This window comes from Dermacentor andersoni, chromosome 11, assembly GCF_023375885.2.
Source record: "Dermacentor andersoni chromosome 11, qqDerAnde1_hic_scaffold, whole genome shotgun sequence".
NCBI classification, from domain to species: domain Eukaryota; kingdom Metazoa; phylum Arthropoda; class Arachnida; order Ixodida; family Ixodidae; genus Dermacentor; species Dermacentor andersoni.
The window spans coordinates 68,614,031-68,758,209 of NC_092824.1; the positions used below are offsets into that span (position 1 = coordinate 68,614,031).

Consider the following 144,179-nt stretch of genomic DNA (forward strand, 5'->3'; position numbering starts at 1 on the left):
CCCTCCGGGCAGTTGCAGCTTCCATCGTTGATGCGTGCCGTGTCATCTATAATGAAACCATCACGAAATACGGCAGCGCGTTTTGTTCTCCTTTTTGCTTTGGAAGCACGGTGCCTTTACCTTCTACGAAGGTAATGAGCCCACCGCTGGAAATAAAGCGCGCTAAGCTTGTGCATCCATTACCTTAGATCAGAAAATAAACTGTTACATAGATACGTCTGTAATAGGGGATATTCAGAAATGTAAAGTACTATCAATACACCTGCCGCAAAACACTGCAGTTCGGTTTAGTTTATTGACTTCAAATACAGTGCAGTGTATGGTGGGAAGTATAGAGAAAGAAGCCCGAAACTGAAGCACTGTTAGGAGACCTCTATATATAATGACATTTAAAACATCAACATGTCGTATCAGCTAAAGAAAGTAGTAAATATGCAGAATTATCATTAGTAACACCAGAAAGACTATTAGCACAGAAAAAAAGGTGCACCAGCAAAAGTGAAACATGGAAAAAGGACCAGAGTACAATTTATAATAAGAAATTGATATGTATTTTTAGCAGTCGTTTCCGGCTCTCTTAATGTGAACTGGTAAATCATTCCAAAATATTGTGGCGGAAAATCGGATTGCTTGTTTACCATAATTAGCACGAACCCTGGGCAAAAGAAGATTAGTTTGACTAGCAAGTGTAGATGCATTAGAACGAATGAACTGCACAGTGCCAATGATGATCACAGTGCGACTAAACGAAACTGCTGGCTCTGTAGCATAGCTGCACGCATAGCAGCTGCTGCTGTCGCCTTTGTTCTGTGGTCTCCTCCCACTGTTGTTCGCCGGTATAGGCTAGGCAAGGAATCCGTGACGACGTCGGAAAGAAACTTATCAGGCTGCTTTTTCAGTAATTGGCGAAAGAAATAATTGAGCGAAAGAACGGAATCCGCATGCTAAACAGTGGCCAAGACGCAGATATCGCGGACCGGATGCTGTCGATAGCAGGCGTAAGGAACACTTCACTCAAACCTCTAGTTTGACTTACATCGTTTCACTACATCAGTGGTACAGGGACCTTTAGCTCCTGTATCTTTATTGTATCAAGAAAAAACTAACAAATCGAAGCAAATCTCATTCCCACGTGTTTCTACTACGACTAATACAATGTCCGCCTCCACTTCCTAAAAAAAACAAAGAAAGTAGAAAAATTTTTCTTGGGCTATCTTTCACCATGCCAGCTATATTTGAAATTGCGCTCATGTGCAACACTAGTCTCCGCACAGAGAATAGCTTGAAGATATATCTTTAGCCTAGAACCGCGCCTGTTCTTGTGTTTTTTACGTGAAAGCACTGTTCTTTTGTAGCAGCGGACTGTGAATTTCTTTAGTCCTTTTAGGCGACGAGCAAAAAAGAAAAAGGTGAAAGCAGCAGCCAACGTTTCGACAAGTGGGCTTGTCTTTTTCAAGGCGACATGTGTTCTCCTCACGATAAAGACGATAGTCTTTATCGTGAACTGTTCTCTGTTTCAGAGAAATGATAGTTCACGGACCTCCAGTGGAGCATGTAATCCTGCCCGTCTTCCAGACTCCTTCCACGCAAGAAAAACGTGCAGTGACACGTGGACCGGCTGACACACGGGGCTACCTCACATTCCTCCACCGACGTTCAGTAGCCCACCTTTTTTTTTTCTATTCTACACACTCGCCGCTAACACGCCCTCGGTCATTGCCTCGGCCACCCGCGTTACCCTCTTCCCCCTTTAGAAGAACGGTAGCTATTCATACTGTGCCGAGAAGAGCATATGTCGCCTTGATAGAGACATGTCCCTTGTCGAAACGTTGGCTCCTGCTTTCACATTGTTCTCGTTTTGCTCATTCGCCTTGAATTTCCATCTCGCGCATTGCCCGTGTTTTCCCTTTACTCCTTTATGGCATTTGAGTGGCTAATACACATTTTGCAAATTGATCAGAAAAGCTCACTACGTGGTTTGGTGCGGTCCACATTGACATTTAAAGTGACACTAACGAGAAAAACGACTTCTTTTGCATCAGTCAATTACACTTCTACAATGTCGAAAACACCACCCTTACCAGCATAAGAAGCATGGTAAGCTAGAAAAGAACTGCTGGCGGCGCCTCCTTGCAGTTCCTGAATCAGCTTGCTATGAAGTCATAAATTTTTACAGCGTATTCAAGGGCTCAGTTGTTTCGTTAACGCTAAAGACGGTCTTCACTGTGTTCTGAAGGAGTCAAAGATTGAACATGGCGAGTTTCGGAAACTTTTGTCCTCAATAGGAAAAAAAATATACTCTGAAATACATGACGTCGTAGTGACATACCGACGTTGGGGATCTGACGCGAAATTCAAGAACGGTAACTTGGAACCTTCATTTTCTGATCTAATAATCAATGTATTATCACCAGGTCACCAGGTGCGGCGAGCGCGAGCCAGCATTCAGGCAAAGAAAGGAAAAGTTGTTTTTGGGTCAGCCAGCTTCTTGTCTCTGCTTTTGCTCGGCTCTGCAGGTGCAGCAATTCTTGTGATAAAGACCTTCTGTAGCGCGTGACAAACTGGTGGGGGTGCGGGGTAGTCCCAGCCAATGCCCCACAGGATCGCGGTAGCCCTGCCTCCTGATAGCCCTGTACCTGCAATGACAACACCAGTTCATCGTGGCAGCCGAAGAATCCGAGAATTGCCCCCTGAACGTGGACCTCTTCCCGAGACGACGTCAGCGACACAGCAAAGCGGTACGATAGGCACTACTACTGCTGCTCACTATACGCTACAGAAAGTGCCGCAAGTCTTCCATGATTCCCCCCTGGATGACGTCGAAGACTAGTTGGTTCAGTTCGAACGCGTCGCTGATTTCGATGGGTGGATCGACCGATGCGACCAAGCTGAAGAATGTGCACATTTGCCTCGAGGATGGTGCTTGTACCTGTTACGAGAACCGTGAACCTTTCTCGCTGTGGGGTGAGTTTTGCCGGCACCAGCGGTCAAGTTACGCCAATTCTTCCCGCTGTGAACGAGCCAAGCGGGCCATTCAGTCGCGCATCCAAATGCCGAATGAAAGCGTAATGATGTACGTTGAGCACTTGACCCGCCTCTTTCGCCGAGCTGTCCCGGACATGGCAGATGATAGGAATCTCCACCACTTAATGCAAGGGGTTGAGGAGCAGCTTTTCGCTGGCCTCCTTCGGGGTCCCCCAAGACCGTGGCTGAGTTTTCTAACGGAACTCACGACAATAGAAAAAAGTGCTTCAGCATTGGTCAGCTGTGTACGACCGGCAAATCGGTGTCGCGTCATCGATGGGTAACATCGGAGCTGCCGGAAGTAGCATCTACATCGACTCTCTCTGCGACCTCATCCGGTCAGTGGAGCACGAAAAGCTACAAAGGATTCACTGCCCGCCTTAACCTACTTCGGGATACATATCCGGCCTCGCCAGGAACGAGGTACAGCATGCTCTGCAAGTCCCTGTTGCCAGTGACGTCACATCACCTGAGCCGACGGAGCTCCGGCGTTCATCGTACGCGGAAGCTTCGAGTCGTTATATTCATGCTCCACCAGGCTTCGTGCACCCCACGCCTCACTATACACTTTCATCGGTGCAACCGATCCAGCACTTGGAGATCCGGCAGCCGCTCCAAAGAAAATCGGACGTCTGGTGCGCACCGGACAGGCGACCGCTATGCTATCACTGTGGCAAAGCCTGACATTTATTTCGTGAATGCCCATATCGCCGCCTTAGCTTCAAGGTTTTGCCGTCGATTCGCCAAGGCCACGATTTGGCGAAGGACCAAGAGCGATTGAAGAATACCTGTCTCAGGCAGCGCACGCCGCTACCCTGCCGGCGGCAGTCACGGTCACCGTCTGCGAGACGATTTCCCCCGAATTTTCCCGGAGCTCCCCAGTGGCAGAGCAGGAGCGTTCGCCAAGCCCGACACGGGAAAACTAAAGACAGCGACCTTCGGGGACGAGGCCGCTGACAGTCGACGGGAGCAAGGCCTGCCATCGACGAGCGCACATGCCAGAAGCGATTCGACGACGACAGCAAATGAACTCGGACGCCCCCCCCCCCCCCCCCCTCTTTAGATGGTGGTGCTCTGTGGTGTTCAATGGTGGTGGTGGTGCCCTGTGGTGCTCGGCGGTCACCATGAAATCAGTGCGTTATTGGACACAGGGGCTGGTTACTCAATCACCGGCAGAAAACTAGCGACGCACCTGAACAAAGTAGTTACGCCTTTGTATGGAACACACATTCGTACTGCCGGCGGACATGTCAACCCGCTTGGTATGCGCACACTCAGAGTTAACATCCGTGGACGTATGTTTCTCTCCAGTTGCCTTGTACTTCGCGAATTTTCCCGAGACCTCATCCTGGGAATAAACTTTCTATGGGAATATGGTGCTATTACCGATCTTCGGGAGCGCACCGTGGCCTTCTCGACAGAGAGAGCAGCAGACAAAACCGACGAGAGCGATCTCGGTACGTTTCGCGTTTATGCGAATAGCACCGCGTTACCCCCGCGTTCGAGCGTCCTCGTTGATGTTACGTTGAAGTTACGTGACGATGAGAAAATCACTGAAGGCAGCGTGTCGCTCTTGCTCACACTATGTATCTGCGCGGCTCGCAGCCTCGTCACGCTTCGTGACGGACGTTCTACGTTACTTCTGACGTATCTTAGTAATGAGTACCACCACCTTTTTCGTCGCACTGCTATCACTTTCGCCTACCCCATGACGAACAATGGTGAACGTTTTGCGTCTGCATAACTGGACAATGATCTCCAATCGACACCGAGGGCTGCGACTGCATCACTCGACAAGGTAGACGTCAGTTCGCGCTCCCAGAGCAACAACGAATAGTGCTGCATGAATTGCTAGTTCAATTCAGAGGATGTTTCGCCTCGTCCTCTAAAGTGCGTCAGACTCCCATCATAAAACACCGAATCATTACGTATACCGACGTCCTAGCCCGTAAAACAAGTCTTACCGAGTTTCGGTCAAGGAGCGTGACGTGATACATATGCAAGTCGAACGGATGCTTCAGTACGATGTTATACAGCCGTCAAAAAGTCACTGGTCGTCGCTGGTCATCCACGTAAAGAAGAAAGACGGAACGCTACATTTCTGCATTAACTACAAGAGGCTAAACAGTGTGACTAAAAAAGACGTTTATCCACAGACCCGCATCAATGACTCCCTCGACACACTGTGACGGGGGGCCAAGTATTTTTCATCTACAGATTTGAAGAGCAGGTACTAGAAGATTGAAGTCGATGAACGAGGTTGCGAAAAAACTGCCTCTGTTGCACCGGATGGCTCGTATGAATTCAAAGTGCTCCCCTTCGGCCTGTGCTCCGCGCCTGCGACATTCCAGAGAATGATGGACGCTGTTCTTGCCGGTCTGAAGTGGCGTATACTTGCCTGGTTTATCTCGATGACGTCGTTTTGCTTTAGGCGACCTTTGACGAACATCTGCATCGTCTGAAGAGTATGCTGGAAGCGCTCTTCGCCGCTAACCTCAGGATGAAGCCAGAAAAATGCCACTTCGGTTATAAAGAACTTGACTTTCTCGGCCATGTTGTGTGCGCGGATGGCGTTCGGCCTGACCCCGACAAGACCACCGCCGTAGCATCGTTTCCTGTTTCCCGTGACAAGAAGGCAGTTCGTCGCTTTCTGCAGCTCTGCGCGTACTATCACCGCTTCATCGCCGATTTTTTTGTGATTGCCGAACATCTGACTCGCCTCACACGAGATGTACCATTTGGCTGGAATGGAGAGCAGGACACGGCTTTCAGAGAGCTACGGGAGCGTTTGCAGACACCATCAGTTCTTGCTCACTTTGGCGAGGACCCTGATACCGCAGTCCATATCGACGCCAGCAACGTGGGTCTTGGCGCCATCGTGGTATAACACCAAGAGGGCACAGAGCGCGTGATAGCTTGCGCCAGCCGCACTCTTTCACGCGCATAGGTAAACTACTCCACCTCAGATAAAGAGTGCCCCGCTGTAGTATGGGCCACCATGAAGTTCCAGCCTCACCTCTACGTTCGCCCCTTCGAAGCAGTGACCGACCATCATTCATCATGCTGGTTGACCAACATTCGGGACCCCTCAGGGGGACTCGCATAGGTGGGTCCTTCGTCTGCAATTATTTCGAAATGAATCACAACAGAGTTTTCAAAGACGTGTTATCCGTTTAAACTAAATGAGTGTTCTGATTTGATACCCACTGAAGTTTTTTGACGCCGAGCAAAAAAGAAAAAAAGAAGTTACGAGAAGACAGCGCGATGTTCACTAGAATTGTCCTTGCAAGTTAGTGCTGAAAGAAGAAAAAAAGAAATGCGCTTTGACATGTTAGTGTAAGCGTCCTGACGGACCATTTGTTATCGCCATTTATTTAGTGAAAGGGGACGGCTCATAAAGGCTCATCTAAGCAGTGCGAGATTCAAGCAGTGCATAGAACGCGAGCAAGGGAAAATACGCGCAATGCAATGCGCTACATCGGAGGCGCGACGTCCAAGAATATTATGCAGCCTTTGCAGACAACAAACTGACCACCAGCGTAGTCGAACGTGTCAGCTTCAGTTACGCTGCGGGGCAGGCAGTGAGTCGACTCTCATTGCCGGTGGGTGTTTGTGGCCCAGGATGGCAAACTGTCCGCGACAAGGCCAGGGCACGCGATCCAGTTTATACGAATGTACGGAGCCGTACCACTGAAGGTGCGCCGTAGAGTCCAGCGGAGACCACGGATTGCCCTGTTACGGAGCTGTATGATCTCCAAGCAGTTATGGATTTCGTAATAAGTTTCTGCATCACAGTCGACAAGCCTGAGGCCCCTTCTGTGTTTGCGTAGGCTTAGTCAATAGTGGTCTCTAGGAGGCCAATCGCGACACAAACCCATTCACTAATCCAAGCCTCTAGTAATGATCGTTTGGTAGAAGTGCATGTTTGCCAGCTTATGGCGTATAGTTTGAAGGGATGAAAACTCTTCTAGCATAATACATATATGTATTGGACTGTCACTGTTACTTCTACAGTTCCTCTAACCTTTACCCTTTAGTGGCAGAGTTGAGAGGATTTGGGAAGATCAAATTATTGCATCTTTGGTTAGCGGCGGGACGATCAACTTGGCAAGTAAGAGAAATGACTTACAAAAATTTTTATGGCACACATAAACCAGGCTTGAATACGACGCTATGGCACAACAGAAAACACAGGTGGCGGACGCGTGTTCGGGATTACGTTACTTCTAACAAACGAAATTCAGGTCATGTGTCTAAATCTTGCACTTCTTTATCGAACAATGAAGGGGTACTCACACAGCGCTTCACAGACTTGTGAATTCCCATGCGTTCTCTAGTTTGCTTTTTTTGACGATTGATAATTTGTGTGCCTCCGAATATGGGTCTGCAATGATGTTCTTGGCAATGGATGCCGAGATGACCAAGAACGGCGTTAAAGAAATTCACCGACGATTACGGTACCCCCTAACGCGAAATTTGAGCGCAGCTCTATGCATGTTTTCCTTTCGTGATATATGATGGCGCGGGCGATCTGTCTCGCGCGGCAGGTTGCGAACGGAGCGAAGTGTGACGCGACTGCCTCGCTAATCGGGACATGGCGAGGCGCAGCGCGTAGGTGAAGCGTGGGCGCGATTCACAGTAGTCACCGCAGACGGACCTCCGCTCATGCAGCGCTTTGTTTCCATATATAGTATCGGTGGCGTCATCGGTGAACAGACTGCGTGCGTTACTCTCGCGTCATCTCGTAGCCATCGTCGCCGCAAAGCCCGTCTTGCGGCGCACTACGCTTTTATTTTCCCGCTTTCGCCATACCATCCGCCTCCGCTTTCCTCCTCGCGCTCTCTTCGCTATCACCTTCTTTCATCCCCGCTCCGCGTTCGCTCTTTCATTCTTCGCTGTGCTCGTTCGCTCGGTTACGGGGACACCGTAGGACAACACCGATGTTCGCCGCAGGAACAGGAACCTAAGTCCTTCTTCACTTTAAAACATGTTTGCTGTGCTCCTTTAATCGCTGATTGAGACAGCGCCCCGTCTGACTAACGTATTCGCGGCCGCAGGAAAGGGGAATGTTCTGAACACCTACTGCGCACGCGATAAAGCGGTTCTTATGGTCAGTGCTGCAGCTAATTTTTTCTTAACCTAACCTAAGCTTTCCTACCCCTAAGTATGGGGAAGCGCAGTCGAAGACTGCAGAAAACTAGGTGGGGTGATGAAATTAAGAAATTTGCTTGTGAAAGTTAGAATCAGCTAACGCAAGACAGCGACAGACTGCTGCTGCAGCCAACGACGATGAGACCGCCGCTGATAATTAAAAAGAAAGCTGTGGTGAGCTCCTCTCCGTTCTCTTTCGGTCGCTTCTTCACGTGCAGTGGCGGAACCAGTTTTACACGTGACGTCACAAGCCTCAAAGCTGATGATTGGTTCATATATGCGGTACATAATGTCCAATCCAGCTGCAAGTACGCCTTTTCCATGCATTGGCACGTACACTCGTTGTTTCGATTGCCTGTCTTCAACTGAGAGCAACTGATTTCACCTCGTGTTGCGCGTTTAGCACTGCGCGCACGCACGGAAAAGCGTGTGTCCGAAAAACGCGGAGTCCTGCTGAGCGAAAGTGAATGATGTTTCCAAGCAAGAAAATGGCGGTAACGCGACGTCCTTGTTTGCCTAGTGTCCACGTTTCTTCCGGAGAAGGAACTCGCCGAAGGGGAGAGGGGGTGTGCGGGTGAAGGCGACGCCTTCTATATATAGCAGGACTGGGCACGGTGCTTGGTGATCTCGTGCTACTTGGAGCGAAACTCCCATTGCCAAGCTCGGCGTGACGAAAGCGGTGACGTCAAAATCACCGCGGTTTACTCGGGAGCATCCCCCCCATTAAATTTCATGACAGCCGGGCAACTTAGCGTGGCGGTAGGAAACGAAGTGCAGCGGCCGCGTGAATTTTGTTTGTATGTAGATAACACTGCTTTCAGATGTACGGCAGCTTAATCTTCTACAGGCTATCACGTTTTTACAGAACATATTTAAATCATCATTGCGTTCGTTAAAGGTTTGCTACAACACTCTAAACAACGGTAATTTAAAAGCAAATGCATAGATATGGAAACAGGTCCATTCAACGTGCATGGAGCACGTATTCAGCAGACTACGTACTCCATGGAGTGTGCACGCCGCCGGATATGGAAACAAGAAAACAACCGCCCGGAAGCCATGCCGTGCAACCACAGGCTTGCCCATTCCTTGAAAAACGTGTGGCCTCAAGGCACGATGTACCGGTGGTGTTACCGGCTTCCCGGAAATTGTCACCTATTTGTGCTCGCGTATCAGCGGCAAGAAAAAAAATGTGGAGTGCGACAAGAAGCACGTACGTTTGATTCTCGCAGTGTTCGGTGGGAATTGTGTGTAAAAGCCCTTCAAGTTTTGGCAAGGGGCGCATCCGCCAAACAAGCCGGTATTGTAAATGATCGTTTGCGAGAGCGCGCGCTGCCGGTTCAGAATGGGACGGGCTCACGTCTACCGCATAATTGCAAAGCTTACACGCGCGACTCTTTGTTGGCGACTACAGGTAAATTGCAGAAAGGCAGGGATACCATTGCACGGGCATTGAAGGAGGCGTTTTATATATATAAAAAGATGGTCACACCTGCATCAGCTTTCCTTCGTTGTTAAAAAAAATCAATAAATTATGGGGTTTTGCGTGCCACAACCACAGCCGTAGTGAGGGACTCCGGGATAACGTGGACAACCTGAGCTTCTTTAACCGTGCTCCTTCATTGTCGTATCGTAAGTTGAGTTTAGTTTTCGAGGTGATAGGACGTGATAGTTTGGGTGTCAACCTGTTGGCTAAGACTTTCGCTGCGTTGTTGCGCGCATTTCCGAGGTTATATGTAGTAAAACTGTCGGGAAAATTTTATCAGTGTAGCGAGTGCGCGCTTGTCCGTGTCTTAACTTGCGCCTCAGACAGTTTCTTTCCCGACGGATATTGTTACGAGAGAAACGCGCATGCGTACTCTGTTCTCGTACTCCGTGCGCGGTCCTATCAATTTAGCTTGCCACACGCTGAGACGAACGTTCGAGGCCGACGCGCAAGAACAAACAGAAGGTATGCACGTACGTGCATTCAGGAGTAATGTTAAGCCTCGTGTGTGGGCTTTGTGAAGGTTTTGCTACACGGAAAAATGTGGCTTGGGTCGGCCCATCCACAAGCACTGGCGTGCTTAGATGGTCAGGAAATTTTAATCCAACATTACCGGCAAGGGCAACAGGTACTTTTGCGTTGCATTATTTTCACTGTGAACTGGAGCCCAACACGCCCAATTTTCTGCGCTGTTAGTGCGAGTCAGTCGGCAGGGTATTGTGCGACTTGCAAATCCAGGTTTTCTTCGAGGTTATCCCTGGCTGCGGCTCCGGCTAAGAGGAAGCAGCCAACGTTGATGACGTAGCGATCCCACTGACGCTTCACGTGTACCTGCGGTAGGTAATTCTACAGTAATTTAAGGGTTCTTCACGGGACGGGTAGCCAAACATGGCTCAGCACAAATTATTGGCAGCTTAATACAATATATTGAAATTTGCAAAATTAACGCTATGCTAATGTCAAGTTCGCGTTACTAAAGGGCGTTGCAATGCTGCAGGTAAATGCTGCTGATGAAGCAAATCTTTTCCTTTTACGTTATGAAATGGGGCCTTAGTATAAATAAGCACATACCGAAGCGTGCGTCTGTTTTATATACAAGCAGAAGTAGTGTGCAGGGGAATTTTAACGCGACAGTTAAACCTTATTGACATCGGTCATTTTCCTCGGCTGCGACAGAAATCTGCAAGGAAGTGGCGAGTGCTTCGATGAAAATTCTACTGATGGATTTAATCGCACCATAGATGTACGTCTGCTACACCGTGTTAAATAGTAGTCCTCTGACGTTATTTGTTTTTCCGCGTGCACAAACTTTATGTTTACCTGCGGAATAGTACACTCAGTTTAAAGACACCGAATTTGTATACGGCGGCCGCACTAACGAAAGGCAGTTCTCAGGATGGATACATCTTGGACCAACGCGGTGCAATCATCTACCTGAAGTTTAGACACCTACTGCTCGACCGAGAAATCGGCATTGCAACGGGGAAATCATGCGATGGGCGCCGAGGAAAAGCGCGGCTCATGGTGACAAACTTCAGTCAGGAATATCTAAACACTTGAACAAGGCCATGAAGGTCGCATATATGGAAGAAATTGAAGCAGTCAGCGACGCATTTGTCCTCTTAGATTCTAGCGAACAACAACGACGACGACGACGAGAACGACGACGACGAGAACGACGACGACGAGAACGAGAACGACGACGACGAGAACGACGACGACGAGAACGAGAACGAGAACAACGAGAACGAGAACAACGAGAACGAGAACGAGAACAACGAGAACAACGAGAACGAGAACAACGAGAACGACAACAACGAGAACGAGAACGAGAACGAGGAGGAGGAGAAGAACGTCCGTGTTTGCGAACCAGCTTTCAATTTTGATCCGAGTCTTCCCAGACATAAGGAAGAACAGCTCAAAGGTATCCCGCATCAATACAAGAACTGCTTCTCGTCGTCATCAAGGATTTGGCAAACACCAGTTGCTGAGCCTCACGTAATAATAGTAGGATGTGCTCCACCACTCCGCCAGAGCCCGCTAACGAGTTTCGATGCGAGAACGTGAAGCTATCAGTTAACAAGTCGACAAAATGCTGCGCGGCGTGATCAAGCCGTCGAAAAGCCCATGGGCGTCTCCTGTAGTTTTGGGAAAGAAAACGAATGGAACTCTGCGTTTCGGCGTTGACTACCATCGCCCGAACAAAATCACGAAGAAGGACGTATACCCTCTTCCACGGACAGACGACGCATTGAACCGACTCTATAATGCAACGCATTTTTTATCGAGTGGTCTTATAATAGGCTAGTGACAAATTGAAGTCTATGAGAGGGATTGGCAGAAGACCGCCTTTATCACGTCAGACTGTAACCGTCGTGTGAAGTGTCGCTGGCACATTTTTAAGCAACACGTACCTTGATTTTGTTGATAGCACTATTTGTTGGATGCTCCGATAAGTTACTGTGATAATTATTTCTCTAACATTGCTTATGAACTTGTCCGTCTACTTGTGTGTCACCCGCCGTGGTTGCTCAGTGGCTATGGTGTTGGGCTGCTGAGCACGAGGTCGCGGGATCGAATCCCGGCCACGGCGGCCGCATTTCGATGGGGGCGAAATGCGAAAACACCCGTGTACTTAGATTTAGGTGCACGTTAAAGAACCCCAGGTGGTCGAAATTTCCGGAGTCCCCCACTACGGCGTGCCTCATAAACAGAAAGTGGTTTTGCCACGTAAAACCCCATAATTTAATTTTTTTTACTTGTGTGTTACCCGCAGCAAACAGATACTCATGATAAAAAATTACCAAAGGCTGATGCGTGACACTTACTTTCTTGGCACACCCAGACTCGGCTACAAGAGAAACATTGAGACTAACAACCATGGCGACCAGGACAGACAATGGGGATCCAAAAGCCGTAGTCATTTGGGTTCAAGGAAGACACAGACTCTTACAAGAAGACATGGGGAGTGTCTTCCTCGAAGAGGCAGGACGTCTGTCGAGTGAGCTCCTGAACAACATTTTCCATTGTGGTGAACGCGGCTTAAATCGTGGATCCGGTTCCTGAAGGTGGTGCGACGTAGTGCCAACCTATTTCTCTCGCATTTATTGCTAAACTGCCACTGAAATATTCACTTATTTATTATTTATTTATGTGCTTATTCATTTATCAAAAATTGTTCAGAGTCTGAAGGCACTTCAAAAAGAATTGGAATACTATAGATAAACTACGAAGTGACCTAATGAAGAACATCACAAGGGGGAGAAATGACTGTCTTTTAAGCACGATTGCACTGATAAATCATGAAAAAAGAGACTGGAAGGTCTCTTTTCTAAACAGAATACTGTTTAGACGGATTACAAAAAATATTCAGTCAAGCTAGGCTGAAAAGGATGTGCTCTATAATAACGTAATTGACCAGTCATAGGTAGAACAGAGTTCTTGTGAACGAGAAAAATATGGAAACGCTTGATGATGATAGTTATTTATTGTCATCTGCTTTGAAACGGGGCGAAGTCAAATCGTCACCTAGCCTGTTCTACTTACTCAGCTATGCTGTCAATGCTTTTCCTCCGAACATTCGTGTATACACCTCTTTGATGTTCTCTACCTACCGGGTAACGTTGCCTATGCCTGTAATGGATTTGGTCGTATCAGCCTCTTCCCTGCTTTTTTTTCTCCAACACTACCGTAAACGGCTCTTGCTTATCTCGACTACCCGCCGTGGTTGCTCAGTGGCTATGGTATTGGGCTGCTGAGCACGAGGTCGCGGGATCGAATCCCGGCCACGGTGGACGCATTTCGATGGGGGCGAAAACACCCGTGTACTTAGATTTAGGTGCACGTTAAAGAACCCCAGGTGGTCAAAATATCCGGAGTCCGCCACTACGGCGTACCTCATAATCAGAAAGTGGTTTTCGCACGTAAAACCCCATAATTCTTTTAATTTGACTGCTGACAAGGTTTATACTTTCGTCTACTTTGAATCCAAGCGCGTCTGGAAGCATCACGTTACGTACTGGTCTCGCTTGGTGAATGCCTTCGCATTCCATTAGGATAGTCAGCCTCTAGAGTCTGTGAAGGAGTACGTTTACCTAGGTCAATTAATCACAGGGAACCCTGATCATGAGAAGGAAAGTCAGAAGAATAAAAATGGGTTGGATCGCATACGGAAGACATTGTCTGCTCCTGACTGGAAGCTTACAATTATCATTGAAAAGGAACGTGTACAATCAGTGCATTTTATTGGTGCTGACATATGGGGTAGATGGGGTAGACACTTGGAGACTGGCAAAGAAACTTGAGAACAAGTTAAGGAGCACGCAAAGAGTGATGGAACGAAGAATGTGGGGCATAACGTCAAGAGACAGAAAGAGAGCGGCTCGGACCAGAGAGCAAACGGGTATAGCCGATATTCTAATCGTCAGTAAAAGAAAAACATGGAGCTGGGCAGGTCATGAAATGCGCAGGTTAGATAACCGTTGGACCATAAGAGATGCAGGATAGTTACCAAGAGAAGGGAAGTGCAGTTGAGGGCGGCAAAAAAACTAGGTGGGGCGATGAAATTAGGAAATTCGCGTGCTAGTTGGAATCGGTTGGCGCAGGACAGGGGTAATTGGTGAACGCAGGGAGAGGCCTTCGTCCTGGCAGTGGCCATAAAATAGGCTGATGATGATGATGACACATGCCTCGACTAATTGCGAATATTTGCTCCGGTATGTGCTCCGGTATTTGCTCCGCCACCTATTGTGGACTAATGCACCTTCCGCACGACGTCAGCCCTGGCTGATTCACAGAGAACGGCATAGAGAAAGGTCAGGTGGTGGGGGTTACATGAACTACTCGTTTTGGCAGGGGCGGTCCAAATTGAGAAGCAGCAGCGGGACCTTCGGCGTGGATTTCCTACGCAGTGAGGCGTTGTCGAACAAGGAATGACGCTTTAAGCCAACGTTTAAGTCAAGTAAGTAAAGAAAGTATCAGGCGAACTTAAGAACTATACCAGTTCGAAACCAACTAAGCAGTGCATGGCGCTGACTTGAAAAATGTAAAGTCCATAAGTTCAACAAGCTGAGGAGAAATATTGTAATGAAATTTTGTTATTTAAGAACCTTGTTTACATTTCTGTACATACGCAACGGCCTGGGAAAAATCTCAATGACGCTGTCCTTCGTTCCAATGTATTGCACAGGAGCAGCTGTCACCGGTTGTCTATTGTGAGCAATTGCGCCGAAATTATAGTCGCAACAGAGAGCCCATATAAAAAGCAGGAGTTGTGCAAAATATACATTAGAAATGTGAAGATACAGTTTGATAAAGGTCATTAACTACATCTTTTTGTATCCACTCTGGCGATGTCTCGCCATGAGACGCCAGAGTGTGCAAATAAAATAAATTTTACTTCCATTCCGCTATCCCATATAGTCGCTTTCCGCTATTCTGTCGCTGCACCAAGCCCTAAGAAAGCTGAAGCTTTGTCTGCATTGTAGCGCCTTCTTCGGGCCCTTGGCGTTGAATACAGACGAGAATAGCGAGTATTTCGTAGTGAGCAATGTGGTGGCGCCCACAAAGTGGGGGTAAGGAAGCAAAGAAAGCTTCGGTACCAATAACGCTTGCAAATCGGCACAGAGATGCGCATCCGGATGCTGAAAGCACTCTGTACTGTGCAGTACCGACTGTTGGAAGTACTAGTAAAGTGGAGATCAGTGTCTGAGAGTACCTGAAGATAGGTTCATGATGTTTAGTAAAGTCATGCATGGTTACCGCCAGTACCGTCTTACGCGGTCGACAAAGGAAAAAGAAAAGAAAAACGTGAGAAAATGGCAACGAAGCCAACGAAGCCAGGTTGTCGCATAAAGTGCTGAGTCGGCCAAATGAAAGATTAGCGCCGCTTCACATTTCGTGATAATACTTCACAAGCAACGAAAACTTTTTCTCCGATAAGCTGCGCTGTATATCCGTTTGTAGCTCATTCGAAGTTCGCTAGAACGAAGGCGCCGGCCACCTTGCTTGGTGGCAATCCCCTTGGTGCAGTATATGCAGCGGTAGCAGTAGCATAAATGCGGATAAAAAAAAAGTCTGAGCAGAAATTGTTGACTGTCCACCACCAACATATGCCACTTTAAACGAGGCTCGTAGCCTTCGTCTGCCGTGAAGTGCTAGTCGACCAAGCAACGAGCTGTACTATAGGTGATCGGTGAAACGAAATGCTTGGCTCGCAGCCACCGTCGTGGCTAGTATCCTACATCGCACACTAGTATCCACCACTGTGGGTACTGGTGTGCACAAGTCTGCTAGGTGTGCTCTCGAGACGCTGGCAAGAGTGATAGCTGCAAGTGATACCTGCACTTTTTTCATGACGAACTCGTGGCAATTGTTCTTTTAGGAAAGTTACCCCTTCATGTTACACAAGTTGCTTTTGTCACAGATTCTCGTTTTGTATGCAGCGCGCTTAACGCGTCTACACAGACTTGAATATATTTTAACGCGACAGAGTTAAGGAGCCCGTGTCGCACAAAATCCGGTTCGGCGTCGGACGTCGTTTCGGCGAAGATTTTCGAACCACCCATACCCAGGCTCTCCATCAGACGCAAGGAATTTACTGAAGTAATTTAATTTATCAAGCTAAAATACGGCGAAAAATTGCTACCTACGACTTACACACAACCTACAGACGTGATAGCTCTCGGATTGTAATCTGACCATTCGAGAAAACGTAATTCTGTTACGCGAAAACTCAAAGAAACCCCATTTCCAGCGTTTCTACCATTCACAAACCAGCCGCGGAGTCCGCCATTAGCGCGTGCCGGTGCGCGGGTGTCTCGGGGGCAACGGAGCGGCGCGCCCAGTTCCTTGCAATGCCTCCAGCTGGCGCTCGCTTCGATCGCATCGCGGCCCACGCAAGAGGCCGCGTTTCTACCAGAAACCCCGCTTTCGCGCATAGCGTTCGCGGCCAGCGTTTCCCGGTAAACATTACGGTTACATACGCTCCAGTTACCGGGAAGCTTTAGAAGCAGTCAGGATCTTTGAATGCTGTCGCGTTCGACTCTTAAAGGCGAAGCTTAAGCGTTCTCCAAATTTTTATGCATTAGCCTCGCCCCACATAAGTTTAGCTCCATTAGTATGTGTACCAGGCCACCGATGCATTCATCTTAATGAAATAGCTGATTCTCTAGCATGAGCTTCTTTAAATGGACCAGTGATATCTGTGCTGCCGGCAACTGCATATCTGACTGTGGCTAGATATAGGCAGTTTTCTTTGAGCGAAGACAGAAAAAGCCTCTCATTAGGAAAATCTACGGACTTGATAGATTTAAATTATTCTTGGAACTGACTATGTTGCCCTAGCCAACATTTCGAAGCATTATTTCCACCGCTTAATTTTTACTTGCACAGATGTGGTCTGGCGGTATCCCCTTTATGCTACCTCCTTAATGAGCCAGACTCCATCGATCACTTTTTACTATCGCGTCAGTGGTTCTCTGCTCAACGAAAGCGATGTTTGGAAATTCCACTACGTAATCTAGGACTGCCTTTACGCAGTACTGTTTTAGTCTCACTTGGAGCAACGGTAATAGGGTACAGCCACGCTAACGTTTGCCGATCCATTTATAGTTACCTCCGTGACGCAAAATATTACCTCAGCGACACTTTTTTTTCCCGTTCTCGTCGAGGTTGCATGAGGCTCTGTGGAGATCAGCCCTCGACGGCCAAACCTGGGCGACCCAACACGCCCGTGAGGCGGCGGCGAGGCAAGCCCTGGACGTCGCTGCGTGGGAGGCTTAGGCCCTTCCATCATAATATGCTGGTCCTACAATAAAAGTGTATTCCCCCCTCCCCATGATTGATTTATTTCTCTTTCAATAACTTATCGATTTAGAAAATTGAAATAGAAAGAAAATCAGTATCATTATTATTACTACTACTGCTATATTATTATAACTATTATTATTCAAAATTTAACTTACTCACTGTTTACGTCCACTTTTAAGGTATGTTGCTATTTTATTTAATTTATTAGCGGTTTCTTCCTCATCTTAGATTATTCCTTTATTTTGCCTTGTTTTTTTTTATCACACTATCACCATGTTCGTAGCCTATCCGCCACAGGGGGTCCGGGCCACAATATTAGACATCATGATCATCGTTATCATGTTTACAGGCAGTTATGGTTATCTTGAGTGGAGTAATTTCCTTCGAAAAGCCTTTGGAGTACATGAGTTTCCCATGCTTCGGTGTGTTCGAACGTAAATGGAGAGTCTAAGTTCAGAGCTTTGTGTGTCTCCTCACTTTTTGCGTGGAAGAGTTATTCAAGTGCACTGTCTTCACATTGCTTATCATCAACGCAACCACCACGGTCATCTATCTCAGCACGCGCGCATGCGCTGGAGAAGAAGAAGAATCAAGCACCCGGCGTTCGCGTACTGCTATCTGCGGCCATGAACAAAGACCGCGGTACGCCAGGCGATATTTCCGAGCGGTCCATCACCGCAAGTGCCGCACCGAGTAACGCCACGTCAGTGGTTCCCGTGGTTGGTGGCAGGCTCACCGACCACAATGGCGCCGAAGAACCATTGCATGACGTACCGGAACGACTGACGCTGCCTGACGCGGTGGAGACTGGTTCACACCGCGAAGGCAGTGGAACAGCGGCTAAGCATCGTCACGCTGATGTTGAAGACGCCGAAGAGAAGTCTTCCTTGGAGCACGAAAAGAGCCAGGAGAGCCTGCAGCCAGAGTCGCCACGTCATAGCCAAGGTAATAAAAAAAAACTGGCGTCTTTATTCTCAAAGAAGGTGTTAGGGTAAGACTGTTCGTAAGAGCAGGTACTAGCCAATCTCGATGCCAAATGTGTCGTTAGAGAAGGCTAAAGGCCAATGGCAACCAGCACATGCGAACTATAAGCTTTGAGAACACTGATCCAGATTATAAAACCCACTCTCTGTAGTTGGCTGTCCCGCCGAATAAACTTGGCTAAATAAACTTGGCGAATAAACTTGGAATAAAGCTTGGCTGGTCCCGGATGAAGTGTCATCAAAGGTTATAACTTGATACGCCGATATTGATAGCCTTGCACGATGCGTGACCGTGAAAGGATTTTCATGTGGTTCACAACGCTGGCCGATCCAATGCTTGAGGCAGTGCGATGTCACAGCGCCCCACACTGCTTATTACAGTAACAAATATGGTTAACCAGTAGCATATATCTCAGCAACTCTACCGCGAAGCCTTCATTTGAATTTGATGACAATTCTTCCTTTGGTTTCAGCCCAATTTTCTTTATGTTAACAGTGCGTATTTTTTCCCACGCATAATATTTCCGAAAAGTTCCATCTCTAGCAGACATTTTTGCATGTTGAAGTGTAGAAAGATGTAACGTAGCATATAAACCGGTAGAAAAATAAGTGCATGTTGTAGTATGTAAGTCAATAAAACAGATGGCCACGAAAAAGGAACAGGTACTATATAAGTGGTACCAGATTACGTCCCTTTATTACTTTTCTTAGACCTAAACTAGGAGTTTTACACTACAGGTGGGTTACATGAAAAAAAATTCACCGACGATTACGATATTGCCTAACGCAAAATTTAAGCGCAGCTCTACGCGTGTTTTCATTTCGCGATGTATTGGGGGAAGGAATTTGAGAGAGACATGAAGCAGAGTCGGCAATCGTCGAAAATGTGATCTGCGGGTTAAGCTCGTCGGCTTTTCAACATGACTCGTCAAAGGTTCCACAGTGTAATCGCTGGTGCAGCTTGACTTTCAGAAAGTGCTACACAATTCGCGTCGCGCTTACAATCAGATTACAAAAACAATCGCAAACCATTATAATCGAAACAAGAAATAGACTAAACCTAGCAAACCAAACATGCGCGAGCGAGAGCTGACGCGAGCAGATGATAGTAGACCATAGTACGAAACGAGCGGTTCGGCGGAGACCACATACGAGTAAACGTGGAGCGGTCGAGCGGTCCGCATGACACCAGTTTCCCACGCGCACGTCGCTGAAAGGGCCTCTCTCATTGGTATCCGCGGTTCGCGGCTCGAGTCTTTCATCTGCCGCTCCGCGTTCGCTCTTTCGTCTTTCGCTGCTGCACTCGTTCGCTCGGTTATGCCGTCACCGCTGCCGCTCGCCACAGGAACGGGCCATTAAGAGCTGTGCTCTAAAGGACAATTCGCATTGAAGTATTAAAAGCTAAGTATTGCTGGTAACCGCTTCTATATAGATCAGACGAAGCCGTGATTTCTGTGCCGTAGAAAGCGGTGTTGTAAGAAAGGCTGTGTTTTTGCGAAGCTATGCTTGTCAAGGATGCCTGCAGAACTTTACTGACAAGCCCAGTCATCTTTAGTAAAAATATTTAAAGCATATTTGTGTGTGCGCGTCTGAAGGATCTTTGTGGTTTCATCTCATTTTACTGAAAGTAGACTCGTCTAGCGAGGTCACTTCTTTGACTCCCTTTATTATGGTGATACTCCTGCTTCAGACGCGAAGTGCATTTTCCGTAGTCGAGAGACTGCACTTAAGCTCTAATGAGCTGTTCTGTGAACGTCCAATATGAAAAGCGAACGCCTTCAATTTGATGGCTTTCGGGAACACTAGTATTTATTTCGAAAACGGGACGATGGTTGTTTCGAAGTAGTGCAGCGTATATGAAAAAGTCGGTTATGTGAGTGTCAGACGACATATATGTGCCACAATATGAATATAGGAACAAAGGTCATATGACCCTATGGAATCGTAGTATGCCACAAAGCTTTGTGCCACGTATGACATAGTTCAATATGAACGCCATGAAGCTACAGCATACATGAGGTTTATGGGCATGCTGCGAAGAACGCTTTTCACGTGATAGTTCAATGCTAATATTTACCGTAGTAGACGCGAGTGATAAGTAAATCTGTCTCTACCTTTGAATAATAAAAAAATACTTCGTACGTACCAGATTTGGATAATTAGCTTGTATAAGGTTCATCATACGTACCGGAGGGAAAATTTGTCTGTGGCTCTGTAGTATGATTTACCTTATTTCCTTATTCCTAATGTAACAACAATCTCGCTCCCATTGCTAGTTACGCGATCCAATTGTCAGCGCTTGTTTACGAAGAAACTTCCTTTTTCAGCGAGAGATTTTGAAGTTTAATGTACTGAAGCTGTAGACTGGGATGTAAGGAACGCCGTAAAACAAGTAGTGCCTAATACAGGAGTTTTCTTTTTGTTCTATTCTTAACGGAATGCAGCCGCATCCGCTGCCACAAATGGAACTCGTGACCACGTGTTCAGCCGCAAGCTGCACCATGGGCGCTCCTATTGAAATACATCTAAATAGAAATGTCTTTGTTCAGCGTAACCTTATCCGATTATGGTGGTCACATTTAAAAGGATGCTGAATTCCACCTATCAGACGGCCTTTTTATTTTATTTGTTGCACTGCACATGATCGAAATCGATGACCGTGATACACATGTTCAGGTCTTTGGAGCCATCTTTTTTTTCGCGGGTAACCTCGCAGTCCTCTAACTATCGTACTGTCAATAAAATTTTCAGTTGTAAGTCAACCCTGTGACAATTCTGGTCCACTGCATCGTAATTTGTGGATTCGCGCTGTTTTTCACAAGTACGGAATACCAACACGCCCAACGTATGAGTCTCTTATTATTTTGGTTGGCAGCTTTTGCTTTACAAAAGTTTGTTGAACATGCCGGCAATGCAACAAAGCTGAAATATCGTGCTGAAAACTCTAACGGAGCCTATGTGTACATGAGAGAGTTGACAAATTTGATATATAAAACGTGTCAATGAAGAATACTAATAATTTGTGCATAGTCCATTGTAGAAATCGGGCTGCTTAGCGATTCCATCCAACGTGCCTAGTTTCTTGCACGGCTTGTCCGCTGTGCGCTTTGCAGAGTTGACAGTCTATTTTTCGTGCAGATTTTTGGTGTTGTAAGCGTTCTGCTTCAATTTTCTGACGTTTTCGTGAAATCTCAGAAATATTATTGCGCAATTACTCAAAAGAAATTTCGGGTCGTAAGCCAAATTCTGCTAATTATAGTCTGTAGAAATTAGCGGTGCCCTTTAAGTGCAACAAGTTTTGTCCCCTCGGTGGTTGCTTAGTGATCTCGGTGGTGACACGGAGTGAAATATTGTTTTTAGATAAGTTACATGACCTCTCTTAGTATTTGATATTGGAAGCGTACAGACGCAGCGTGGCACTTTTAACCAACAGAGGCCGTACGGAAACCAGGTTCGCGTGGCAGGAACCGGAAAAAAGTTCCGTTCGGCGGCTATGCCGAAGTGCCAGGAACACCGGCGACCTCTCCGCAGCCAACGGCCGATTCACGACGAGAGCTTCCACGGCACCACATTGTCGGACCATCGCCTTCGGTGGTCCACGGCTCCGGTGGTGCTGACATGCAGGGAGCTGACGTGCCTGGTCCTTCCCCGGCGGTCCACGTGGAACCATCTCATGGAGCGTGCGAAGTCCACGACCACGCTACGCAGCCAATAACGGCGATGCCAAGTGTCGAGACGCACGAACTCATCGGGCACTCGAATGCACCACAGTCGGCACAGCGTGAGCTCCCTCCGCCACTGGTAAGTACTGCCACGATTTTGTAACGGTAACACGAATTGGATTGCTCCTTTTTTCTTATTCGTCATCGCAGACATTTTGAGGACATTGTCCCATGCACAAGGTCACGTCGGCGGATCTAAGAAAAGATTAATCGTACTTTTGCATTGGCGCTGACCACACCACTGGACCATCGCCCCTGCTAAAGTTCACATTCCTTAGGTAAAAAAAAGAAAACGAGCTTCGGTGATATGAGATTCAGATGGGGCTTTCTCCAGCAAAAGAGTATTGATTGATCTGTCAAGGATGAGCTGAATGCGCCTTCATTTTCCCCTCCAGGTTTGCAAAATATCGGTGCCACATTTTGCGGGAGAGAGCAAGTACTTCGAAGATAGCGAGTCCGAGCAGACAGACTGGCTGCATCCGACGTCGAAGGCGAACACTTGGACGACGTCGTCATGTAGACCGCCGCGACGAATCGGCAACGGCACATTGGCTTCCGCATCTCCAGCGCCCCCTCCGGATGCGACAGAGACACCTGCGGCCGGTTTTCACGCAACCGCAGGAAGCAGCAGTGTTCAGCAAATGCCATCCTTCTCGGAAATGCGTGAACAGGAGATGCAGTCAATTAGGAGACGGCGTGAACATCCCTATCGACCTAGCACCGATATTCGGGGCACAAAAGACGGCATATCTGTGCGAAGGCATCATTCGCATGCGACGCCATCATCGAGATTCCTTTCAGCCTCGTTAAGCAAAGACGACGCCTTGAGGACCGAAGAAGCGGAACGCGGGAAAATTTCTTGGCCAGCTACCGGGACCTCCACATGGTCTTCTGGCGGGAGCTCGCGAATCCCATGGAAAAATACCACCACACCTGCAGTTGTTGCTGCCGATCTTCCCCAAATGGCTGCGGGCGCGAAGTTTGTGACGGCTCAGTCATCTCCTTCGACTTCTGATTACCTTGACTTCCCAGACCAGAGCAATACCTCCTTGCTGTGTCCGGAGAAGTGGCTGCCTTCACCCCCGCCAAGTGCGTTGGTTGAATCGCCCGAGCAACGGAGTCTTCGCTCGAAGCAACGTTTCATGTTCCAGCCGCCGTGGATGAATAAACTGCAGGACAGCGATGCTCCGTCTCCCAGTTTCCACAGCAAACCCGCTTCGACCCCGACTCCGTCATCGTGGACGCGGGGCTCGCCGCCTAAGACCGCGGGACGTCTCGAAGACGCTAACCCCGTGGGCACGACGCCGTCGCCTAAGCAGCTGAGATCACGGCACTTCCTCTCCACCACGATGCAGGTATTGTTAACTGACAAGAGCGTGAAAGTGCTCGACGCAGTTAGCCGTCATTTTGGGCGCCTAGAAAGGTGAACCCTTTGACAAATTGACAAATGTGGAGGCTGGCGCCTTATGGTCGTAGTAGGGGCTTGGCAGTGTTGGGGCGCTTCGATTGTAGCGCTCGCTTAGGCCGGAGTATTCGAAGGTGCGGAAGTGGCCATATGACTCTCTGCGCATGGAGGAATGCGAAAGACTAGGAGGGAACATCACGACATAATCTTGAAGCCCAGTCTCAAAACAATAAACCAAAGTATCATGATAAACAGGCTCTCATAACGTGATGCTCTAGCAATTCTGTCTAAGTCATAATGAAAATGCACAGCTCAATGTAACAAGAACAAGATAGAAGATAGGATGATCCCTCCCATACTACTAAAGTTCTTAAGGAAATCGTGGGATGTATATACATTTCAAAATTACACCTGGCAGATAGCAAAAGCTAGGACACCCCTAATCTAACAGTCATCCAGTACTAATTTCACCAGAGCATGCGTGAACACAGAGGGACAATCAACCAGGTTAGTTAAATTGACGTTCTTAGCACAAGTATACATGAACTCACGAGGCTTGGGACAGAGGCCTATCACAAGGAGCGCTGTATGCGTGCATCGGTCCGACATCCGTCACTCGCTCGGAGTCTGGGACAAAGAGGTGCGAGGTCTGCTATATGTTATCAGATAACACAGGCTGGCGCACCCCGGCAAGACGCACCAGCTAGCCTGACCAGCCGGCCTACCACAAAGCTTTCTTTGCCTATACCTCTGCGTGATGTGGCGTGTATTCATCGCCTATCTCGCCAAGTTGAAGGTGCCGGTTGTTTGTACTGTCTGTCGCAGCTGTGATCGCACATGCACTTTGTGCACACTCAACACCCATATCCCGACTAAACGCCGGGCAACCTAAACTGAACCTGTGACTGCGTAATCGTTCTGCTTCGACGGCTTGCAGGCGTTGCTCAGAAAGCGGCAGACGACGGTCATCTTGTGCGCTGCGCTTCTGCTGGCCGCGGTTGGTGCCTCTCTCCTCCTGCTCGGCTTACTCGGGGGCCAGGGCGACGAACGGCGACGCCTCGCGGCCGCTGTGTGTCGCACCGAGCCGTGTCTCGAGTACTCGCGCCGCCTCGCGGAGTCGGTCAACACTTCGCTGAGACCCTGCGAGGGCTTCACCCGCTTCGTGTGCGACGGCTGGCGGCGCCGCTACCGTCTCTCCGTGGGCGAGGAGGCGTTTCTCTCGCAGCAGCGCCGTCTGTCGCACCTGCTGCGTTCGGTGCCGATGCCGGCGCTGCACGAAGGTCAAAGTCCGCTCGAGGCGGCGGCAGCTTTCTTCCGCAGCTGCGAAGCCGTGAGCCGCGGCGAGGTCGACGAGTTGCCCAAGGTGAAGGATGCTCTTTTTAATGCGTGAACATTAGGAGTGTCAAAGTGGCAAGAAAGTGTATGTTTGTTAAGTGTTGGATTCCTGTCGCATGGCAGCAGTAGAGAGGCGATGGGAGAGTCACGACCGTGACGTCGTGACTTACAACACACACACACACACACACACACGTGGGTGTGTGTGTGTGTGTGTGTGTGTTTGTGTAACGGCTGGAAGCGGTCTGCTCCGGACAGCTCTCAAATGGACTTCGGTCCTCGAAGAGGCAGGACGTGTGTTGAGTTACCCCCTGAAGAACGCCTTGGGGGGGATTTGGTGAGCGTGGTTTAAATCGTGCATCAGGAACCTCAAAGACTAGCGACGTAATGCTAACACATTTCTCTCGTGTTTACCGCCGAACTGCCACTGACTTGTTTAATTGCGACCTCATTCACAAAGCGTGAGATATCGTAGCAATCGCGCACTGTTGTCGTGACAAATGGTCTCGGGGGCCCCTCCTTGTCTCATTTCAGGTGAAGGCTGCTCTACTCGAAGCAGGCATTCTGTGGCCTCGAATGCCCAGCGACTCGGACAAGGTGGACGTGCTGGAGACGTGGCTGCGCGCGTCGCTCACGCTGCACTGGAGCGTCGTGCTGCACGTGTTTGTCAAGCAAACCGAGGATGCCACCAGGATCGCACTGAGGCCGCTCCGAGAGTTTGAGCGCATCGTGGAGAAGCACCGAGGATTGACACGCAGTGACCGAGAGGCTAAGGACTACTTTGATACGCTCAGGCACGCAGGACGTTCTGAGTATTCCGCATGATAAGAGAATCGCTGCAGTATAATGTCGCCGCAAATTGCCAAGAATTTCAATAAAATGCTGAATAATATGCACAGCGAATTTGCGACATTGAGATATCGCCGCACATTAAGTAATAAGGAATAAAAACTTAAGACCGAAACGTTTAGCTGCTGAATTCGGTTGTCAAGCTTTCCCCTACAAGATGCCCACTCGAGTGGTCCCCTCTGAATGTCAGCGAAAATTATTCAAAGTTTGACAAAGAAGAAGCGCCAGGAAATTAAGTGCATCTTGTAGCATTTCCAAGCGGCCCGTCTGTGTGGCTTGTAAGGTTTGATGTCCGCTACTCGACCGATTTGTTCGCTCTTCGCTTGCTTCGCAATTAAACGCTTTACACATTTCGGGGGAATTTGGGTGTTGCTTGGCATGAAATAAGGAAGTACTTGGCATGCCAGCGGTGATGGTATGCATAAGCTGATAATTGAAATAACGAGGTCCTTTGTTCATATATACCAATGCTTTCCACTGGGTGTTAGTGCGCTTCTTGAGATCTACCGGCCTGTCTGAACGCCTTGCAATGGAACGACTTTTCTGTTAACTATTTCCGCTTTTTTTTCCCTGTGTCTCTTTGCCCACTTTCTAACCTCTTTATCCCCTATACCAGTGAAGGGTAGCAAGCCGGAAATTCGCATCTGGTTAACCTCCCTGCCTTTTCTTTCTCCCTCTCTCTCTACGGGTTCGAGGTGTACGGTGTAATCAGCCATAGCGTCGCTTCCCGACTGTTCAACGTACCACACTGAGCCTTTAAAAGGAATAGTGTCATGAAAAAGACAGCGAATACACCTCATTATTTTGAAAAGGTTTGTTTAGCAATGTTTTCTGTCTAAGGCTTCCATGGTGACGTGCTGCAGAGTTGCAGAGTGCTTCAGAGTTGAGAGAATGGAGTTAGCAAGGAGCCATGGGTCGGTAAGGGTGGTTCTGGAACTCAGCCACTTCGTGCAGAACGGACGTACCGTGTATATCCAGTTTTCTTTGATATTCTATTTGCAGGGCGCATCTATTAACCACCCGCCAAAATAGGTGGCAGCGCTGCGTGCCCGAAAAGAGTGGGCTTTGTAATTTGAAGCTGTTGTTTCCTTTACAAATATTTATCTGCTCTTGTGAAAGTCGTTGAGTTCCCCGTGATTGTGAAAAGTACAGCCCTTTGTACTTTGCACACTCTGACAAGAGCTTTTGCCAGATTAATAGATAAATATATGTGATTTTTTTTCGGAAAGAAAAAATATAGGTCAAGATCATGCCCTCGACGTCAGGCCACTGGTATTTGGATTCTCTTCTTTTTATTTGCAATGACGGTGATATCGTACAATGTATCCCCTGTAGATCCTATAATCTGCTGTAAAACACATTGCAATACCAACACAATATATTACTTTCTTTCATTAGGAGCCTTCACATAGGCAGTAACGCATGTATGCATTCGTTACCGATTGCCGGTAGGCGACGCAGACACCTAGTCTGACTGAATTATTGGTTCGTTGTGCTTGTCCTTGTTCTATGTATGTCGTATGGATGGGAAATAAAATTTAACGTTTAGGGTAATTGACTCGTACACATTTTTACGATATCCTTTCAGTTACTGTTCGAACATTGCTCTCTGATCTCGACACAACCCTGCTTCAGGCACATGCAATCTTTCATTAGCTTGGTTATTGCCAAGCTATGCGAATTATGTTTTCTTTGAAATAGTCTGACCGTGATCTCGATCGCCAAAAGAACTGTTGGCTATTTTGTTGAGAAGCCCTTATTTTCCAAAGGATATTCTAAGCTAACTGAAGGCTTCCTTCATTTCATCTGCAGGCGAGAGTTCGGCAGCCCTGGCCCACTTTCTGCAGAGGAGATGCGAGACACTGTGAGTTTCGCCGACAACAGACATGTGGACAAAGCCTACATGATTCCGCTCTCGGAGGCCATGGAGTCGCCTGCACGCTCTGTCCAGCTCGACGTTGCCGAGCTCTTTGGCACCGGCCCGGGCTTCACCGAGGAGCGATGGCTGGCTGAGCTGAAAAGATACGAAGTCGTCTCGAAGAACGTCGTCTACGAGTCCACCAGGCCGGCCTACGTGAGGACCTTCCTGCAACTGTGGAAGGCACGGGGCGAGAGGGATATGCACCTGTTCCTTTCCTGGTGCATTGTCCAGACTGCGGCGCTGTTCACAAACCGACGGCTGTTGGTCAACTTCTACGATAGGTAAGGGGCGCTGGCATTCAATCCGTTTTCATTGCGAGACAGTGGGTGTGTTATTCATTGAGCACGGAACGGTCATCAAGGAGAAGCACTCGATAACAGAAGACAGATACTCTTCAAGGATAACGATGCCACAAGAAGTGGAAAATGACCCCAACATCTCTTATGGCATATTCGGGAGGTCCTTTGGCACTGCTCCGGCAGCGCTGCAAAGTTCATACTACAGAACAACGACTAAACGTCGCTGCTCACGTAAGGGGTCTCCATTGACAAGGAAGCACGATCATTAGCTCCATTCCCGGTTATTGTCATGTATCCTTAAAAATTTTTTTTTTACCAGCTTCGTGTCATGGCCAGAAATCTTGTAACGGCTACCTGAATATGCCATTAGTTAACTTACGAATGCTTTCTGCTTTTCTTCGCTTTAAACATTAAGTAGCGGTCTCCTATACGAGAAAGCTGTAAATGTAAGAAGGCAAGGTGAATATCAGGAATAACTCTTTCTCGAAGTTGTCGCCACTCTGTGAGGCGATACCATTGTTAATTCTACTTGAGAATTTCTGCATCAGCGACGTATGAGAGTTTGAACTAGCAATGACTCAAGAAGTGTTTTCGGTGTAAGCGACCGCGGCTGTGCCGCGATCAAACCTTCGATGGACAAGAATTAGATGAATGCGTCATCAGAAACAACTACCGAACTTACAGTGCATTTTGGAGGTAAGTGAATTAGCTATATTATCCAGTATCGTGGCTGCAATCCATTTGTGTTCACAATGATCAGGTTCATGTTTAGCGGGCGTCAGAATGCCTTTCGATAGAGAAATGCTCTTATCGGAATAATAAACGATTTTAACAGAATATCAACTCTTAGGCAACAATTTTAATGTATGTCTCTCTCTTATGTCTGATTTCTCCGCACCTAATGAACCAGTTCTGCTGGCTGACATTCACTGCACCTGCGTGCCTCATCACTTTTGCTAATCCTGGACGCAGGCGCAACTACGAACGATGCTGTGTGACCTGCTTTGGGTGTTTAGACCTTATTGAGAAGATCGCGCAGTGCGATCCTAATGGTTGTTCTTTTTTGCAATAACGATTATTCTCATTAAGCTAATAGCCTCATGACAGCAAAATAGTGGCCGTGGATGTGCCTTTCTAGTCGGAAACCGTATTCACAAAGACAAGCGTTCGAACCAAAGGTGTTTAGCTCGTTAGAATCCTTTAAGTAACGTGCCCTGACAAACATACAAGCACCAAGTTTGTAAGGTGCCTCCGTAGGCCAGCTCGACTGACTTTTGTAAACGAAAGCAGCAGATATTCACGCCCGTGCACAAACTATCAGCCGGCGCTGGGCCACGTCGTCTCCGACATTTGTAGTTCCGAAGTAACGATCACAGGTAGCTGCAGTGGTTACCTGGCCGTGAGAAACCGAATAGTGTTGTGCAGACGGCTCGCTGCGCTGCAAAATTCATGACAATGCTTCACTCCCTTAACTAGTACCGAAACAGAGGCCAAATCAAAAGAAAATTGATTGCTCTTTTTAGGCTGTTAGTGCTTAGCTCCGCCACGCACCGTTGACGTCGACCTCGCGATCCGTTGCGATGCCATTATCTCTGGAATCTGCAATTACCAGAGGGCGTGATAAGGCAAACAGAATGGAAGATGAAGCATGTACGAGCCATATGTAGCCGCACGTTCTTGCTTTATACTTTCGGGCGCCTTTGCGTCGTCTGTATCGAGCGATTAAATCCAGGCGATAACTTTCACAGCGACAGCGGCACGGACATGTACCACGGCGCCTTCTGCCTCGGCAAGGCGTACCTGTTGTGCGGCAGCCAGATGTTCGGCGATTACTTCGAGGACCTGCTCTCGGAGCGGGCAAGCCGCGTGGCTGGTCGGGTGGTTGCCGAAACCCGAGAGGCCTTCTCGCGTCGCCTCAGCCGGTGGCCACGGAGGGACGCCAACCGCACCGTGGTCCAGGACTCCACCGACGTCGCCCTCGACTACTTCGACCCACGCTTGAACCTGCGACTACCGAAGGTTCGGAAAACCATCCGCTACGTATCCTCTCGTGCCACGAGTGCTTGTATTCATTCTGCCATGCCTTACAAGAATCGTTAAAAATGTCACTTGTGGCTAACAAATTTGCCTACACATGTTGCATCTCGCACCGTGAGCCTAAGTAAATCGTGGAACTTTTAAGGGGTTACGTACTATTTGCACAAACACAGGAATACTTTCAAGTGAAGCTAGCATAGTAGGACTCTTTGAGTAAATGTCAGGGATTGCGTGGGATATTATTGGCCTCAATGAGGCTATAAGAACTGGTGAGGTTTATACAGTGCTGACGAAGGGCCACGTCCTCTGCCACAGATGACTTCCATATAAGACGCAATACGGGATAGGATTTCTAATCCATAGAGACATAGCGGGCCACATTGATGTATTCTACAGCATTAACGAGTATAAAATAAATCTAGCTCAAGCCTATGCTGCAACCTCCAGTCACGATGATGACGAAATAGAACAGTTTTGGGATGATGTTAAATTAGCGATGAGAAAAGTGCAAACTCAGAATACTGTAGTCATGGGCGACTTCACTGCAAAAGTAGGGAAACAGTAGGCTGGTGAACAAGCAATTGGCAACAACGGCATTGATTCTAGGAACACTGCAGGAGAGATGCTGGTAGGATTCGCGGAAAGGAATAAGCTTCGAATAATGAATGCCGTCTTCAGTAAGCGTAGCAACAAGAAGTGGCCTTGGAAAAGCCCTAATTGAGAAACATGATAGAGGTTTCATACTCTCTGCCAGTCTCAACATAGTGCAGGAAGTAGAAGTATTAGGTAGAGTAAAGTGCAGTGGTCATAGGTTAGTGAAGTCTAGGGTTCCCCTCAACAGGAAGACAGAAAGAGTAAAATTGGTCAAAAACAAACAGGCCAACCTAGACGCAACAAGGGTAAAAGCAGACCAATTCAGACTGGTGCATGCAAACCATTATGCAGCTTTAGAAAAGAGAGATGAAGATGATACAGAAGTAACGAATGAAAACGTAACTAAAATGATTTCAGCAGCAGTAATTCAAGTGGGAGGTAAGGCACCAAGGCAACCAGTAGGAAAGCTCTCCTAATTAAGAAAGGAACTAATAAACTACAAAGCATAAAAGTGTCCAACTCAAGCTACCAGATAGAATTCGCGGAATTGTCAAAACTTATCAAAAAGGAGAAAGTGAGGGAGATTCGAAGTTATAACCTGAGAAACGCCGAGGAAGCAGTAAGAAATGGACGTGCATGAAATCAGTGAGAAGAAAACTTGGCACAGGACAAGCCAAGTTGTATGCACTGAAAGGTAAGCAGGGTAACATAATCAGAAATGTTGAAGATATAGTAAAAGCAACGGAAGAATTCTATAATGACTCATACAGTACCCAGAGCAACCACGATACCTTCATTCGTAATAGTAATTAACAGCATATAGAGGCTCCTTCTCTGACTAGCGACGAAGTTAGAAGGTCCTTGGAAGACATGGTCTATGGAAAAGTGGCAGGAGAAGATGGAATAACAGTCGATGTAATCGGAGATGGAGGAGATAGTCATGCTTGAAAAGCTTGCTGCCCTTGATACGCGATGCCTCACGACTTCAACTTTACTAGAGAACTGGAAGAACGACAACATTATACCAATCCACAAGAGGGGAGACGTTAAAGAATTGAAATATTATAGGCGCATTAGCTCGCTTTCAGTATTGTATAATATATTCACAAAGAAAATTTTCAATAAAATAAGGGCAACACTTCAGTCAACCAAGAGAACAGGCTGGTTTCAGAAAGGGATATTCTGCAACGGATCACATCCATGCCATCAATCAGGTAATCGAGAAATCTGCATAGTACAATCAAACTTTCTATATGGCTTTCATATATTATGAAAAGGCATGTGATTCAGTAGAGATACCGTGAGTCATAAAGGCATTACGTAATTAAGGAGTACGGAAGGCATACATGAATATGTTGGGAAATATCTACGAAGATTACGCAGCTGCGTTGGTTCTCCACAAGTCTGAAGTTACCTATTAAGAAAGGGGTCAGGTAAGGAGATGAAATCGCTCCGGTGCTATGCACTGCGTCATTGGAAGTATTACTAAAGCTATTAAACTCGGAAGGCTTAGGAGTGAGAACCAACGGCGAATGCCTCTGCAACCTTCGCTTTGCAGATCACACTGTCCGGTTCAGTAACACTGGGGACGAATTACAACAAGGGATTGAGGATCTTAACAGAGAAAGTGTAAGAATGGGGTTAAATATTAATATGCAGGACACGAAGTTGAATAGCCTGGCAAGGGAAGGAGATTTGAGGATCGCCAGTCAGCCTGTTGAGTTTGTACAGGAGTACCTTTATCTAGGCTGATTACTCAGGGAACCCTGATCATAAGAAGAAGGTTTACATAAAAATAAAAATGGGTTGGAGTGCATAGTTTACAGAGAAAGAAACTTGCGAACAAATTAAGGACAGCGCAAAGAGCGATGGAACGAAAAATGTTAGGCGTAACATTAAGAGACAGGAAGGGAGCGGATTGGATCATAGAGCAAGCGGGGATAACCAATATTCTGATGGAAATTAGGAGCAACAAATGGAGCTGGCGGGCCATGTAATGCATAGGATGGATGACCGGTGGACTGTTAGAATTACAGAATGGGTGCCAAGAGAAGGGAAGCGCAGTCGAGGACGACAGAAAACTATGTGGGGTGTTGAAATTAGAAAATTTGCCGGCGCAAGTTGGAATCAATTGGCGCAGGACAGTGGTAATCGGAGATTGCAGGAAGCATCCTTCGTCCTGCAGTTAATAGGCTGATGACGATACTCCCTTTGCAGTGTGGTCCATGGTTTCAAGGGAAGCCTCGAGCATGGAGCACGCAAGTGTGTTCCCCTCTGGCACGTGTGGAAGCACCCGGCAACTGCTGCCGCTTTACTGATTACCTCGTTTGGAAAGCAGTGAAAGCCGTGTAGTTTAACCTGGTTCTTAATGGCTTAGCGCAATACGTACCGCTGTTGCTCGATGGAAGTGTCTTAAGGGGCTGTCGACCGCCTAATGAGTTTCCGCCATAACCTACCAATTCTCGAAGGAGCCCATAAGATGCACTGACGTGTACGCAGCGAACGGTGCCAGCCCTCTTCAGCCTGGGAAACTCTCTGGTCGAGAACTGGAAGTTGCTCGCCCTGAATCACGCTCACGTTCTCGGCCGCTGGGCAGCCGCCGAGCAGATAGAGTTCGCCGAGTGGACCGTGCTGCTTCCGGGTCGCCACCTGGCGGTGCTCCCGTACGCCCTCACCTTCCCATCGTTCGACGAGAGCGCCACGCGGTTCATGAACCAAGGTGGCCTCGGCAACCACGTCGCTTCGGCGCTGAGCCAGCTGTTTTTTCACAGGTAAACTGGGCGATTAAGACACGGCAAATGGAGCATGGCGGCACTACTTTATTTTGTACAAATGCTCGAAACACCTTTTCTTCGACTTGTGTCGTCACACAACTCGTAAACGGCGTGCTATCTTCAGCTCTAAGGGCACCCAAGAAACTGTAAGGGCAGGGTTGAAAATGAATGCGCAGAAAATAAATGCAAGGTTCAATAGCCTGGCAGAAGGCCAATAATACATGATCGGCATTCAGCCTCCGGAATTGTTTCAGGAGTACGTTCATTTAGGTTATTTACTCACAGGGGGCCCTGATCACGAGTATGAAATTTACACAAAAATAAAAATGGGTTGGAGTGCATATGACAGGCATTACCAAATCATGACTAGTAACACACCGCAACCCTTAAATGGAAAATTGCATATTCATTGCATTTTACCAGTGCCAACACATGGTTAAGGAAGAAGCTTGAGAACAAGTTGGGACAACGAAACAAGTGAGAAAACGAAAACTGTTAGGCGTAACTTTAAGAAACAGGAAGAGAGCAGAATGGATCAGACAGCAAACGGGAGCAGCCGACATTCAAGTTTATGTTAAAATGAAGAAATAAGCCTGCGCAGGCCACGTAAGGCGTAGAGCAACGTAACCGCTGGTCCATTAGAAATACAGAATTTGTGCCAAGGGACGGGACGCGCAGTCGATGACGGCAGAAAATAAGGGGGAGGAGGACGAAATTAGGACATTTCCAGGCACAAGTTCGAATCAGCTAGCCGAAGACAAGGGTAATTGGAGATCGTGGTGAGAGGACTTCGTCCTGAATTGGACATAAAAATAGGCTGCCGCCGTCGCGGATGGCGACGACGACATTTCTTCTTCCCTCAATTTCCAGTTTTCTACCTGCTTATGATCCTCGCCTATGAGGTGAGAACGAGCTATGTAAACGGTGTCAAGGAAAGTAGTTCTTACCATTGCATTCGTCCCATTCTGTGTGCATTGCATTAAAGCGAAACGAGACAGTCCAATGCCGGACAGTATACTTTCTGACGGTACAGGATGTATGGTAGAACAAAAAATAAGAAAGAAAGAACCAGTCACGCTGGTTTCCTCCCGGCGAACAGCGTGAAATCTTCGCTTGAAGCTTTAATGTATGTATGACAAAAACCAAACTGGACTCCTGGCCTTGCACCTACGCCAGCCTCGTTATGTATCTGCCCGCAGACAGCAGGCTTTCGAAATTCAGTAGTGCCTCACGGGGATGTATCTACTTTTCCTTCCAGGGATTAAAATTTCGGATTAAAGTTATTCTTTCTTTGGACAACATTTTTCTTTCTGATAACAATTCCTGAATAAAGGTTATTACGATGAAAAATGGCCAGCTGCATATCTAAATCACTTCTATTGTGTTGTATGCCCCCATGCATTTTTGGACTGATGCGATACGGGATTTCATTCAATAGTGAATATAACAAACGAAGGCCCGTTGTCACAACGTTTATTCTAGGCAGAGGCTTTCCTGTTTTCGCCCATGGCTGAGCAAGTGCTCTCATGCTAGAATGCGCTGTGTAGCCCAAACAGAAGCCTCGATCAGTCGTCAGAAACGTCCAAATAATGATAGTATTGACAAGAACAGTACTAGCCTTGCTCCGGTGTAATTAATGATGCGTCGGGTATACAGTTACTCCCTAGCAGCGCTGCATTCGCTCTCTATGTGTATAACGTCATTAATTCTAATGATACTACCAGTGAGCCACATTTATAGCATCGCGTCATTCATTCGTGCAGCTACGCAGACTCCTTGGACGCCGACGAGTCCTCGTTGCTGCAGTGCGCAGGCGCAAACGCTAGCACTTCCGGCGACAGGCACGCTGCCCCGAAGCTCGCGAGCCTTGCGCTTAGCACGCTGGCTCTCGAGGCGTCGCTTGAGGCATACCGTGCAGGTGGCGCCTCTGTCGACAGCGAGCGCCTAGACGGCTTCGAGGATTACGGCGGGACAGCGATGTTCTTCGTCGCCTCGTGCTACGCCCTCTGCCGAGGTGGAGGCGGCATGAACCCCTACGTCGGCGACGAATACGACACGATGTTCAGCAACGTCGAAGGGTTCGCCGAAGCGTTCGGCTGCGACCCGGGTAGCCGCACGAACCCCTTAGACAAATGCGCCTTCGGATGAATTGGCGTTGACATTTGCCTGTGTGACGCGTATGCTGCCTGATGTTAGTTTATTCTGAGATATTCGCATTGCGGTACTGACACAAACTCTAATCTTTCTGCTGACAAGGGCGCTGAAAACGCATGTGTAGTTCAATACGGTAGCATGTAAAGAAACGTGGTTATTAGGTGACTTGGAATGAAGGGGGCACACATTATAATGCTTTGCCATTAGAAATGCGTGCCGCGAATGCGGACGCTGCAATATTTACCAGTTTCCACTTCAATGTGCCAGTGCTCAAGTTGCTTCTGTGTTCAACTTTCCAGTTTTAAGTTTATCGGCAGTTTATAAATAAAGAAGTAAGAAATTTCGCAAATACGTCTGGCGAGGATTGGAACTCCGGTTCTCAACAGTACAGTCGGAGGTTTTAGCTCTCCAGATTTCGTTGACTGCATGAATAAAAAAACACTCGCAGTTTCGCCCGACAGCCGAAGGAAGCATCGATTGCGATAACAAATTAGTAGACAGCTATACAAAGTAAGGATAGTAATTTTATCGGCCCTATAAACTTGGAAACATTCGCTTGCTAACTGAGTTAACAAGCTTGGTTTCAGCCCGCGCAAGCAAACGTGAGCACATCGCACTCGATGAGCGCGGACACCTGCCAGGCTAAATGTACCATGTACCAAATGTACCAGCCGATACGTTCAAAACATGGCAGCTCATCGGCGTTTCATAAAACCCCTCAATCTTCAAAAGTAAAGCCAACCACTTCCCTCCTCCTCCGCTCCACTCTCGAGCTCGGCGCGGCCTCGACAGTGGCGCCGCCTATGCTGGCCCTGCCGTAGCAATAACGGCTAAAGCGCTACTGGAGGAAATCCGCGGAAAAGTTCGTTCAAGCCCTGCGGAGCAGTTCTCGAGGAGATTTTGCTTCGTCAGTCGGTAACTGGCCTTAATAATGCTCTGTTGGAAATGCGAAACAAAAAATACAGAAATGGACTTAATACAAAAAGCGCACGCACGCTGAGAGTTCGTGTTGCTGCAACGTGACTCATGCCCAAAGTGTGCTCAAACACGCGCGTAATTACCTCAGTTTTCGGTTTTGACTGCGTGAAGGTATGTGCACGTGGTTTCTTAGGTTTATTTGCGTACCTGCAGGATACGTTCGTTTTGCCGGCGCGTGAGAGGTTCCAAATGTCCGGGGCCAGCAATGCCTAGCAACAGAGCCGCTTCTGCTCCGCGCCCTTTACAGATGTGTGTAGCTCATGCGCGCGTTGTGGTGGCCATGAGCAACGTTTTCACACGTAGACAGTATTGATAATTTGAACAGCGTACCAGCACATGAAATCGTTTTTTTTATTCATTTGATACAGTGTGAATGGTTGGAAGTTTATAGCAAGGACGAACTGGTTGGGACAACTGGACAGAGTTTCCGAAAATATTTGATTCCCCCCCCCCCCTCCTCATTAGCACCAGTAACACTTTTGTTGAAGTCCTCATTTTATATCTGTGTACTACGCGCGCCTGCATTCTTTTGCGTTGGAAGTTTTCGCAGGGAAGCAGTGTTGCTTTATCTGGAACACTCAAGGCGCAGAAGACAAAAAAAAAATTAATTCTTGGGTTTTACGTGCCAAAACCACGATCTGATTATAGGCTCGCCGTAATGGGGGACTCGGAAATAATTTTGACCAGCTGGGGTTCTTTAACGTGCCCCCAATAGACGGGACACTGGCGTCTTTGCACATTGCCCCACATTGAAATGCGGCCGCCGCGATCAGTCCGCCTGCGCGTACTTTCGTCGCACTGGGCTAGCAATGGCGGTCGAAGTGCGATGGAAAGACAAAAAAAAATATACAAAAACGCTACACGTGCTCCCACGTGAGACAGTTTGGCCAATGGGGTATCGAGGGAGTCTGGGGCGACAGGAGGCGTGGCGGAGGAAACTCTGGGGAGAGCGTAGTGGCCGAAAGATCAAAGAATGGCGCTACTTTTGGGAAATTGAGGGGTTTTAGCGGTCCTTGGGGCTTAGCGCCATCTGCGGGACGAGGGAACACTTCCAGCGGTAGAAAATGTGACGCCATATCCGTTCAAAATATAAGTGGCATCACTTTGTTCTCGAAGGCGCGAAATTTTTTTTTGCTGGCCTGCCATCAGAGCTCTATATCCAAATGCCCCGCCCTTCGACTTCATGGGCGTTTCGAGGTCTCAGCGCGGGAAGAGATATAGGAAAAGGCAAGCCGTACGGGTGTCGAAATCGCACCCTTGCATCGAACGCACTTCTTTTAGAGGCCGACGAAAGGTGCAGCGTGGTGGTCCTATCGTCGAAAGCCAAGCCCGTCGACGCTCATAACTCTTTACTTTTGACTGAACAGGTCGAAAAACGATGAAGCTACCTGCGTCACCAAATTCAGACATTGCATTGCAAGTGATAGCGGCGTCAACCTCGTACTATGGGCGCTGAAAAAGGGTATTGATAGCAAAGTGAAACAGACTTGTCTTTTCTTTACTCGCCACACCTCTAATAACTGATTAGGAATTTTCTTGTCGATGAACGAATCTGTCTCCCGCTTTAATTAAAAAAAAAACGCTTTTTCTTTTCTCAATGTTTGTTCTCTATAAGTACAGTCGCGCTTCAGTCGCTTCTGCCATAGCCACCCTTGGTGATGTCGGAGACAACTTGTTCTGAACCGGTTTCCGCCCGAAGCTTCGCGGCCTATTTGGATTGACCTTGCACTCGTTGTGAAAGCGCTGGTGTGAGCAAGCGCGGTGGCAGCAGCAGCGAGCGAAGTGACATTCATGCGGCGGATCGCTTCAGAGCAAGAGCGGCGAGAACACAGCCCGCCCGAAGGTATGCGTTGTTTGCAGAACCCTTTCAAGATACGCCATAGAAAAAAAAATCCAACAAGAGGGGACACTCGGCGAAAACTGGCAACAGGAAACACGTAACGGCTATACTCCGTTCCATAACTAGCAGTCAAGGCTGTGGAAGCGAAGCAAGAAGTTCGGTCAAGAAAAGTGATCGCTCCACACGTTCCGTCCACGCTTTGCTGCGCGCCAAAAGCACTCGCTCGCGCAAGCATGCATGGGAGGCTCCTCGCGACGGGTTGCAAGTAAAAACCTGAAAATAACAAAATAAAAATGATCTAAACATATTAGCAGCCGCATACCAAAGTGTGTTTGGTTCTAAGGATTAAGGTTTGTTTCATTCAATATTGAGCCCACATTAAAAAAAAAAGAACGGTTTCGCACAATTGTGGTCAAGAAACATCTAACTATATTCAAGTACGAACGAAGCCATTGCAAGAAGTATCTCTAGCCTCCACAGCGTTGACTGCTATGCACCGCTATGTATGGAACGGAGTATAGTGTTCACCCAATCCCTTAGCTGTCGCGAACATCAGGGAAAAAATACAGGGTCTCTTAAGATCTCTCTTAAGAGCTGAACGGCGAAAGCCTAATCTTCTTCCTATCATTCGCCTCTTCTCTTTCTCTTCTTTCTTTTAGTCATTACTGCTCCCTACTAAGCATTCTTGGTCATTTGTAAAAAATTGTGGTCACTACAAGACGTCGTTAGACATATTGGTTATTTCGTAGTCATTAGTAGTCATCACAAGTCATTTCAGTCATTAGTCGTTACTGCTTACTACTAAGCATTTTTAGTGATTTGTAATCAATTGTGGTCGTTACAAGCTGTTGTTAGACATGCTGGTCGTATCATAGTCATCAGTAGTCATTAGAAGTAATTTCAGTCAATACTCGTTATTACTAAGCATGTCTAGTAATTTCTAATCAGTCGTAGTTGTTACAATTTGCCGTTAGAGATATTGGTCATTTCGTAGTCATTAGTAGTCACTTCAGTCATTATTAGTCATTACTGCTCACTAGTACGTATTTTTGGTCATTTGTAATCAATTGTCATTATAAGCCGTTGTTAGACATATTGGTCATTTCCGAGCCTTTAGTAGCCAATACAAGTCATTGGTAGTAATTATTAGTCATTACTGGTCATTAGTAAGCGTTTTTAGTAATTTCTAATCAATTGTAGTCGTCACAATTTGCCGTTAGACATATTGGTCATTTTGGAGTCGTTAGTAGTCATTACAAGTCATTTCAGTCATTATTAGCAAATACTAAGCATTTGTAGTCATTTCTAATCACTTGTAGTCGTTACAAGTTGTTGTTAGATATATCGGTAATTTCGTAGTGATTAGTAGTCATAAGTTATTTCAGTCATTACTGCTCACTAGTAAGCATTTTCGGTCGTTTGTAATGAATTGTGGTCATTACAAGCAGTCATTAGACATAGTGGTTATTTCGGAGTCTTTAGTAGTCGTTACAAGTCATTGGTAGTAAGTGTTAGTCAGTACTAGTCATTATTGACCTCTGCCAATCTCTGTTATAATCTCATCATTCACTAACTGCCACTAACAATCTTTTTTCATACTTTAATCTGTCTTCATATGGTGTGACGACGCTTTGGCGGACACTCCGGCGGCCAGGCCTGCAGGCGCAAACTTCGCCATGAATCTAGAAAGGATTCCGCCGTAAAAAAATAGTGATATGGACTTCCAGACAATGTTCTTTCTTTAATTCTTTCCCGCTAAAATAAAAAGAAAAGGATTGCATATAAATAACTTTTACTTCGCGACCTATTTTTCTTCCATCACCTAGCAACAAGATAACGGCACGCCAGACGCGTACATACGTCATGCGCCAGACAGGCTACCGAAGCGAGCGAGGCCGGCTGCGTATGTGAAGTTCGTCTGTTCAGCGATTGGACTCGTTTGGATGTCGTCTGTCGGCTGGGCTCCCGGCGTATTGGGTTCCTTCTGCACTTCGACACGGCAGCGCTGCCCTGTTGGACAACGGCAAGGTGAGAAATTTCGTTGGACAGTCTGCTACACATTTCAAACAATGTAGGCTTTTACAGCACGGAACCGAGATTTGTGATGCAGTTACCGGAACATAGCTCAGCCGTCCTTGCGAAGTTGAGTTGATGACTCGTACTGGGAGATGTTTGCGACGCTTTCTGTGAGTCCCACATTATTGTAACTAATTTCGGTACGTTTTTTGGGGTACCTTTGAAGCACAGTGGCCGCGCCCGGCGTTGTGACGCAGTTAGCGAAACTAAGCTCGACCGTGTGACGCTTTTAGTTTCGCGTGTACTGAATCTTACTGGGACAAGTTCATGAGACATTCTCTGACCCCCAACGTTATTGTAATTAATTTCGTTACTTTTTTGGGATGCTTTTGAGGCACGCCCGCCGCGCCTGGCGTTGTGACGCACTTAGCAAGAAGAATCTCGACCGTGGTGGCAATTAGTTCGGCGTGTACTGAATCTTAGTGAGACAAGTTTGTGACGCTTTCTAGGCCCCGCAACATATACCTTCTTCTGGTAGTCAGTGTGTTCTTTGCGCCGGCAGAACGCGCAAAAGGTTTCTTCTTCTGCCGGTTTGGCTTGTTCCTGAGTATAAATAAACCTGAGTATAAATAAGCACGCTCAAAAAGAATTACGCAGGAACTGCCAAAATAAGAGCATAATGAGCCATCAATTCTCACCCTTGTACGGGGATGCAAGTCAAATACGTAACGGCGTCCCTTTTATTGAGTTCAGTTGAGTATCGCAACGTGTGACACACGGGGCCATTTGCTACGCACTCACGTGTTCCCCTTCCCAAATATGACTAAGTACGTGCTGCAAGAAAAAAAAAAAAACAAAAAAAAACAGATAAGTACGGCGTCTCTTGTTCTGCTGGAAATCAAAATGTCATGCGCACGCAAAAAAAGAAAAAAAAATCACAGGCGGCAGAAGTTTGTTTCGGCCCCTCTCTTTTTTTTTTCTATCGGTATTCCTTCGTCGACACCGCAACTTGGCCGGGTTGGTATAGCTGACATCGTGCGAATCGGCGTCGTCATCGTTTATTTCGCGCCATTTTATTTCGACGAGTTATCTGCGTTTGAACGTTGCCTTCGTGGCGATAGCGAGCGGTGTAGCCTGCACCGATACCACGTCTTGCTTTTTTCTCGGCTGCCATTTTGCCGTATGTCGTAGCCTGTGATTGCGTGCAATAGCGCCCACCTGCCTTCGTGTATAGCGTACGCTCCTGATGTCAGGCCGCAACTCGCGCCGCTTTTTTCGGAAGGACCGCAGAGTGACTGAGAAAATGCTGGCTGCTCGTTTTTGTAGGACATTCCGGTGGCTCATGGTTCCAACAAAGGGAGGGACGGACAGGCGGGCCATGTTACGTGTTCCCGCAGACGAGGTGAGACTAATTCTTGCAAGTGCTGTGAAATAATTCCGCACAATCAGCATTTCCTGCAGCAGCTATATTGGATGGCTTTGATTCATTTTGTTTTGCTGTGAAACGCCTTTTACTGCTTGCCGAGGAGGCATATCGACCATTAGACGAAATCCATACAGCTGCCATTCCAGTGCAGCATTCGACCGAATTTGATGTGGACGTGTTGACGAAAGAAAGATTCGTCACTTTAACGCTGTATAACTTCGGCCATTTTCTCGTGCTTAAACGTTGCCTTTGCCGCATTATCAGGCGAGGTAGCATTGCACTGATACCGCGGCTTGCTTTAGCACTGGCTGCCATTTCACCATTCGCCGCTTCGTGTGACTGAGCTCTCAGCAAGGGGATCCACCTGTTTCCGTGAGTAACTTTAGCTTGTGCCGTGAGGCCGCAACCTTTTCGACTGCGCCACAATTTCACTGGCTACTCTTGCACGTAGGACTTCTTCGTGGCTCATGGTTAGAACAGCGGGGAGACGAATAGCCGGGCCAAGTTCCGCGTACCAAGAAACAAGGTGAGCGCAATTCTTTCTATTGATTTATAGTGATTACGCTGAATGAACTTTTTTGCGTGGCAGCTATGCGATATGTACCTTCGGCTGATTTTTGCTGTCATTTTTTTTTTCCCCAGCTCTCGAAGTAGGGTGTATCAGCCGTTCGATAAATACACGACGTCTGCCAGTTCCGTATGAACGTCGCCGAGTTTGATGTCGGCGTGTTGAAAACATAACCTGTTCGTTACGTATTCCGAAACGCAATTGAAAAGTTACCAAAATTGCATTTCAGGAGTATTGTCGGTATCTTTGCGTTTTGCTGTAGTCTTAGTGGTTTTTGCCGCGTCACCGTCAGTGGAAAACTTGCCGAATCAGGGAGGGACCAAGAACAAAACCTTGCTCATAAATTGATTGCAGAGCCAGGGAATATGTTGGAATCTATTTGAAGCGAAGCTTTATATTAAAATCGTATACAACTAACGGCGACGTGCACAATTTTTTTTTAATGCCGTCCTATGCGACGAGTAAATTCATGCAATGTTTATTCACAACTTTAATTTCGTGCAATTTTTAAGGCGGAAGCATTTCTAGGCTCATGGTGAAGTTTGTGTCAGCCGACATGACCACCGGAGTGTCCGCCGAAGCGCCATCAAGCATTTTCAAGACAGATTAGAGAATGAAAAATGATTAATAGTGACAGTTAGTGAATGGTAACGTTATAATAGATACTGGTAGAGGTTAATGACTAGGTAATGACTACGAAACGACCGATATGTCTGACGGCTTGTACTGACTACAATTGACTACAAATGACTAAAATGCTTAGTAGTGAGTAGTAGTGACTAATAATGACTGAAATGACTTGTAATGACTATGAAATTACCAATATGTCTAATTTGTAATGACTACAATTGATTAGAAATTACTAAAAATGCTTGTCAATGACCAGTAATTAGTAAGGAGTGAAATGACTTGTAATGACTACTAATTACTAGGAAATAACAAATATGTCCAACGACGAATTGTAACGACCACAATTGATTAGAAATGACTAAAAATGCTTCGCAATGACTAATAATGACTGAAATGAGTTGTAATCACGACTGATGACTATATGACCAACTTGCCTGATGGCTTGTAATGACTACAATTGATTACAAATGACTAAAATGCTTAGTAGTGAGTAGAAATGACTATACTGACTGCAATGACTAGTAATGACGAATGTCATAAAAAGAGAAAGAGTAGGCTTTGCCCGTTCACCTCTTACGAGAGATCTTAAGAGACCCTGTAATGTTTATTATCGTGCTCTACACCCTTCAGAAGCTATTTCGAATTGCAAACACCAAATCAGGCGGATGCACGGCGTGACACAACTGTGCAGCCATGTCACGGGTATGAAGGCGATGTGTGATGCTTGTCAGTGGAAGAATGCGGATCCCAGGTGTGTGCACAGAGAAGTGGGAGGCATTTGTAATCACGCCTAATCGGAACACATTGGACGCAACTTTAAAGAAAGCGCGGTTCAGCCGCTCTAGACGGACCGCCGCGTACAGTCCCGATATTTTTGAGCGTGAACGCGGCAGCGCGTGGCTTTCCGTACTGCCAGCGCAGTTTAGCGACGGCACCGAAAAGCAGTGCGCATGCGCCGTGCGTCCGGCGTGCGAGAATTCTACCTTAGAGCGCATTGCTTCACGCGAGCACGTCTCCTGCACGCGTTACGCAATAAGGGAGCCGTACGCTTGCAGAGCGGCAACAGTGTTGAACTTGCAATTACGCTCCACGCGATGTTTGGGTAAGCTTCAAACTGCGTTATCATTTGCCGACGTTTCCCAAAATAATTTGTTCTGTAGCTAGGTTGTTTCCTCGTATGCGTGTCATATTTGTGGGCGTATTGTAACAATGACATCCTGTCTTCGAGGAAGGTATTCGTTCACATTACCGCATTGTTCGGAGCAGCTGTTGAACCTCGGCATGGACCGTTTTCCTAGAGGAGAGAGGTGGAACGTTCTAACACTCGCTCAAGGGGCATTCTCAGTGCTCCAAGAGTGCCCTGTTGCCGACGCCGCAACAGGGATTATACAGAGTCAATAGGATTATCCAAGCATTCAGCAAGGAAGGCGGCATTTACGACGCCCCACATAGGCATCGACCGACTGCAACGACGGATGACGAGGACGCGCTTACGATGGCTGCAGTCATGGATACAATCCGTTTCAGTCCACTAGGGAAGGGCGAGAGCTGGAGGATGCGGACGCTTCCGTCGTTACTATGCGGCGAAGTCTCGGGAGTGCTGGACTACGAAGTTCTGTGGCTACGCAGAAGCCCATCCTCCCGTGATTCGAGCAAGGCATCACGACTGCAATCTGCCGAAGCGCAAGCCTTATGGACTACCGATGTCTGGGGCCGAGTTTTCTGCCCGGACGAGTCGACTTTATTTCAACGCACCTAAACCAACGCGTGCGAGTGTAGCGAGCAACAGGGACAGGGTAAGAACTATTTTCCGAACGGTCATTATTTTGTGTGAAGGACTCAATATGATTTCCATGCAGTTACGAGCCAGACAAGGTGCAGGGAGTCGCCGGGAGCGTACGCAGCTGCGTGATCGAGTGGGGCGCGGTGTCGAGCCATGATCTCGGGCATCTACACCTCGTCGAGGGCGCTCTTACTCCGCATCGCTGCTTTTACTTCTTGGAGGGATTAAATATTTTGTGAAAAGTGCGCAAAATAAACGGGTTGAACGTTCGGGTTACGTAGCCTGCTTCCTTCACTGTGTGACTAAAAACTCGCAAGGAAGAAGAAATTGAGTAAGGGTTTCCAGGTAATAAAGGTAACGCTAAGCATTAGGAAGGCACCGTTTTTAATGGAAGTATCCAAATTTTGCTTAGTCCTGATGCGATCATCACCCAGAGGGAAAAGGAGAAAAACACCTAGCAGGCAAGCCAGCCCTTCGATGACGTCATACGTCCGAAGGGAAGCTACTCTGCGTGCATGCGTACGGACATTGCGAGACGCGGCTTAAAGGAACACTCGCCAGGTCACGTGGCAAATTTTGGTTATAGGCTTGAAGTTACATGCTCTCTGGGTAGCGTTCTACCGGAGGAATTTTTTCTAATTGGTTGATGAATAGCGAGATAGAAATACGTCAGCGCCACGAACTCATGAGTTCAGTTTTTTTTTTGACGCAAGCGTAGGATTATATCATGTGATTCATATGACGTCGTGAACGCGCGCTCGAGCACGGTAGATCACGAGTTCCGCTCTCCGCGCGCGACTGCACGATAAGGGAACAAGCAGATGAAAGTACATCTCTTGCTACTGTACGAAGTAAAACAGGGCTGCAGACTTTGGCTTTGTAGGTTTTACTGTGTAACTTTCATTCGTCGATTGACGCAACAGATTTAACAAGTGCTGTTGCCTTGAATAATTCTGTCACGAACGTGCCACTATGTACAACCTCACAGCACTGCCATTTAGGTAGGCGCGCTTGTGCGATATACGTAGACTCTCCTGTTGGTTCGGGGTGCGGGGCCCGCGAGAAGGGCAGACGGTGTTTGGTTTGAAATTGACTCCGCGGCCCACAGAGCTTTAAAACTTAGCGCTTTTCACTCAACTGCGCTTTTCAGCTCAATATGGCCAGGCTTGGTGAGGGGGCCCCTCTAACTGCGCTTGCAGTAGACAACACCACGTGATCCCGTGTTCGCGCTCAGAAAGACCGCACATGTGGCTCGGTCTACTGTTGGAGGGAACAATCGAGCGCGTGGCTCGAGTTCCGCGCAGCGCCCCGAAGAGGAAGCGACGAAAAAAAACGCGCACGTGTGAAACGGCGCCGGATCAGCGCATGCCGCGCGTCGTCTGCTGCCGGACCACGCCCTTCGCTTTCCTAGCACGCTGCCGCCCTACCCTGCCATCGTGTCAAGAGCCCAGCGCTCAACGAAGAAACGCTTCATTTCAGGCACTGGTCCGCTTGAGACATGGAAAGCACACAAGTAGACTCACTCCTACTGCACTGGTGTGGAACGTGAATGAGCAGCAGCAGAGCTGTCTCGTTTCACGCGGTATTTTTGGACGCGCGAGACAACGTCGCTTTGCTCCGTTTCGAGCGAGCATACCGCCGGCGGAAACGTTCGCAGCACCGTCGGCTACCGCAAATTCTCAATTTTCGTATATATGCAATTTTCGCTTTGTCAATACCTCCCTGGCATTTCGGAAGAGCGGTACGCGGCCATACCTTCGAATGTCCTAGGCTATATACTATGTTCACCTTTCTGATTCAACAATTCCAGCTGTACGCGGCTTTTCGCGTCTTCGAGCAACTCGGCAGACCGAGCACGACGTAGCCAGACATCAATGAAACGTGCCGTGCGCGGAAAGTGCCGAAAACTGACTAGTGGGACTCGTTTCGTTCAATAATACGCCAGGCTCCATCCACGAAACGATCTCGTGTTTCGGTCTGTCGTGCGATAACGTCCGAACGTGAAGCTTCTAACGAAAAAAAAAAGTTTAATGTCGCGAAGAGGGTTCTGAAAGGCCGAAAAGCCATGCCTTTTGTGTCCATGGGTCTGGCAAGTCACGTTCATCGCAACTGCGGCTGAAGACGCGAGGGCGAACGCCGCGCGTTGGCGAAGCGAAGGGGTGGTTCGGCAGCAAACGACGCGCGCCGCTATGCGCATGCGCCGGGTTCTCGCAGATTCCTGTGCATGACGCTGCGCTTAGCATGAGCCAGGCGCATGCGTGCTTCTTCCAACAGTAGACACAACCTGTACTCTTCGCTGTTGAAACCGCGTGCTTATGTACGTGATTTTTCATGCGCTCTGCGGTTAAAAATTCTTCCTATGCCCGCGAACGTTCCGGCAATGTTGGAAAAACAGGAATATACACAAGCCGTGCTGCGCGGCTGTGTGGTGTGACGTCACGGGGAAGAACAGCATGAAGAAAATTTAGTTTCTCAGCGGACGAGGGGTAAGAGCAATTTTTTCAGCAGTCGTTATGAAGAAACAAGCGACATCCTTGTCAAAACAGACTTAGGGCAGAACGAAAGATTTTCCGATGTGGTTTTCAAATGAATATATATATATTTTTTGGGGTTTGGCACGGCACATTTTTCTGCGGTGTTTTAAGAAACTGAAGCCACTTGTTGGCAGTTGCACATGGGTCGACTGATGCTAGCTGACGAGCACACGCAAGTTTCGCTACGGTATATGTTAGCAGTTGCTCTTCATTTGTTCCACAAGCAGAAAACTAGCAATCTTTATTTGCCTAATGCTATTGGAATGCAAGCTTGTTGCAAAAACTGGTACCGCTGGAAAGCATTCCGGGGATCCGTTTTTTGGTGATGCTACCACCTTAGATTGTTCGTGAACGCGACAGAGGCAAAAAAAAAAAAATACGTAGCAGTTGTCGCTTGCGGTTTGAATTACGAGTTATCTGCGCGACGACCTAGGTGCGCTTAACTTTACAACCTGTGCTGAAGGACAATATTTTTCGTCGCTTCTTCGTACTCTCAACTTTGGTTTCAGTTTTTGGCTCATCTTTAATCATGACCGCGAGATATTCTTCCCATTTTTCAGATGGTCCCACATGAATCAGTTACGCTGAATGGGGAGTCATGGCGGGCCTGAAATGGGAGGCCACGTACAACGGCTACAGCCTCTGCTCCGATCACTAAACAGAAAGACACTACGGAGACCCTGTCTGTTCTGGTCGACTACGCAGATTGTTCGTGTGGCTGAGCGGTCCCTGATGGATGAAGGTAAGGAAAGCAAGTTATTAGAGGTTGCGAATGTGTGCTTCTGTAAATTATTATTGTACAGAAACCACTTCACAGGGCAAGGCGCAAGAGCCATGAGCGCGGCGAGCTCTCTTTTCCAGGTCGTTAGCTACGGCGCCGGGTTTTATGTGACGTCACGCAGTGAAATTTTCTCGGCGTGCGTCAAGAAACCGCTTGCCTGTCAGTTTCTCTTGATTGCTTGCTCTTTTGCGGTGCGCGCTGTACCCGATTATAGGCTAAACTAAAGAGCCGAACAGTTTTTGCCCACAGCGGGCGAACTGATGTTCGTAATAAGTCGCACCGCGTTTGGCGCTACCGCATACGACACGAAGAAACCAGTTCTTGCCGCGTGCTACCGTCTTCTATATAAGTTTGGCTTGCCGTTCTGTTGCGGAAATTCTTCACGAGCAATAATTCTAGTGCTCGCTTGCCCAGCAGCTCTAAAGTAGTGGAAGTTCATTTTCCTGTTATGGGTATTTTGCAGAAAAATGAAGCCAAAGTCAATAAAACCCAATATCGCCTAATTCTTATCAAGATGAATAAAAAGCTTTCATCGATACAAAAAACTTGCTCTCACAATCTTTTGCCTAGTATCCTGTGCCAGCTATTGAGACCAGCAATCCTGAACTGGTACATGTATAGCATCACTAAAACTTGGAGCGTTGCTCATTAAAATTTGGAGGCATAATTCTATTTGAAATCTTGCAACCAAATATAATCATAACAGACCTACGTTGATTGCAAGTACCGTTTTCTGAAAACAGTTCTTTTTTTGTCACGTGCAGTAGAAATTTGATAACGGAATATTTATGCGTTTCCATACATGAGAAGCGCTGTTATATGGCACGCATTTGTCGCCATAGGAATTCGTTTTACAATGGAACATGACAAGCATAGATAGGATAGTGTGCTTGTCCTGCGTGAAATGTTCCTTTACCCAACGTGCAACATTGGCAAAAATTTGCCAACTGGCCCAATATGAAGTTCTATTGATGAAGCTGTCGCTACATGTTCTCTACGCCGCCGCAGCCAGGCGAAAAGCGAATAATATGCTCAACAGAAAACGTAGGCGTCATCAGTCAACTGAGGAAGGACAAAGCAAGTTAACGCAAGTCAGCGAAGTTATATAGTTGCCGAGGGTTGCAATGTGGGCTTGTTGGTAATGCATCTTCAAGAAGGGATGAGGATAGCAATAGGGGCTTGTTGGTACGGCATATTTTATTTTTTTATAGCGCAAGCTAGACAAGGACAACAGAAGGCACATATGACACACACAGCGCTACTTTCAACAACAGATTTCTTTCTCGTTCTCGTCGCTATATATACACCCTCGACCCCTCATACGCCACGTGTAACATTTTTGGAAAAATAAACAAAAGATGTAAACTGGGAACCAAACGTAGGAAGTTTCTTGACTCACATATTCAAAGACATGTACATGTTCAACTCGAACAAAGATAATTCAGCTCTTTTGAAGATAATGAAATGGAAGGTTTACTGACGCATGCATCGCCGAATGTTGATATGTGTCTGGCTTCTATAATCAAGCGCGTCATTTCACACCTGCTTCTACTCATGATCACTGTTTCTTTAAATCTTTGTTTTGCACTTGCATCTCTGGCAATGGATGGCAAGAAAGCCGTCAGCGGCCACGTTGTTAACTTTGTTACTATGTCCTCGTAGCCTGTCATTTATGCATCTACCTGTTTGACCGATGTAGGATTGTCCACAGCTGAGAGGAATACGGTATACCACACCGGCGATGCAATCAACGAATTTGTTTTTATGTTCTTTTTTTGCATGCGCTACGTGGGATTCTTTCTGGCCTTGTGTTTTTACAGAGGCTGACCAATTTATTAGGTGCCGAAAACACAACGTTAATGCCGCTCCTTCCAGCAACCTTCTTTATTCTATGGGAGAATCCGTGTATGTAGGGGATGACGGCAACCTTTCCTTTGTTCATATCAGTGCTCGACACGTGCACCTGCTCCAAACTGCTTTGCTGCGCCTTCTTAAGCAGTCCGTCTGCGACTGGCACAAGCACGTGGCTCGGGTAACCAGCGTAGCTTAAACGCGAGGCTTGCCGTTCGAAGCTGTCGTGCATTAGGTGCTGGCATGATTTTTTCAGTGCTTCGCTGAAACACATCTTCGCGATTCCCCTCTTCACAAGCTTTGTATGCGCGGAATGAAATGTTAAAAGTGGCTTTCTTGATCTAGGTTCGTAACACCAGCAGGTTTCGTTATCGGTGAGCGCAAACTTGATGTCAAGGAATCTAATCCTCCCGTAACATGGCATTTCAAAGGTCACTTCTGGTGGATTTAGACAGTCACGAATAGTGGTAAAAACAGGAGCACATTCATTAGTAAAACAAGCAGATGAAAAGTCAATTAGAACTAAAAAGTCGTCAACATATCTAAAAACTTTTACAACCTTAGATTCGTGAAGGCGCTGCGACAGGTCTCTGTCAAGTTTGGCTAAAAAGAGATTACTTAGCACTGGTGCTAGGCAAGAACCTATACACACTCCTTGTTTCTGCAGATACAGGGTACCTTTGTTCTTGATAAACGTAGATGACAAATAAAACCTAAGTAATTCTAAAAAATTGTCAATGGATGTACCTGCTTCCGTGCTAAACCTAACGGCACCATATGTATCTATGCAACTGTCAATAGGGTTAATAATTCTGATTGTGGCAGAGAATAATAAAGGTGTTTAACATCGGCAGAGAAGGCCTTTAAACGTTGATTTTCATGAGCTCTTACAAAATTTAAAACCTCCTCAGAACTCTTTGTCAGGAAAGGGTCACTGATGTCTAACAAGTTCAGTTTTTCTTGAAGGTACATGGCGACAGATTTCTGCCACGTGTCCCTCTCAGAAACTATCACCCTGAACGGTAAACCTTCTTTGTGAGTCAGCGCTGAAAAATACTTCCAGACAATCCTTCTTGCTTTTTTTGATGCTGTTCATCATGCCTTGCAGATTCATCTTTTTACACAATTGTTGTGCTTTTGCTCTGACCTTATTGCAAAAGACGTCAATTCAATGAGAAAGCTATAAACGCTATTTCGGCAGTTTTTAATGAAAGAAATTGGTCAGCCTCTGTAAAAACACAAGGCCAGAAAGAATCCTACGTAGCGCATGCAAGAAAGAACATAACAAATTCGTTGATTGCATCGCCGGTGTGGTACACCGTATTCCTCTCAGCTGTGGACAATCCTACATCGGTCAAACAGGTAGATGCATAAGTGACAGGCTACGAGAACATAGTAACAAAGTTAACAACGTGGCCGCTGACGGCTTTCTTGCCATCCATTGCCAGAGATGCAAGTGCAAACCAAGATTTAAAGAAACAGTGATCATGAGTAGAAGCAGGTGTGAAATGACGCGCTTGATAATAGAAGCCAGACACATATCAACATTCGGCGATGCATGCGTCAGTGAACCTTCCATTTCATTATCTTCAAAAGAGCTGAATTATCTTTGTTTGCGTTGAACATGTACATGTCTTTGAATATGTCAGTCAAGAAACTTCCTACGTGTGGTTCCCAGTTTATATCGTTTGTTTCTTTTTCCAAAAATGTTACACGTGGTGTATGACGGGTCGACGGTGTATATATATCGACGAGAACGAGAAATAAATCTGTTGTTGAAAGTAGCGCTGTGTGTGTCATATGTGCCTTCTGTTGTCCTTGTCTAGCTTGCGCTATAACAAAATAAGATTCAAGGGGGGGGGGTATGGTAGCGCGATTCAAAGACTGGACAAAAGAAGACACAAAGGGACACACACAGCGCTAGCTTCCAACACTGTTTATTATCGAAAACCAGGTCGTACTTATACACTCAGACAACATGAGTAACAGCCACGTGAACAGATTAACAATCAGAGCGATACATTTTGTGATATGTCAAGCCATGCGCAAAAAATTCAGTTCTTTTTCAGAGAGAGCCAATGATGGTTTGCTGATACATGAATCCCCTAGGGCATCAATCTGCTCGGCTTCTATTATAAGTCTAGTGAGTTCGCACTTATTTCTACCGGTAATGATTGTTGATTCGAAGAGAGGGGAGCACTTATGTTGCTTACAATGGAGGGAGAGAAACCCATCTGATACAAGTTTGTCGACTTTATTTTTGTGTTCGCGCAGTCTATCATTAATGCATCTGCCCGACTGTCCGACGTAATACTTCCCACACGATAAGGATATACGATATATAATTGAAGTCTTACATTCTCTAAGCTTCTTCCTGTGTTTAACTTGGCAGCTAGGGACACTTCCTTTCTTTTCTGGTCTTGTTTTCCTGCACAGGCCGATTAGTTTGTTGGGTGCTGAAAAAACCACATCAGTGTTCCCTCGGCGGGCAATTTTCTTTAGGTTGTGCGACAACCGGTGGATGTAAGGTATCACTGTTGGTCTTTTTTTCTCTCGGTTACTATTTGCTTCCGCTCGTTCAGCAGTCCCTGATTGCTGCACTTGCCTAAGTATTCCCTCTGCAACTGATGCCAGTACATGATTGGGATAACCTGCTTGATGTAGCCGCATGGCCTGTTGTGTGAATGCTTCGTCAGTGCAATGATGGCATGATTTAGTAAGTGCGTTAGTGAAACACATTTTCGCAATACCTGTTTTTACCAGTTTGGAATGGGCTGAATGATATGACAACAACGGTTTATTTTTCCTGGGACTGTAACACCAGCAAGTTAGATCATCACCGAAGGTAAATTTAACATCCAGAAATTTGATCTTTTGATCAAAAGGCACTTCGAACGTAACTTCTAGTGGACAAAGGCACTCGCGTATAATATTACTAATAGCTGAACACTCTGTGTCAAAGCTGTCTAGCTTAACATTGACAAACACGAAAAAATCATCAACAAATCGAAATATTTTAACAACTTTTGTATCATTGATGCGTGAGCACAGGTCTCTGTCTAGCTTGGCTAAGTACGGGTTGCTTAAAACAGGCGCTAAGGAGGATCCTATACAGACCCCTTGTTTCTGAAGGTACGCAATGTCATTTCTTTGCACAAATGTTGACTTCATGTACAAGTCTAAAAGTTCTAAAAAATATTCAACGGTTGTGCCCGCCTTAGTACTAAATCTTACTGCCCCAAATTCATCTATACATGATAGAAGACAACTTAACAATTCATTCTGCGGCAAAGAATAATACAGGTCCTTAACATCTGCTGAGAAGGCCTTTACTCCCGCGTTACTGTTGGCCTCTACAGAGGCTAACACTTCCTCGGAATTTTTTGTGATGAACGGATCTTTAATCTCGAGTAGGTTAAGCTTGTCTAATAAATAGACTGCAATAGATTTCTGCCATGTGCCTTTCTCCGATACTACTACCCTGATCGGGACACCTTCTTTGTGAGTTTTCGCGCTAAAACATACATCTAGACTGTCATTCTTGCTTTTTCCCATTGATTTCAATACTTTATCTAGGTTAATTTCGCGGCACATCGCAACAGCTCTGCTCTTGACTTTCGCCAGTGAAATGTCCTCGTGTTTATGGAACACGGCTGCTAATGCTTCATTAGCTTTTTCGTTGTAGCTACCATGTGAAAATAATACAAAGCCTCCTTCTTTGTCAGCAGGTAGGACAGACAGTGCATTTTTAACCAAGTACGTAACAACGAGTTTCACTGTTAGCTTGGAAGCTTACATTTGTTCAGGACGTCCACGCCTTCAGAGTTCATCCTCACGCCTTCGTCTTCTGGTGCACGTCTGGAGATCTGGCGCACGAGAGAAAGTAGCTCCGGTTTCGTGCTCGTAGCTTCCATGGCGAACTTAGGACCTCGTTCTAGGACTTGACGCACCTTTTCTGGCAGGGCAAGGCCTTCGGGAATGTGGACTTTGCTACTTGTGTGGTTCGATGGAACGTGCCGCTCCTTGGAAGCTTCTGCCCGGAGCTGCCTTAATTGATGTCGCCAAAGGTATTCCGTGACCTGTTGTGTCAGAGCAGAGTACTTGCGAACTTGGTTATTCGCCACACTAGGCTCGTAGGTGCAGCGCACTTGTGCGCCGAGGTGGGCCCTCAGAAGTCGCGCTTGCCGCAGCCATTCTGCACGCATAATCTTCAGGATCCTCGTCCCGTGCCCTGCTGAAGGAGCACATCCTCCGAAGAGGGTTCTGACGTCTCCAGGCAGGAATTTTACGCGCATACAAAACCCCAGAGACCGGGCTTTGCACACCACTTTGGCTATGAGTGCAACTGTTTCTTCTGGTTGTCAATGTTAAGCTAGACAGCTTTGACACAGAGCGTTCAGCTATCAGTAATATTATACGCGAGTGCCTTTGTCCCCTAGAAGTTACGTTCGAAGTGCCTCTTGATCAAAAGATCAAATTTCTGGATGTTAAATTTACCTTCGGTGATGATCTAACTTGCTGGTGTTACAGTCCCAGGACAAATAAACCGTTGTTGTCATATCATTCAGCCCATTCCAAACTGGTAAAAAGAGGAATTGGGAAAGTGTGCTTCACTAACGCACTTACTAAATCATGCCATGATTGCACTGACGAAGCATTCACACAACAGGCCATGCGGCTACATGAAGCAGGTTATCCCAATCATGTACTGGCATCAGTTGCAGAGGGAATACTTAGGCAAGTGCAGCAATCAGGGACTGCTGAACGAGCGGAAGGAAATAGTAACCGAGAGAAAAAAAGACCAACAGTGATACCTTACATCCACCGGTTGTCGCACAACCTAAAGAAAATTGCCCGCCGAGGTAACACTGATGCGGTTTTTTTAGCACCCAACAAACTAATCAGCCTGTGCAGGAAAACAAGACCAGAAAAGAAAGAAAGCGCCCCTAGCTGCCAAGTTAAACACAGGAAGAAGTTTAGAGAATGTAAGACTTCAATTATATATCGTATACCCTTATCGTGTGGGAAATACTACGTCGGACAGTCGGGCAGATGCATTAATGATAGACTGCGCGAACACAAAAATAAAGTCGACAAACTTGTATCAGATGGGTTTCTCTCCCTCCATTGTAAGCAACATAAGTGCTCCCCTCTCTTCGAATCAACAATCGTCACCGGTAGATATAAGTGCGAACTTTCTAGACTTATAATAGAAGCCGGGCAGATTGATGCCCTAGGGGATTCATGTATCAGCAAACCATTATTGGCTCTCTCTGAAAAAGAACTGAAATTTTTGCGCATGGCTTAACATATCACAAAATGTATCGCTCTGATTGTTAATCTGTTCACGTGGCTGTTACTCATGTTGTCTGAGTGTATAAGTACGACCTAGTTTTCGATAATAAACAGTGTTGGAAGCTAGCGCTGTGTGTGTCCCTTTGTGTCTTCTTTTGTCCCGTCTTTGAATCGCGCTACCATAGCCCCCCTTGAAGTTGTATATAGTTGCCTTAAGATTACCACGGGTGAAGCACTAGAGAAGTTGATGTACCGTGTGAGTCCAGAGTTCTACCAACTCCTGCGTATGCAGGTGGCACTCCATTATCGCAATAGGAAGGGAAGGACACGGAGAAATGTTTCCTGAAGCACGTTGGCGTGGTCGCAGAGTTGAGCGGTGTGACCACTATGCGGAAGTATATGTTAAACAGTAGTCTACTATAAGAAATATCGTGCTCTGATAAGTGCCGCATAGAGCTTCTGCAGCAGTTATGCTATGCGTGGCTTATGTTGCTCATTAATTACATCAATATGGATCTCGAAAAAAAAAGAGTGTGAGAGAAAGTCCACTGCAAAAAAGAAAGCTCCGGAAGCTTGAAAATCAGGAACAGTTTCTTACTGATATTTTATTCTGTTCGTAATTCGGATGGTTCTTAAGGTGGCCCCTGATTAGCCAATCTTTACAATATATTTCGGTATATTTCAATATATCCATAAATGTCGTGCAACGTTTTGTCTTTGTGCAGACAATCATTGCTCCCGAACTTGCATTCTCCTTTTTCAAAATTAATGCACAGCTGCCATGCAAAGATCTTGGGATGATAGAACCTTGTGGAGTTCACTTCGATAAAGTTGTGTAAGTGCTAAAGTTGCTTGACGCTATTTACTTCAGTGGTTTCATTATTACTGCGTAACCATGTGGGAGGGGGGTGGGGAATGCTTCAAGGCTTCGCGTTCCAACCGCTTTCTCGGTGCTTCTCACGTATGCTTATCGTTTCTTTTTTTATTTTGAATCAGTGCCGAGAACGAGCGATCGACATGTTCCTGTCGCGCCAACATCTGTCGGAGAAAGACGATGCTGGCCTTTCGTTCATCACCGGGTCAAGCCTGGGAGGCACCACGGTGCCCTGCTTTACGTGTTAGGCCAGCAAGGTGAGCACATCGAAGACGTGACGTGTTGCGTCGTAATATTTACATTGCATTTCGCTCTGCCAAAGTAATCCCCTATAAAATGAGTTCACACAGTCTAAACGTATGAAGTAAGGTTAGCCGTTTTATCAGCCGCATGCACTGCTGTAAACATTCACCTATTAACTAAATTAACAAGCACGTTATCACGCACACAGGCGAACGCGGACCCTCGCTGTTGTACCTTCGAATTATTGCGGTTAACATGCCACGGGGACTTCGCCCAGTTTGAGCTATATTTGTCTGCGTTTTCCTTTGTTTATCGGAATCTGACCTGTTCGCGCCAACTTAGGTCACGGTATAGTCGTGGTTTGATTAGTAGAACCTCGAGCTGCTGTGCTGAGTGGATACGAAACGAAGCTTAGGATCAACTTGTGTCGCTGGGGATGTGATGGTACGTGCGGCTCCTCGGTGAACTTTCACGCCATTCTGGCTCACTCTTCATGTGCCGCCCATCAGCGAACCATCTTTGTCACTGGTTGTGTGCCATTGCCCGTCGTGGTGGTGTAGTGGCCTTGGCGATGTGCTTCTACGCCGGAAGGCGCGAGATCAATTGCCAATCGCGGTGATCGCACTTCAGTTGGGCGCAAGTGCAGAAATGCCCGTGTACCGTACATTACCTACCCGATAATGAAACCCAGGTGCTCGATTATTCTTGAGTACTACCCTGCGGTGTCCCTCATAATCGTATCATAATTATGTACGCAAAAGCCCATAATTAAATTTCATGTGCCAATTGAGTACGTACTGTTCTAAAGTAAATATTCTTGACGCCAAGTTTTAGTGCGCCGCATTTCAGTGAACTTCTTTCACGCCAGCTTGGGTCACCGGGCTGTTGTAGCAGCATGTTGTCATGCTGCCTGGCCCGGCGGGCCTACTAGCCAGCTGTCTTAGAGGCCTGGGGTCGCACTGTTTGCCCTGCGGATCTTGTGGCCAGCTTTTCTTGCATCCTCGTGTCATTCATTCATTGATTTCATCCTATGCAACGAGTAAATTCATGCACCGTTTATCCAGAGCCTTCGCCGCGTATTATTTTTTTTTTATTTGTGCTCTACATCGTTCAGCAGCTATTCTGAAATGCAAACATCGAATCAGATGGATGCGCATTCTCAGCCGTCTGTTGTGATGTGGCGAGGACGAAGGCGATGTGAGATGCTTGTCTGGAAAACAATGCTGGCGACAGGTGTGTGCACAAACAAGTAGGACGCATTTGTAATCACATGTATTCTGGGCATATCCGGGGAAATTGCAATCTTGAGAAAGCGTCGTTATGGCGCGGTTTGGTAGCCTTGCTTAGACGGTCGCAGAGGGATATGTACCATCTGCTGTGGCAGGCACGTGCTTATGTCCCTGAGTGTCTTAAGAGTGATTGTATCAACGTGGCAAAGAATTCAGCGTTGGTCAGTGCACGTGGTTCAAATCAGAAACAATCGCATTTTCCTCACCTATTCTGCAATATCAGACAAGTATATCGTTGAAGGATGGTGGGCAGATTGTTCTAGAGAAACTGGCCACCCTGTATACGCAATGCCTCATGACTTCGAGCGTACCGGAATCTTGGAAAAACGCTAACATAATCCTAATCCATAAGAAAGGGGACGCCAAAGACTTGAAAAATTATAGACCCATCAGTTTACTGTCCTTTGCCTACAAAGTGTTTACTAAGGTAATTGCAAATAGAATCAGGAACACCTTAGACTTCCGTCAACCAAAGGACCAGGCAGGATACCGTAAAGGCTACTCAACAACAGACCATATTCACACTATCAATCAGGTGATAGAAAAATGTGCGGAATATAACCAACCTTTATATATAGCTTTCATTGATTACGAGAAAGCGTTTGATTCAGTCGAAACCTCAGCAGTCACAGAGGCATTGCGGAATCATGGTGTAGACGAACCGTATGTAAAAATACTGAAAGATATCTATAGCGGCTCCACAGCCACCGTAGTCCTCCATAAAAAAAGCAACAAAATCCCAATAAAGAAAAGCGTGAGGCAGGGAGATACGATCTCTCCGATGCTATTCACAGCGTGTTTACAGGAGATATTCAGAGACCTGGATTGGGAAGAATTGGGGATAAGAGTTAATGGAGAATACATTATCAACTTGCGATTCGCTGATGTTATTGCCTTGCTTAGTAACTCAGGGGACCAACTGCAATACATGCTCACTGATCTGGAGAGGCAAAGCCGAAGGGTGGGTCTAAAAATTATTCTGCAGAAAACTAAAGTAATGTTTAACAGTCTCGGAAGGGAACAGCAGTTTACAATAGGTAGTGAGGCACTGGAAGTGGTAAGGGAATACATCTACTTAGGACAGGTAGTGACTGCGGATCCGGATCATGGGACTGAAATAATCAGAAGAATAAGAATGGGCTGGGGTGCGTTTGGCAGGCATTCTGAGATCATGAACAGCAGGTTGCCATTATCCCTCAAGAGAAAAGTTTATTACAGCTGTGTCTTACCAGTACTCACGTACGGGGCAGAAACCTGGAGGCTTACGAAAAGGGTTCTACTTAAATTGAGGATGACGCAACGAGCTATGGAAAGAAGAATGATAGGTGTAACGTTAAGGGATAAGAAAAGAGCAGATTGGGTGAGGGAACAAGCGCGAGTTAATGATATCTTAGTTGAAATCAAGAAAAAGAAATGGGCATGGGCAGGACACGTAATGAGGAGGGAAGATAACCGATGGTCATTAAGAGTTACGGAATGGATTCCAAGGGAAGGAAAGTGTAGCAGAGGGCGGCAGAAAGTTAGGTGTGCGGATGAGATTAAGAAGTTTGCGGGGCAACATGGCCACAATTAGTACATGACCGGGGTAGTTGGAGAAGTATGGGAGAGGCCTTTGCCCTGCAGTGGGAATAACCAGGCTGATGATGATAATGATGAGGATGACGAGTACGTTGAAAAAATCTCGTGACGGCTTGTGACGCGCCTCTCAAGTGGTGCCTACGTATTGATTGTGTAGACTGAATAGGTACGCGCGCCATTGGCATTTCGCTTAAGCTAAGCAATCGGCTCATGAGAATTAAGAGCCACTTCTATGTCTCATGTGCTTTCGTGTAGACATCGCAGCTGAAGGCGACGAAGGGACTACTTCGGTTTATGAAGGAGACGGGCTTGGGCAAGCGGCTGTGACAGTGATGTCACGTACCGCGCAAGAGTGACTCTGTAACCGACGATGTGTGTGCCGTGTTATGTGCTCTCTCCATCTCTTCTCCCCATCTTTCATCCCCCCATCCCGCTCCCATGTGTAGGGTAGCAAACCGGGTAGGCTAAACTGGTTAACCTCCCTGCGTTCCTTCTCCACTTTTTCCTTCCTTCCTTCCTTCCTTGCTCACCGGGTAGGCTAAACTGGTTAACCTCCCTGCGTTCCTTCTCCACTTTTTCCTTCCTTCCTTCCTTCCTTGCTCAGCGATTTCGATTCGTGTCTACTTTAAATCGAAGCTTGCGTTCTGCTGCTGCGGGGGAGACGCTACCTCGGCGCATATATATGCAACGGGCTCATATAACCCTTGCATCCTGACCGACATAGTAGTGCTATAGCGTACGTCTGTGAAAATAAAAATATTTCTGCACAAAAGCGCCTCTGAAACAAACAGCCATCCTAATGAATCCCCACATTTCGTTGATTTTCTTTGTATTAGCCATTCGGCATGTTTCGCGGGGGTGAGCCAATTCATGGCCAATTCTCCGGAATGGGCATGTGCCACTGATATAAGAGATAGGAAATTCGAACAATTCACATGTCATTGGCATTTTTGTTTCGACAAGCGTACGTCGACTATGTCCTTGTGACATCTCTGCGTACATGTCCGATACTGTGCGTCTGCCCGACTGAGTTCTTGAATTTCGCATTGCATGTGTCCGGTATAGTCTAGAAAAATAAAACATTGAAAGTGTAACTTTTGTGTGGATAGACAAAGTATTGCACGGAATTGCACAATGCACAGCATACATATAAGCAGAATTTTGGCGCATCGCAGACATTTTTTGGGGTTTCATAACGCGCTTCGCTTGATGTAAATTCCGACTTATGCTTAGTAAGCGCATAATTTTTCTCTCATGAGGCAAGCATCTGATATGCCGATGTGATAATTAGGGCACACTTGTGCATTGCTGGTTCTACAACAGCGTGACAATGCAGGAAACAATTCTACTCCGAACCATGCTTTGAGGTTTAGTATTTGATTACTTTTCTTATGCCTTGGTGGTTTTTTGTAAGGCAATAATATATAAGCCGCGCCGTTTTGAACAAAACCATCAGCTGACAGGCGCCGCAAGTATTTTTCTGCTTATCGGCTTGCTACTCGAGAAAACGTAACCCTACTCCATTTTTGGCTGCTTGTTCTTACTGGGACTCAAGCCAAGCGACCGGAATCGCGAAAACATGACAGCCTAACGCGTAGAACAGTGTCTATTGAATAAAGAACGAGTGGAACTGTGCCTTTCAGCGTTTGGGATAATGAAACAAGAAACGGTTATTGCATTGGCCCGGTTGAAAGGATCTTGATTTCATGCATTACAGGGCTCTGCCCAGTACTGCAAGAAAATGGAATAAATGTGGTAAAATGTAATAAAAATGTAAATGTATGTATGTAAATGTAATGTATTGAAATGTAAATAATGTGAATTTATGTTCGTTGACAAATGTCTGCAGAATGTCATAGAAAAAAGTGTATCGGATTATAAAGTTCTGCTTTTGTAGAATGAAGTCTATAGAATGTCTGTAGACTATCTATAGACATTTGTCTGTAGACATTCCATAGACCTCAGTCTACAAAAGAACTGTATATATAGTTCTACTTGTCTAGACTGAAGTGTACAAAATGTCTATAGATATTCTATAGACAATCTATAGACTTCAGTCTACAAAAATATAACTGTAGAACCCTATACACCTTTGTCTATAAACATTCTACGGACATTTGTCTACAAACATGAATTTTCATTAATCTATATACTGTCAATAAAGTCTATAGAGTCGGACATTTTATAGACTCGTCTATAGAAATGTGTGACCATAAGCCTGTAGACTGTCTATAGACTGGTCTATAGGATTAGTCTATGGATAGTCTATAAACATTCTATAGACTTCAGTCTACAAAATAGAACAGTAAGCCTATACACTTGTCCATAGACATTCTGCAGACAACCGTCTACAAACATCAATTTTAATTAATCCATAGACACTCTGTAGACAGTCTACAGATCCAGACTTTTTATAGACTAGTCTATAAAAAGTGTATGGCCATAAGTCTATAGACAGTTTATAGACTGACTTTTTATAGACTAGTCTATAAAAAGTGTATGGCCATAAGTCCATAGACTGTCTATAGACATCCTAGACAAATGTCTATAGACTGTCTATGGACTTTCTATAAAAATGTTTGTAATGGAGTCACAGTGAGAGACTTCTTTTTGTTCAGTTTATTCGTTAGCGGAAACACCCGTAGCTTCTATGCACATTGGCATCTCCTACCTAAAACAAAGCATAGTAGCCATATCTTTGTTGATTTATGTTTTCATAGTCAAATTATGAATATTTTTGCGCCAAAAGAGCAGGAAGTGCTGTCGGCACTTGCTTGTGCCGAAGGTACCTGTAGGTCCTGCAAACGTTTTTATCGATGTCGGGAAAGGCATTGGAAGTTATAAATAAAATACTTCAGAGACACTTCAGAAAACACGGCAATAGGTTTTACGCAAGACTGTTTCTGGCAATTGGAGATCACTTGTGATCCTCTGCACAGTGTCCCCGCTCCTTCTTCAATGCCTTGCAAGGCTTCAGCGGAGCGGGGTGCTACGCAGGAAGTGCCGCCTACTGAACGTCACCGTGACACGCAGATTAAACTTTATTTTTGATGTTCACGCAGATTCCGCTACTTTTGATTTTGACACCTGTGACGTGCAAAATTCGGAGGCTGTCCCTCAAATTACGGTTGTGGTGACGGCCTCTCATTTCTTTCCTGCGCTTCAGTGTGCCAGATAACTACACGCGCCTGTTTTTTCTCAGGAATTGGCGTGAGCAACCCATTTCATTCATCACTAATCATTACGGAAAGTGCCCACCTGCCGAGGTTCGAACGTAGTGTAGTCGTTATGCTCCCCATGTGATTACGTTGGCATAGCGCAGAACGGTTTAGCGATGGATGCCCCCATCCGGACTCGCCTTGGAAGGGGTCCTAACCTTACGAGATTCCAACATGATGGCGTCGCACCTCGAAGGTGTACAACTCGGCAACCATACAACCGGTTCCATTGAGATGTTGGCGCTCGAACAAGATTCCAGCTCGCCATTCATACATATCCACGTCACCCGCGGATACCAATCGGAGCACATGGTTGTCCTCTGTAATGCAGAAAGAGAGTTCGTACCGGCACTCCGCGCCAACTCAGGTAGCGACGCTACGTAGCAGACGCAACTACGCACAGCTGTTGTGGCTAACTGTAGTGCTCAACGGCTGCTACGTGCGCGACAGGGCTGGAGGGTGAGCCCGCGCTCATTTGCTCAAATCTGGCTACGCTAGTGTGGCCGTGCTACACGGTGCGAACAGGCTTTGACATGCACCAGCTTGACCGACACATAGTAGTCACGTCTCAAGTGCGCGGTTTCAGGAGCTAGCAATACGAAACGGTTTCTGCCAAGGGATCTGGCCGGGAGTGGCTTGGAGGGAGCACGCGCTGGCAAGCGCACGATAAGATTGAGCTTGAGTTTCACGTTGTTGGGGGCTGGCTGTGTTCACAATTGAACACTCAATCGAAGTCGAGGGTAGAAGCAAAGAAAGCTTCGCTTTAAAAGAAGGTATACATATAAAGACGTACTCTGCAGGCGGTTTCCGTAAATACCGTTTGATCTCTGTTTGTATTTGCCCAGTGACCTTTGGGATATCAGGAGAAATTTATGTAGGGATCCCAGGGTATCTATGGAGCCTCCGTAACGTAGCATGAGTGCGCTTGCCGCGAGTCTGTGGCTCCATTGTGGACCCTGTGCTGGTGCGGCCGTCGAACACAGTTGTGCGCAAATGTTTTTCATATCGGCATAGTATTTCGTACTCTTAGATACAAGCACACTGTGTTATATGGCTGCTAGTCTGTCGTTTTAGATCATTATCATTTTTGTTGATCTATTCGGGTTTTTTATTTGCAATGCGTTACGAGGAGCCTCACGTACGTGTTTCTCTGCGCGCTAACCACGTTGTTTCGAGGAGCCTCACGCTCCTTGAAACAATTTGCAATGCGATTCGTACCTCAGTGGCCCAGCATTACTGTAATTCGTTTAACGGTAAAGTTATCCGCCGTGGTTGCTCAGTGGCTATGGTGTTAGGCTGCTGAACACGAGGTCGCGGGATCGAATCCCGGCCATGGCGGCCGCATTTCGATGGGGGCGAAATGCGAAAACACCCGTCTACTTAGATTTAGATGCACGTTAAAGAAGCCCAGGTGGTCGAAATTTCCGGAGTCCTCCACTACGGCGTGCCTCATAATCAGAAAGTGGTTTTGGCACGTAAAGCCCCATAATTTAATTTTTTTAACGGTAAAATTGTTACGATGTCACATCTTAGTGTGCGATAAAACTACGTGGTGGATTCTGAAATATACTTTGGAAATAAAAAAACGAACGCTAGCAATTTTCAATGGGAAAAATTATGCAGATCCCGCGCACTGTGGGAATCAATGTAAGCGAAGCTTCTCGTGCTGGATACTTTGACGATAATTAGCGGTGAACTTCTTAAACGTTTAGTCTAACACGAGAGTGGTGAGTGGATGTTAAACGTTACCTTGCGTGCACCCCTGCTGTTTGTCTGTGTAGTACACAGAACACATAGAGAAAGATGTTTGCTTGAGGTGTTGTTGTGCGCCATATTTCATAACCTCTGAGAGGGTTGAGCATACTCATCGACTCACATGGCACATCGCGTTGTAGCAGAAATATTTAAGTTGAATTGGATTATGGTGATGTGCGTGCCAAAACCACAATCTGGTTATGAATCACGCCGTAGTGGCGGATTCCGGAATAATTATAACACGATGATGTTGATAACGTGTCTCAATATCTAAGTGCACTTGCGTTTTCTAGTTCGACGCCATCGAAATGCGGCTGCCCCGGTTGGGATCAAATCCAAGGCGTCTAGCAATGCCATCGCCGCAAAGACACAGCGGCGGGCACAGTTGTGGTGATTGGACGGTCGACCACTTCTGTAGGGTCGCCTGTACCCTGCGGTGCGCTTTAATTAATGCAGCTCTGCTTCTGCATGCCCTGCGTAGTTTATCCGCTTGACCTATTTGCGTGGTGTTTATTTTTTCAGAAATAGCAGCAACGTACTGTACCGTACCTTGAACTTACGATTATCCACTTTCCCCGCAACCGCTGTCGTATAGTAGTAGGGTTTCCTTACCTTCTCACGTCACCTTCTACCCCCTCCTCTTTGTATGGGGACTGCCTCTTCTCCCTCCTCCCTAGAGTTCTATCTACTTCCCTTCTGGACTCGAACATAAGTAGAAAGAGAAGGGCTGAAATTTCTTTAATGCTTCTGAGGAGAGTCACGGATAATTACAACTGCCAAGGCACTAATGTGGCGACGGCCAGGGAGCTCCAGAGGGCAGTGTGCACATTCGATGTAGTGGGGTGACATTGAGTTTTTCCCGGCGCCTTTCCTCTCCGGCTCGCGCCTGCTATGGACCACCCCCCGGCGCGGTGTGCTTGACTGCAGCCATAGAGTTTCACGCGATAATTACTAGGGGGAACTCTGGCGCTACAGTTGGTGTACCACGATGGGAGTGATGGTGAGTACATGGATTTGTCTGATCTTCGTGCTTGTGGATTCAGACGTTCTTGTGGCTTTGTATATTACGCTAGAAAAATCTTATGGTCGTAAATTTCAGAGCAACCTATGCTCTTCGAAGTGCAGAAGACGTCGCGAACACTTACAATTACTATTAATTGCAACGACTGAGCTTGTCCAGGTGGCCAAATCGAAACGCGCCAAGCGTCTCAGGGCACTGGTGTGCCCGCGATAAATTCATAAGGGTGTTTCGTTCGCTTGTCGATAAATGCGACCGTGGCTTAATCGTTTTAATGTCAGCCTACTGTGCTAGAGGTCCTGTGTTCGAATCCTGCCGTCGGACAATTTTAATGATGTTTGCTTAATTATTTGCTACGCTGTACATTGTTGAAATTGACGAGTTTACACAGCCGTTTGAAGCCGATAGGACGAAGTTTAGGCAAATCCATGTATTTACCATATTTCCCATGCTTTTACAACAATTCTCATTGCAGGTCCCGTAGACATTGGCGCCAGAGTTCCTCTATTAATTATTGTAGGAAACTCTGTAAGACAAGCAGCAGCAGTGGGAAAGTCGAAGGTAGAGGCAAGGAAAGCTTCGCTTCAAAAGAAGGTATCATATAAAGACGTATGCTGCAGGCGGTTTTCGTAAATACCGTTTGATGTACGTTTGTATTTGTCCAGTGACCACTGGGATATCAGGAGAAATTTAAGTAGGGATCCCAGGATATCAATGGAGCCTCTGTAACGTAGCATGAGTGCGCTTGCCTCAAGGCTGTGGTTCGATTTGCGATTGTCGGGTGGTTCTGGCCTTTCCAGCCATAGACTTGGATGTAGCTCGATATTTGTCAACCAAAATCGTATCGGCTTAGTATTTAGTACCCTTAGAAACAAGCACACAGTGGTGTATGTCTGCTAATGTGTCGTTTTAGATCTTTTATTTTTGTTTATCTATTTCGGTTTTTTATTTGCAATGCGTAACGAGGAGCCTCACTTACGTGTTTCTCTGCGTGCCAGCCACGTTGTCCCTGTTAAATATGCTTGTTTCGAGGAGCCTCACGCTCCTCGCAACAAGCTGCAATGTGATTAGTACCTCAGAGGCCCAATTATTCTCGCCCGTGTGTTTCTTGTACGCATCTTGGTAGCCGTATAAGTATTTTCCCCTTTTTTTCTTAACTTTCTCCCAACTTGAGGTAATATTTCCAGGTAAAATGTGCTCCGCACTCTTTTAGTGCTTCAAAATCATAGTTCGATGTGGCATACTAAACGCTAAAGCGGGTTATTGCTCGGTTTAGATACGGCCAACATTTTATCCTTGGGTATTGCTTTATCTTATCATGACTTCTCGTTTTACGTCGGACTGCTTTCTTCCTTATATACGTCGCAAGGGACAGTATGAGCAACAGGATTAGCGACTGAATATACAAGGTTTTCAGTGGATATTGTAGCCAATTTTTTATAATCACGTGTGGCAGATAAGACTTGTAGTCTTTGAGCAGGATTTCTCAAACAGGCTGACATTATCTGCACAAGAAAACTACATGCATATTCTACTAATTATCATTGTAGTTGAAGACTAACAACTACAGATACTTGCGTGTTACTTTGACTTCCACTTTATCGTGGAACAAGCACATTAATGATATTTGTTCTTCTGTTTTCTGCAAACTGTTCCCTAAGACACAAATTGAAAAATTCTCCGCCTGCTGTAAATTTACTATGTTATCTTTCATTTATTAGACCCAAGCTACAGCCTGCGTGTGTATAATCGGATCCTTACACTAAGTCAAATATCAGGCATCTTGAAGAGAGAGTGAGAGAGAAGGGAAGAAGGAAAGGCAGGGAGGTTAAAGGGAGGCATCTTGAAGAAATAAATACAAATAAGGCAGTTGGGTTTATGTTTCATAAATTCGCAAGGCTAGTACACTGCGTCTAATATGATGTCAGAAAATTCTATACATACTCTTAAATCACGCCGAAAGCCGCTGAAGCTTCAATTCCCTTCCCTGCTTCTCAAGCTCGAAATGAAACCACCCACTCACATTACGCCTGCAATAACACGGTGCGTAAGACAGTATAATCCTGACTCACTCACACCCAATTATGATCGAACTTGTAGGTTAAAAGTTTTTTCCGAACAATATCGGACTGGAACGATGGTTTGCGAACTCACTGTGACAAAAATTGCATAAATGTCTACTTGCTTGTTCCTGATTTGTTCACAATACTTTTTATGTACTCGATTGGCACTCTGCTTGGACCGAAGGGTATGCTGTATATACTAAATTAATAGATAGGAAAAATAAATCACTAATAATATTTTTGATTACTTTATTGCACATATTGCTATTTACTAATTGCAGCTAGTGATTACGCAAGACGTAACTACTGAGCGAGGAACAAAGGTCCAGAATCACACCAGTTTTGTAATATACAATGGTGAAGACAGGAATGGAAGCCCCAGTCATTTTCCTGTTTCAATGCATAATATAGCGTTTTCCTCAAAAAGTGGAACGAGAGTGCATTTTTTACTTTAACTTAGACTACACATATCTCAGCACCGGCGCCATCTTTAGTATTTGATCCAAGCGGATATCCCTGTCAAGCTCGCTGGATGCAATTCACAATTTCCAAATATACCGCACATAACTAGGTCAAAATATAATTAGGGATATTTCGTTAATTACTCGCATATGCATTTCGACTTCTCGGGCGAGTAATGTCCGCCTCTTCGAGTGGACAAGCTCGCGGATTCCAATTGTTCTATCAGCCACAGACGATTTTTCAATAGTGTTTAACGTCCTCGCAAGGAAACCTGCCATATATACGCTGCAAGATAGTACATCATATAGAATATCTTGCATATATACGCTGACATATATACGCTGCAATGACCATAAGCTACACGTAGGCGCTTCACTAGAGGTTGCTATAGGGAGGTGCCACATCTTCGGACCAAATTAGAGACAAATTTTATTAAGCTGTTCGCTATTCTCCTGTAGTGCGGCTGTAAGGGTTGGTGCTCTTCAATTCTTTATTGACTTGTATTTGTGATGCTACATAGACTACAGAACAACACTGTCCAGGCTTTTTTAAAAGAGCAAACCAACAATATCGCTATGGTTCATTACTCTTGTTTAATAGGCGGCGTTTCAGGAGCGAAAATCACAACAAAAAACGAAGAAACTGTGACAAATGAATCTACAGGACATAATGTTGACTTATAATGTTTTTCTTAATTATCTGCTTTGTTTCTGCGTCTCTTGTTTTTCCCTGGTACTAAACACAGCGTTAATTGGACACTATTTCGTTTTTTACTTCAGTGTCACACCTTTCAGTAAATTAAACTGTTCTCTGGTCGTTCTAGAAAAGTATTAGGCAACGTATGCGGAAAATTTACATATAAATTTATGGATCACACGGTAGAAACTGCCACAACTTTTCTGTCTGGATAATGTGCTATCTGGTGCTTTCAGTGACTTCAGACGGCATCAATCACTTTATGCAGTAGGCAAAGACAATGTTTGAAATGTACCCTAATGCCTGCAGAAAAAGAAGCTCGACTCCGGCATTTCCTGTGAAAGCATCGGCAGTCCTTCCCTGTAAATGTGAACATTCTTTTTACATAGTCACTATGGCTAGAGTTCTTGTACCACAGTCATCACTTGTGCTGAAATTTGGCAAAGAAAACAAAATTCCCCAAAATGTAGTCTGTATCGGCAAATACATTGGCAGCGCGAACAGCTTGAGAAGCCTATGATGATATTCCAGGGAAAGAATTGGGTAAAGTTTTTTTTTGCGTATTCATTAGGATTTCGCATGGACAAAACAATTCACCGTAATTCCCTGCACACAAGCCAATGTTGACTGATTTGGAACGGGCACAGATGTCACATCGAGTTGCCAGTTAGTGTGCGTAATCACTTCAGTGTACAGTTGCTCTCTCTGTTGTTGGCGCTTTCAAAACCGGACTTGCTTTCTCACTTGTTCTGTCCAATGCTTTTTCCAGTGAACAACTGCTGTCATGACTGGCAAGTCATGCTCTTCGCTGTTCCTTCTGGCACTAGCAGATTGTTATCGTGATTATGTTGCTTATATGCATAATCATCAGCAAAATGGCCATATCTTTGTACCTTCAGTGCACAATATACTGAGATCGCGCACGTGTCTGATCGAATCGATTGTCCATCCCTGGATTTAGCCTCATTGACAATCATTACCAGGAGTTTATGGCACGTTAGGCTCTTAGTCTTGTCACGTTTTCCATGCGAAGGTTACTCCGAACACACTGTCAGCAGCCCTAATATGTAGATTCGCAAATCACTGGTGATCACATGTCTACGTCGGTTATTACGACCGACGTATGTCAGTAACTCCGCCGTCATGGCAGTTTGGCACTTACGTGTTGAGTTGTAGGCCATGACCATGATTATAGATGGATGTGAAGAGTAGTACTTATCCATCGAGAGAGATGGAGTGCCATGCTATGGCAAACAGTCACTGTGCACGTGAGACGCTCGTGTAGTTTCTCGAGTGTCAGCAGTTGTGAGCTACACACTGCAATTTTTGTTTTTACAAGAAAAAGATGTAAGGCAAAGAATTCACATTTGCGGCCACGTATTTTATGTATAGTATGATCGAAACCTAAAAAGAATACCTAATTTAATAATAAGTACACTATACCTTGAATATTCACCTCTGCCTTTTCTATGATCTTACCGCAAAACTGAGCTGTATTTGGTTGTAGAACGTAAACTAGGATGCTACTGTCAAGAGATGATCATACTTGCATCTCGTCTGAGTTTCGTACTTATTTGATTCTGTTACGTTTCTAAACAGATTGTGTAACTAAATCTACGGTTTATGCGCAGTAGACGGCGCTGATAGTGAATGTTGAGTTTGATTTATCTCCACTAGACAAGAACATTTGTTGTGAAAATATGGCACAGCTGAAACGACGGACATTGGATAACCATTAGAATGTGAGATAGCGAGGGTGTTGGAACAAATTAGGGTTGCATTAAGGAAATGACCGAGAATGGAAGGAGATGGGACGTGAAGGATGGCACTCGGAAAGAGATCACATCAGAATTTCAGACCGCCGATCTTTTCCTCTTTTGGGAACCGTGCTCCCACGTGACACAGATTGGCCAATGGGGGAGCGGAGGAGTCTGCGGCGACAGGTGGCGTGGCGGAGGAAACGCTGGGGCTGGCGTGGTGGCGGAGAGATCTAAGAATGGCGCTACTTTTGGAAAATTGAGTGGCTTTAGCGGTCCTTGGGGCTTAGCGCCATCTGTAGGACGAGGGAACACTTCCGGCGAAAGAAAATGTGACGCCATATCCGTTCAAAATAGAAGTGGCATCATTTTGTTCTCGAAGGCGCGAAATTGGTTTTGCTGGCCTGCCATCGGATCTCTGTATCCAAATGCCCCGCCATTCAACTTGAAGGGCGTGTGGCAGCGAGGTGTGGCAGTCCGGTGGCAGCAACGGCACAGCAAGCAATGCCTCACGTATTTTTCTCTGAATGTGCAGTTATCTTGGCCAGCTTCCTATCAACCTTCGCACCGCACGTGGAAATCAAGCACTCGGATCCGCGGACGACAGCTTCCTGCAAGCCTAACAGGTGTCGTCTGCTTCGTTGAGCACCGCTCATAAGAAGCAGGACTATCACGGAGGCTTCACTGGTGGCAGCGACGGCGCAGCAAGCACTGCCTCACGTATTTTTCTCTGAATGTGCAGGTTAGTTGCGTTTAATCTTGCCTAATTTTTGTGTGTGACCTGTTCGCTGTCGCTGCTGCCACAGATACATTTTTCTTACTTTTGTTCTCTTGTGTGTGAAGCTGTTTGGTTAGTGCTTTGTTGCGAAACCACAATGCCGACAAATTCAGAGCTTGCCAAGAGGATCGAAACAAGTGAGACTAAACTGGAAACTGAATGCACCCTATTCGCTGAGGTCATTCTCGGTAAATTTCTGTTAAAGTTGCAGTCCACTGGGCTTGATGCTGTTGAACTAAAAAAGCAGGTTGAAAGCCTGGAAGCAAGTATCGGTGTCTTAAATAACATCGTTGAAAAAATGCGGGACGAAAAACTCAAGCTTACAGCTGACAACAAAAGACTCATCTCAGAGAACAAAGCACTGTCTGAAAGAGTGGCTGAGATGGAACAATACTCTAGAATGAACAATGTTGAGGTCTGGGGCGTCTCCTGCACCCAAGGGGAGGACTGCATCGCCGTCATGCAAACCATTGGCACTAAAATTGGGTGCCCGGTAATGGCTGCTGACATCGATGTCGCTCATCGGGTCCCTACAAAAGTGCAAGACAAGAAAAACATCGTGGCTAGATTCTGCTCCCGTACAAAAAAGGATGAATTTGTCAGCAAGGCACATAAGGCTAAGCTTCACCAAGTGACATCGGGGTGAAAGCTTCTGTTGAGAGTGCGGTCTACGTCAATGAGCACTTGACAGCACGAAATAAAGCGCTCTTTTCGAAGGCGCTGGCTCTGGAAAAACAGTACAAATGGCAATTTCTCTGGATCAGCAACTGCCAAATCAAGTCTAGAAAAGCCGAGAAAACCAGAGTGTACCGCATTGCTGATGATTCAGACCTAATGGTCATTAACTAATCGGCAGAAAGTTTGTGCTTCCCTTAACCCCTTATCTTCCATCATGGCGTCATATTACTCAGCGAGCGAGTTAAATTACTTCCTTCAGAATAGTAATCGCTCTCATATTCATTTCAATGCGCGCAGCCTCCGTAAACATCTCGATGACTTCCAGAATCTGCTTTCAATACTTTCTTTCACGTTTTCAATCATTGCAGTATCAGAGACCCGGCTTAGCGAAGATGATAAAAACTTGTACTGTTTCCCTTCTTATAAATCAGAGTATACACACAGACAGTCCAGCAACTATGGCGGTGCGGCTGTCTATATTTCGTCCGGAATCCCGTAGAAAAGAAGACTCAACCTCACTATAAACATTCAAAACTGCGAATCAGTATGGTTGGAATTCGATCCTAACTTTCTTAACACCGATGACCGAAACTTCATCTTTGGTTGCGTTTACCGTTCACCTTCCTCTTCAATTCCAGATTTTTGTATTTCTCTCGAAAAAATAATGGCAAAGTTATCCGCTGAGGCAAAAAAATGTCATAATTATGGGTGATATGAACATAAATTTAATGGAGTCATCCCCGAGCTCTGTCAATTATTCGTCTTGTTTCCAAAGTTTTGGTTACGAATGTCTTATTAATATCCCTACTCGTTCAGTTCTTGGGGGTTCTAACACTCTAATCGATCATGCATTGGCTAATCGTTTGAATCCACCTGATGCAGGAGTACTTGAAAGTGATATTACTGACCATTTTCCCCTTTTTCTGCGCGCTACATCTGCACATTGTTCCTGTTCAAATTCTTACACCAAACTTGTTTTTGGTAAAAAAAATGTTCTAAGCAGCCGTATCTCATACTGACTGGTGTTTCGCTCTTGACACAAAGGATCCGCAGGTAGCCTTCTCGCGATATATAACAAAGTTGATATCATACTATCATACCTACTCTCAGATAAGTAAATGCAGAAAGAAAGTGGCTTCACCTCAATATCCTTGGGTCACCGATAGAGTGCTGGAGGCCATGCGCACACGAGAAAACCTATATAAAGAAACTAAAAGGCAACCATTCAATTTAAACCTACATGCGCGGTACAAGAAATTTTGCAACACACTTTCTTCACGGCTTAAAAAAGCTAAAACCAAATATTACGAAGAAAAAATACTTAGATGTGGTTCGGACGTAAAGAAAAGATGGGAAATAGTGAACTCCTTTTTGAATAGGAAACAAGGACCGGATAGCATAACTAAAATATCCCACGATGGTAATACTTATTCGCGGATGCTTTCAGTAATTTCTTTTTTGCTAATAACTCCACTCAAACTCAACACAACTTATACGCATCAAAACGCCTTCCAGATTCATTTTATATGTTTCCAACCACTCCTGATGAGGTGGTATCAGTAATCAACAATTTAAAAATAACTAGTGATGGACTGCACAACATTCATCCTGGTCATGTTAAAATAATTTCTAAATCAATATCATTTGTACTGTCTGAAATTATTAACCTCATGTTTAAAACAGGCTCATTTCCTCGCCAGCTTAAACGTGGTAGGGTTATTCCAGTTTTTAAGAAAGGCGATCGCTCATCACTATCTAACTACAGGCCAATCTGTGTTTTACCCTTTTTTAGCAAGGTCATCGAGAAAATAATCGAAAAACGATTGATGAAATACATAACCAAATTTAATATTCTTTCACCTGACCAATTTGGATTTAGATCCGGTTACTCTACTGACCTAGCACTTGCATCTCTTACTGATCAATTAAAGAAAGCCATTGACAACGGTAAATTCGCAGCATCCTTATTTGTAGACTTTTCAAAGACATTTGACAGCATTGACCACGAAATTCTTTATCTTAAACTAGATTCATTTGGTATCACAGGTCCTCCTTTACTACTATTACGCAGCTACTTACGAGACAGATAAGAGGTTATTAGTGTGTCCGATGCTCATTCTAAACCTAAAATGACTAATTTAGGTGTACCACAAGGATCCATATTGGGCCCGTTACTCTTTTTACTTTATATCAATGATCTACCTAACTGCCTCACATCTTCTAAATGTATACTATATGCCGATGATACAACAACTACTAATTCTGGCGAATGTCTGTCAACGGTAATAACCAAGCTTAATAGTGATCTTTATAACTTGTTAGAATGGTGCAAAATGAATAGACTTACCATTAATCCTACTAAAACTAAATTTATTTTATTCTCATCCCAAAATAAATTATCACTATGCAATCCGCCCATTTACATTGGTGACCATTTATTACAAGCAAGTGAAGACTGCACGTACTTAGGTGTTATTATTGACTGTAACCTAAGATTTAATCGCCATATAACGCATAATAAAAAGAAGTTACCACATGGAATACGCATTCTCATCAAGGTGCGTCCATTTTTTTCACGACCTCTGTTGCTCGCACTCTATTTTGCGCTTGTACACTCTCACATTACCTACTGCATAACCTCCTGGGGTAACACGTACACTATTCACCTAAAACCGATACAAACCATCCAATACCAGGCAATTAGAATAATCACGTCGAATCCACACACCGCCGATGCTAAACATTTACTAGAAGCAAATAACATTCTAGACGTTGCAGCCCTTGTCAAGTACAGCCTTGCCACTCTTCTTTTCAAAATAATAAATGACAATATATCATCATCACTAATTCCTATATCATCTCTAACAAACACTAATTCAACTCGTTTTGCGCTGCATAATAATTTCATAATTAGGGGAAACCGACAATTCACTTTGCAGCCATATCATCATGGAATACATTACCATTTATAATAAAACTCCCGAAACCCCATCGATTTTATGATGAACTGAAAAATTTTCTGTTATGTGACATGTGAGTGACACTATGCAGTGTATAATCCGATTTTGGTTTTAGACCTGCCATTGTTATGTACTCCAACAAGTAATTAATTTCTTTTTCTTTATTATTTTTCTCTTTCTTCCTCTTTTACTTTCGTTTTATCTAGCTTCGAAATATTGCTTACTGCCATTATATTGTCTATTAATTACTTCATCTACTTAGATTTGTATCTCATTATTTATTATTACTGGAATTGTACCAATTGAGCTGTTGTTGCTTGCTAAATGAACTTTTGTGTTAACCATGAACAGGAGGTCCCAATTCAGTTTTAACTATGGGACCTCCTTCTGTATACTTCGATCTGTATATTATTTTTATGTAATAATAAGATTGATTGATTGATTGTCGACCTTTCAGCGCGGGAAGTGATGTAGGAAAAGGCCAGCCGTACGGATGTCGAAATCTCACCCCTGCACCGAACACACTTTTTTTAGAGGCCGACGAAAGGTGCAGTGCGCTGGTCCTATCGTCGAAAGCCAAGCCCGTCGGCGCTCATAACTCTCTACTTTACTGACCAGGTCAAGAAACGATGAAGCTACCTGCGTCACCAAATTCAGACATTGCATTGCAAGTGATAGCAGCGTCAACCTCGTACTATGGGCGCTGAAAAAGGGTATTGATAGCAAAGTAAAACAGACTTGTCTTTTCTTTACTCGCCACACATCTAGTAACTGATTAGGAATTTTTTTGTCGATGAACGAATCTGCCTCCCGCTTTAATTAAGAAAACCGCTTTTTCTTTTCTCAATGTTTGTTCTCTATAAGTACAGTCGCGTTTCAGTCGCTTCTGCCATAGCCAGCCTTGGTGATGTCGGTGAAAATTTGTTCTGAACCGGTTTCCGCCCGAAGCTTCGCGACCTATTGGGATTGACGGTGCACTCGTTGTGAAGGCGCTGGTGTGAGCAAGCGTGGCGGCAGCAGCAGCGAGCGAAGTGACATTCATGCGGCGGATCGCTTCAGAGCAAGAGCGGCGAGAACACAGCGCGCCCGAAGGTATGCGCCGTTTGCAGAACCCTTTCAAGATACTCCATCGAAAAAAAAACCCAACAAGTGGGGACACGTGGCGAAAACTGGCAACAGGAAACACGTAACGGCTATACTCCCTTCCATAACTAGCAGTGAACGCTGTGGAAGAGAGTGACAGAGAGTAAAAACTTTATTGAATATAAATAAAATAAGGCACGATGGTTGGAGCCCCTATTCCAGGGCCGCACTGGCACGAGCGGCTCGCTGGGCTTGGTCCAGAAGAGCCAGCTGGCTCTCCCGACCTTCGTCTGCAAGCCGTGCCTCCCACTGCCTATTCCTCATTAGTGGATGTTGGTGTAATATGGGGTTGTCTATGTGCGGAGGCCTCCTGGGACACTCCCATGTGATGTGTTTTAGTGTGGGTGTGTCTGTGCATTACGGGCACTCGTCAGTGAACCTCGGGAGGCGCATTCTGTGTAGGTGGTGCAGGTTGGGGTATGTATACGTCTGGCTACGACGTCAGTCCCTCTCCTGTTGGCTGTTTAAATCGGAGTGAGGATGTCCAAAACGTTTCCGCTCCTGCCTTTGCTGTAGGAGGATGTCACGAGAATTCGGTGGAAGGTCGTCGCTAGGCCATGCCGTTGCTCGGACGTTTAATCCTCGAGCAATACGGTCTGCCTTCGCGTTTCCTGCCAGTCGCTCGTGCGCCGGACACCATACGATAGTGTGGTGCCGCTTTAGTTGAGTGCCTAAAATTTCGATTATTGATTTGGGTGCCGTTCCATGTAGAAACAGGCGGCAAGCCGCTTGTGAGTCGGATAATATGACAGCCGAATTGGTTTGGCGCTCGGCGTCCTGAATGGCCAAGGTGCTGCAGCCTCTGCCACACATGCCGAGGCGGTTTTGAAGGATGCCGTTGTTATGTTATTGTTGCATGTAGAGACTATGGTGAAAGTGTCTGAGCTGGCTCGACTGGCATCCGCACAATACACCCCGGTCCCATGCCAAAACGTTTGTGAATGGTATTTACCCTTGCTCTGCGTCGTCCGGGATGGTACTTGGGGTGCATGTTTTGGGAATTGGGACCACCGCGATGTGCGATCGAACGTTGCGGTTTATCTGTGCCGTTTCCTCTCCGCAATACTGGGGTCTCAGGGGAAAGCCTAACCTCGCCAATACTTCCCTGCCCTGAGGTGAAGAACAAAGTCGTTCTTTCTGAGCATATAACGCCGCGACTGCGTGCTCGTCAAAAGTATTGTGCAGGCCCAGTCCCTCGAATCTCTCTGTGCTAGAGCATTCGGGAAGACCAAGGGTGGCTTTGAAGGATTTTCTTATAATTGTGTTTGCCTGTATAATCTCTTGGTTTGTCAAGGCCTGACACGGAAGGGCGTATGGGATTCGGCTAATTACGAATGCGTGAAATCGGCTGATGGTCTTTCCCTCTGTTAGGCCGTCTCTGCGTCTTGCCACTCTCCGTATCATTCTGGCCACGTTTCCTGTGACCACCTCTAGTTTTTGAAGGGTGTGGGATGTTCCAGCGTTCTGCTGTATCCACATCCCCAATATTCTGAGTGTCTCCACTTCATGAATTGGAGCCCTGTCCAGAGTCAGAGTGAGTGGCACCCAGTCCTTCTTTCCTGCGTATTTCGCACGCACCCGAATGAATTCCGATTTTTCGGTGCGCACGCCATGTCCGCCGCCCTCGCGTATTCCACGACTGCGTCTATGGCCTTTTGAAGAGTTTCTTGCTTGTGCCCATAGGACCCATGTGAGCCCAGAACGTGATGCCATCGGCATATATCGCACAGCCGAGATTCGGGTGTTTATCTAGCTCCAGGGCTTGCTTTCTCATCCCTACATTAAATAGCAGTGGAGAGAGTATAGCTCCCTGAGGGGCACCTCTGTCGGGACAGTTGAAGGTGTCGGACCTCGTGGAGCCTAATCAGATCGTGGCCGTGCGGTGACCGAGGAACGAGCGCACGTAATTATAAATTCGCGTTCCGCAGTTCACCGCTTCCAGTCCCTCCAGAGTAGTGTGGTGGGAGATGCTGTCGAAGGTCTTTTTGATATCCAATGCCAGTACAAATTTGTCGTCCGACCCTCTGTTGGGGTGCAGGACCTCGTGCTTTAGTAGTAGAAAAACGTCCTGCGCCGACACGTGGGGTCGGAAACCGAACATGTTGGAGGGGAACATGTTGTTTAGCTCTATGTGGTGCGAGAGCAGGACCTGCCCAACCTTTTCAAAGAGTTTCCCCGCGCACGACGTAAGGGAGATGGGTCGAAGGTTGTTGATGTTACGAGGCTTACCTGGTTTAGGAATACAAATAATTTTTGCTTCCTTCCATTCTTTTGGAAGGACGCCATCCTCTGTCCAGACCGTGTCGTTAAAGAATTTGGTCAAGCTATTTAGCGTGTCGTCACTTAGATTGCGAATCATTGCGTTCGTGACCTGATCTACCCCTGGGGTCGTGTTTTTCCTGAGGGAGAGTGCCGCTGCATAAACCTCTTCAAAGGTTATTGGGGCGACCAGTTCCGGCTGGTCCTGACCTTCGTAAACGGGTTTAGTGGGTTGCCCGGTCGGAACAGTTCCTACGTATATCTGTTTAATTTTGTCTATCATGTCAGCTTCACGACCTTCAAACTCGTTTTCAAGCAGCGTGATCAGTGTGCGATTCGCGACTGTTTTTGTTTCTCCCGGGTCAATCATACTTTGAAGAATGCACCATGTGTTCTTTGTAGCCAACGTGCCCCGAAGCGAGTCGCTGAACTGACGCCAATTGCTGTCGCTTAACTTTTGTGCGTATTCGTTGGCTTCATGGAAAAGGAAGAAACTTAATCGCAAACTCAGGATACGAATAGCTCAGCTAGCGCAAGAAGCTTAATCGCAAACTCCGGATACGGATAGCTCAGCTAGCGCAAGCTTGCGCTAGCTTAGCTATCCGTATCCTGAGTTTGCGATTAAGCTTCTGTCTTTTCCACCTTTTTGTGAGGCCTCTTCGGGCTTCCCAGAGATGCAAGAGGTGACGATGCACGGCTGGAGCCTCCGTTGTCATTTCAATTGTTTTTGTGACCCCAGAGTGAATAACTCTGACCCGCTCGGCCCATTCTCCTACGTCTGTTATACTGCCGATTGTTATCTGTTTTTCACGAAATTTGGTCCAGACGGATAGCCTTGCCTTGTCAATAGCTGTTCGAATCCTGGCTGTATTAACCGATTTGCTTAAGATATAGTGATGGCTTCCTCGATTTTTTCCTAGGTTTGTATATCGCGTCTCACTTTCGTTGTTGGTGAACGTGAGATCGGGGGAAGTGTCCTTGGACACGCTGTTCCCGATTCGCGTTGGGAGATCCGGTTGAGTTAGCTGAAATAGTCCATAGCGCTCTACAACGTCTGCTAACAAGATGCCCTTGGGATTGTCTCTACTGTAGCCCCAGTTTGAGTGTTGTGCGTTAATGTCGCCTAACAATATTAGTTTCTCCCTACCTTGAGCGAGTCGCACCGCGGCGGCCCCCACGTTTTCGAAATTCGCCTGTTTTTCTCTGGCAGAACTATAAACGTTGACAATTATTGTTTTAGGTTTGTCCCTTTTGTGCGGCCAAATCGAGATTATCTGGTGCTGAATAGGTTGCCCAAAAAATAATTTACTCTAATCGCGACGTCCTTCTTGGCAAAGGTGGCTACTTGAGGGTAATCTGGGTGAGCATAAAGCTCATATCTTTTGAGTTTTTGATTTTGTTTCCCTATTTCCTGAATAGAGATAACGTCGGGAGGGATTGGCGCCGATTCTATGTAGTGCGTGAAATTAACCAATTTAATTCGTAGCGTGCAGCAATTCCATTGCCAGATTTCAATGTGTCCGGTCTTTGTGTTGTTTGCCATATTATCCATGTATATTACTGTCACTATCAGTGTGCTCTATAGCTTTCGGTGTCCTTGTAGGAGCTCCCGGACTTTGACTGACCCTCTTTCGGGGTTCGGCTGCGGCTTTTGTTTGCACATCCTCGACCATTCGCTAGAGTTTGTGTAGGTCTGCGAACATTAGTTGCTAACATTAGTGCTAACTATTCCAGCGTTACCGATTGAGAGCTGGAGGCGGTACTTTGTTGCACTGGGATCTGCCGTGGTGATTTGGAAGTGTGGTCCGCAATTTGTATGGGTTGCTGTGATGTGCTGTTGTTTGCCATGCGCTTAAGAGCTTCAAACTCGGCTCGTAGCTCGGCTAAATTGTTTCGAAGTATTTTGTTTTCTTCTACTATTTTCTTGTACTCTGGGTTTTGTGTGATTGGTGTAGGTGTATTCTTAGCATTGGCAGAGGGAGATGCGACTTGCGCCCAGCTCACCTGATTATTTTGATGGGTGCTGCATGCCAGTAAAATCCCTGGTGACTTGCTTCTTGGGGCCTCCTTCATTTTTGTCTGATGTTGCTGCTGAGGCACCTTGGTTCGGGATGCCGACCGTCTTCTCTGGCCCGGCTGCCTGGAACAAGATCGGCTCCGCGACGGCGAGCGGGTTCGGGAGCGGCTGCGACGATCCATCGCCGGAAGGAACTCCAGCTCGGAGTCCTCGTCTTCGGTGGCGAACCACCGTAGCTGGGTCTTTGTTGGTTTCTTTGGCCGTGGTTTTGATATCTGCCTGACTGGCTTTAGTCTTTTGAGACATTGCGGTCACCCGTTGGATGATCACTCCCACAAATGGCGCATTTGGGGGTGCACGTGTGTGTCCAGCGGCAGGCTCCCGCACGAGCGGCACACCTGTACCTCGGACTGTGGACATACGTCGGTGCGGTGTCCCGCGGTGCCACAGATACGGCAGAATTGTACCGCATTTCGGTAGGGTGTGCAGAGCTCCCCCCCCCCCTCCCCCCCCGAAGTAATAAACACACCTTGGCACTCGGCTGCCGTAGAAGGTGAGCAAAGCACTTTGTGAGTCGCCCATCATTCTTGCGTTGATCAACTCCTGTCCCTGCGTTCGGATACGTTGGTTCGATCGCAGCACGTCAGAAGGGGGCGTGTGCTTCTATCCCGTGGATTACTCCCCGCGTCGGGTCTTCTCCTGCCGTAACGCACACATTGACCGGGTGTTGTCGACCGTTGATGTTCAAGGATTTAATGGCTTGCATGACCTTGGCCGTATCCCGATTAGGGGTGGATATCACTGCAATGTTGGAACTCGACTTGATTCTTAGGATAAGATTGTTGTCGGTGGTTCTGTCCTGGCACGCCTCCATGACAGCTCTTGCCAGGGCCTGGCTGGTAACATTCTTGAGTGGTAGCCCTTGGTGTGGTCTCATGACCACCTTCAGGTCACTCTTCGGTAGCGGCGGAAGACGCTTGAGTCCTGGGCGCCTGCGATGCGCCACGGGTTTGGATGAGTTGGTAATCGGACCTAATGGCAGTGCGCTTCCTTGCGCGGAGGGTCGCTCCTGACCGAGATTTTTCTTTTCCTTCAGGGAAAGAACGCGCTCCCATTCGGCTTCTGCTGTCTTTTCGTCGACCACGGTAGCGGTTTGCATGTTGTTGTAGATCGTAGCTGCCTTATTGTATTTGTGGTGCGGTGTTGCATCACCACCCTGAGATGCAGTGAAATACATCTGTTCTTCAAGTCGCGACGTTGTAATAAGTCGCGGGTTCGATGTCGCGGCCGTAGTTTTTAAGGGCGCCATGCTCGAGTGCGCGCTCGCCCGCCGGCGCTGGCGCTGCTCCCTTAACTGAAGTTAGGGTTAGCAGCTCGCCACGTTCTGGAGAAGGAAAATCGGCCGTAAAACGCCGAAATATGGCCCGACTGACCTGCAGTTGGTCTCCACAGGCACCGAACCACTTCTTGGAGACGGTCGTGACGGTTTCGGGCCGGTCCCAGAAGGTGGCCCCGCTGTGAAAGCTACGCAAGAAGTTCGGTCAAGAAAAGTGATGGCTTCACGCATTCCGTCCACGCTTTGCTGCGCGCCAAAAGCATTCGCTCGCGCAAGCATGCATGGGAGGCTCCTCGCGACGGGTTGCAAATCAAAACCTGAAAAGAAGAAATTAAAAATTATCTAAAACAACGTATTAGCAGCCGTATACCACAGTGTGTTTGTTTCTAAGGATTAAGGCTTGTTTCATTCAATATTGAGCCCACATAAAGAAAAAACTGTTGAGCACAATGGCGATCAAAAAAACATCTAACTATATCCAAGTACAAACGAAGCCATTGCAAAAAGTCTCTCTAGCCTCCAAAGCGTTGACTGCTATGCACTGCTATGTGTGGAACGGAATATAGCATTCACCCAATGCCTTAGCTGTCGCGGACATCAGGGTAAAAATAGAGTTCGAACGTCAGGGTAAATACAGGGTGAACAACCTTAAGAGGTTGATCACCTCTTCAGATCTCCGTTAAGAGATAAACGGTGAAACCCTACAGAGCCTCCTCTTATTCTTCGCCTCTTCTCTTTTTCTTGTTTCTTTTAGTCATTACTGCTCACTACTAAGCATTTTTGGTCATTTGTAATCAATTGTGGTGATTACAAGTCGTTAGACATATTTGTCATTTCGAAGTTTTTAGAAGCCAATACAATTCATTGGTAGTAATCTTTATTAATTACTGGTCATTACTAAGTATATTTAGTAATTGCTAATGAATTGTAGTCGTTACAATTTGGCGCTATACATATTGGTAATTTCGTAGTCATTAGTACTCATTACAAGTAATTTCAGTCATTATTTGTCATTACTAAGCATTTTAGTCATTTCTAATCACTTGTAGTCGTTACAAGTTGTTGTTACACATGTTGGTAATTTCGTAGTCATTACTAGTCATTACAAGTCATTTCATTCATTATTAGTCATTAGTGCTCACTAATAAGCATTTTTGGTCATTTGTAATCAATTGTGGTTCATTACAAGCCGTCGTCGTTCAGCAGTCATTAGAAGTCATCTTAGTCATTATTAGTCATTACTGATCCTTACTAAGGATTTTAGTAATTTCTAATCAATTGTAGTCGTTACAATTTGCAGTTAGGCATATTGGTCATTTCGTAGTCATTAGGAGTTATTACAAGTCATTATTAGTAATTACAAAGCATGTGTAGTCATTTCTAAAAACTTGTAGTCGTTACAAGTTGTTAGCTACATTGGTAATTTCGTAGTCATTAGTAGTCATTACAAGTCATTTCAGTCATTACCAATCACTAGTAAGCATTTTTGGTCATTTGTAAACAATTTTGGTCATTACAAGCCGTCGTTAGACATATTGGTTATTTCGGAGTCTTTAGTAGCCATTACAAGTCATTGGTAGTAAATATTAGTCAGTACCAGTCATTATTACCCTCTACTAATCTCTGTTATATTCTCATCATTCACTAACTGCACTATCAATCATTTTTCATACTTTAATCTGTCTTCATATGGTGTGACGACGCTTTGGCGGACACTCCGGCGGCCAGGCCTGCAGGCACAAACTTCGCCATGAATCTAGAAAGGATTCCGCCTTAAAAAAATAGTGATATGGACTTCCAGACAATGTTCTTTCTTTAATTCTTTCCCGCTAAAATAAAAGAAAAGGATTGCGTATAAATGAGCTTTCTCGTCCTGTTTTTCTTGCATCACCTAGCAACAAGATAACGGCACGCCAGACGCGCTAGATGCATACGTCATGCGCCAGACGGGCTAGCGAAGCGAGCGAGGCCGGCTGCGTACGTGAAGTTCGTCTGTTCAGCGACCGGACTCGTTTGGATGTCGTCTGTCGGTTGGGCTCCCGGCGTATTGCGTTCCTTCTGCACTTCGACGCGGCACCGCTGCCCTGTTGGACAACGGCAAGGTGAGAAATTTCGTTGGACAGTCTGCTACACATTTCAAACAATGTAGGCTTTTACAGCACGTAACCGAGACTTGTGATGCAGTTACCGGAATATAGCTCAGCCGTCCTGGCGCAGTTGAGTCGATGACTCGTACTGGGAGATGTTTGCGACGCTTTCTGTGAGTCCCACATTATTGTAACTAATTTCGTTACTTTTTTGGGGTACCTTTGATGCACACTGGGCGCGCCCGACGTTGTGACGCAGTTAGCGAAACTAAGTTCGACCGTGTGACGCTTCTAGTTTCGAGTGTAATGAATCTTACTGCGACAAGCTCGTGAGACATTCTCTGACCCCTAACGTTATTGTAATTTACTTAATTTTTGGGGGGATACATTTGAGGCCCACCGGCCACGCCTGGCGTTGTGCCGCACTTTGCAAGAAGCTAAACAGTAGTCTATTATAAGAAATATCTTGCTCTAATAAGTACCGCATAGAGCTTCTGCAGCAGTTATGGTTTGCGTGGCTTATGTTGCTCATAAATTACATCAATATGGATCTCGAAAAAAAAAAAGAGACCAGTGTGAGAGAAAGTCCACTGCAAAAGAGAAAGCTCCGGAAGCTTGAAAACTAGGAACAGTTTCTTACTGTTATCTTATTCTTTTCGTAATTCGGATGGTTCTTAAAGTGGCCCCTGATTAGCCAACCTTTACAAAATATTTCGGTATATTTCAATATATCCGTAAATGTCGTGCAACGTATTGTCTTTGTGCAGGCAATCATTGCTCCCGAACTTGCATTCTCCTTTTTTCAAAATTAATGCACAGCTGTCATACAAAGATCTTGGGATGATAGAACCTTGTGGAGTTCACTTCGATAAAGTTGTGTAAGTACTAAAGTTGCTTGACGCTCTTTACTTCAGTGGATTCATTATTACTGCGTAACCATGTGGGAGGGGGGTGGGGAATGCTTCAAGGCTTCGCGTTCCAACCGCTTTCTCGGTGCTTTTCACGTATGCTTATCGTTTCTTTTTTTATTTTGCATCGGTGCCGAGAACGAGCGATCGACATGTTCCTGTCGCGGCAACATCTGTCGGAGAAAGACGATGCTGGCCTTTGGTTCATCACCGGGTCAAGCATGGGAGGCACCACGGTGCCCTGTTTTACGTGTTAGGCCAGCAAGGTGGGCACATCGAAGACGTGACGTGTTGCGTCGTAATATTTACATTGCATTTCGCTCTGCCGAAGTAATCCCTTATAAAATGAGTTCACGCAGTCTAAACGTATGAAGTAAGGTTGGCCGTTTTATCAGCCGCATGCACTGCTGTAAACATTCGCCTATTAACTAAATTAACAAGCACGTTATCATGTGCACCGGCGAACGCGGACCCTCGCTGTTGTACCTTCGAATTATTGCGGTTAACATGCCACGGGGACTTCGCCCAGTTTGAGTTATATTTGTCTGTTTTTTGGTTTGTTTATCGGAATCTGACCTGTTAGACGCCAACTTAGGTCGCGGTGTAGTCGTGGTTTGATTAGTAGAACCTCGAGCTGCTGTGCTGAGTGGATACGAAACGAAGCTTAGGATCAACGTGTGTCGCTGGGCATGTGATGGTACGTGCGGCTCCTCAGTGAACTTTCACGACATTCTGAGTCTCTCTTAATGTGCCGCGCATCAGCGAACCATCTTTGTCACTGGTTGTGTGCCATTGCCCGTCGTGGTGGCGTAGTGGCCTTGGCGATGTGCTTCTATGCCGGAAGGCGCGAGATCAATTGCCAATCGCGGTGATCGCACTTCAGTTGTGCGCAAGTGCAGAAATGCCCTTGTACCGTACATTACCTACCCGCTAATGAAACCCAGGTGCTCGATTATTCTTGAGTACTACCCTGCGGTGTCCCTCATAATCGCATCATAATTATGCACGCAAAAGCCCATAATTAAATTTTATGTGCCAATTGTGTACGCACTGTTCTAAAGTAAATATTCTTGACGCCAACTTCTAGTGCGCCGCATTTCAGTGAACTTCTTTCACGCCAGCTTGGGTCACCGGGCTGTTGTAGCAGCATGTCATGCTGCCTGCCCCGGCGGGCCTACTAGCCAGCTGTCTTAGTGGCCTGATCGCACTGTTCATTCATGAGAAACACAAACCTAAAGGTGAAGCTTTTTCGCACCAGCTTTTATATAGATCCACGTTGCGCCTTTTGCCAGTAAATGTATTACCGTACTGGTAATTCCCTGTTTACTGAACTAAATTAATAAAGGAATGAAGAAGACTAAACCACTGTTGACTGCGCTGTGACGTGGCAGTACATGTTTGGTGAAGTCAATGAATCGATGAGCTCGGGAATACTCGTAGGCTGCGATTCTCACTCCGGCCTTGGTATCACTCCCAGGTTGACCTGGCTCCTGGAGCAGCGAGGTGAACTGCATCTGCTGCCGCACGCTCAAGTCAGGCGACAGGTGCCAGTTGCGAGCACCGTAGGTTAACCAGTGCTCCAGCTTTGCCTGTGCGATGAGCAGTCCGTGATGTCGCGGCGCAGTGGGCTACTCGACTTTGGATGTCGGCTGCGCAGGATGTCGAGCAGGGTAGAACCTTGTTGCTCTGCCTGTTAAAGTGCAAAGACATATTGTTTAAGTGGCTCGGCCGCTCATATGCTCGGATATGTACGTTTTGCTACATTTGGACATTATTTTACGCCAGCGATGCGCCGTTTCCACGATATCTCAAGCTAATAATGAACCATCTGTGGCCGTTAATGTCGACGCAAACAAATGCACCGCTTTGGTTAGTCTGACGCCCAACGCTGTGCTCTAAGACTTATTGAATATGCGAAAGGTCGAAAGAATGTGTAAGACGGGTACAAAAAGCGAGGTTTCAGTGCGGAAATCAGCGACAACAGACTCCGAGGCCGCCGCGTTGGCAGGTGGAACTGATCGCGCCTTGACGGCCGCGATGTTGGCACAACAGCGTGCTTAGTCTTGCTCATCCAGTGTTCGGTAAGGGCGACATGGCTTCCAGATGCGACACTTCTCCCCGAAGGAGCCAATCGCGCACAACCAACCTGGGCGAGAGTGCACAAATCAAAGGGTGAAAGCGCCGGCACCCTTCCAAACCTTTTCTAGCGGCATGCAACAGGGGGCATCACAGCAAAGTGAAAAAGGCGGATTAGTTAAGAAAGCATGCTATGAACCAGTTTTGTGAGCTCGACATTTTCGGAATAATTCTCAGCTTTGAAATAATTATTCATCATCATGATTATCATCAACACAGTCAGCCTGTTTTATGTGCGCTGTAGCACGAAGGCCTCTCCCTGCGATCTTCAATTACCTCAGTCCCGCGCCAAGCCACGATAACTTGCGCCTGCGAATTTCCTAATTTCACCACCCCATCTAGTCTTCTGCCGTCCTCGACTGCGTTTCCCTTGGCACCCGTTCTGTAATCCAAAAGGTCAACCGGTTATCTAACCTGTGCGTAACATGACCTGCCCAGCTTCATTTTTTTTCTTTTAATGTGACATAGAATATCGGTTCTCCCTGTTTGCTCTCTGATCCACACCACTCTCGTCCTGTCTCTTAATGTTATGCCTACCATTCTTCGTTCCATCGCTCTTTGTGCGGTCCTTGTTTTCGAACTTCTTTGTCAGTCTCCAAGTTTCTGCCCCATATGTTAGCACCGATAGTGTGCACTGACTGTACACCTTTCTTTTTAATGATAATACTTAGCTTCCAGTCAGGATCTGACAATTTCCGCCGAATGCGCTCCAACCCATTTTTATTCTGTAAATTTCCTTCTCATGATCAGGGTCCCCTGTGAGTAATTGATAGAGTACGTTTAAGCAAGAATACTTAAACGTACTCCTTCACATACTCTAGAGGCTGACTGGCGATTCTAAATTCCTGTTCCCTTGCCCGACTATTAATCATTATCTTTGTATTCTATATATTAGCACTATACCCCACTATTACACTCTCTCTGTTAAGGTCCTCAATCATTTGTTGCAAACCGTCCCCAGAGTTGCTGAACCGGACAATAACATCTGCAAATCGAAGGTGGCTAAGATATTCGCCGGAGATCCTCCCTCTTAAGCATTCTTCCAATGCATCTTCCAAGCACGCAGTGAATTGCATTGGAGAAATTGTCTCCTTGTCCAATCCCTTTCTACTTTTCTCGTGCAGAATTAAGGCAGCTGTGAAATGTCTGTATATATTTTCCAAGATATTTATGTAAGCGTCTTGTACGGGGTGGTCCTTTTCAAAGGCAACACGCGAGCACGTGGCCCGTGCTCTGCGGAGGCTGCTTAGAGCGCCAGCAAGTGGCAGCAAGGAGAAGCACGTCCACTTGTAGCGTCAGCTATTTGCGGCCCGAACAACCATGCATGGCCGACAGGCAAGCGCCTGCTAGAAATAGCTGGAACGCCTTCAAGCGCAATGGGAACGTGGAAGCGACACACTTAGGCCCGGTTGTTGTTATGACTTCCCGGCGTACCTATATTAAAGCGTAAGCATTCTAGGGCTACTTCCATCAGAATCTGTTCGTCTGTACGTTTGTCTGTCTGTAGCGCGTGACACGATGCACTGCGTGTATAGGCATACGTGAGCTTCTATGCAGGTGTATATGAGAATGCCTTATGACTACGTATGGCTACTGAGATTTGTGATTATAGCTATATAGAGTCAGAACATAGAGATATAAGTGTAATTAAGCTTAATAAAGACTACTAAGATTATTTACGATAAAATTAGTTAAGCGTAACGACGAATAATTGAGGGTAATTAGGAATAGCGAGGCTAAGTAATATCTATGTTAAATTACTAGACTGATCAAGAGTTGCTAAGGTTAAACCAACGGAGGGTAATCAAGAATAATTGAGGGTAACTTGGGATTAGTTACACCTATTTAAGTAATCTTAATTAATAATTACAGATGCAGATGCCTCCAGCATAACTTTAACAGAGGCTAATTAATTAATTGAGCAAATGTCATCATCATAAAGATAACAGCATTAATATTCGCTTAAAGAAGTTATTACGTTTAGTTACTTAAGCTAAAGTTTCACCTGAGTGCACTTCTCTTCCCAACCGCTCCGAATCAGATTAGGTTTGTTCACGATATGAGTTGAGTGAGAAGCCAGAGCTCCGTACTGCAAAAAAAAAAAAAAAAGTACGCAGAAGCTCTACTGGAGATGTCAAAGTGTCCATAAGCCTACCCCCAAATTTCAAGTTGGCCCACCCTCAAATTTCAAGTCGCCCCATCCCCAAATTTAAGTTGGAGCACCCTTACTATATGCTTCCCCACGCATTTTCTATGAGCCCTATGCATATCTATGGCTACTGTCGCTAATCAAATTTTTTTTCAATTGTTCCTTATCGCTTTTAAAGCTACCAATCTACATTTACGCTATTATAATGATTAAGTGTCGCAACTTCGTGCACTACGCATTTTTGTGCAGATAAAAGGCATTGCACTTTTCACATGGCGAACAGATCTTGTTTCGCTACTCGCCAAACAATGCTTACGCATTAAAATGTGCCGGGAGTGCTTATTAACCAGCGGGCATATGCTGGTCCTTCCGCGTTTCCAGTGAGCTAGCGTGCCGAAAGCGGTTTGCTAGCAGCAGACCCTACCTTGCAGACGCTACGTCTCTTGCGCATCCACCTGGCTGATAGGCAAGCAGCCGCTTGCCTGTCAGCCGTGTCTGCTTATTCTGGCTGCCAATAGATGGCGCTACAAGCGGAAGTGCGTGTTCCCCCTTGCTGCCTGTTGCTGGCGCTCTAAGCAGCCTCCGCAGAGCACAGGCCACGCGCTCGTGTTTTCCGTTACAGAAAGGACCACCCTGTACACCTTGATCACGTAACGTCTCTATGACTGCTGGTATCTCTACTGAATCACATGCCTTTTCGTCGTCTATGATATGAATCAGTCATACAGAGAGGCTGACTGAACTTTGCGGATTCCTCGGTTACCTGATTGATAACATGGATTGGATCCATTGTAGAGCATCCCTTCCTAAACCTGCCTGTTCCCTGGGACTAAAGTCCAGTGTTGCCCTTATTTTATTGGAGATTTTCCTGGTGAATTTTTATAAAATACTGGAAGTAACCTAACCGGTCTATAATTTTACAATTCTTTAACGTCTAGTTTTTGTGGATTAGGTTAATGTTGGTATCCTTCCATTTGTCTGGGACCCTTGAAGTCGATAGACAGTTCGTATAAAGGGCCGCAAGTTTTTCAAGCAAATACGTAAATTTCGTCTTGCTGCTTTCCGTATCACCGGCTCTGTCCAACAAAGTGCAAATTCCTGAAAACTGAGTGAAACACGTGACAAACATTTGTTTCTGCCTGAATGAGTTACTAGCCCTCTCTCTCTTTTTTACATTTCTACAGCAGGGTCCTCATCGGAAGTGGCGACTATGGCGAGGATGTCCTCACCGCGGACTTGGAACGGTATTTCCTCGATCAGGAGCAACTTGGTGCGAGACCGCCGAACAGCCGCAGACCCAGGCTGGAGAGGTTCAGCTCGAACGTCAGGTCTCGAACCTGCGTCAGAGTGGCCACATTTATCGTCACGACAACGAGGCAATCGACACAATTGCTGGAAACTGCGACAGACGTGTCGTTACTCACACACACAAAAATAAAACGACTCAAAACAGCGCTGGCCGCAAGGCCAGAAGAAAACGACGATGGCGGTGTGTAGCGCCGATGACGTGCAAGACGACTCATGCTTCACGTACCACGAGTCCAACTAATAAGTATTCGCTGGGTAGTAGAAATATAGCACCGAAATATAGCACCGATGACTTACCGAGTTATCTTACCGAGTTATCTTACCGAGTTGTCTTACCGAGTTGTCTTACCGAGTTGTCTTACCGAGTTGTCTTACCGAGTTGTCTTACCGAGTTGTCTTACCGAGTTGTCTTACCGAGTTGTCTTATCGAGTTGAGTTATCTTACCGAATTATCTTACCGAGTTACCCTACAGAGTTATCGAGTTCGTAAAGGCAGAGGAAAGACAAGGAGTGTAATGTTGCGAGCAATTGATAGTTCAAAGAACTGAAAACCCCGTACGCTGGTGAAATTTGGCTGATATGTTGACAGCAGCGTATGCCATTCGCGTATGCCATTCGCGTACTGTTTTTTTTTTCACATAGCCACGAAGGGGGTTCACGACCCTATTAACCTTGTAATGACCAGAGACCTCCTTGATACTGCACCGTTTCAGAATTCGAAATTGAAATTTGCTCACGTCAAGCGCTAGTAGCGATGTTAATTGACTGGATTCTATCAGGCATTACTTGTGCATAGCCTGGAAATCCAATTATATGTCCTCCATGGCGAGAAATCGGGAAAATTTTATTTTTCCTTCATGTAAACCTATGTGTGGGCATTACAGGGTTAAATACTCCCCTGTTGCTTTGAACAGCAAACTCTGCAAAGTAATTATTTAGAAACTTCAGCATTTAAACGGACCACGAAGCCTGAAGTGCCACGTGACTTGCACTGTTATTCGCCGCGCATCTTGAAGACATACCACAGGTTGAGTACGTTGAAGGCAGCTGGGGAGGATCAGGTAACAGCAGATTTGTTGAAGGATGGTGGGCAGATTGTTCTAGAGAAACTGGCCACCCTGTATACGCAATGCCTCATGACTTCGAGCGAAGTATTTACTAAGGTAATTGCAAATAGAATCAGGAACACCTTAGACTTCCATCAACCAAAGGACCAGGCAGGATTACGTAAAGGCTACTCAACAATAGACCGTATTCACACTATCAATCAGGTGATAGAAAAATGTGCGGAATATAATGAACCTTTATATTGTTACACACGAGGTGTTTAATGCAGAACCAGATGAATCTGGTTGATAGGCGCGGTTGTTCAAGAGCGGTCTCGCGGCAGCCCGGCTAACGTCGTTCTCTTCTTTCTTTTCGTTGTCTCCGCGGCAGGCGTGGTTCATGACAGCTTGTGACATTTCCCCGCTGGCAGACGAAGCCCGCCGGGCGAGTCAGTAATCTCGTGGGTTGTAACGCCTCAGACGCGCGACGTGAGTCACTTCAGCCTTGGCCGAGCGTCGTCCACTGCTCGTGAGACGCGCAATGCGGTAGTTTACTTCGCTGAGGCGCTCCAGAATAACGTAAGGGCCGACGTAGTGGGCGAGAAACTTCTGGCACAAGCCACGCTTCCGCAACGGCGTCCAGAGCCACACAAGGTCCCCAGGATCGAAGGAAACGTGGTGGTGACGCCCGTCATAGCGGATCTTGGACCGGTCCTGCGATGCTAGGGTGCGTAGCCTAGCGAGGCGTCGCGCTTCTTCTGCTCGACATAGGATCTCATCAATTGATTCGTTGTCATGAACGAAGTAGGGAAATATGGTGTCGAGGGTGTAGCGCGGCGGACGAGCATACAGAAGGAAAAATGGTGAGTAACCAGTGGTCTCGTGTCTCGCGGTATTGAAGGCATAGGTAATGAAAGGCAAGATACTGTCCCAATTCTTGTGTGCTGAATCGACGTACATGGATAGCATGTTGGCAAGCGTTCTGTTTGTGCGCTCGACCAGACCATTAGTTTGTGGATGGTAGGGCGTAGAATGGCGGAAGCTACATGAACACAGACGAAGGGTTTCTTCAACCACGTCCGCGGTAAACTGTCGCCCACGATCGCTGATTACTATGCGAGGAGGTCCATGTCTGAGTATAACGTTAGCCAGCAAGAAGATTGAAACTTCTGTAGCTGTGGCCGATGGCAATGCGGCGGTCTCACAATAGCGGGTAAGGTGATCTACGCAAACGATAACCCAACGATTACCCTTGGAGGATCGCGGGAAAGGGCCCAGAAGATCTATACCAACTTGCTCAAAGGGGACGCTAGAAGGGGGAACTGGTTGAAGCAGGCCATGTGGCGCTTGTGGCGGACTCTTGTAGCGCTGGCATTGAGAGCAGCTGGCGACGTACCGTTCGATATCTTTCCGCATCTTAGGCCAGTAAAAACGTTCTTGAGCCCGGTAGAGTGTACGTGTGGAACCAAGATGACCGGAAGTTGGGTCATCGTGCATGGCGTGTAATACTTGGTGGCGAAGGTTCTTGGGGACAACTAAAAGGTAGCGTGCACCGGTGGCCGAGTAGCTCTTCTTATACAGCGCGCCACCATCACGTAGGCGAAAGCAACTGCCTGCAGGTGACTCCTGTGCTGCCGCGAAGAGCGGTTGTAAGCTCTCGTCCTTGTGCTGCTCGGATATGACGGTACCCATATCCGGAAATTCCGGGGACACAAAAGCGATGTATTCGTCAAAATTGTCCGCATCACATTCAGTTGTTTGAAGTGGCATCCGAGAGAGACAATCAGCGTCAGCATGTCGCCGGCCACTTTTGTAGCAAATAACGAAATCGTATTCCTGTAGACGGAGGGCCCAGCGCGCTAGTCGTCCTGAGGGATCCCGCAGATTCACAAGCCAGCATAGCGAATGATGATCTGTTATCACAGTGAAGGGGTGCCCATAGAGATACGAACGAAACCGTTGCACGGCGAAGATGACCGCCAGACACTCTTGTTCGGTGACTGTGTAGTTGCGCTCGGAGCGGCTCAAGGACCGGCTAGCGTAAGAGATCACGTGCTCACTGTCGTCAACACGCTGAACTAGCACAGCACCGATGCCTACGCCGCTGGCATCGGTGTGAATTTCAGTTGGTGATGAAGGATCAAAGTGCCGAAGAATTGGTTGGGATGTCAACAGGAACTTGAGCTGGCGAAACGATGAGTCGCAATCTGCAGTCCACTCAAAGGGAACGCCTTTTTGGAGAAGGCGTGTAAGGGGATGAGCCATGTCAGCAAACCGGGGAATGAATCGGCGAAAATAGGAGCACAAGCCCAAGAAACTTCTTAACTGCTTGACAGAGTTGGGTACTCTAAATGCTTCTACGGCCGCAGTCTTTTGTGGATCTGGTCGGATGCCTTCTTTAGCGACGAGATGGCCTAGCACAAGGGTTTGTCGTTCCCCAAAACGGCATTTCTTTGAATTGAGCACAAGGCCCGCTCTCTCCAAGCAGTTCAAGACCAAATCCAAACGTTTGTTGTGCTCACTAAACGTTCGCCCGAAGATCACAACGTCGTCTAAGTAGCACATGCAAACTTCCCATTTTAAGCCGCGTAATATCGTGTCCATGAACCTTTCGAACGTTGCAGGTGCGTTACACAACCCGAAAGGCATCACGTTAAACTCGAATAGTCCGTCGGGTGTTACAAATGCTGTCTTTTCTCTGTCGTCCTTGTGTATAGGAATTTGCCAGTAACCTGACCGTAAATCGATTGAGGAAAAGTAAGATGCCGCAAAGAGACAGTCGATGGCGTCGTCAATTCGTGGGAGCGGATACACATCTTTCTTAGTGACGGCGTTTAGGCGACGGTAATCAACACAGAACCGCCACGTACCGTCTTTCTTCTTCACCAATATCACGGGTGCTGCCCAAGGACTAGATGATTCTCGAATGACGCCTTTGCATAGCATTTCTTGGACCTGATCACTGATTATCTTGCGTTCTGACGGAGATACACGATAGGGTTTTTGTCGGATTGGCTGGGCGGCTCCTGTGTTGATGCGGTGACGAGTTCTGGACGCAGGAATTGATGGCGGGCCATCGTGCTGCGCAAAGTCGAATACCGAGGTATGTTTCGTAAGCAGGGCCATCAAAACTCGACGCTCGTGATCGCTGAGTGACTTGTCAATCATGGAAAGTATCTTCGAGCTCCCGGGGCTCGAGACACTGGTTGCTCCTCCATCGGGGAGCTCTGTAAGTACTGCCATCGATACGGGCGAGTCTTCCTGAAACGTGGCAATCTTTAGGCCTTGAGGTAGCACTGCCGCTTCAGTGGAACAGTTTAGCGCCCACAGCCCCGCGCATCCATTGGTCACTGAGACTACGCAGTGCGGAACTAACACGTTTTTCTTGAGGCAGTTCCGATGTACAGGTTCCACTGCAGCGTCGAACGAGATAGGAGCCGGAGATGAACAGGCGACGGCAACACGCATCGCGGATAAGGCGGGCACAACTGTATCCTCAGACACGCACAGAACACTCTCCGGGCAAGCTTCACCTTCAAAGAGCACAGGTGAAACACTGGTGTCGACACTGAGTTCTCCCGTCCGGCAGTCAACATTCGCACCACACAATTGCAAAAAGTCAATCCCCAGAATCACGTCATGCGAGGAGCGAGGAAGAACAGTAAACTCTGCATTAAAAACTTTCCCACCCAATGACACATCCACGTTACACACACCAACCGGGTATAATGATTCACCACTGACTCCACGGAAACTTGTGCACTGGTCCCAACGAAACATAACCTTGCGTCCCAGAAGGCCTTTAAACCCCACACTCATGACCGAGACAGTTGCTCCCGTGTCGACTAAAGCCATTGTAGAGACCCCATCAATCAGTACCTGAACCTTATTCTTTAGCATGAAAATAGTTGGAGGCAGTTGAGTAGGCAGCACACATTTTCCAGCGACCTCACCTCCATCGGCCGCGCTGGCTAGTTTCCCGGCGGGGGCGACACGAAACGGCGCCGAGGCGATGGTGACGTGAATCGCGGCCGAGGGGATGGTGATCGGGAGGCTCGGAAGGCTGGTGGTGGCGTCAGAGTACGGTCGGAGGCAGGGGAGCGGTAGCGGTTCCGGGTTCTTTCTTCTCCAAGGTAGGTCTCCTGGGCGCTGCATCGGTCCTCTCGAAAGTGGCTTCCTGAAGTGGAGTCTCCTGGCCACTGAGTGCGCAGTAGACGACCGCTAGACCGCATAGTCGGCGCTGACGATCCGTAGTTTGATGCTCGGCGTCGGCTACAGTACCTAGCTATATGGCCAGGCATGCCCCGCACCTCCACCAAATGTTACACACGAGGTGTTTAATGCAGAACCAGATGAATCTGGTTGATAGGCGCGGTTGTTCAAGAGCGGTCTCGCGGCAGCCCGGCTAACGTCGTTCTCTTCTTTCTTTTCGTTGTCTCCGCGGCAGGCGTGGTTCATGACAGCTTGTGACAATATATAGCTTTCATTGGTTACGAGAAAGCGTTTGATTCAGTCGAAACCTCAGCGGTCATGGAGGAATTGCGTAATCAGGGTGTAGAAGAGCCGTACGTAAAAATACTGAGATATCTATAGCGGCTCCACAGCCACCGTAGTCCTCCATAAAGAAAGCAACAAAATCCCAATAAAGAAAGGCGTCAGGCAGGGAGATACGATCTCTCCAATGCTATTCACAGCGTGCTTACAGGAGGTATTCAGAGACCTGGATTGGGAAGAATTGGGGATAAGAGTTAATGGAGAATACCTTAGTAGCTTGCGATTCGCTGATGATATTGCCTTGCTTAGTAACTCCGGGGACCAATTGCAATCCATGCTCACTGACCTGGAGAGGCAAAGCAGAAGGGTGGGTCTAAAAATTAATCTGCAGAAAACTAATGTAATGTTGAACAGTCTCGGAAGGGAACAGCAGTTTACAATAGGTGGTGAGGCACTGGAAGTGGTAAGGGAATACATCTACTTAGGACAGGTAGTGACTGCGGATCCGGATCATGAGACTGAAATAATCAGAAGAATAACTGGCATGGCTGGGGTGCGTTTGGCAGGCATTCTCAGATCATGAACAGCAGGTTGCCATTATCCCTCAAGAGAAAAGTTTATGACAGCTGTGTCTTACCAGTACTCACGTACGGGGCAGAAACCTGGAGGTTTACGAAAAGGGTTCTACTTAAATTGAGGACGACGCAACAAGCTATGGAAAGAAGAATGATTGGTATAACGTTAAGGGACAAGAAAAGAGCAGATTGGGTGTGTGAACGAACGCGAGTTAATATCTTAGTTGAAATCAAGAAAAAGAAATGGGCATGGGCAGGAGACGTAATGAGGAGGGAAGATAACCGATGGTCATTAAGAGTTACGGAATGGATTCCAAAGGAAGGAAGGCGTAGCAGAGGGCGGCAGAAAGTTAGGTGGGCGGATGAGATTAAGAAGTTTGCAGGGACAACATCGCCACAATTAGTACATGACCGGGGTAGTTGGAGAAGTATGGGAGAGGCCTTTGCCCTGCAGTGGGCATACCCCGGCTGATGATGATGATGATGAGGATGATGAGTACGTTGAAAAAATGTCGTGATGGCTTGTGACGCGCCTCTCAAGTGGTGCCTACGTATTGATTGTGTAGACGGAATAGGTACGCGCGCCATTGGCATTTCGCTTAAGCTAAGCTATCGGCACATGAGAATTAAGAGCCACTTCTATGTCTCCGGTGCTTTCGTGTAGTTTTATCGCTTGCTTTTCTCTCGCTCTACGCAGCCATTTTCTCTTAGAACGAACCGCCCTGCGCTTGTGCTTACCCGAAGGCTTTCTTAAAGCTCTTCCAAATAATTTTCCTGTAGAATTCAAATTTCGTACTCGTGTATCTACAGCCTTTCGGCTCTTGCAAATGTTCTTGAGAGTTTACGAGTAACCGCTAAGCCGCGCTGAAACTTTTTCGCCGCCAGCGTTAATTTGAGTTGTGCAATTGCGATATGCTTCCGATTCCCGGTGGCTGTTCTATTCGATGTTTTTTTTTTGTGCGGTGCAATATTTCTTTCACAACGCATTCTGCGACATGTGCGCACAGGTACAGTAGAAAGCTCAGAATTAGCCCAATGGCAGAGCCTCATCTTCATTTTTGTGTGTGGTCTTCGACACTGCCAGAGAAATGCTTTGCATCGTGTAAGAACGCTTACGAGCTTGGAAATAAACTTTCCGTGAATTAACGCCCTTGGTGTCTAGTCTCGCTTTGTTTTCCTCATGGTGTGAACATCAAATGCCAGTGATTCGTTCACCACCTACAAAATAGCACATTCGTACTTACATTGGCGTGTAGATTTTTCTTACCATCGACGAGCGGCAGAATGTCGCCAATCATTCGGCGAAGGCAACGAGACAAATAGCTTTTATGAGCAGGCCCAGGTTCCCTTTGACAGATGAACTGAACAGCACCTCATCGCAGCACGTCTTAGCGCTACCAAACCGGGTCAAGGATTGAAGTATAGTTCAAACCTGTATACCTGTTCGGCGCCGTTAGAGTCCCCGCACAGCTACGCTACGCCACTGTAATGTGGACGCAGAGTCTAGCGTCGCCGCGCAGCCATTGTGACTGGCGGCGTCCTGTGCGCATGAGCGTGGCCAGCGGAGCACGTCTTATGTCGTCGGCAGAATGAACTGAGAGAGCCTAGGCCGCGATAACAGCCTAGCTGGCCAAGCTACTGGTCGACAAAAAAACACCAATCGGCGTGCCGTTCCGGTAGCTGAGTGGCTTGAGTGTTGAACTCGTATCCTTCAAGGCGGTGGTTCGATTCCCGGTGCCTGCATCGCTGTAAAAAAAAAAAAAGTACAGCGATGCGGACGTCGAGGCTCGAGCTATCGTGAGGGCGGCAGTTCAAACCGCGGTGCCTGCATCGTTGAAAAAAAAAAGACAGCGATGCGGATGCCGTGGCTCGAAGTGTCGTCCATGAAGGGTCGAGGTGGACGCGATGCTGGGTCCCGGACCACAGAAGGCCACCTGCATCTCAGTACCGGCATACGCATGGCCGATGCGCGGATTGTAGGCCATGCGCATGTCGGCACTAGGACGCAGATGGCCTCTGGCCGTTCCGGCACCCAGCTGTACTCTCGGCCGCCGGAATGTGGCGGATAAGGGGGAGTTTTGTGTCATGGTGCACAACATTTCCTCTCGCTATCCCCCGGGTATCCTAAGAGGGTGGATACCTGTCGCTTTTGGGGGAAGTGCTGAGCGCACCCCGCGGAGAAGGGCGACCCCAAGCAAAACAGCGGACGGAACACCCCTAGAGAAAACCCACCTGTAAGAGACCCGAACTCCGCCCTCACCCCCAAGCGCCCGCTTCTTTTGCCGTTAAAGGGGCCGACCTCTATAGAGGTCGGCCCCTTTAAGAGGTCGCGCGGCAAAAAGAGGGCCGACCTCTATAGAGGTCGCGCGGCAAAAGGGGGGCGCTGTTCGGGGGAGGGCTGGGTCTCAGGGGGGGCGGTTCGGGTCTCTCACAGGTGGGTTTTCTCTAGGGGTGGTACGTCCGCTGTTTTGCTTGGGGGTGCTGCGTCCCCTCGTCTCCGTGGGGTACGCTCCGCACTTTCCACAAAAGCAGCAGGTATCCACCCTCTTAGGATACCCGGGGGATAGCGAGAGGAAATGATGTGCACCATGACACAAAACTCCCCCTCATCCGCCACATTCCGGCGGCTGAGAGTACAGCTGGGTGCCGGAACGGCCAGAGGCCATCTGCGTCCTAGTGCCGACATGCGCATGGCCTACAATCCGCGCATCGGCCATGCGTACGCCGGTACTGAGATGCAGGTGGCGTTCTGTGGTCCGGGACCCAGCATCGCGTCCACCTCGACCCTTCATGGACGACACTTCGAGCCACGGCATCCGCATCGCTGTCTTTTTTTTTCAACGATGCAGGCACTGCGGTTTGAACTGCCGCCCTCACGATAGCTCGAGCCTCGACATCCGCATCACTGTACTTTTTTTTTTTTTTGACAGCGATGCAGGCACCGGGAATCGAACCACCGTCTTGAAGGATACGAGTTGAACACTCAAGCCACTCAGCTACCGGAACGGCACGCCGATTGGTGTTTTTTTGTCGACCAGTAGCTTGGCCAGCTAGGCTGTTATCGCGGCCTACGCTCTCTCAGTACATTCTGCCGACGACATAAGACGTGCTCCGCTGGCCACGCTCATGCGCACAGGACGCCGCCAGTCACAATGGCTGCGCGGCGACGCTAGACTCTGCGTCCACATTACAGTGGCGTAGCGTAGCTGTGCGGGGACTCTAACGGCGCCGAACAGTTATACAGGTTTGAACTATACTTCAATCCTTGACCCGGTTTGGTAGCGCTGCGACATGCTGCGATAAGATGCTGTTCAGTTCAATGCTGTTCAAGCGAGACCATACGCACGTGGTGTTCGTTCATTCACAACATGTTTATTTCCAAGCTCGTAAGCATTCTTACATGAGGCGAAGCATTTCTCTGGGCGTGTCAAACACCATGTACAAATAAAATCAAGGCCCTGCCGAGAGCGTAATCTTCCTCAGCTTTTCGTTCGCGCTTCCTACATGGTCACACTTGTCGTAATGACTCGAAACTGCGGTGTGGCAGCAATTTTGCATCAGGAAAAAATGACATACTACCAGCGAGCACCAATCGGCAGTATATTGAAAGCACGCACGCCAAAATCGGTGAGACAAGGAAATGCGTTTTAACGGCAGCGGCGAGTCCTGAAAAACGTCCGAGTGTGAAATGCACGTGAGAGAGAGAGAGAGAGAGAGAGAGAGAGAGAGAGAGAGAGAGAGAGAGAGAGAGATAGAGAGAGAGAGAGAAACTTGACTAGAGGCAGAACATTTGGAACAGCTTTAGGGAAGCCTTAGGGGAAAGTACAGCTCAGCGCTGTTTGTAGGGGAAAGGGCGAAGCACCCAAAAAGAAGGACATGAAAAACAGCGAGAAAATACACCCGCTATTGAAGTGGCTTTCATCCTTACACGGCGATTGGTTAGGCTACGCCGAATGCTAATGGCGTGTATACCTTTCCAGGCTTCAAAACACACAGGCGCGAGTTCAGAGGCGTGCCATACGTCATTGCGAGATTTCTTAGTCTACTCAACCTGTGGTGCGCGGCGAAGAATTGCCGCAGAATTCACCTGTCACTTCAGGCTCCGCTGTCCGTTTGCGAGGCCGCTGGTTTCAAATACTTCGCCATTTGCCGTGAAAGCATCCAACAACACCGACACAAACATTACTATGGAGTGCTTAACCGTGTAATGCCCAGACCTCTACATAATTAGCCAGGAAGGTAGAAATTAGATTCTTGAGCTTTTCACAGCTGATCGTCTCCAGCCAATGTAGCTACTTCTGTATCACGTGCACAAATTTGAATTTCGAAGTCTCAACCGGCGCAGTCTATAGACGGTGCGTCATTCATTACAGTTAAAATGGTCCCGAACCACCTTGACGGCTTGTTAAGAAAACCACATTACGCGAAAAGCATACGTTGCTGTGAATATCTCCACCAAATTTTGCCGTAGTGCGTGGTTTTTCGTTCTTTGAGGTATTCATGCCATCCACCAACATTCGACCACTTCGGTTTCCTCTGACTTTACCAACTGGATAATTTCATAAGCCTCCATGTTATCGATGCTCTATTTCGTTCAACCGCCCCCACACTCACCTTTGGCTACCCAGGACCTATCCAGCAAAATACTTATTAGTTGGACTCGTGGTACGCGAAGCGTGAGTCGTCTTGCACATCATCGGCGTTACACGCCGCCATTGTCGTCGTCTTCTGGCCTTTTGGCCAGTGCTGTCTCGTGTGTGTTTGTTTTATTTTTGTGTGTGCGTAACCACGCGTTTGTCGGAATATTCAGCAATGGTGCGAATGGCCACGTCGTCGTGACGGTAAATGGGGCCGCTCTGACACAGGTTCGAGACCTGACGTTGCAGCTGAACGTCTCCAGCCTGGCTCAGTGGCTGTCCGGATGTCTCGCACCAAGTCGCTCCAAATCGAGGGACTGTCCTTCCCAAGTCCGTGGTGGGGAGATCCTCGGCATCATCCGCACTTTCGGTGAGCACACTGCTCCTGAAGTCTGAAAAAAAAAAAAGCAAAAACAATTGCGTCGGTTTGCAACTCCTTCCTGCAGAAATAAATGCTTGCTGCGTGTTTTCCACAGTTCTCAGGAATCGGCATATTTATTGATAGACAATCGGTGCCACGGAAAGCGTGAAGACGAAATCAACGCACCCTGGTTCCTAGAGCCTTTTGCAAAGCGCCGACCACAGCATCTCAACTATAGTATTATTTATTTATTTATTTATTTCATTTACATTACCTCATAGACACCTAACCGGACCAATATGTATGAAGGGTTTACATAGCATTTGAGAACATATGGTGACTGGTAAAGAAAAATCATATGAAAAATAAATGCGGTAAAAAGGAATATGATGGTCAAAATACAACGCATGGGCAAAATTCGGAAGAACACGCCCTAAACTCTCTGCCAAAAGAATTCTCATAATCATAATGCTCATCGTCAATCAAGGACACAGATAACACAGCTCATTGTGTTATCACTGTTCAAGCGTGTCGTAAATGGAAGCCATGTCGCACTCTCTGACTCCTAGGACGAGCAAGCCTAAGCGCGCCGTTGTGCCTGAGTGCGGCTCTTAAAAGCACGCTGAGTTCGGTCTGCACACGCGGCTGCCATGGAGTTTGTTGTTGCAGATTTCTGCTCTTGGAACTCGCTTTTTGTATCCCTTTACACATTCTTTGGACATCTAGCAGGGTTAATATGTCTTAGAGCGCTGCCTTGCGCGTCGCATCAACCAAAGTGATGGATTCCTTCACGTTAACATCTACAACCACAGATCGTTAATTGTGATTCAATTGTGGATTGTTATTTGTGGTAACTGTGGATCGTTAAGATTGTAGAAACGGCGCATAGCAGACATAAAATCATGTCAAAACGTAGCAAAACATACATATCTGCCCGTATGAACAGCCAAGTAACTTAGACAATACATATTGGCACTTCAACATGCAGAGCAAGGAGGTTCCACCCTGCTGGACACCCTGGCCAACAGGCATCCCAGTGGGAGCAGCAGGCTGCGGGGAGACATCACGGAATGTTCGTGCCACCGCCAAGGCTGGAGTGCTGTACCGACTACGTCACTGGCAAATGGCACCTGTGGCCTGACATGAGCATGCGGCAATGGATCCTGTTCACCTCACTGCTCCAGGAGCCCGATGAACCTGGGAGTGATACCAAGGCCGGAGTGAGAATCGCGGCCTAGGTGCCTTCCTGTGCTTATTTATTCATTGACCTCGCTGAACAGTTAGAACCGTGTTACAGGGCAGTCAGCAGTAATTCCGTGCCCTTCATTACTTTATTCATTTATTTCAATAAACCACCAATTACCACTACGGTACTACACCGACTCAGCGCAACGTGGACCCATATAAAAGATACTGCAGAAGAGCTTCACATTTAGGTCTGCCTTTCACACGGATATACTAAACCTTTGCAATCCTCATTACTGTTCTATATCATAACCAGTAGGAAACAAGTGAACCCCTTGCACCTACCATTCTAGGCGAGAGGCGCGACGCATGTGGCCAGTCTACGCAACCTACCTACCACAGTACTCCATAAGATATGACTCCTTGCGAGACAATCACACAAGCTCTGGGCAAAACTGTCAGCGCTAATGCACATTCAATGACATTTAATGACAATTAGTTATCGTCTACATTGACCGCTAATAGCACTTGCCACAGCCATAAGCTTTGCGTTTCAAATCTAGGCGCACTGTTGTCTACTGACGATAATTGCTCCTCATAACACACTTCAGTGATGTTTACGTTGTTCACGCATCCACTTTTCATTTGTTAATGCAAATGTGGTATCGCGAGGCCAGCCCGTTTCTGTCTTGGACATCGTAGACAGCTTCTTGCTCATCGACTATGTCTGACAGGCCGCTAAGATACGCATAGTCATCATGACCATCCACCTACCTCCCTATCAGATCCCCACGATGATGGCACGTGGTAGATCGCCGGCTGCAGTATACAGCCCTGTAGATTATCTACAATGTGCGATATTGGAAGAATGCGGTAATATACTGTCAACTGCGTTGGCGAATAGGCGAATAAAGTTTACTGCATCACATGCACTGATAAAGCTGCGGCTACGGTTAAAGCAATTAAATCGGATTGGATGAATTTTAGTAAAAGACTGCATGTCATAAGACCTTTCTGTCAGCGAGTTATGTGACTCAGGGCCGCGAATACTCTTGTATGGATTGTAGGTGATTGGATCTGCCATTGTAGCCTAAAACACAAGTACTTGTTTCACCTATTAGTGGTCAGTTGCAGAAAAAAAGGTCTCTTCGTGGGGAAGCAGCTCTGCGCAAAAAAGAAAAGAAGTAGATATTATAGCCACCCAAAACTACTGAAAGCCAGGAGCTCCTATTTCCTTGGTATATACGGCAAAGAATACCAAAGAAAGAAAGGGATCTTCCTGGCGCTGCCAACACAAATCTGCTTTCACTTTTGGAAGATGAATAAATCAAAATTTATTCATGCTCCCCTGCCTTCACAGTATTTGCAAGACTATAATACAATAACACCGTGCTGACGTCACGCACACTGATGTGCGCACATTTCATGGAAAGTGCAGGATACCATTGCGATGCTTTACATCACATAGCCCAAACGACTAGAATGAGTAAGGTTGCTTTATTTTTATATCTAAATGCTTGAAGAGCCAAAGATCAACTACATTTTCAAACAACTTCTTCGAGTGAAATTTATTATTGCGCATTACTAAAACGTGGCTAATATGATTTGAAAAGATTACTCGCAGTTGAGGCGCAAACAAGAAAGTGCACAATAAAACAAAGAAACTCTCATGTACTATTTACGGCAATGCCCTTTTTGTTTACGTAGGTACTGGCCGTCTGTAGGCAGACCTGCAACTTGAACTTTAGGAATGATGAGTCACAGCTACCATTCAATCTCTCTGTGCACCAGAATAGGTTTAAATACAAAGTCTTCCCGCAATGTCACTACGACTTTTCTTTACCATGTCAGGTTTGCCTACCAGCAAAGTTTCTTCCGAGATGTAATTTCAGACTTGTCTTGAAACACATGCAAAGCAAACAGTATACAATCATTGGGTTCCAGTATTACAAGTAGTACCGATTGTGAACTGCAGTTAAGTAGCGCGAGCAGCCACGAATATTTGCATGATTACTAAATGCTCTGATAGTTTCCATCTAGTCAAGCGATTAAATCAAAAAGTCTAGTTTTACACCGCTATCTTCTCTTTCTACTTCCAGCGGCCATCCTAGTGAAAGATCGCATGGAGAACCACGGCAAGCGACGTGGAATGCTCCCGTACTTCACCTAAATCGAATTTCCTTCTCCGACTTGCAATCCACTCCTGCAAATCCACTTACAGTGACACTCAATTCAGCAAAGAATACACGAAATAACGAATATTGCTTGTCAATGAAGAAATGCAATACAGACCTGTAGAATGTTTGCACAGCCCTATTCTCACCTCTATAAGAATCTGATACAGGATGCGCTTATCACTACCTCTACAAATCCACATATACTGACACTAGTTTAGGAGAACAATACACGAATTTACGAGAATTGCTTGTCGACGGAAAAACCGAATACAGAGCAAAAGAATGTTCGCACAGCCCGGTTCTCACTTTTCTAAAAAGGAGCAGCAGGATGCAATACTTCTGCAAATGCACGTGTACTGGCACTCAGTTATTCGAAGAATGCACAAAATTACGATAATTGCTTCTCGATGAAAAACATAAGACATCCCATTAGAATATCTGAACAGCCCTGTTCTTACTTCTCTAAAAAGCTCTAAATGAATTAACATAGCCCTACCCTTGCTTTTGCAAATATAGTGACACTTATTTAAGCGATGCGTACACTGTTTAAGGAAAATATTTGTCGAAAAAAAAAAGAGCCTATAACCCTTTAGAATGTCTGGTCAGCCGTTCTCACTTCTCTAAAAAGCTGTTACTAGACAAACATATCACTAGCTCTGGAAATGCGCATGCAGTGGTCCTGATTTATACGACGAATACATGAATTAAAGAAAACAGCTTGTCGAAGATAAACAACATGAGCCTATAGCTCGTTAGCATGTCCGCGCAGCCCTGTTCTCAATTCTTTAAAAAGATTTAACTGTAGGTACCTATCACTTCTAGTCCTGCACATTTAGTGACCTTCATTCCACAGAGACATAACGAATTTTTGAAATTTACTTTTCTCGGAAGGAGCATCGGATTTTAGCCTGTTAGAATGGCCGAACAACTGAATGCCTCAAGAGCCCTGTTCTCGCTCCTCAAAAAAGCTGTTACTGGATGAACATATCATTACCTCTGCAAATGTGCATATACTGACACTAATTTAACCGAAAAATACACGAATTTGCGAAAATACCCTTTTGGAAAAGCATAATCCCATGGCCCCTTAGAAGGTCCGTCCCGTCAAGCTCCTCCTTGTACGAAATACTGTTACTGGAGGGACATATTACGACCCCTGCAAATACGTATATTCTGATACTAATTGAGCCGAAAAATACAAGAATTTGTGAAAATTTTCTTTCGCGGAAAAGCATTATCCCGAAGCCCCTTCGAATATCCGCTCCCCATGTTGTCCCTTCTCTCAAAAGCTGTTATTGGATGGACATATCGCTGCCTTTGCAAATGCGCGAAAACTTACTCATATAACCGAAAAATACGCGAATTTGCGAAAATACCCTTTTGGAAAAGCATAATCCCACAGCCCCTTAAACTCTCCGTCCAGCCCTGTTGTCTGTTCTCTAAAGAAGCTGTTACTGGACGCACATATCCCAACCTCTGAAAACGCGCATATACTCAAACAAAATTACCCGGAAATGCACGAATTTCCGAAAATTTCCTTTTGTGGAAAATGATATTCTCATGCCCCCCTTGAATGTCCGCCCAGCCCTGTTCTCACTTCTATACAAAAACTGTTATCTTACGCAAATATCACTACCTGTGCAATTTCTGGACGCACATTTCACTGCCTGTGCGAATGCGCATATACTGACGCTAATTTAACCGAAATTTACTAGAATTTGGGAGAATATCTTTCAATGGAAAAGCGAGGTTTCATATCCCCTTACACAGCCAAATAGAATGACCGCCCAGCCGTATTCTCCATTCTCTAAATACCTGTTAGTTGGCGCACATATCACTACCTCCGCGAATGCCCATATACTGACACTCATTTACCCGAAACATAGAGGAATATGCGAAAACCTTTTCTTGTGGAAAAGCATAATACCATAGAATACCCTTTCAGAGTACCCAGAATACCCTTTCATGGAAAACCAGAACCCCAAAGCCCCTTACATAGTCCCTTAAGATATCCGCCCAACCCTGCTCTCCCTTCTCTAGAAAGCTGTTACTGGTCGTCCCTTAAGATATCCGCCCAACCCTGCTCTCCCTTCTCTAGAAAGCTGTTATTGGTCGCACATATCACTCCCACGGCAAATGCGGATAAACTGACTAATATAAACGGAAAATACACGAATTTGCAAGAATATCCTTTCATCGAAAAGCAGAATCCCATACCCCCTTACATAGTCCACTAATATATCCGCCCAACCCTGCTCTCCCTTCTCTAGAAAGCTGGTACTGGTCGCACATATCACTCCTACGGAAAATGCAGAATAACTGACTCTAATATCAACAGAAAATACACGAATTTGCAAGAATATCCTCTCATGGAAAAGCAGAATCCCATAGTCCACTAATATATCCGCCCAACCCTGCTCTGCCTTCTCTAGAAAGCTGGTACTGGTCGCACATATCCCTCCCACGGCAAATGCAGAATAATTGACTCTAATATCAACGGGAAATACACGAATTTGCAAGAATATCCTTTCATGGAAAAGCAGAATCCCATAGCCCTTTACATAGTCCGCTAATATATCCGCCCAACCCTGCTCTCCCTTCTCTAGAAAGCTGGTACTGGTCGCACATATCACTCCCACGGCAAATGCAGAATAACTGACTCTAATATCAACGGAAAATACACGAATTTGCAAAAATATCCTTTCATGGAAAAGCAGAATCCCCTACCCCCTTACATAGTCCCTTAAATTGTCCGCCCAACCATGCTCTCCCTTCTCTAGAAAGCTGTTACTGGTCGCACATATCACTCCCACGGCAAATGCAGATAAATTGACTCTAATATCAACGGAAAATACACGAATTTGCAAGAATATCCTTTCATGGAAAAGCAGAATCCCCTAGACCCTTACATATTCCCTTAAGATGTCCGCCCAACCATGCTCTCCCTTCTCTAGAAAGCTGTTACTGGTCGCACATATCACTTCCACGGCAAATGCGGATAAACTGACTCTAATATAAACGGAAGATACACGAATTTGCAAGAATACTCGTTCATGGAAACCCAGAACCCCATAGCCCCTTACATAGTCCCTTAAGATATTCGCCCAACCCTGCTCTCCCTTCTCTAGAAAGCTGTTACTGGTCGTCCCTTAAGATATGCGCCCAGCCCTGCTCTCCCTTCTCTAGAAAGCTGTTACTGGTCGCACATATCACTCCCACGGCAAATGCGGATAAACTGCCTCTAATATAAACGGAAAATACATGAATTTGCAAGATTATCCCTTCATGGAAAAGCAGAATCCCATAGCCCCTTACATAGTCCCTTAAGATATCCGCCCAACCCTGCTCTCCCTTCTCTAGAAAGCTGTTACTGGTCGTCCCTTAAGATATCCGCCCAACCCTGCTCTCCCTTCTTAGAAAGCTGTTATAGGTCGCACATATCACTCCCACGGCAAATGCGGAAAAATTGACTCTAATATAAACGGAAAATACACGAATTTGTAAGAATATCCTTTCATCGAAAAGCAGAATCCCATAGCCCCTTACATTGTCCCTTAAGAAATCCGCCCAACCCTGCTCTCCTTTGCCTAGAAAGCTGGTACTGGTCGCACATATCACTCCTACGGCAAATGCGGATCAACTGACTCAAATATAAACGGAAAATACACGAATTTGCAAGGATATCCTTTCATGGAAAAGCTGAATCCCATAGCCTCTTACCTAGTCCCTAAAGATATCCGCCCAACCATGCTCTCCCTTCTCTAGAAAGCTGTTACTGGTCGCACATATCACTGCCACGGCAAATGCGGATAAACTGACTCTAATATAAACGAAAGGTACACGAATTTGCAAGAATACCCTTTCATGGAAAACCAGAACCCCATAGCCCCTTACATAGTCCCTTAATATATCCGCCCAACTCTGCTCTCCCTTCTCTAGAAAGCTGTTGCTGGTCGCACATATCACTCCCACGGCAAATGCGGATAAACTGACTCTGATATAAACGGGAAATACACGAATTTGCAAGAATATGCTTTCATGGAAAAGCCGAATCCCATAGCCCCTTACATAGTCCCTTAAGATATCCGCCAAACTCTGCTCTCCCTTCTCTAGAAATCTGTTACTGGTCGTCCATTAAGATATCCGCCCAAACCAGCTCTCCCTTCTCTAGAAAGCTGTTACTGGTCGCACATATCACTCCCACGGCAAATGCGGATAAACTGACTGATATAAATGGAAAATACACGAATTTTCAAAAATATCCTTTCATCGAAAAGCAGAATCCCATACCCCTTACATAGTCCCTTAAGAAATCCGCCCAACCCTGCACTCCTTTGTCTAGAAAGCTGGTACTGGTCGCACATATCACTCCTACGGCGGATGCGGATCAACTGACTCTAATATAAACGGACAATAGCGAATTTGCAAGGATATCCTTTCATGAAAACGCCGAATCCCATAGCCTCTTGCATAGTCCCTTAAGATATCCGCCCAACCATGCTCTCCCTTCTCTAGAAAGCTGTTACTGGTCGCACATATCTCTCCCACGGCAAATGCGGATAAACTGACTCTAATATAAACGGCAGATACACGAATTTGCAAGAATACCCTTTCATGGAAAACCAGAACCCCATAGCCCCTTACATAGTCCCTTAAGATATCCGCCCAACCCTGCTCTCCCTTCTCTAGAAAGCTGTTACTGGTCGTCCTTTAAGATATCCGCCCAACCCTGCTCTCCCTTTTCTAGAAAGCTGTTACAGGTCGCACATATCACTCCCACGGCAAATGCGGATAAAATGAGTCTAATATAAACGGAAGATACTCGAATTTGAAAGGATATCCTTTCATGGAAAAGCTGAATCCCATAGCCTCTTACCTAGTCCCTTAAGATATCCGCCCAACCATGCTCTCCCTTCTCTAGAAAGCTGTTACTGGTCGCACATATCACTCCCACGGCAAATGGGGATAAACTGACTCTAATATAAGCGGAAAATACACGAATTTGCAAGAATTATCTTTCATTGAAAAGCATAATCCCATAGCCCCTTACATAGTCCCTTAAGATATACGCCCAACCCTGCTCTCCCTTCTCTAGAAAGCTGTTACTGGTCGGCCCTTAAGATATCCGCCCAACCCTGCTCTCCCTTCTTAGAAAGCTGTTATTGGTCGCACATATCACTCCCACGGCAAATGCGGATAAACTGACTCTAATATAAACGGAAAATACACGAATTTGCAAGAATATCCTTTCATCGAAAAGCAGAATCCCATAGCCCCTTACATAGTCCCTTAAGAAATCCGCCCAACCCTGCTCTCCTTTGCCTAGAAAGCTGGTACTGGTCGCACATATCACTCCCACGGCAAATGCGGCTAAACTGACTCTAATATAAACGGAAGATACACGAATTTGCAAGAATACCCTTTCATGGAAAACCAGAACCCCATAGCCCCTTACATAGTCCCTTAAGATATCCGCCAACCCTGCTCTCCCTTCTCTAGAAAGCTGTTACTGGTCGTCGCTTAAGATATCCGCCCAACCCTGCTCTCCCTTCTCTAGAAAGCTGTTACTGGTCGCACATATCACTCCCACGGCAAATGCGGATAAACTGCCTCTAATATAAACGGAAAATACACAAATTTGCAAGAATATCCCTTCATGGAAAAGCAGAATCCCATAGCCCCTTACATAGTCCCTTAAGGTATCCGCCAAACTCTGCTCTCCCTTCTCTAGAAATCTGTTACTGGTCGTCCATTAAGATATCCGCCCAAACAAGCTCTCCCTTCTCTAGAAAGCTGTTACTGGTCGCACATATCACTCCCACGGCAAATGCGGATAAACTGACTGATATAAACGGAAAATACACGAATTTTCAAGAATATCCTTTCATGGAAAAGCAGAATCCCATAGCCCCTTACATAGTCCCTTAAGATATCCGCCCAACTCTGCTCTTATTTGTCTAGAAAGCTGGTACTGGTCGCACATATCACTCCTACGGCGAATGCGGACCAACTGACTCTAATATAAACGGAAAATACACGAATTTGCAAGAATATCCTTTCATCGAAAAGCAGAATCCCATACCCCTTACATAGTCCCTTAAGAAATCCGCCCAACCCTGCACTCCTTTGTCTAGAAAGCTGGTACTGGTCGCACATATCACTCCTACGGCGGATGCGGATCAACTGACTCTAATATAAACGGACAATAGCGAATTTGCAAGGATATCCTTTCATGGAAACGCCGAATCCCATAGCCTCTTGCATAGTCCCTTAAGATATCCGCCCAACCATGCTCTCCCTTCTCTAGAAAGCTGTTACTGGTCGCACATATCACTCCCACGGCAAATGGGGATAAACTGACTCTAATATAAGCGGAAAATACACGAATTTGCAAGAATTATCTTTCATTGAAAAGCATAATCCCATAGCCCCTTACATAGTCCCTTAAGATATACGCCCAACCCTGCTCTCCCTTCTCTAGAAAGCTGTTACTGGTCAGCCCTTAAGATATCCGCCCAACCCTGCTCTCCCTTCTTAGAAAGCTGTTATTGGTCGCACATATCACTCCCACGGCAAATGCGGATAAACTGACTCTAATATAAACGGAAAATACAAGAATTTGCAAGAATATCCTTTCATCGAAAAGCAGAATCCCATAGCCCCTTACATAGTCCCTTAAGAAATCCGCCCAACCCTGCTCTCCTTTGCCTAGAAAGCTGGTACCTGTCGCACATATCACTCCCACGGCAAATGCGGATAAACTGCCTCTAATATAAACGGAAAATACACGAATTTGCAAGAGTATTCCTTCATGGAAAAGCAGAATCCCATAGCTCCTTACATAGTCCCTTAAGAAATCCGCCCAACTCTGCTCTCCCTTCTCTAGAAATCTGTTACTGGTCGTCCATTAAGATATCCGCCCAAACCTGCTCTCCCTTCTCTAGAAAGCTGGTACTGGTCGCACATATCACTCCTACGGCAAACGCGGATCAACTGCCTCTAATATAAACGGAAAATACACGAATTTGCAAGGATATCCTTTCAAGGAAAAGCTGAATCCCATAGCCCCTTACATAGTCCCTTAAGATATCCGTCCAACCATGCTCTCCCTTCTCTAGAAAGCTGTTACTGGTCGCACATATCACTCCCACGGCAAATGCGGATTAACTGACTCTAATATAAACGGCAGATACACGAATTTGCAAGAATACCCTTTCATGGAAAACCAGAACCCCATAGCCCCTTACATAGTCCCTTAAGATATCCGCCCAACCCTGCTCTCCCTTCTCTAGAAAGCTGTTACTGGTCGTCCTTTAAGATATCCGCCCAACCCTGCTCTCCCTTTTCTAGAAAGCTGTTACAGGTCGCACATATCACTCCCACGGCAAATGCGGATAAAATGAGTCTAATATAAACGGAAGATACTCGAATTTGAAAGGATATCCTTTCATGGAAAAGCTGAATCCCATAGCCTCTTACCTAGTCCCTTAAGATATCCGCCCAACCATGCTCTCCCTTCTCTAGAAAGCTGTTACTGGTCGCACATATCACTCCCACGGCAAATGGGGATAAACTGACTCTAATATAAGCGGAAAATACACGAATTTGCAAGAATTATCTTTCATTGAAAAGCATAATCCCATAGCCCCTTACATAGTCCCTTAAGATATACGCCCAACCCTGCTCTCCCTTCTCTAGAAAGCTGTTACTGGTCGGCCCTTAAGATATCCGCCCAACCCTGCTCTCCCTTCTTAGAAAGCTGTTATTGGTCGCACATATCACTCCCACGGCAAATGCGGATAAACTGACTCTAATATAAACGGAAAATACACGAATTTGCAAGAATATCCTTTCATCGAAAAGCAGAATCCCATAGCCCCTTACATAGTCCCTTAAGAAATCCGCCCAACCCTGCTCTCCTTTGCCTAGAAAGCTGGTACTGGTCGCACATATCACTCCCACGGCAAATGCGGCTAAACTGACTCTAATATAAACGGAAGATACACGAATTTGCAAGAATACCCTTTCATGGAAAACCAGAACCCCATAGCCCCTTACATAGTCCCTTAAGATATCCGCCAACCCTGCTCTCCCTTCTCTAGAAAGCTGTTACTGGTCGTCGCTTAAGATATCCGCCCAACCCTGCTCTCCCTTCTCTAGAAAGCTGTTACTGGTCGCACATATCACTCCCACGGCAAATGCGGATAAACTGCCTCTAATATAAACGGAAAATACACAAATTTGCAAGAATATCCCTTCATGGAAAAGCAGAATCCCATAGCCCCTTACATAGTCCCTTAAGGTATCCGCCAAACTCTGCTCTCCCTTCTCTAGAAATCTGTTACTGGTCGTCCATTAAGATATCCGCCCAAACAAGCTCTCCCTTCTCTAGAAAGCTGTTACTGGTCGCACATATCACTCCCACGGCAAATGCGGATAAACTGACTGATATAAACGGAAAATACACGAATTTTCAAGAATATCCTTTCATGGAAAAGCAGAATCCCATAGCCCCTTACATAGTCCCTTAAGATATCCGCCCAACTCTGCTCTTATTTGTCTAGAAAGCTGGTACTGGTCGCACATATCACTCCTACGGCGAATGCGGACCAACTGACTCTAATATAAACGGAAAATACACGAATTTGCAAGAATATCCTTTCATCGAAAAGCAGAATCCCATACCCCTTACATAGTCCCTTAAGAAATCCGCCCAACCCTGCACTCCTTTGTCTAGAAAGCTGGTACTGGTCGCACATATCACTCCTACGGCGGATGCGGATCAACTGACTCTAATATAAACGGACAATAGCGAATTTGCAAGGATATCCTTTCATGGAAACGCCGAATCCCATAGCCTCTTGCATAGTCCCTTAAGATATCCGCCCAACCATGCTCTCCCTTCTCTAGAAAGCTGTTACTGGTCGCACATATCACTCCCACGGCAAATGGGGATAAACTGACTCTAATATAAGCGGAAAATACACGAATTTGCAAGAATTATCTTTCATTGAAAAGCATAATCCCATAGCCCCTTACATAGTCCCTTAAGATATACGCCCAACCCTATCTCCCTTCTCTAGAAAGCTGTTACTGGTCAGCCCTTAAGATATCCGCCCAACCCTGCTCTCCCTTCTTAGAAAGCTGTTATTGGTCGCACATATCACTCCCACGGCAAATGCGGATAAACTGACTCTAATATAAACGGAAAATACAAGAATTTGCAAGAATATCCTTTCATCGAAAAGCAGAATCCCATAGCCCCTTACATAGTCCCTTAAGAAATCCGCCCAACCCTGCTCTCCTTTGCCTAGAAAGCTGGTACCTGTCGCACATATCACTCCCACGGCAAATGCGGATAAACTGCCTCTAATATAAACGGAAAATACACGAATTTGCAAGAGTATTCCTTCATGGAAAAGCAGAATCCCATAGCTCCTTACATAGTCCCTTAAGAAATCCGCCCAACTCTGCTCTCCCTTCTCTAGAAATCTGTTACTGGTCGTCCATTAAGATATCCGCCCAAACCTGCTCTCCCTTCTCTAGAAAGCTGGTACTGGTCGCACATATCACTCCTACGGCAAACGCGGATCAACTGCCTCTAATATAAACGGAAAATACACGAATTTGCAAGGATATCCTTTCAAGGAAAAGCTGAATCCCATAGCCCCTTACATAGTCCCTTAAGATATCCGTCCAACCATGCTCTCCCTTCTCTAGAAAGCTGTTACTGGTCGCACATATCACTCCCACGGCAAATGCGGATTAACTGACTCTAATATAAACAGAAAATACACGAATTCGCAAGAATATCCTTTCATCGAAAAGCGGAATCCCATAGCCCCTTACATAGTCCCTTAAGATGTCCGCCCAACCCTGCTCTCCCTTCTCTAGAAAGCTGTTATTGGTCGCACATATCTCTCCCACGGCAAATGCGGATAAACTAACTCTAATATAAACGGAAAATTCACGAATTCGCAAGAATATGCTTTCATGGAAAAGCAGAATCCCATAGCCCCTTACATAGTCCCTTAAGATATCAGCCCAACCCTTCTCTCCCTTCTCCAGAAAGCTGTTACTGGGCGCACGTATCACTCCCACGGCAAATGCGGATAAACTGCCTCTAATATAAATAGAAAATACACGAATTTGCAAGAATATTCCTTCATGGAAAGGCAGAATCCCATAGCCCCTTACATAGTCCCTGAAGATATCCGACAACCCTGCTCTCCCTTCTCTAGAAAGCTGTTACTGGTCGTCCCTTAAAATATCCGCCCAACCCTGCTCTCCCTTCTCTAGAAAGCTGTTACTGGTCGCACATATCACTCCCACGGCAAATGCGGATAAACTGCCTCTAATATAAACGGAAAATACACAAATTTGCAAGAATGTCCCTTCATGGAAAAGCAGAATCCCATAGCCCCTTACATAGTCCCTTAATATATCAGCCCAACTCTGCTCTCCCTTTTCAAGAAATCTGTTACTGGTCGTCCATTAAGATATCCGCCCAAACCTGCTCTCCCTTCTCTAGAAAGCTGTTACTGGTCGTACATATCACTCGCTCGGCAAATGCGGATAAACTGACTATTATAACCGGAAAATAGAGAAATTTGCACGAATATCCTTTCATGGAAAAGCAGAATCCCATAGCCCCTTACATAGTCCCTTAAGATATCCGCCCAACCCTGCTCTCCCTTCTCTAGAAAGCTGTTACTGGTCGCACATATCACTCTCACGGCAAATGCGGATAAACTGCCTCTAATATAAATGGAAAATACATGAATTTGCAAGAATATCCCTTCATAGAAAAGCCGAATCCCATAGCCCCTTACATAGTCCCTTAAGATATCCGCCCAACTCTGCTCTCCCTTCTCTAGAAATCTGTTACTGGTCGTCCATTAAGATATCCGCCCAAACCTGCTCTCCCTTCTCTAGAAAGCTGTTACTGGTCGCACATATCACTCGCTCGGCAAATGCGGATAAACTGACTAATATAACCGGAAAATACAGGAATTTGCACGAGTATCCTTTCATGGAAAAGCAGAATCCCATAGGCCCTTACATAGTCCCTTAAGATGTCCGCCCAACCCTGCTCTCCCTTTTCTAGAAAGCTGTTATTGGTCGCACATATCACTCCCACGGCAAATGCAGATAAACTGACTCTAATATAAACAGAAAATACACGAATTCGCAAGAATATCCTTTCATCGAAAAGCAGAATCCCATAGCCCCTTACATAGTCCCTTATGATGTCCGCCCAACCCTGCTCTCCCTTCTCCAGAAAGCTGTTATTGGTCGCACATATCTCTCCCACGGCAAATGCGGATACACTGACTCTAATATAAACGAAAAATACACGAATTTGCAAGAATATGCTTTCATGGAAAAGCAGAATCCCATAGCCCCTTACATAGTCCCTTAAGATGTCAGCCCAACCTTGCTCTCCCTTCTCCAGAAAGCTGTTACTGGTCGCACGTATCACTCCCACGGCAAATGCGGATAAACTGCCTCTAATATAAATAGAAAATACACGAATTTGCAAGAATATTCCTTCATGGAAAAGCAGAATCCCATAGCCCCTTACATAGTCCCTGAAGATATCCGCCCAAGTCTGCTCTCCCTTCTCTAGAAATCTGTTACTGGTCGTCCATTAAGATATCCGCCCAAACCTGCTCTCCCTTCTCTAGAAAGCTGTTACTGGTCGCACATATCACTCGCTCGGCAAATGGGGATAAACTGACTATTATAACCGGAAAATACAGGAATTCGCACGAATATCCTTTCATGGAAAAGCAGAATCCCGTAGCCCCTTACATAGTCCCTTAAGATATGCGCCCAACCCTGCTCTCCCTTTTCTAGAAAGCTGTTACTGGTCGCACATATCACTCCCACGGCAAATGCGGATAAACTGACTCTAATATAAACGGAAGATATACGAATTTGCAAGAGTACCCTTTCATGGAAAACAAGAACCCCATAGCCCCTTATATAGTCCCTTAAGATATGCGCCCAACCCTGCTCTCCCTTCTCTAGAAAGCTGTTACTGGTCGTCCCTTAAGATATCCGACCAACCCTGCTCTCCGTTCTACAGAAAGCTGGTACTGGTCGCACATATCACTCCCATGGCAAATACAGAATAACTGACTCTAATATCAACGGAAAATACACGAATTTGCAAGAAAATCCTTTCATGGAAAAGCAGAATCCTCTACCCCCTTACATAGTCCCTTATTATGTCCGCGCAACCCTGCTCTCCCTTCTCTAGAAAGCTGTTACTGGTCGCACATATCACTCCCACGGCAAATGCAGATAAATTGACTCTAATATCAACGGAAAATACACGATTTTGCAAGAATATCCTTTCATGGAAAAGCGGAATCCCCTAGCCCCTTACATATTCCCTTAAGATGTCCGCCCAACCCTGCTCTCCCTTCTTAGAAAGCTGTTATTGGTCGCACATATCACTCCCACGGCAAATGCGGATAAACTGACTCTAATATAAACGGAAAATACAAGAATTTGCAAGAATATCCTTTCATCGAAAAGCAGAATCCCATAGCCCCTTACATAGTCCCTTAAGAAATCCGCCCAACCCTGCTCTCCTTTGCCTAGAAAGCTGGTACCTGTCGCACATATCACTCCCACGGCAAATGCGGATAAACTGCCTCTAATATAAACGGAAAATACACGAATTTGCAAGAGTATTCCTTCATGGAAAAGCAGAATCCCATAGCTCCTTACATAGTCCCTTAAGAAATCCGCCCAACTCTGCTCTCCCTTCTCTAGAAATCTGTTACTGGTCGTCCATTAAGATATCCGCCCAAACCTGCTCTCCCTTCTCTAGAAAGCTGGTACTGGTCGCACATATCACTCCTACGGCAAACGCGGATCAACTGCCTCTAATATAAACGGAAAATACACGAATTTGCAAGGATATCCTTTCAAGGAAAAGCTGAATCCCATAGCCCCTTACATAGTCCCTTAAGATATCCGTCCAACCATGCTCTCCCTTCTCTAGAAAGCTGTTACTGGTCGCACATATCACTCCCACGGCAAATGCGGATTAACTGACTCTAATATAAACAGAAAATACACGAATTCGCAAGAATATCCTTTCATCGAAAAGCGGAATCCCATAGCCCCTTACATAGTCCCTTAAGATGTCCGCCCAACCCTGCTCTCCCTTCTCTAGAAAGCTGTTATTGGTCGCACATATCTCTCCCACGGCAAATGCGGATAAACTAACTCTAATATAAACGGAAAATTCACGAATTCGCAAGAATATGCTTTCATGGAAAAGCAGAATCCCATAGCCCCTTACATAGTCCCTTAAGATATCAGCCCAACCCTTCTCTCCCTTCTCCAGAAAGCTGTTACTGGGCGCACGTATCACTCCCACGGCAAATGCGGATAAACTGCCTCTAATATAAATAGAAAATACACGAATTTGCAAGAATATTCCTTCATGGAAAGGCAGAATCCCATAGCCCCTTACATAGTCCCTGAAGATATCCGACAACCCTGCTCTCCCTTCTCTAGAAAGCTGTTACTGGTCGTCCCTTAAAATATCCGCCCAACCCTGCTCTCCCTTCTCTAGAAAGCTGTTACTGGTCGCACATATCACTCCCACGGCAAATGCGGATAAACTGCCTCTAATATAAACGGAAAATACACAAATTTGCAAGAATGTCCCTTCATGGAAAAGCAGAATCCCATAGCCCCTTACATAGTCCCTTAATATATCAGCCCAACTCTGCTCTCCCTTCTCAAGAAATCTGTTACTGGTCGTCCATTAAGATATCCGCCCAAACCTGCTCTCCCTTCTCTAGAAAGCTGTTACTGGTCGTACATATCACTCGCTCGGCAAATGCGGATAAACTGACTATTATAACCGGAAAATAGAGAAATTTGCACGAATATCCTTTCATGGAAAAGCAGAATCCCATAGCCCCTTACATAGTCCCTTAAGATATCCGCCCAACCCTGCTCTCCCTTCTCTAGAAAGCTGTTACTGGTCGCACATATCACTCTCACGGCAAATGCGGATAAACTGCCTCTAATATAAATGGAAAATACATGAATTTGCAAGAATATCCCTTCATAGAAAAGCCGAATCCCATAGCCCCTTACATAGTCCCTTAAGATATCCGCCCAACTCTGCTCTCCCTTCTCTAGAAATCTGTTACTGGTCGTCCATTAAGATATCCGCCCAAACCTGCTCTCCCTTCTCTAGAAAGCTGTTACTGGTCGCACATATCACTCGCTCGGCAAATGCGGATAAACTGACTAATATAACCGGAAAATACAGGAATTTGCACGAGTATCCTTTCATGGAAAAGCAGAATCCCATAGGCCCTTACATAGTCCCTTAAGATGTCCGCCCAACCCTGCTCTCCCTTTTCTAGAAAGCTGTTATTGGTCGCACATATCACTCCCACGGCAAATGCAGATAAACTGACTCTAATATAAACAGAAAATACACGAATTCGCAAGAATATCCTTTCATCGAAAAGCAGAATCCCATAGCCCCTTACATAGTCCCTTATGATGTCCGCCCAACCCTGCTCTCCCTTCTCCAGAAAGCTGTTATTGGTCGCACATATCTCTCCCACGGCAAATGCGGATACACTGACTCTAATATAAACGAAAAATACACGAATTTGCAAGAATATGCTTTCATGGAAAAGCAGAATCCCATAGCCCCTTACATAGTCCCTTAAGATGTCAGCCCAACCTTGCTCTCCCTTCTCCAGAAAGCTGTTACTGGTCGCACGTATCACTCCCACGGCAAATGCGGATAAACTGCCTCTAATATAAATAGAAAATACACGAATTTGCAAGAATATTCCTTCATGGAAAAGCAGAATCCCATAGCCCCTTACATAGTCCCTGAAGATATCCGCCCAAGTCTGCTCTCCCTTCTCTAGAAATCTGTTACTGGTCGTCCATTAAGATATCCGCCCAAACCTGCTCTCCCTTCTCTAGAAAGCTGTTACTGGTCGCACATATCACTCGCTCGGCAAATGGGGATAAACTGACTATTATAACCGGAAAATACAGGAATTCGCACGAATATCCTTTCATGGAAAAGCAGAATCCCGTAGCCCCTTACATAGTCCCTTAAGATATGCGCCCAACCCTGCTCTCCCTTTTCTAGAAAGCTGTTACTGGTCGCACATATCACTCCCACGGCAAATGCGGATAAACTGACTCTAATATAAACGGAAGATATACGAATTTGCAAGAGTACCCTTTCATGGAAAACAAGAACCCCATAGCCCCTTATATAGTCCCTTAAGATATGCGCCCAACCCTGCTCTCCCTTCTCTAGAAAGCTGTTACTGGTCGTCCCTTAAGATATCCGACCAACCCTGCTCTCCGTTCTACAGAAAGCTGGTACTGGTCGCACATATCACTCCCATGGCAAATACAGAATAACTGACTCTAATATCAACGGAAAATACACGAATTTGCAAGAAAATCCTTTCATGGAAAAGCAGAATCCTCTACCCCCTTACATAGTCCCTTATTATGTCCGCGCAACCCTGCTCTCCCTTCTCTAGAAAGCTGTTACTGGTCGCACATATCACTCCCACGGCAAATGCAGATAAATTGACTCTAATATCAACGGAAAATACACGATTTTGCAAGAATATCCTTTCATGGAAAAGCGGAATCCCCTAGCCCCTTACATATTCCCTTAAGATGTCCGCCCAACCCTGCTCTCCCTTCTCTAGAAAGCTGGTACTGGTCGCACGTATCACTGCCACGGCAAATGCGGATAAACTGATTAATATAAACGGAAAATGCACGAATTCGCAAGAATATCCTTTCATGGAAAATCAGAATCTCATAGCCCTTTACATAGTCCCTTAAGATATCCGCCCAACTCTGCTCTCCTTTCTCTAGAAAGCTGGTACTGGTCGCACATATCTCGCTCACGGCAAATACGGATAAACTGACTAATAGAAACGGAAAATACACGAATTTGCCAGAATATCCTATCATGGAAAAGCAGAATCCCATAGCCCGTTACACACCCTTAAGTTATCCTCCCAACCCTGCTCTCCCTTCTCTAGAAAGCTGTTACAGGTCGCACATATCACTCCCACGGCAAATGCGGATAAACTGAATAATATAAACGGAAAATACACGAATTTGCAAGAATATACTTTCATGGAAAAGCAGAATCCCATAGCCCCTTACATAGTCCCTTAAGATATCCGCCCAACCCTGCTCTCCCTTCTCTAGAAAGCTGGTAGTGGTCGCACATATCACTCCCACGGCAAATACAGATAAATTGACTCTAATATCAACGCAAAGTACATGAATTTGCAAGAATATCCATTCATTCAAAAGCAGAATCCCATAGCCCCTTACATAGTCCCTTAAAATATCCACCCAACCTGGTTACCCTTCTCTAGAAAGCTGTTACTGGTCGCACATATCACTCCCACGGCAAATGCGGATAAACTGACTCTAATGTAAACGGAATATACACGAATTTGCAAGACTATCCTTTCATGGAAAAGCAGAATCCCATAGTCCCTTACATAATCCCTTAAGATATCCGCCCAACCCTGCTCTCCCCACACTAGAAAGCTGTTACTGGTCGCACATATCACTCCCACGGCAAATGCGGATAAACTGACTCTGATATAAACGGAAAATACACAAATTTGCAATAACATCCTTTCATGGAAAAGGAGAATCCCATGGCCACTTACATAGTCCACTAATATATGCGCCCAACCCTGCTCTTCCCTCTCTAGAAAGCTGGTACTGGTCGCACATATCACTCCCACGGCAAATGCAGAATAACTGACTCTAATATCAACGGAAAATACACAAATTTGCAAGAAAATCCTTTCATGGAAAAGCAGAATCCTCTACCCCCTTACATAGTCCATTAAAATGTCCGCCCAACCCTGCTCTCCCTTCTCTAGAAAGCTGTTACTGGTCGCACATATCACTCCCACGGCAAATGCAGATAAATTGACTCTAATATCAACGGAAAATACACGAAGTTGCAAGAATATCCTTTCATGGAAAAGCAGAATCCCCTAGCCCCTTACATATTCCCTTAAGATGTCCGCCCAACCCTGCTCTCCCTTCTCTAGAAAGCTGGTACTTGTCGCACATATCACTCCCACGGCAAATGCGCATAAACTGACTCTGATATAAACGGAAAATACACGAATTTGCAAGAATATCCTTTCATGCAAAAGCAGAATCGCGTAGCCCCTTAGATAGTCCCTTAACATGTCCACATCACCCTGCTCTCCCTTCTCTAGAAAGCTGTTATTGGTCGCACATATCACTCCCACGGCAAATGCGGATAAACTGGCTCTAATATAAACGGAAAATACACGAATTTGCAAGAATATTCTTTCATTCAAAAGCAGAATCCCATAGCCCCTTAGATAGTCCCTTAGGATGTCCGCCAAACCCTGCTCTCCCTTCTCTAGAAAGCTGTTACTGGTCGCACATATCACTCCCACGGCAAATGCGGATAAACTGACTCTGATATGAACGGAAAATACAGAAATTTGCAAGAATATCCTTTCATGGAAAAGCAGAATCCCAAAGCCCCTTACATACTCCCGTAATATATCCGCCCAACCCTGCTCTCCCTTCTCTAGAAAGCTGTTACTGGTCGCACATATAACTCCCGCGGCAAATGCGGATATACTGATTAATATAAACGGAAAATGTACGAATTCGCAAGAATATCCTTTCATGGAAAAGCAGAATCTCATAGCCCTTTACATAGTCCCTTAAGATATCCGCCCAACACTGCTCTCCCTTCTCTAGAAAGCTGGTACTGGTCGCACATATCTCTCCCACGGCAAATACGGATAAACTGACTCTGATATAAACGGAAAATACAGAAATTTGCAAGAATATCCTTTCATGGAAAAGCAGAATCCCAAAGCCCCTTACATACTCCCGTAATATATCCGCCCAACCCTGCTCTCCCTTCTCTAGAAAGCTGTTACTGGTCGCACATATAACTCCCGCGGCAAATGCGGATATACTGATTAATATAAACGGAAAATGTACGAATTCGCAAGAATATCCTTTCATGGAAAAGCAGAATCTCATAGCCCTTTACATAGTCCCTTAAGATATCCGCCCAACACTGCTCTCCCTTCTCTAGAAAGCTGGTACTGGTCGCACATATCTCTCCCACGGCAAATACGGATAAACTGACTAATAGAAACGGAAAATACACGAATTTGCAAGAATATCCTTTTATGGAAAAGCAGAATCCCATAGCCCCTTACATACCCTAAAGATATCCTCCCAACCCTGCTCTCCCTTCTCTAGAAAGCTGTTACTGGTCGCACATATAACTCCCACGGCAAATGCGGATAAACTGATTAATATAAACGGAAAATGCACGAATTCGCAAGAATATCCTTTCATGGAAAAGCAGAATCTCATAGCCCTTTACATAGTCCCTTAAGATATCCGCCCAACACTGCTCTCCCTTCTCTAGAAAGCTGTTACTGGTCGCACATATAACTCCCACGGCAAATGCGGATAAACTGACGCTAATATAAACGGAAAATACACGAATTTGCAAGAATATCCTTTCATGCAAAAGCAGAATCCCATAGTCCCTTAGATAGTCCCTTAAGATGTCCGCCCAACCCTGCTCTCCCTTCTCTAGAAAGTTGTTACTGGTCGCACATATCACTCCCACGGCAAATGCGGATAAACTGACTCTGATATAAACGGAAAATACACAAATTTGCAAGAGTATCCTTTCATTCAAAAGCAGAATCCCATAGCCCCTTAGATAGTCCCTTAAGATGTCCGCCCAACCCTGCTCTCCCTTCTCTAGAAAGCTGTTACTGGTCGCACATATCACTCCCACGGCAAATGCGGATAAACTGACTCTAATATAAACGGAAAATACACGAATTTGCAAGAATATCCTTTCATTCAAAAGCAGAATCCCATAGCCCCTTAGATAGTCCCTTAAGATGTCCGCCCAACCCTGCTCTCCCTTCTCTAGAAAGCTGTTACTGGTCGCACATATCACTCCCACGGCAAATGCGGATAAACTGACTCTGATATAAACGGAAAATACACGAATTTGCAAGAATATCCTTTCATGCAAAAGCAGAATCCCATAGCCCCTTAGATAGTCCCTTAATATGTCCGCCCAACCCTGCTCTCCCTTCTCTAGAAAGCTGTTACTGGTCGCACATATCACTCCCACGGCAAATGCGGATAAACTGACTCTGATATAAACGGAAAATACACAAATTTGCAAGAATATCCTTTCATGCAAAAGCAGAATCCCATAGCCCCTTAGATAGTCCCTTAACATGTCCACATAACCCTGCTCTCCCTTCTCTAGAAAGCTGTTATTGGTCGCACATATCACTCCCACGGCAAATGCGGATAAACTGACGCTAATATAAACGGAAAAAACACGAATTTGCAAGAATATCCTTTCATGCAAAAGCAGAATCCCATAGCCCCTTAGATAGTCCCTTAAGATGTCCGCCCAACCCTGCTCTCCCTTCTCTAGAAAGCTGTTACTGGTCGCACATATCACTCCCACGGCAAATGCGGATAAGCTGACTCTGATATTAAAGGAAAATACACGAATTTGCAAGAATATCCTTTCATTCAAAAGCAGAATCCCATAGCCCCTTAGATAGTCCCTTAGGATGTCCGCCCAACCCTGCTCTCCCTTCTCTAGAAAGCTGTTACTGGTCGCACATATCACTCCCACGGCAAATGCGGATAAACTGACTCTAATATAAACGGAAAATACACGAATTTGCAAGAATATCCTTTCATTCAAAAGCAGAATCCCATAGCCCCTTAGATAGTCCCATAAGATGTCCGCCCAACCCTGCTCTCCCTTCTCTAGAAAGCTGTTACTGGTCGCACATATCACTCCCACGGCAAATGCGGATAAACTGACGCTAATATAAACGGAAAATACACGAATTTGCAAGAATATCCTTTCATGCAAAAGCAGAATCCCATAGCCCCTAAGATAGTCCCTTAAGATGTCCGCCCAACCCTGCTCTCCCTTCTCTAGAAAGCTGTTACTGGTCGCACATATCACTCCCACGGCAATTGCGGATAAACTGACTCTGATATAAACGGAAAATACACGAATTTGCAAGAATATCCTTTCATGCAAAAGCAGAATCCCATAGACCCTTAGATAGTCCCTTAACATGTCCACATAACCCTGCTCTCTCTTCTCTAGAAAGCTGTTATTGGTCGCACATATCACTCCCACGGCAAATGCGGATAAACTGGCTCTAATATAAACGGAAAATACACGAATTTGCAAGAATATCCTTTCATTCAAAAGCAGAATCCCATAGCCCCTTAGATAGCCCCTTAAGATGTCCGCCCAACCCTGCTCTCCCTTCTCTAGAAAGCTGTTACTGGTCGCACATATCACTCCCACGGCAAATGCGGATAAACTGACTCTGATATAAACGGAAAATACACAAATTTGCAAGAATATCCTTTCATGGAAAAGCAGAATCCCATAGCCCCTTACATAGTCCCTTAAGAAATCCGCCCAACCCTGCTCGCCCTTCTCTAGAAAACTGGTACTGGTCGCACATATCACTCCCACGGCAAATGCAGATAAATTGACTCTAATATAAACCGAAAATACAGGATTTTGCAAGAATATCCTTTCATGGAAAAGCAGAATCCCCTAGCACCTTACATAGTCCCTTGAGATGTCCGCCCAACCCTGCTCTCCCTTCTCTGGAAAGCTGTTACTGGTCGCACATATCACTCCCACGGCAAATGCGGATAAACTGACTCTAATGTAAACGGAAAATACACGAATTTGCAAGAATATCATTTCATGCAAAAGCAGAATCCCATAGTCCCTTACATAGTCCCTTAAGATATCCGCCCAACCCTGCTCTCCCCTCTCTATAAAGCTGTTACTGGTCGCACATATCACTCCCACGGCAAATGCGGATAAACTGATTCTAATATAAACGGAAAATACACGAATTTGCAAGAATATCCTTTCATGGAAAAGCAGAATCCCAAAGCCCCTTACATACTCCCTTAATATATCCGCCCAACCCTGCTCTCCCCACACTAGAAAGCTGTTACTGGTCGCACATATCACTCCCACGGCAAATGCGGATAAACTGACCCTAATGTAAACGGAAAATACACGAATTTGCAAGAATATCTTTTCATGGAAAAGCAGAATCCCATGGCCCCTTACATAGTCCCTTACGATATCCTCCCAACCCTGCTGTCCCTTCTCTAGAAAGCTGTTACTGGTCGCACATATCACTCTCACGGCAAATGCGGACAAACTGACTAATATAAGCAGTAAATACACGAATTTGCAAGAATATCCTTTCATGGAAAAGCAGAATCCCATAGCCCCTTACATAGTCCCTTAAGATATCCTCCCAACCCTGCTCTCCCTTCTCTAGATAGCTGTTACTGGTCGCACGTATCACTCTCACGGCAAATGCGGATAAACTGATTCTAATATAAACGGAAAATACACGAATTTGCAAGAATATCCTTTCATGGAAAAGCAGAATCCCAAAGCCCCTTACATACTCCCTTAATATATCCGCCCAACCCTGCTCTCCCTTCTCTAGAAAGCTGTTACTGGTCGCACATATCACTCCCACGGCAAATGCGGATAAACTGACTCTGATATAAACGGAAAATACACAAATTTGCAAGAATATCCTTTCATGCAAAAGCAGAATCCCATAGCCCCTTAGATAGTCCCTTAACATGTCCACATAACCCTGCTCTCCCTTCTCTAGAAAGCTGTTATTGGTCGCACATATCACTCCCACGGCAAATGCGGATAAACTGACGCTAATATAAACGGAAAAAACACGAATTTGCAAGAATATCCTTTCATGCAAAAGCAGAATCCCATAGCCCCTTAGATAGTCCCTTAAGATGTCCGCCCAACCCTGCTCTCCCTTCTCTAGAAAGCTGTTACTGGTCGCACATATCACTCCCACGGCAAATGCGGATAAGCTGACTCTGATATTAAAGGAAAATACACGAATTTGCAAGAATATCCTTTCATTCAAAAGCAGAATCCCATAGCCCCTTAGATAGTCCCTTAGGATGTCCGCCCAACCCTGCTCTCCCTTCTCTAGAAAGCTGTTACTGGTCGCACATATCACTCCCACGGCAAATGCGGATAAACTGACTCTAATATAAACGGAAAATACACGAATTTGCAAGAATATCCTTTCATTCAAAAGCAGAATCCCATAGCCCCTTAGATAGTCCCATAAGATGTCCGCCCAACCCTGCTCTCCCTTCTCTAGAAAGCTGTTACTGGTCGCACATATCACTCCCACGGCAAATGCGGATAAACTGACGCTAATATAAACGGAAAATACACGAATTTGCAAGAATATCCTTTCATGCAAAAGCAGAATCCCATAGCCCCTAAGATAGTCCCTTAAGATGTCCGCCCAACCCTGCTCTCCCTTCTCTAGAAAGCTGTTACTGGTCGCACATATCACTCCCACGGCAATTGCGGATAAACTGACTCTGATATAAACGGAAAATACACGAATTTGCAAGAATATCCTTTCATGCAAAAGCAGAATCCCATAGACCCTTAGATAGTCCCTTAACATGTCCACATAACCCTGCTCTCTCTTCTCTAGAAAGTTGTTATTGGTCGCACATATCACTCCCACGGCAAATGCGGATAAACTGGCTCTAATATAAACGGAAAATACACGAATTTGCAAGAATATCCTTTCATTCAAAAGCAGAATCCCATAGCCCCTTAGATAGCCCCTTAAGATGTCCGCCCAACCCTGCTCTCCCTTCTCTAGAAAGCTGTTACTGGTCGCACATATCACTCCCACGGCAAATGCGGATAAACTGACTCTGATATAAACGGAAAATACACAAATTTGCAAGAATATCCTTTCATGGAAAAGCAGAATCCCATAGCCCCTTACATAGTCCCTTAAGAAATCCGCCCAACCCTGCTCGCCCTTCTCTAGAAAACTGGTACTGGTCGCACATATCACTCCCACGGCAAATGCAGATAAATTGACTCTAATATAAACCGAAAATACAGGATTTTGCAAGAATATCCTTTCATGGAAAAGCAGAATCCCCTAGCACCTTACATAGTCCCTTGAGATGTCCGCCCAACCCTGCTCTCCCTTCTCTGGAAAGCTGTTACTGGTCGCACATATCACTCCCACGGCAAATGCGGATAAACTGACTCTAATGTAAACGGAAAATACACGAATTTGCAAGAATATCATTTCATGCAAAAGCAGAATCCCATAGTCCCTTACATAGTCCCTTAAGATATCCGCCCAACCCTGCTCTCCCCTCTCTATAAAGCTGTTACTGGTCGCACATATCACTCCCACGGCAAATGCGGATAAACTGATTCTAATATAAACGGAAAATACACGAATTTGCAAGAATATCCTTTCATGGAAAAGCAGAATCCCAAAGCCCCTTACATACTCCCTTAATATATCCGCCCAACCCTGCTCTCCCCACACTAGAAAGCTGTTACTGGTCGCACATATCACTCCCACGGCAAATGCGGATAAACTGACCCTAATGTAAACGGAAAATACACGAATTTGCAAGAATATCTTTTCATGGAAAAGCAGAATCCCATGGCCCCTTACATAGTCCCTTACGATATCCTCCCAACCCTGCTGTCCCTTCTCTAGAAAGCTGTTACTGGTCGCACATATCACTCTCACGGCAAATGCGGACAAACTGACTAATATAAGCAGTAAATACACGAATTTGCAAGAATATCCTTTCATGGAAAAGCAGAATCCCATAGCCCCTTACATAGTCCCTTAAGATATCCTCCCAACCCTGCTCTCCCTTCTCTAGATAGCTGTTACTGGTCGCACGTATCACTCTCACGGCAAATGGGGATAAACTGACTCTAATATAAGCGGAAAATACACGAATTTGCAAGAATATCCTTTCATTGAAAAGCATAATCCCATAGCACTTTACATAGTCCCTTAATATATCCGCCCAACCCTGCTCTCCCTTCTCTAGAAAGCTGGTACTGGTCGCACAAATCACTCCCACGGCCCATGCAGATGAACTAATATCAACGGAATCCCTTCCCTAGAAAGCTTGTACTGGTCGCACATATCACTCCCACGGCACATGCAGATAAACTGACTAATATAAATGGAAAATACACGAATTTGCAAGAATATCCTTTCACGGAAAAGCAGAATCCCAATAGCCCCTTACATAGTCCCTTAAGATATCCTCCCAACCCTGCTTTTCCTTCACTAGAAAGCTGTTACTGGTCGGACATATCATTTCCACGGCAAATGCGGATAACCTGACTGTAATATAAAAGGAAAATACACGAATTTGCAAGAATATCTTTTCATGGAAAAGCAGAATCCCATGGCCCCTTACATAGTCCCTTAAGATATCCGCCCAACCCTGCTTTCCCTTCACTAGAAAGCTGTTACTGGTCGGACATATCATTTCCACGGCAAATGCGGAGAACCTGACTCTAATGTAAACGGAAAATACACGAATTTGCAAGAATATCTTTTCATGGAAAAGCAGAATCCCATGGCCCCTTACATAGTCCCTTACGATATCCTCCCAACCCTGCTGTCCCTTCTCTAGAAAGCTGTTACTGGTCGCACAAATCACTCTCACGTCAAATGCGGACAAACTGACTAATATAAGCAGTAAATACACGAATTTGCAAGAATATCCTTTCATGGAAAAGCAGAATCCCATAGCCCCTTACATAGTCCCTTAAGATATCCTCCCAACCCTGCTCTCCCTTCTCTAGATAGCTGTTACTGGTCGCACATATCACTCTCACGGCAAATGGGGATAAACTGACTCTAATATAAGCGGAAAATACACGAATTTGCAAGAATATCCTTTCATTGAAAAGCATAATCCCATAGCACTTTACATAGTCCCTTATTATATCCGCCCAACCCTGCTCTCCCTTCTCTAGAAAGCTGGTACTGGTCGCACAAATCACTCCCACGGCACATGCAGATGAACTAATAGAGAGTTTTAGCAGAGCGTTTACGGTCCGCTCCGCTCAGACCGGCCTACCACAACAATTGGCACGCAGCCGCTCAGCAAAACGCTACTGGGAACACTGACGCGCGTGCGCACAGCACACATAGCGGCAGCGGAACGTGGGACGCTGACCACGTTCCGCTAGGAAAGTGATTTAGCGGTGCGTCAGGGAGCTTGTAGTTGCTTTCGTAATCGTTTTACCGCCAAGCTGACAGCACGTCAGTGGCATCTCTGGGAGACGCGCTTGTTAGATAAGCGAAATCAATGCATTCTGTGCAGCCAGCGGTGCGCGTGAAACGTGTGCGGAGCGGAGCGCAAGCAAACGCTCTGCTAAAACTGTCTAATATCAACAGAATCCCTTCCCTAGAAAGCTTGTACTGGTCGCACATATCACTCCCACGGCACATGCAGATAAACTGACTAATATCAACGGAAAATACACGAATTTGCAAGAATATCCTTTCATGGAAAAGCACAATCCCATAGTCCCTTACATAGTCCCTTAAGATATCCGCCCAACCCTGCTTTCCCTTCTCTAGAAAGCTGTTACTGGTCGGACATATCATTTCCACGGCAAATGCGGATAACCTGACTGTAATATAAACGGAAAATACACGAAATTGCAAGAATATCTTTTCATGGAAAAGCAGAATCCCATGGCCCCTTATATAGTCCCTTAACATATCCTCCCAACCCTGCTGTCCCTTCTCTAGAAAGCTATTACTGGTCGCACATATCACTCTCACGGCAAATGCGGATACACTGACTAATATAAACGGAAAATACACGAATTTGCAAGAATATCCTTTCATGGAAAAGCAGAATCCCATAGCCCCTTACATAGTCCCTTAACATATCCAGCCCACCCTGCTCTTCCTTCTCTAGAAAGCTTTTACTGGTCGCACATATCACTCTCACGGCAAAAGCGGATAAACTGACTAATATAAACGGAAAATACACGAATTTGCAAGAATATCCTTTCATCAAAAAGCAGAATCCCATAGCGCTTTACATAGTCCCTTACGATATCCTGCCAACCCTGCTGTCACTTCTACAGAAAGCTGTTACTGGTCGCACATTTCACTCCCACGGCATATGCGGATAAACTGACTCTAATATAAACGGAAAATACACGAATTTGCAAGAATATCCTTTCATGCAAAAGCAGAATCCCATAGTCCCTTACATAGTCCCTTAAGATATCCGCCCAACCCTGCTCTCCCTTCTACAGAAAGCTGTTACTGGTCGCACATGTCACTCCCACGGCAAATGCGGATACACTGACTAATATAAACGGAAAATACACGAATTTGCAAGAATAACCTTTCATGGAAAAGCAGAATCCCATAGCCCCTTACATAGTCCCTTAACATATCCAGCCCAACCCTGCTCTCCCTTCTCTAGAAAGCTTTTACTGGTCGCACATATCACTCTCACGGCAAATGCGGATAAACTGACTAATATAAACGGAAAATACACGAATTTGCAAGAATATCCTTTCATCGAAAAGCAGAATCCCATAGCGCTTTACATAGTCCCTTAATAAATCCGCCCAACCCTGTTCTCCCTTCTCTAGAAAGCTGTTACTGGTCGCACATATCACTCCCTCGGCAAATGCGGATAAACTAACGCTAATATAAACGGAAAATACACGAATTTGCAAGACTATCCATTCATGGAAAGGCAGAATCCCATTGCCCCTTACACAGTCCTTTAGATATCCGCCCAACCCTGCTCTCCCTTCTCTAGAAAGCTGTAACTTGTCGCACATATCACTCCCTCGGCAAATACGGATAAACTGACGCTAATATAAACCGAAAATACACGAATTTGCAAGAATATCCTTTCATGGAAAAGCAGAATCCCATAGCCCCTTACATAGTTCTTGAATATATCCGCCCAACTCTGCGCTCCCTTCACTAGAAAGCTGTTACTGGATGCACATATCACTCCCACGGCAAATGCGGGTAAACTGACGCTAATGTAAACAGAAAATACATGAATTTGCAAGAATATCCTTTCATGGAAAAGCAGAGTACCATAGCCTTTTACATAGTCCCTTAAGATATCCGCCCAACCCTGCTCTCCCTTCTCTAGAAAGCTGTTTCTGAGCGCACATATCACTTCCACGGCAAATGCGGATAAGCTGACGCTAATATAAACGGAAAATACACGAATTTGCATGAATATCCTTTCATGGAAAAACAGAATCCCATAGCCCCTTACGTAGTCCCTTAACATATCCGCCCAACCCTGCTCTCCCTTCTCTTGAAAGCTGTTACTGGTCGCACATGTCACTCCCAGCGCAAATGCGGATAAACTGACTCTAATATAAACAGAAAATACACGACTTTGCATGAATATCCTTTCATGGAAAAGCAGAATCTTATAGCCCCTTACATCGTTCCTTAAGATATCGTCCCAACCCTGCTGTCTCTTCTCTAGAAAGCTGTTACTGGTCGCACATATCACTCTTACGGCAAATGCGGATAAACTGACTAATATAAACGGAAAATACACGAATTTGCAAGAATATCCTTTCATGGAAAAGCAGAATCCCATAGCCCCTTACATAGTCCCTTAAGATATCCTCCCAACCCTGCTCTCCCTTCTCTAGAAAGCTGTTACTGGTCGCACATATCACTCTTACGGCAAATGCGGATAAACTGACTAATATAAACGGAAAATACACGAATTTGCAAGAATATCCTTTCATGGAAAAGCAGAATCCCATAGCCCCTTACATAGTCCCTTAAGATATCCGCCCAACCCTGCTCTCCCTTCTCTAGAAAGCTGTTACTGGTCGCACATATCCCTCCCACGGCAAATACGGATAAACTGACTAATATAAACGGAAAATACACGAATTTGAAAGAATATCCTTTTATGGAAAAGCAGAATCCCATAGCCCCTTACATTGTCCCTTAAGATATGCTCCCAACCCTGCTCTCGCTTCTCTAGAAAGCTGTTACTGGTCGCCCATATCACTCCCACGGCAAATGCGGATAAACTGATTGATATAAACGGAAAATACACCAATTTGCAAGAATATCCTTTCATGGAAAAGCAGAATCCCATAGCCCCTTACATAGTCCCTTAAGATATCCGCCGTACCCTGCTCTCCGTTCTCTAGAAAGCTGTTACTGGTCGGACATATCACTCCCACGGCAAATGCGGATAAACTCACTTTATTATAAACGAAAAATACATGAATTTGCAAGAATATCCTTTCATGCAAACGCAGAATCCCATAGCCCCTTACATAGTCCCTTAATATATCCGCCCAACCCTGCTCTCCCCTCACTAGAAAGCTGTTACTGGTCGCACATATCATTCCCACGGCAAATGCGGATAAACTGACTAGTATCAACGGAAAATACACGAATTTGCAAGAATATCCTTTCATGGAAAAGAAGAATCCCCTAGCACCTTACATAGTCCCTTAAGATGTCCGCCCAACCCTGCTCACCCTTCTCTAGAAAGCTGTTACTGGTCGCACATATCACTCCCACGGCAAATGCGGATAAACTGACTCTAATAAAAACGGAAAATACACGAATATTTTTCTTTTTGTGGAAAAGCATATTCTTCTGGCGCCTCTGAATGTCCACCTTGCCCTGTTCTCGCTTCTCTGAAAAAGCTGTTACTTATGCAATCTACCTCTACAAATGCGCATATACTGACGTTAACATACCCGAAAAAGTGCACAAATTTTCAAAAAATATGTTAAGGAGAAGCACGGTCCGAAAGTCCTATAGATTGCCCGCTTAGTCTTGTTTTTGCTTCTCTAGCTGTTTTTGGTGCAGGTATCACTACCTGTGCAAATGCGCATATACTGACAATACATTAAAAGGAAAATACACGAATTTCGGGAAAAAATATTTATGGAAAAGGAGAATCCAATAGGCCCTTATATAGCTCCTTTGAATGTCCGCTTAGCCTTGTTCTCACTTCTCTGAGATGCTGAAACTGGACTCACATATTACTGCCCTTGGAAATGCACTAATGTGGCGCTAATTTAGGTGGATACACGAATTTCCGAAATTTCTTTTCTTTAAAGTAAGCATGTAGCCCGTTAGGATAGCTCGTGGCCATGGTTAAAGATCACATAAAAGCGAGGCGAAAGTTGAGAGTACTAAGTAGCGACGAAACTATTTCTGTGCTAGACAGGTTCAAAACTAAAGCCTTCCTCCGTCCTCGTGCATGTAATTCTAACTTTTTGTTGCACTTCAAAACGCTTAAGATAACTGCTGTCAACTATTTTTTTTATTTGCCTCTGCTAAGTTCATGAGCACAACCTCAAAAACATGTGGCGCGCCAAGCCAAAAAGATAGTCACTATGGAGCAACCGCAGAATAACTTTCGTTTCGTCCTGTAGCTGTTTAGTAACAATAGTGACTCTTTCTTTACAACGATTGCAGAAAAAAATGTACTTACCTCTCGTCCTCTGTGAAATGGAGAGATTTCGCCCTTGTGTCGCACACAGCCGCGCAGTTCGCCGTTTGTTCTTCCCTCAGTTTTTCCAACGTTGCCGTAACGTTCGCGTGCAGAGAAAGAAAATGTATAACTGCAGATCATACAAAAAAGGCATGCACGTGCAAAGAAAGCAACAGAAGCAGACTAAGAGAGTGGCAGCCAAAGTAAGAAGAATGAGAGCACCACTCTTTTGCCCAACAAATGACGCGACTAAATAAAGATATGGGTCGGCGAAAGAGAAACCAGCTTAAAACGGACTTTATTTTAGCAGATAATTGCATCAGTTTTCTTAATTACTTCGTAGGTTGAAGAGAGAAATCGGCATGTGCCAAAGATACTGAAGTTTCCTGTGGGTACCAGTGTCACGCCGGCGCTTTATTGCCGATACCGAAACTGTCCCCACCGACCACCCACTGGATAAGCTAAACGCAAACTTCATTGAAGGAAAAAAAAAATAAAAGCGCCTAGCAGAGGACGTGTGAGCGCTCTTTCACGTGTTACGCACAAAGGGAAGCGAGTATCGCCGCGCATGCGCACAGCGATTCTGAGGGACCGCCAGACTCGGCTGTCAGCGCATACTCAAAGCCACACGCTTCCGTGACCCTTTGGTTAACTATGTGAAGCATAGCGCTTATGTTTACTTGAAGTAGAGAGCGTGCCGTGTTCGACGGATGCTAAATTTTTCATCTCTGTAGCCTAATTTCAGCACATGTAGAAAGGCACTAATCCAAGCGTTCCAGAGCACCATAGTGCCGCAATTCGCTTTTACCATAGTACCAAGAAGGCTGCACAGGACACTAACTGCAAATACGCTTAAGTTAGTTCAAATGTTAAGTCCAGTGCGTGACAAAACTTTCGTTTTCCTAGTTTTTAGAAAAGAATGAATGTGAATTGCTGAACCTTCGTTTTTTTTTACTTTCATTTGTCAAAGAAAGTTTTCAGTTGGTTTGTTCGGCGTCCTCGGTAAACTAGACAAGGCAATTTTTCCAGGTTTTGTTAAAACAAGGGAAATATAATGGCTAATGCATACGTAAATATTAAAATACGTTGGTATACTGCAGCGTTTGGAATAAATTACGTAATAGAACGCTCCAGAACATATATAATTAAGTTTTGACAGCAGAGTAAAATTTTGCACGCAGCCGATGCATAACTACAAATGTCACCAAGATCAAAGTTAGCAACAATAGTCGGGCTAGTGTGTAAAACTGGCGTTTGAAGTTACATACGCGGGGATCAAAAACAACTTAAAAAAAAGATATTTAGAAAATGTTTCCATATGTCACGCTTTCGTTTTTAATTACGTTTCCTAATGCCCGGGAAGAACTGCGCCACGCAATGTCCCTATTCATCACAAGTTATGGGTACCTTACGTAAAATGCAAACCGAAATGTTAATACTACTGGTTTAATTTGAAACCTTAGAAAAATTATTCCGTCCTCCTCTTTACGGTGTTTTTCATCCGTGATAAGACGTTCGCCCGCTGTCCTCCGTAATAATGAGGGTGGGCCATCTTTCTGCTTGATGAAATTAAAAGCAAGGTAATGGGTAATGTGCAGACAGTTATAAGTTGGTAGGTTTATTGTGAGTTTTGCGATAAATTACATATGCAAGCGCTCCGGAGTGGTACGAGTATTTTGCGAGTGCGCAGAATTTAGCCTGTTTCGCTGGTAAAAGAACAAACACCATCGAGATCAAATTTAGCGAAAATGGGGGAAAGGCTCTGGCAAATATTTTTGCGAAGATAGATGCTACTGCCCCTGCCAAAAAATAACTACTGCCCCTGCCGAAAAAGTTTAGTGTGTGCTTAAAAGTGGTACAAGGTCGTTATCACAAATTCTCCTCAGTAACCTGAGATAAGTATTTTTAACAAAGTTTATGTTTATTCTGAATGGAGGACATGTTCCCTTGAATCTGTGCTGAGCCCATCGAAATGCTGAGCACGACAGCCACAAGTGCACAAGACGGTGGCGATATGACAACCATGTGATAGTAGCTATGACGTCGTTGGCGTGACTAGTTAGGCTGTTTGGCAGGGAAGAAACTGCGCGGAAACCGACGACTATGATTGCCAATGCAAGCTAATAACCCAAACAAATAAACGAATGAACGAGCAAACCAACCATCGAAAGAAGGAACACACTAACCAACGACAGAACGAACGGTTCAACGGCCAAATATACGAGAGACTGAAAGAGTTAAAGAAAGTACGAACTAATGAATTGAACTACAAAACTCTTTCAAGAACAAAGGATTTGAACAAACAAACCACATAGCAAACGAACAAAATGAATTAACAAACAACTTAACAAACGAAAGAACGATCATTGTCCTTGTAGAGTCCTACCACTGATCATTCACCACAAACTAACCACGAAAACTTGAAGAGGCAAGAAAATTATTCACTTAGAAGCTGTAACCATAAACATTTGACAGCGCGCGCTACTGCTGCCATCTCCACCACTGTTTAAGCATCATCGTCAATGACAACGCACGCACGATACACGTTGAGTTGCTACTTCTTCCTGTCGCATAAGCATTCATGTGCCCCACGACATAGCCGCCATCACGTCGTCATATCGACATTGTTGTTTCGTAATCTTGTCGTTGTGATCAGAGTGTCGCTAGCGCTGGTTATCATTACTAGTAGTAGTAATAGTTGTGGCATTATTATTTATTATTATGAGAATGCAACAAAGTCACTACGCTCCACTTTAACTTTTAAAGAATGACGTGGCACGAGAAGCGAAAACAAGCTTCAGAAGTTACGGGCAGAAGTTACAGGTACGGGCAGAAAAAGAATGGTATACTGTGCACTGGTCTTACTAATAATTGAGCATAGGTAATGAAAACACGATGGTTTCTCATTTTGCCCAAGTGCGCCTACCTACGCAAAGTTCCTCCCCATAATTGTAGGGTCGTTCTTCAAACATTCTCAGAGACATAAGCACCCAGCGGCAACAACAGCGCGTAAATGGCCCTCTGTTACCGCCTACGCGAAGCTGCCGAACCGCGCTTTATCAAGATTACAACTGCCTCAAATATGTACCGCATAAGTGTGATGAGGAATATGTCCTACTTCTCTGTCCACACACACTTCACAAGCACTCCTCCCACGACAAGCATCACACATTGGCTTCGTCCTACGCCTTCGTCCTTCGTCCTGCCTACGCAGATGTGTCGCACAGTGTATCCACCGAAATGTGTGGTTCTATTTCTAACACCTTCTGAAAGTTGAAATTCAGAAATGTAAAAATGGTACGAGGTGAAGGTTGTGCAAAAACGGTGCATCAATTCACTCGTTGCATAGTATGAGAAACAATTCTGCACATTAGCGTTAATGGTACATGGTTTTGAAAGAAAACGCTTCGCTTCTAAGATATTCGAACATGTGCGACGGACAGTGGTGTTATTTTTCGTTTTGCAAAACCTGGTTCTTCGGGTATAGTGACTCCGATTTTTTTTTCCAGCTGATGGTGTCGCGACAGAAATCAACAACAAGGTGAAACGCAAGCAAAGATGAAGCTGTCAGCAGTTAAGTAATCTTCGGATACATTATCAGCAAGTTTAATTGCGTTTCGCAAAAAAAAAACAAAAAAACAAGCCAACAGGTTATTTTTTCAACGCGTCAACATCAAATTCAGCGACGTGCTACAATGAAAAGCAGCTGTAGTACACTATTCCCACCGCTGATGCGCCCACATAACAGCCCCCCCCCCCAAAAAAAAAAAAATGATTACAGCACGAAGCAGCGGAAAGCACGTTGAGTATGGGTTCTACCCCGAAAAATTGACAGAGCGTAGTTCAAAATATTTGCGGACTGTTTTCACTTTGTCTGGGAAGCGAAACTTTGCCTGGCTTTCCGTCCCTGCATTGCTTGAACGAAGAGCCACGGGTGTAAACTAGCAGCCAGTATCCCTTCAGCCATCTGTTGTGGCTTTAAAAAAGCAGCGTGAGTTTCATTCGGATGGTATAATCTAAAGCTATTCACGACAGCAGATAAGCACGCTTGCGTGCACAATCAGGCACAATCGACAATGGAAAATGGTAGCCTAGGCGAAAGCGAGCCGCAATATTAGTCCTTTCTACACCGCCTGTTATGGCAGCGAAGGCGACGTTTAAATGCAAGGAAGCGACCTAATCAAGGGAACTAAAGGCTAAACCCCATTAGCGCGATTTCGTGCGCGACAGCGACGAGCGACGGGTTCGCGCGACGGATCGGGCCGTCGCTTGAACAGATCGCTCAGTCTTGTCGCGCGATCGCTCGGTTTTGCAAATCTAGAATTCGTCGCTCGTCGCCCGGAAGTGCTATGAGCGACTAGCCAATAGCGCAAAGCCGGAACTGGATGTACATAACTCCAGTACTTCCGATTGTCGCACGGAACGAGCAAACGATTGAATTTTTATACGTGCAAGGATAAGAACCTACTGCAAGACTTTCAGGAATAGTTATGCTGCTTTTTACAGTAAAATACATCAACTTAAGTTAATAAAGCACGCGTCACGCTAGTTTCGGCGCCTATATTGCTGCCCTAATACCGGCAACACTGGGGAGACGTCGCTCGAAGTCATCGCTCGCATGGGGTGCAACTTGTAGGCGACGAGCGAACGCGACAGCCATCTCCATCGCGTCGCTTGTCGCTGTCGCGTGCAAGATCGCTTGCAAGGGGTTTATACTTCAGTCAGCACAGATGCTCATTTGAATACTAACTCGCAAACTCGCCTAACTAGCCGTGTTTATGAAAACAAAAGGCAATAGAAAGAAGCAGAATTTTGCCTTCTGTGACTTTATGCCGTGGTCGTGATCTTCTAATCAGCAGCACACCAGGCCGCTATAACTGCTGGCCACCAGGTCGGCAGGCAAGGCAGCAAGACACCAGACCGCCAGAACTGCCATACACTTCGTGGGCACGTTAGCAAGCAAGATGCCAGGCCGTTAGAACACCTGGCCACCACGACTGCAGGCTGGACAGAGAGTCACCAAGCCTCTAACACAACTGACTATCAGGTCTGTAGTGCGAACAGGAGCATACCAGATCTCTAGGAGAGCTAGCCACAAGGTCCACAGGCCAGGTAGCAAGGCAGCAGGCTGCTAAAAGGTCTTGCCACAAGCTGCGCAGAGTAGCCAGCATGGCACCAAGCCACTAGACCAGCTGGCCACCAGGTCTGCAGTGGGGGAAGCAAGACGCTAGGCTGTTAAAAGTGGCCACCAGGCCCACAGGCCGGGCTGTAACATGCCAGGTCAATATAACAACTGGCCACAGGGTCCGCAGCATGAACAACAACCCTATGCTCTACACATTATTGGCGTGAAACAGCTTAACGGGGATTTAAAAAACCAGCATATGAACAAAGGTACCGCAACCTGGGTGAATTTTCCAAAGAATGCAAACCGTACTAATGCGGTATTACACTCGCAACACGCTACAGTACACATAACTGCATAATTCTCGTTCTAGGCGGGTCCTGTGCGTTATCATTTATAATACTATCAGTATTGCGTTTCAATCGATGGGATCCTTAACTTCTGAGTCAAACGTAAAACTTAAGTTAGTCCAACCTCATCACGAACATGCAGTCTGCTATTCTCGTTACAAATTTTCACTGACGATTACGGTACTACCTAATGCGAAATTTGAGCGCAGCTCTATACGCGTTTTCATTTCGCGATATATCGGCTAAAACGGAGATTCTTTCTCGCACCACACGTTGGTAATAGAATGAAGTGTGGCTCGACTACCTTGCTAAACACGAGATCACGAGAGGCAGCGCGTGGTTGACGCGTGGACTCGATTCATAGCAGCCGCCGCAGACAGACCTCCGCTCATGCAGCGCTTTGTTTCCATATATGGTATCGGTGGACGCGCTCACCGCATGCCAGACGACGGCGCGCTACTCTGGCGCCATCTCGTTGTGGTCATCGCGGCAGAGCCCGCCTTGCGCAGCACTACACTTTTATTCTCACGCTCTCGCCACAGCCTCCTCCTCCGCTTTCCTCCTCCCGCTCTATTTGCTATAGCCATCTCTTATCCACCTTGGGCTCCACGTTCGCTTTTTCATCCTTCGTTACGCCGAGGGACGCCGACGCTGAGCGCAGGAGCTTCGCTTGAAATAAAATATTCTTATATTTTAGTGGCCAATGGCAAGTATGGACAGCAGATTTACGCCGAATGGGCTTGCGTCGCTATAAATCAGGAAGAAACCTGGAAAAGCGCACTGTGCTTTCTTTTGTTGCAGCTTTAAATCAGGGGGTTTTATATTACCAGGTGTCTCGCCAATTCTGAGGGACGTCTATGTGGAAAGGTCCCGACTAATTTGTACCAGCAATTCTAGGACAGCAAAGCGAAGTGCTTCGACAAGGCAGATTTCACTGTTGGGATGCTGGTGTGAAAAATCTAGTCATTGCAGCAGCGAGCATGAATCATGCCTGATAAATGAAAGCTTGTTGGAAAGCAGCGTCAAATACTGTGAACACAAATACTCTACCGCTATTTTGCTATGATACAATTGTTGGCAGCGCATGTATACTATTCGTACCGTGTTCTCCATACGATGATGCATTGGATAGCTTCCAACTTCGCAGATTGAATTTTCTTTTTGCTATAAAATCAGTCATGAAGGATCATGATGGCTGCTTTAATTATGGATGTTTATTGTAGCGTCCTGTTTACGCTTGTTTGCTAAGCGTTATAAGAAACGTTGCGGTACTCGAACTTATATTGCGTGTAACTGTCTTTTACGCAATTTACTTTGAGTAAAAGAAGATCAGCTCACCTTGGCTGGCTCTTTTGGTAGGCCACCGTGCTGCCTCCCACTAGGTAACTTGTGACGACGCACGAAAGGCCAGAATCGCCCTTGCCCACCCAGGTCGGTGTCGTGTCGTTCGTTCTAAGCACCGTTAAAAAAAGAAAGACATCGCACGTGTATTTGAGGAGCACCGAGACCAAGATGGGTACACGAAAACTTCGAGGTTGTATTATGAACAACATTCAGCGCCGTCACGACCTCGCGCAAAATTTAAATCATCAACAGTGCTGAGTACTCCCGGGTAGTGTTACTCACTGTGGCACTCAACGCATTTTCTGGGGAGAGAAAGACATCGCCACTTGTACTGGCGTTTGCATCGTGCCATGACTGCGTCAAGAGCAACCTAGCAACCCAGTTTGTGCTCGCAATCGGTAGCAGGTTCTTTTATTTTTTATTTTGCTTAAACTTGCAAAAGCAAGGGTGTTACTTTGGGCGATCTCTTACGGAGATAGTTTCACTTTCGCGGGACTCGGCACAGGACTCATTAAAGTATACGGCCGACAGCGTTCTGGGCACTGCGCAAAGATAACGAGCTTGGCACAGCACCACAAAAGCTCTCTGCCGCGTGTGTATGTTTAAATATATATATATATATATATATATATATATATATATATATATATATATATATATATATATATATATATATACACACACTTTGTGCGCAAGCGAAGCACATGAACACAGCACTAACCTCCAACAAATGAAAGGCGAGAATACTATGCCTTATCAGAGCTAAAAATTAAAGCGTAGGAACAAAGTTTAAAATAGTAGGTTCCGCAGAAGAGCCTAGGACACGATACCACAAAGGCCATGATACCGCAAGTGTCATTATACCATCGTTCATGACGGAATACAAGCAGAGCCATGCGATGCTAACACATGACAAATCCAACAGCCATAGTCTTCTTACCTCAAGTTTACGTCAATCTACCTCGCCTAACCTGATTACGTATAAGCACGTGGTGCGTTTCTTCGAAGATTCGGGGATGTCTGCATGCCTGGAAGCCGGGCACCAACATCATATTCCTCTTTCATTTCGCTCATGCTCATTCGACCTTTGCTTAACGCTGCTTGCAGATCTGCCTCCTACAGGTTTTCCCGCTCAATTTAATCCAAACGCCATTGAAAATAATCCAGGCGCCAGCCAATTTAATCTGAGCGCCAGTATTTTTAATCACAGTGCCAATAATTTAATCCAGGCGCCACCACAATCAATCCCAGCGCCATCCGAATTAATCCGCGTGCCAACTCATTTAATCCTTGCGCCAGCCATTTTAATCCAAGTGCCACACATTTCAATCCCAGTGCCAGTCAATTTAATCCTGTTGGAAATTGATTGAGAAACGAATAATTCTTGCAGAAGAGCTCGTAACAGGCGTCATGAATAGCGTAAATTCATTGATGTGATCCCTATATTGGCGTCAGCACTATAGGAGCAAAGTTTCCACGCTACCGGTGTTGTCCTGGTTTCTTCAGAAACACTTCCGTGTGTTACACCGCTCGCTCATTTCCTCCTTTTGGAGTCGCATTTCCGAGTGACAAGAGACTCACGTAAGTGAGGCAGAATCGTGACGGATATTACGCGACTTGGGTTGCGATCATGACATGCGATTTCCTTCCCTATTGTCTGGCATATCGATCGACATTGTTCGCAAGGGTAAAAACTTGCTCACCATTACTCAGGCATTTGGCATAATCACTAAGCGATTCAATATAGCTCACTAATTTCCTATTTTGCATACACTCTTATGCTTCCGACATGCATACCAAATAAAATGTTTCTGAGAATGTAACAGCTTATCCTTAAGTGAGATGATTAGGTCACTATAGTGACCTACTCAACTTCACCGCCGTCGCACCTCTCCTAACCTGCCTACTGACATATCAAAGGCAATCGCTTTCAAAGCTCAAAAATCTGCTCCCTATCATTAACTCAAGTGACGTGATCACTGGTGACTCGCGTGACGTCATCACGCTTCTCACGCATGCACTATCCTAAACTGCCGGCATGTATATCAAACGCAGTGGCTTATAAAGGGTAAAAACCGGCTCACTATCACCCAGCCAATGACGTGATCACTAGTGACTCCCATGACGTCATCATGGTTCTCACCCAACCATGCACTCTCCTAACCTGTCGACATGCATATCAGACGAAATGGCTTTTGAAGAGCAACAACCTGCTCATTATTACAAAGTCTAATCAGGTGATCGCTAGTGACTCACGTGGCGTCATTACGGCTCTCGCCCAACCGTGCACTCTCCTAACCTGCCGACATGCATATCAAACCGAATTACTTTTGAAGAGGAACCACCTGGTCAGTAACACGAAGTCGAATGAGGTGATCACTAGTGACTCACGTGACGTCACCACGGTTCTCACCCAACCATGCACTCTCCTAACCTGCCGACATGCATGTCAAATGAAATGGCTTTTGAAGAGCAACAACCTGCTCATTATCACAAATTCAAATGAGGTGAACACTAGTGACTCTCGTGACGTCACCACGGTTCTCACCCAACCATGCACTCTCCTAACCTGCCACATGCATATCAAACAAAATGGCTTTTAAAGAGCAACAACCTTGCCATTATCACAAAGTAGAATGGCGTGAGCACTAGTGACTCACGTGACGTCACCACGGTTCTCACCCAACCATGCACTCTCCTAACCTGCCGACATGCATGTCAAACTAAATGACTTTTAAAGAGCAACAACCTGCCCATTATCATAAAGTAGAATGGGGTGATCACTAGTGGCTCACGTGACGTCACCAGGGTTCTCACCCTACCATGCACACTCCTAACCTGCCGACATGCATATCAAACGAAATGGCTTTTGAAAAGCAACAACCTGCTCATTATCAGAAAGTCGAATGCGGTGATCACTAGTGACTCATGTGACGTCATCGCGGCACTCACCCAACCATGCACTCTCCTAACCTGCCGACTTGCATATCAAACGAAATGGCTTTTAAAGTGCAACAACCTGCTCATTATCACAAAGTCGAATGAGGTGATCACTAGTGACTCATGTGACGTCACTAGGTTCGCACGCGAGCGTCGACTCCGTTTACCTGGCGGCACGTATATCAAAGAAATCGTTTTCAAGGGGCAGGTAACCACTTACTATCGCTTCTTAACATGACGTGATCACTAGTGACTTACGATGCACTGTTCCAAGGAACTCGCTCAAAATATCGTGATAGAGAAGAGACGCATTGACACGCGCAAACCGTGTTATGACGGTGACTCACGTGACATCACCATGAAGCCTATTTAGCACGCAGTCTTCGTTAAGGGCTTCACTCATATAAAAATACATTTAAAAGGCGAAATATGCGAATTGAGTCACACCTTTTCCTTACCAATGAATTGTTC

At 45.9% G+C, this 144,179-nt stretch overlaps 1 protein-coding gene and 2 long non-coding RNA genes across 4 annotated transcripts; all 3 read left to right on the forward strand.

The window, feature by feature from the left end:
* Window positions 1-29,738: 29,738 nt before the first annotated feature.
* Window positions 29,739-35,969, forward strand: LOC140214107 (uncharacterized). Its single transcript, XM_072285438.1, has 3 exons — window positions 29,739-30,003; window positions 33,115-33,386; window positions 35,153-35,969. The coding sequence occupies exons 1-3, from the start codon at window positions 29,749-29,751 to the stop codon at window positions 35,535-35,537; spliced, it is 912 nt and encodes a 303-aa protein (XP_072141539.1). The 5' UTR covers window positions 29,739-29,748; the 3' UTR covers window positions 35,538-35,969.
* A 4,256-nt stretch (window positions 35,970-40,225) lies between these two features.
* LOC129381689 (uncharacterized) lies at window positions 40,226-90,560 on the forward strand. 2 transcript variants are annotated; one of them, XR_011891228.1, is made up of 6 exons: window positions 40,226-40,389; window positions 56,249-56,376; window positions 70,734-70,940; window positions 83,265-84,630; window positions 85,842-85,926; window positions 89,834-90,560. It is a non-coding gene; the product is annotated as an uncharacterized lncRNA (long non-coding RNA). The 2 variants fall into 2 exon arrangements; XR_008609804.2 differs by lacking the exon at window positions 40,226-40,389 and adding an exon at window positions 47,381-48,060.
* On the forward strand, window positions 42,104-45,049 carry LOC129381688 (uncharacterized). Its single transcript, XR_011891229.1, has 3 exons — window positions 42,104-42,175; window positions 42,255-42,329; window positions 44,861-45,049. It is a non-coding gene; the product is annotated as an uncharacterized lncRNA (long non-coding RNA).
* Window positions 90,561-144,179: the final 53,619 nt, after the last annotated feature.

What these genes read in the sequence shown, in the direction of transcription:
- LOC140214107 (XM_072285438.1), top strand. Translation starts at nt 29,749, where the DNA reads ATGTACCACGGCGCCTTCTGCCTCGGCAAGGCGTACCTGTTGTGCGGC. An exon ending in TGAACCTGCGACTACCGAAG is followed by an intron (nt 30,004 to 33,114) that starts GTTCGGAAAACC and finishes ACGTGTACGCAG; the next exon opens with CGAACGGTGCCAGCCCTCTT. An exon ending in AGCCAGCTGTTTTTTCACAG is followed by an intron (nt 33,387 to 35,152) that starts GTAAACTGGGCG and finishes TCATTCGTGCAG; the next exon opens with CTACGCAGACTCCTTGGACG.